We start from the raw sequence: 137,455 nt of genomic DNA, 5'->3' as shown, positions 1-137,455 counted from the left end.
GGATTCTCAGCGCTCTTACCAAACTACAAATCCCAGGATGCTTTGGGAGGGGAAAGCTATGACCCCCCCCCCAAAGCTTATACAAAACTGTTGTGGGTGGCTTTACCTGTCACAAGATCCCTACATGGAAAAAATACTATATTTATTTCCCTAAAGGAATGCCATATGTTCATACTTGGCGTCGGGCTTCATTGCCATATTTGGGTTCAAGAGTTTCCCCCCTTCAGGTCATTTTGGCAAGAAACTCTGCTTTTGTTTCCCCTGCTTTTCTGTGAAATGTGTGGCTTGATCCCCTAGTAAGAGCCACCCAGTACCATTTGCTCTGGAATGGCTTTCCTAGTGGTGGACAGACTCTTTCCTCTGGGCTGAGGAGAACTCTTGGTCTTTTAGACTGAGGGCTGGATTAGATTAGAGATGGGCAGACTTGGCCCACTCACTTCAAATTGGCTGGAAAATAAAACTGAATTAAACACACACACACACACACACACACACACACAGTTAATGTTTGCTTTCCAAGCCATTCTAAGGCTTAGAAAATATCCCTTCCTGGGCAGCTTTGCCTGGTGCCCAAAACATCCTCCCCCCAGACCATAGCTGTCAAGTGTCCCTTATTTGAAGGGACAGACCCTTATTCCAGCGCCATGTCCCGCTGCTGTCCCTTATTGATGGATGTCCCTTAAATGTCCCTTAAATGATGTCCCTTAAATTTCAAAGGAAGCAGCACCTCTCCCTCCCTCCCTGCCGGCCAGGGAGGAGGGAGGCTCCAACTGTGTTGCTTGGCTGTGTTGCTCACCCAATAAGAAGTCTAAGAACGACTGGGGGGTGGAGCTTGCATGCCTTGTGTGTGGCTAGTTAATGCAAGCTGAGGGGGTTTTTGAATGCTGGACGCCATTTTGTTGCACGTGCTGCTGCAAACTTTGCAGTGCAAAGCCAGGCCGGGGAGCCATCTTAAGTTGATGCTGCATAGGCCTTGTGGTGCATGTGATTCAGATTCTATTCAGTTGAACCTCTGGTTACAAAGATGGTTGGACAGTGTTCTCGAAGCTACCAGCATGAGTTTGACCAGACTGCAGGAGGACAGGAAGACTGGAGTGCCTGGAACAGGTGAGGCTGCAGGTCCCTTATTTTCAAGGCTGCTGGTCCCTTATTTTCAAATCTGTAAGTTGACAGCTATGCCCCAGACTCCTAAACCCACTTCCTCTCCTTTCCCTTTACTTAACCACCTGGAGAAGAGAGGTCCTTCCCTCCCCAACCTCTTCTCCACCGTCCTGGTGCAGTGTGTCAGGGAGTTGTAGAAGCCCTTGGGGTCTACTAGTAGCCAAGGACTACTGCAATGACAATTGGCCTTAGGAAGGATACACACCTCAAGGGTCACTGAACCTCTCTGTGTCAAGAGTGATGGGGGGATCACAAAGGGAAGGGACAGGCCTTCCTTCTCCCCACATGCCATTGCCCCTCGTCACTTCTCCCAGACTGGCATGATAAACTGAGGGTCAAGTGTGCAGCATGAGGGCATAAGTGCTTCAGAGGTGAGGAAGAGCCTTTTACATATTTATGCTCAGCAGTGACCCTCAGCTGTAATACCATTGAGTGCAGTTTGTGTGTGAATGGTTGATAACAGTTACAGTGGTTGTGCAAATGGAGTGTGTGTGAGACTAGGCGAGTGGTTGCATGAATAGGGTGTTTTATGTTGGCTGGGATTCTACATTATGCTCTCTGACTTTTTAATATTGCTTTTAGGGATATGGATACTGCGTTTTAGATGTACATCATTTGACATTGTTTTTATTGGGCTTGTGTGTGTGTGTCTCTGTCTGTCTGTCTGTCTGTCTGTCTGTCTGTCTGTCTGTCTATCTATCTATCTATCTATCTATCTATCTATCTATCTATCTATCATATAAACCACTTTGAGATCTCCAGGTATTAAGTGCTCTACAAATAGAAAGAAAAGAATAGCAATAATAATTATATAGTAGTAGTAGTAGTAGTAATAATAATAATAATAATAATAATAATAATAATAATAATAGAGTTCAGGGTCTTTTAAGAGCCTGAACGCCAAGAACCTAGCTAGCATCCTTCTCCCGTCATGCATCCAGCATCCCTAGGGGGAAAGTTGGTCCTTTCCAACAATACCTCAACAATGCCATGGCTGATGGTCCCGTAGGGCTTCCGGCGAACCATCAGGAGGCTGATGATGATCACCATGGCAACAGCAACTGCCACCACAAGGAGGCCAATCAGAGCACCCCTGTTGATGGTTACCAAGGTGTCCGGCTCCTGTGGAAGAAGAGATCCAATGAGATCATAAGCATGGTGAGTTCCACTTCATTTCTTTCAAAGCTGATTGCTCACAATACAAAAGGAGGGAAGTCTTGTTCCTACAACACCCAAGGAGGGGTGAGATGAAAAGAGTCCCTAAACATGGGACCTTTTCTTTCAAAACCAGCATCCTAGTGGCTCAGGAGTATACATTGCTGCCAAGGCCATTATAAAAATGCATTTATTTATTTTTACAAAAAGATTAAGGGGAGTTGAGAAAATGCTGCACACCTCATCAGTATCGTAGGAGGGCTTCCGGTCATGCAATCACCATCCACGTGACACTCAAACAACCAACAATATATCTTTGTTGGTTGGGAAAATCTTTGACATCCTCTCCCCCAGTGACAAAATTCTGGAGGGGAAACAACTGCTGAGTGGTGGGGGATACAACCTCTCTATAACAGAAGATGTCTAGATCCCATGAAAGAAATAAAGAAAACAGATGTGTGTTTATTGCTATAGTATGAAATTGTCCAGACATGGCCCACATTGCCTTCTGGCTGATCTAGTAAAAAAAAAAAAAGGAAAATGAAAAGGTAATCTGTAGCTGGAAGTGGCAATAAAGTGATGCACATGGGAGATGTTATATAAAAACATTTCTATTTGGGATGAAGACCAAGTCGGTTTGAATTGCTCTGCTGTTAATCTGATAGCTATACTCTGGCAGCCTTTTGGGACGTCTTTGGGAGAAAGGGCCAAAAAGTAAACCCTACACAAATCCCAAGTGGAGTCCCTAAGATGGTTGGGTGGTGCCTTGTATGCCTCCTTCCAGCAACTCCTGCAGCCAAGCTGGTGCCAAATGCTCTGCTTTCCTTTGGACCACATCAGCAAGGCAGAGAGGGTGCTCTTGTTGTCTGGGCAGCACAGCACAGGACCTCCATACACACTGCCTAGGCTTGCACCCCAGGGAGGTCACTTTGGTACTGCTAACACAGTAAAAACAATGCAGGAGGCACCAGTTGTAAGCTACCGGTCTCTGCAGCCACAGCAGGCGCTGTGATTCCCCAGCAGTTCGACTTCACCCTTGGAGGTACACTCCATTGTCTTGTGAGACAGAAAGATGTCAACAACAACTCTGGGTGCATCCAGACATCGCAATAGAACATGGTTTGTCTTAATCGGAATGAGCTATCGCTATCGCTACTCGACTCCACCCCCACTCATCTCCCCCCCTCCACCTCTTTCCCCCTTTTCTTCCTAATGTCTCAACAAATGAAACCGATTTGTAAAAAATATTACATGGGGGAAAAAAATAAGGGAGAGAGACATTGAACATACTTTTGCAAATCAAGAAAATCTTTAATAAAAAGACATTTAGAAAATAATAATATTCGGAATGAGCTGTGGTGAGCCTTTGGTGAAACTATGACGAGAAGTTGGGAAGCTCTTACTTGAAATAAATAACCGCAGTTTGCCATTTCACTTGAACCCAACAAACTGAAGTTCAATTATTTTTTAACAGCAGTTAATCTTAAGCATGCTTTGTTTTAAACAAGCCAACTTCCAAACATAGGTTACAGCGCTAACTTGTTTCAACAAGCTGTTAAAGTTAACCACAGATTAGATTTCGGACATAATGCTAAACCGTGGTTAATCCAAAATGGATGTGGAAGCTTCCAGCTATGAAACTCCTTGGAGGAGGAGAAGGAAGGAGGGAGCATGAAAGACGAAGGCATGCCATATCTTGTTCCTGTCATGATAAATAATAGTTTGCAACGTCCGAATGCAGCCTTTAAATACTTAGCACCAGGAAAGTTAAACATCTTCCTCCCATATGAGTTCATTAAGATCATCTGGAGAGCACCTCCTTTGAATCTTGCCAACATGCGAACTGTTTGCTAGGACATAAGAGAGAGCCTTCGTGGTAACTGTGCCCAGCCTTCTTCTTCTGAGGAAGACTGCCTTGACTCTTCCCTGATGACACTCCAATGGCCCACCAAGACCCTGCTCTCTCTCTTGGGCAAGCCGTCCTGCCGATGTTATAAACTCTATTTTTGATTTTTTAGTTTTCATGTGCTATCTGCTGGTTTTATGTTGTGTATTACAGTACTTATTTTATGCCTCTCGTAAGCTGCCTTGAGCATTTCAATGGAAAAAGCTGGATAGAACTGCTACGGGTTCAGCAAGCCTATTCTCCTCCACCACCCAGTTAGCTTTTCTTCTCCTCAACTTGCATAACATCCCACTGGTTGCAGAATTTGGCCCTCTATGTAGGCCACATTCTTTCTCCAAGACATTAGTCTCACCAGCCATGCTCTGTACCCTTGAGTGCCTTTGCCCGGCTGGAACATGCCCTTTTAATTTACACATGTATATACTTCTGCAGCCCAGTTCAAGTATGAAGAAATGACTGCTTTATTTTTGGTGGGCCCTACTACCACACCCATAGAGGACCTGAATTCCTGCACTAAAAAGTATCACTTCCTGACGCTACTCTAATATTTCTTCTCTATTTCAGCAAAACTGAAAGCAAAACATTACCGAAGTCCTGGAAGTTCACAGGTTCTTGACAACTGTGTACTAGACAACCTCTAGTATGTAGAAATCAACACCTTATATTTTGGGTAGTTCTGTTTCACTTCTAAGATGACATTAAGCTCAGCTGGTTGAGGGTTTATTATAGGGAGCAATAATATAGGCACAATCATCAGAGAACTAGTGTTGGTTGCTCCTCACTTCTAAGATTATTATTGTTGTACAATTATAAGATTATTGTATAATCTAGCACGCTTTGCAACCATCAGTGCAGATTTCCTTGTGTTTCCTTTCAGCTAGATCTGCCATTTTTTGTGCACGTACGTCAGCAAATGATTTGGAGTGCTCCAATATCTGCTTTTGGAGCGACCTGTTGTATTTTCATTGGATCTAACAAAACTTGCACACCATTCTCTTGAAATTGAAGCACCTTGTGTTTCCAGTGGTTCCTAGATGCTCAGCTTTGAAGCATACTACAAACCCTGATTGGGTGTCTGCCGATCAGAAGGTCGGCGGTTCGAATCCTCGAGACAGGGTGAGCTCCCGTTGCTCGGTCCCAGCTCCTGCCAACCTAGCAGTTCGAAAGCACATCAAGTGCAAGTAGTTAAATAGGTACCGCTGCGGCGGGAAGGTAAACACCGTTTCCGTGTGCTGCTCTGATTCGCGAGAAGTGGCTTTGTCATGCTGGCCATATGACCCGGAAGCTGTACGCCAGCTCCCTCGGTCAATAAAGCGAGATGAGCGCCGTAACCCCAGAGTTGGCCACGACTGGACCTAATGGTCAGGGCTCCCTTTACCTTTACTTTTTAGGACCCTGGAGAGAGGGACTCTGCTACAGAAATACTAATGGGCCTTTGACCTCTCACAACCCCAGAGCACTACGCCACTGGTGGCAAATGTCAGTTTTCTGCCATAAAATGCGTAGAAAGGCACCGATCATGATGATGCCAATGGCAAGCCACTTACTGCCTTGGTTCTGACCTGTTAAAAAGTGAGAGTAGGGGCTTTGTTCACAGGGCTGTTGTGAGGATAAAGACTGGGATGGAATTTGCACTCACAAAAGGCATTACTTACTAAGAAGAAAAGGATTAGGTAAAGATTACATCAACTGTTGCAAAGTTCCACAGCGTTCAGAGTAAGCTTTTGATCCCAGCAGCATTCGTCAGGCATTCAGAGCAGATATAAAATGGGATTTGTTCTCCTGCCCAAGGCCATTTTCGCAAATGATTCTTAAGTCAATGTTTCCAGTTCCTGCATCTGTAATTCAGATGTAAAAGCTACATGGGGCTGGAATGAACACTTTTTCAGTTTGCAAAATGGTGCTTCTACTTTCTATGCCATTTTGCCATATGAAGAAGGTGGGTTATTTCTATTTCTATTATTATTAAAAAAGAACAGACAAAAACTCAACTTTAGCAACCCTTGTCAAGGCACCTTAACTGACTGGTTTTGCAGAAAACAAAGGACGTCTGTGGCCAAGCCAACTGGATGACAGTTCCCAGTTTTGCCCTTACCGGAAAGCCAACACTTCCATCTCCAATTGCCCCCCTAAGAAAACTCCTTTAAGGCCCACAAACAAAAGAAATGTAGCAGAAGTGACCTTTCCTTCAAGCGCAATTTGAAAAAAATCTATAAACCAGGAAGCAAAAAGTGACACAAAGCAGAGGGTGACCTCAGTCACAGAACACAAAACAAAACACCCAACTCCCTTAGGATAAAGTTCTCTTTGGTTTGGGATTCTGCAGAGAAGCAAACCGGATCACTCTGCTTCCCGCAGAGTAATCTGATGCCAGTGATCCTTTTGGAAAAGAGCTGAACTAACAACCAGCCACAACAGAGAAAGCAGAGGCCAAGGTGTAGCTGGAGGTTTATATTACAACAGATGTACACGGGGCACAGAGTCAACTGACTCGAACGGGGATTTGGAATTCGGCATATAACCAAGAGCATCGTAAAGACGTTAAAAGACAAAATGTGCATAAGGTTTTGATGAGCCAATAGCACTTACAATCACAGAGTCAGAAAGGACCTCAAAAGATCCTCTAGTCTAACCCTCCACCAATGTAGGAAAGTCACTTGTACAGCATCCCTGATAGGTGGCCATCCTTGCCCATCAATCCCTCCTTTTCATCCCTGATGAGAATATTTGCTTAAGGAACTCTGTGTATGCTCTGAAGCCTTCCCTTCCTTATTTCCTCATGTGTCACAGGTTTAAAGCCTTGACTCAAAGACAGACCCTGAGCCCGCTCATAAATGGTGAGCAATTATTAAAAGTTCTTTGGGCATAGCAGTATGGCAGGGGGTGTTTAAGCTTTAGTCTGTTTAAAATGGATGGTTCCATTGACTTCTACGGCACAAAATCAAGCGGCTGCATATAGGCAAGACCACGGATATGGGGCATGTTTCTGCCTCTTCTCAACTTCAGAATCATCAGTGCCTGGAGTGATCTTATTGAACACAGTCTTCCAGACTGCAGCCCATTCCGCCAGCCTGCATCAATGGGTGAGATACGAAGCAAGGCTCGTTCCATCAGCTGGCCATTATAAGAACTGCTATTTGAAATTTGGTGCCTGAGTTATTCCTCTTCCCTCCTTGTCCCTTTCTCCTTGTGTGTCATGTTTGTCAGTAATAATAATAATAATACTCCACCTATCTGACTGGGTTTGCCCAGCCACTCTGGGCGGCTTACAGCACATATAAAAACATAATAAAACATCAAACATTAAAAACCTCCAGATACAGGGCTGCCTTCAGATGTCTTCTAAAAGTTTTTCAGTTTGCAAAATGGTGCTCTTTTTTATGTCCCTGACACCTGAAGGGAGGCCGTTCCACAGGGAGGGTGCCACTACCAAGAAGGCCCTCTGTAAGATAGTATGCCTGCAGGTAGGGACTGTCTTGTTTCAAATGATTGCCTGAAAGCCACTCTGGGCTGAAGAGCAGGACACAATTGCTTTAAAGAAATAAAATTCTCCCCTGTGGGGGACACTGTCATTTGGCTTGTTTTCACTAATCATATTTAAGATTAACCACAGTCTGCTCTGGGTTCAGACAACCTGCTAATACTGCAGTTAATCTAGAACAGAAGCAAAAGCTTCCGAATTTCTCCTCATGGCCACACCAAGGGGAAGGGACTCTCCTCAGTTCACCCTCAAATTGATAAGCTATGGTTTACTGCTTTGCCCCAAATCAGTTCATTAAGATGTTTCCCAGCCTGCTCCCATTCTGTACCTCCCTGCTTTGGATTCTATGGTTTGAACAGAATGCAGCAAAGACAGAAGCCAGAGAATGGCTTTTGTACTTAGGACAACAACAACAACAACAACAGCAGCAAAGGAGATACTCAGAGAAGGGCTTCAAGCCGCAACAAGCTAGGAAATGAATATTGGCTAGAAGGAGCAGACACAATTTCTGTATCCCAAAAACTTGGACCAAACAAATAAGCTCATTCCGTGTACATACACATTTGTACAGAAAGAAAAAAAAATATATGAATGGCCGCCACACCAAAGAGGGGTAGGGGTGGGGTGGGAAAGAAATTTGATGGTTTGCTTTTACAGGCAAACCCACCACATTTTCTGAAACAATATTCAGACTGAAACACACCCATCTTTTGAAATTCACACTTCCCCAAATTTTGCAACGTAGCTGTCTAGCCAAGTAATGCTAATATATGCATGAAATGAAACATGTCACCCTTAAAGTTATTTATGTTTCTGCAGTAATTTGCAATTTCTTTCTTTTTTTGTAAAAACACCGAAAAAAACTTTTAAAAATCTGTCAGGATTTTAGTGCAAATTTCTCCTGACAAATTTTGGGATGCAGATTTGCCTGCTATATAGATCTTTGCAAAACAGTTTCCCAGTATGCAATGCATTTGTATGTTATATTCATGAACGTATGAATTTTAGGCAGAGTTTCTCCATATATACGCAAAGTTTGTGCCTGTTTGAAGAAATGCATTGCGAAATTCAGGGATGTGTGAATTTCAAAGAACAGCTGTGTTTTGTTTGGCATATTGGTTCAAGAAGCGTGAAATAGGTAGCCGCTCATTAAAATGCAAACAAATTCGAATTTCTCCCCTTCCCTACTATTAACAAGGATGAAATTATCATTACAGGAGGGAGAGCTTCCTGCCTTCCTTCCTTCCTTCCTTCCTCTTTCTTTCTTTCTTTCTTTTCCAAAAGAGCAATTCCTAAGATATCCCACTAGGAAATTTTGCCGATGCACATTGTAAAGCCTTTCTGAATAAAGATCCAAGAGCACTGACTTGAATAACGCTGAGAAAATGTCCTTTTCTAAAAGTGGAGATTCAGCCCAAATGAAGGGAAATGAAGGAGCTGAAATTCTATCAGCTGAAACATAATAAAACGCCTAATAAGGTAGGAGAAGGGGGGGAGGGGGGAGGAACAGAGGAAGAAAAAGGAAGAATGAGAAGCATCTAGATAGAGACATAAAAGCCCAAGGAGAAGAATTTTAAAAGGGTTACATTAGAAGCAGGAAGCCTGCCAGGGAGAATTGCTTGGGTCATTAGACCATCAAGATGTAAAAAAAGCACTTAAGGACGACAGAAATATTGCAGAGAAGTTAAATGAGTGTTTTGCATCTGTCTTAGACAAAGACAAGGTTGGTGAGATACGCCCAAGCTGTTCCCCATGAAGGCAATAAATCTGAAGAAATGACAGAAACTGAATCGTCTTTGGAGGACATTTTAGAGCAAACGGATAGATTAAACTCATAAATCACCAGGAGCAGATGGAATTCTCCCAAGAGTTCTGAAAGGAACTAAAGTTAAAAGCAAAAAAAAGAGAAAGGGGGGGGGGGAGGGAGTAACTTTAGAACCCGGATCCAACAAGGGCAATCCGTGCTCCGAAGCCCAGATTTTGAGAGATGCTTGCCTTGCTGAATAATGACCACATGTGCAGAAATGGGCATGGCCAAAGCCCATGGATCCAGCGCTATTCCCATTTGAGGAACATGGGATGCCACGCACACCTGCTTAACAGATGCTTGGCGCTGCCAGCTTCAACAGCATCCAGTACCATTTTTTGGGAGGTGGTGGTGATGTAGGAACTGCATCTAAGCACCCCTTTCCCATCCACCCAGAGGTGATTGATAGTGCCAAAGCTGACGGTGCCAAACATCTGCTAGGCTGGGAAATTTGTCCATGCACTCGACTGCTTTGCCTTGGAGTGTCAGGGCTTTAGCAGAGAGCTACAGAAATGCTAACATTCTGCTAGTTTCTTTTTTTAATTAAAAAGAAATCAACAACTGGGTGTGATGCTGGAAGCCTTAGGGCCAAGGGTAGCCAGTGTGGTGTTCCTCCAGATGTTGCTGACCTCCTTATCCCTCCATCATCCCTGACCATTGGCCATTGGCTTGCTGGGGCACACAGAAATTGGAGTCCAGCAACATTCCTGCATTGCAAGGGGTTAGATGAGAGGACCGTTGGTCAAGTCCTATGCTCCAGAGCAAGAGAAAACAAGCTTGCTCCATCTTCCATATGACAGCCCATATGACAGAGAACTGACGCCAATCCATTTGTGGCTGTATACCCAAGTGGGGCTGAGTTCGTTGCACCAATGTCTGAACTCATTGCAAGGCCTCTCTCTATGTCCCAAGCCTCAGGCAGATGCTTCACCACCTGAAGGTGCCAGAGATAGAACTGGGGCCTCCTGCCTGCAGAGGACCTGCTCTGTCCGCCACTGAACTATCTCAGGGAGCGGCCTCCACCCTCTACATCTCAACCTGCCACCACACCACTACTTCCATCTGTGGTTTGGGCCTAGCGTGCTGAAAGCTCATTCCAGGAAGCTCATTCATGAATTTAAGGGAGGGAGAATTGCCTTCAGAAGCATATTTTTACTTGCTGCATACGTTCTCCCACACCTACGCATGATCACATAACAGAATAGCTTTGAACCACTGAAAAGACCTGACAGAGAGAGAGAGAGATAGAGGGAGGGAGGGGGGGCAGGCAGGCATCAACGCCCAGTTTTAAAAAATAAATAGGGAGATAAACGACGGCCACTTCACCCAGCTCTCAGGGTCAAACTATACGTCTCTCCCCAGCTCCTTTTTTTTTGTCGAAAAAGCTTGCATTCTAGGTGACAGGTGTTTCTTCTAGTTCGGGCCTTAGTCTGTGATGTGGGGTGGGGAAACAGACAAGTCTGGATGGATGAGTACAGGGTACAGAATGCACATAAGGGAAGGTGTGGGGTTGGATGCACACCTGACCAGGTGGGATGGCGAGGTGCAGTTGTTTCTGGCTGGCTCCAAAGCCACTTACCAGCTCGTCACGTTGGATCTCTTGGGACTTGTACACCATGCCTTTGACATCTGAGGCAGACACATTGACCTGTGGTGAGGGGACAGGAGGAGATACTTAGATTTTGGAAGGGCTAAGGGAGAAAAAGGAGACTTCAAAGCAGTGTTTCCCCTCTCCTCGGCACCAAATCCCTCCAGCAACATAGGGCAGCTGTCATCTAGCGTAAATAGTTGGACTCCAACTCATATCAGCCCTAAACAGTTGGGCTTCTTCCAGACATTGCTGGACTCCTACTCCCATCCGTCCCCGTCAACATCGCCAATGGCCAGGGATGTTTTCAATATTGGTTTTTAAATGGTTGTAATCCACACTGGGACCTACTGGTAAAAAATTGAATAATAATTTTAATAACAGGAGTCCAACAACATCTGGAGGGCCAGGTCAGTTTTGGTTTCTCTCTGTTTCTTATTTGCCTCCTTCAAAATCTTAAGTTTTGTTCTCCACATCAGTTTTAAAATGATTTTTAAAGAAGTCCTCATGAAAAATTATCAGGATTTTTGTGTGAGCTTCTCCTAATATACACATTTTTACAAGCAATTTCCCCCAATTTAATCATAGAATAGTAGAGTTGGAAGGGGCCACAAGAGTCATCTAGTCCAACCTTCTGCAAGGCAGGAATATTCTGCATGGCTGCATGCTGTTTTTGCTTACATATGCATCCTTATGGCCACTTTACCTAGCAACTCCAATTTTTGTACAAGTTACTTGGTTGGAGAACGGCATGGCTATTTTCAGAGAATGGCGAGTTATGAAGGATGGCTGCATTTCAATTTGCATATAGTTTCAGGAAGTGAGAATTAGGTAGGTTCCCCTTGAAATGCCAACTTAACCACACACACACACACACACACACACACAGAGTTCCTGGCCCCAGTCATCTTTGACTTAAAAGAGCCCAGCAGTTCCCCAATTCATGCTTGACAATGGGAGTTCAAAACAGGTGGGGAGGAAATGTGGTACAGCCCATCCACAAAACCATGGTACGTCAACATCCCCATGGGGAACTACTGTATTTTTTGCTCTATAAGACGCACCAGACCACAAGACGCACCTAGTTTTTGGAGGAGGAAAACAAGAAAAAAATATTCTGAATCTCAGAAGCCAGAACATCAAGAGGGATCGCTGCGCAGTGAAAGCAGCAGTCCCTCTTGCTGTTCTGGCTTCTGGGATAGCTGCGCAGCCTGCATTCGCTCCATAAGACGCACACACATTTCCCCTTACTTTTTAGGAGGGAAAAAGTGAGTCTTATAGAGCAAAAAATATGGTATTTGTTTTCAGAACCTCGTGGCCTAAAATTCTCCCTCCATTTGGAAAGCCAACACATCAGAGAGTTTGGTAGGCATCTATCCCCAGAAGTTGCAAGATGCTTAAGCCCATTTTTGATTTTGAAAGCAACCAGCCACACTTACTCACACAGCTAATAAAACTAAGAAGATAAAATGTTAGCGAGAGAGTTGTGGTGCCTAGACAGGGTTTCAGGCTAGGACTGAAGAGACTCAAGCTCAAAACCCCATTCAACTCACTGGTTGACCTTGAGCCAGAAAGTATGTCTCTCAGGCTGTGTACACACTATATCTTTAAAGCAAATTCAAGCATGCTTTCTCTCAAAGAATTCTGGGCACTGTAGTTTACTCCTCATGGAGTTATAATAATCAGCAACCCTTAAGAAACCACAGTGCCCAGAATTCTTGGGTGGGAAGGATGTGCTTTAAAGATGGAGTGGGTCTCAAAATATCTCACAGGGTTATTGTGAGGCTGAAATGAGAGTTGTGGTAGGGGAACCATGCCCATCACCTTGAGCTGCTTGGAGTACAGGAAGGCTGTAAATATTAATAAAAACAATGAATGCTACAGAAACATCCAGCTTACCTTACGTTCATATTCGTACAGCAAGGCCTTGTCACTGGTTGGATAGTCATATTCTGCCAGCCCTGAAGCTGTGGAACAGAGGAACAGAGGTCTCAAGTCATTAAGCGTCTCAGGTATCACCATTTACTCTGGCATGGAGTTATTTTGGACAAAAAATGACCCAAAGCTCTTCTCCCCCCACACCACCAAAACTCACAAGGAGGTGGTGTTGTATATGGGTGTGGGGCACTCACCTTTCTTGTCCGCTTGTTCAGAATCTGCCCGTTTCCCACAGAGCAGCAGGAGGAGAGATTAAGCATAGCATAAAGAAAGAAAAGAACAGAAAAAGGAAGAAAAGAAGACAAGTTTGAGGCCAAGAGTGTTGAGATAGCAGAAGGCAAAGCTAGCAAGTAAGGCAACTGGTTTTCAAGCTGTGTTTGAAGGAGCACTGCAGATTCACTGGACATGGCATATCATTAGTGGTTGGGGTAGGGACAGGTGCTAACCTATCTATTTTGGTTTCCCTCAATTCCTCATTTTTCATATCTTAAATTCAGCTCCCCACCTTTCCATATCAATTTGCAAATCTCTTTTTAAAAGGTCCTCAGGAAAATTCATCAGCATTTTATTGCAAATTTCTCCACAGAGATTTTTGTATGCAGCGTTTTTAACATACACATTAAAGCAAAGTGGTTTCTTTTTTGTAAACAATGCATTTTTGTATGTTATTTTCATTAACATGTGCACTTTTTTGCATACTTTACCCTAGTATGTGAATTTTCGTACACATTACTCAGCTGGAGAACTGCACTACAAAATTCAGAAACTTTCACATGTGAAAGGACGTCTGCGTTTCAGTTTGCATATTGTTTCAGGAAGTGTGAATTAGATAAATTTGCCTACCTCACCCCTAATCTGGGGGTCCCCTCAAAGAGAAGACCAGCAATGGCAGAAAAGCTTCCCTGAAAGATGCTTTGGTAATCACTTCCTCTCTTGTAGGAGAGCACTGGGTGAGTTCTGAGTGTGTGGTCTATTGCACCCATGGCAATAGCAAGAAGTTGTTCCAGAACCTTCTATACTGAACAAGAGTTCCACAACTGATATTTAAGGGGCTTTTCCCGAGGCAAGCACATTGGTGGAAGAAAGAATTCCTTCTACAGGCAAAAAATGTTTGAAAGCCATTGAAACAAGGCATGCCAGAAAAAGAAAGTTAAGAACATAAAAGGAGCGCTGCTGGATTAGACCAAAGGCCTATCTAGTCCAGCATACAGGAAGCCCAGATGCAGGACATAGGTTCAAGAGACCTCTCCCACTCGCGATCTCCAGTGACCGGTGTTCAGAGGCATATTGGAGGCAGTACACAGGCATTATAGCTAGTTGACATTGATAGCTTCATTCCCCATGAATTTGTCTAACCTCCATGGGAAGCTGTCCAAGTTTGGTGGCCATCGCTATACCTTGGTGGTGATGAATGACGCAGTTGAACTATGCGCTGTGTGAAGTAGTTTGTCAGTCCTGCCAACATTTTATTATTACTGCTACTACTATTACTATTATTATTAATAATAAAATGTATATCCCATCCTTCTTCCTGAAGGAGCCCTGGGCAGCAAATCCACAAAATATAAAACAACTAGAACATACAAAAACCATTCTAATAAAGATGCAGACCAGGAAAGATGACTACTTAAAAGGCTAGTTGAACCGGGAAGGACTTTGTTTAGATTTGTTGAGACTTCAAGTCCCAGTGAGCATGAAAACCCAGATCTCTGCCCATTTTCTGCACACCAGAGAACAAGGGCATGCCAAGCAGGTGCCCGGCCACTGCCCCTCCCCATCACAAGATATCATCATTTAGACACCATCTGAAGAAAATAAAAACCACAGTTGGTGGCAAGCAGGGAGACAAAAAAAAATATGGGGAAGGTTCACTCTCCCAACAGCTGATACGTCTCCTCACATTCGTGCACCCATGGGGACAAGACAGTGAAAGGAGACACGGCTTGTGGTTCATTGCAGGATACATGCAGCAGAACTGGAGACGTGATTCTGATGCGACGCTCCCTGTTGGACACAGAACTATTGTCGCAATGACTTCACTGCCTTTCCCCCCAAGCGGTTAGGGCCAGAAATGTGGACGTGAGGGAGAATGCCAATGAACGAGAGCATGAGGGTGCCTGGGACAGGGTAAGGCAGCCTCAGCCTAGCAACCTGCTCTTCTGCACCTTCCGATTGGCCCCTTCTACGCACAGGTAGCCTCGAGGCACCGTCAGTGCGTAACGCAATGATTAATAGGTAGCAGCAGGAGTTCCTGGCAATGCTGGCCGTCCATGTTGCTCTGTTCGCGTTCATTCCTACAGCTGCTGTTGTACGCTGTCGACTTTGCCTCTTTGGAGCACCATTCACAACACGGAGGTGATTGTTCTGGTGTAGCAGCCATCCAGCATAATAAGATCACTGCATCAGACACCCTCTTTTCTCTTAGTTCATTCATAGGCTGCTGTTTTCCTCTAGGGAACTGTGCCGTTCCCTCCGCCCAACTCTGCATACCAGAGGAGACGGCATCGCTACTATTCTGCTACAGAATCTCTTATTAATCTAGGATGAAGCGAGAGGTGAGTTGCACACCCCAGAGAGCATTATTATTTTTACCATTCATGCTTTGAACTCATACAAGCAAATTGAACGGTTGACATGAACCAAAGGGTTATTATAAGATTATAGCCAAAAGAGTGCTCCTGGGGTCTGACCTCCTCTAAAGATATCCCCTTCCCTAGAACGTTCTGCTTTCATTAGATAGAAGTCAGACCTTTTGCTTGTGGAGACAGAACAAAAAAAAAAAGGATGTAGGTATTTTACCCAATTGCTCATAAGCAGCAGTGCAAGCAAACAACTCTAAAAGCTGGTGGGCTGTCTTGCTGCTTTGTTCGAAACTGAGTAAAATATCCCCCGTAAGCGGCTGGGTTTTGGCTCCCCCCAACAAATTCCCTTTAGACCACAAAATTTCTGTCTGCAATATAACTTAGGTTATCACCACAGGATAACTGATGTTAAACATGTCCAGATCATACTGCTGCTAGCATTGGGCGAGGGGCGGGAGGTGAGAAATCCAGTTCAGTTTGCATTGGAAGAGAGATTATCTGCATCAGACTTTTGCAAAACAACAGCTGTCTTTCAAAATCTGCACATCCCAAAAATGTGTAAATTGGGAGAAAGTGTACAAAAAACGCATCTGTGACTGCAAAATAACACACAAAACATGCAAAAATGATCTAAAAGTTGGTAGAGCGTGGGACTCTTAATCTCTGGGTTGTGGGTCTGAGCCCCATCTTAGGCAAAAGATTCCTGCAATGCAGGGGGTTGGACCAGATGACCCTCAAGGTCCCTTCCAATTCTACAATTCTATGATGGGGAAAATCACTTGCAAAAATGGGTATATTAGCAGAAATGCACACTAAAATGTTGATGCATTTTCATTAGGAGTTTTTAAAAAAAGATTCACAAACTGCTGCAAAAATCTAGTAAACTGAATTTAAGATGAGAAAAATTAGCAGCAGAGAGAAGCTGAAACAGACAGATTTTCTCATCCTTTGTTGTTGCCCAAGCAGAAAGGGCTTCAGTGAAATAAGTCTCTTCCTGAAACCCAGGGCCTTCCAATGAGGCTTGCAGATTGCAGAAGACAGGCACAGGGAATTGCCTTTTGCCAGGCCTGATGTTTCCTTATCTAGTCCAGCATAAAGGAAGCTATCTATTCTCTACCATTGAGCCAAAGGGGCCCTTCCTCAAATGGAAGAGTACTGCCTACTCAGATTGACAATGACCCTCCAAAGTCTCAAGCAGAGGGTCTTCCCCATTGCTGGCCACTTGGACCGGAGATGCCTTGGGCTGAACAGGTGAGCATCTGCAAAAGGTGCCAGCAGAATTTTCTTCTAAGAACTGGAATGCTTTCGAGGACTGCTGGTGTTTGGACCCAGGCTGGGTCCATACACAACAGAAGCAGTGGTAATGTGATACATGGCAAAGTGGTAAAGTGCAAGGGCCCCTATAGACACACCCCAAGTCAAGTCCAAAAATGCAGGCATTATTATGGGAATGCACAGCAGCACATTAACACAACCACAGATCAACACCACTGCAATCCTATGCTTGGTTTCCTGGGAGTAGCTCCATTGACCTTCTCATTGTATAGGTTCAACTCAGGGGTCAGCAAACTTTTTCAGCAGGGGGCCGGTCCACTGTTCCTAAGACCTTGTGAGGGGCCGGACTGTATTTTGAAGGGGGGGGGGGAGAGAATGAATTCCTATGTCCCACAAACAATCCAGAGATGCATTTTAAATAAAAGCACACATTCTACTCATATAAAAACATACTGATTCCTGAACCGTCCGCAGGCTGGATTTAGAAGGCGATTGGGCCGGATCCGGCCCCCGGGCCTTAGTTTGCCTACCCATGGTTCAACTTCTAAAAACACACCGATACCTTCAGCCAACTGAAGTGCAACCTTTAGCTAGCAATCAAGTAAAGAAATGAAATGTTGCTATTCAAAAACTGAAGGCATGAAAAAGGAACCCTATCAAAAGAAAAGGAACAAAGTATCCAGCCTCTGGATTATTTTTCCTCATTCCCTGACTTCCTCTATGCTAATCTGTCGCAAGCAAACATGAAAGTCTCGCTACTACCTCATTCACTTGCCAGAGCAAGAGCAAAGTCCATCAGTTACCCCCCCCCCCGGGGGGCTCCAGAAGATGATGTCACTGCTTAGGATCTGAAAAAAAGAAGTCTTGGAACTGCAACCTCTTCAGACTACAGGTGGGGGATACTGCTTTGGAATGCTTCCTCATGTTACACACTCAGCAAGTAGCAAAGCAGAGCTCCAGCCTGTCTGTCTGCTGAGCTCATTCTCTGTTTGCGGGGAGCTTTTAACATAGGGGAGAACTCAAAAGGGTGTGATGCCTCGCTGCAGTCGATTCCAACACTTCATTCTGCTGCGTGTCTAGACTGGGCACTGAGATGCAAGTTCAAATCCTAGCTCAGCTTTGGTTATGCTGGACTCTCACAGGGTCCAACTAGACGATGCTATTAAACAAGCAAACACATTCAGTGTGCTGAGTGAGTCTTACCACTGTATTGTTTAAATCAGTGTTTTTTGGACCACATTTCCCATCATCCCTGATCACTGGTCCTGCTAGCTGGGGATGATGGGAGCTGTAGTCCAAAAACAACTGGAGGCCTAAGTTTGGGGAAACACTGGTTTAAATTGTTGTTGTAAGAGGGCCTGATCAGGATTGGGTTTGTGAACATAAGAGAACAAGATCCATCCATTTATGAACACAAGAGAACAAGATCCATCTAGTCATAAAATTGTTTAATTGTAGAGTTGGAAGGGTCCCTGAGGGTCATCTAGTCCAACCCCATACAATGTAGGAATATGCAGCTGCCCCATGCAGGGATTGAACCTGCAACCTTGGCGTTATCAGCACCATGCTCTAACCAAATGAGCTATCCCTAAACAGTCCAGCATCCTGTTCTCACAGTGGCCAATCAGATGCCTCCGGGCAGCCTGAAAGCCGAACCTGAGTCCAATAGCAACCTATCCACTTGTGCCCTCCAGTAACTGGTATTCAGAGGCATATCCCCTCCAATATTTGGAGGTACAGTGGTACCCCGCAAGACGAATGCCTCGCAAGACGGAAAACCCGCAAGACGAAAGGGTTTTCTGTTTTGGAGGCGCTTCGCAAGACGAATTTCCCTATGGGCTTGCTTCGCAAGACGAAAGCCCATAGGGAAATCTCCGGGGACCTCTTTTAAATGCTGGTGGTGAGGAGCAAAGCCTTTCCCCCCCTCCGGCCTTCAGAAGAGGTCCAGGAAGGCCGGCGGGGGCCGAAAGGCTTTGCTCCCCACCGCCAGCATTTTAAAAGCAGTCCGGGATAGCAGGGAAGCGCTTCCCGCTATCCCGGACGGCTTTTGAAGGCAGGCGGGGGGGAGCAAAGACTTTTGCCCCCCGCCGGCCTTCAGAAGAGGTCCTGGACCTCTTCTGAAAGCGGGCAGGGGGCAGAAGTCTTTGTCCCCCCTGCCTGCCTTCCCAGGGGCTTTTACATCGCCCCAGACAGCGGAGAAGTCCTCTGCTGTCCCGGGCGATTTTAAAATGCCGCCCGCCAGCATTTTAAGATCGACCCGGACAGCGGAGAAGTCCTCCGCTGTCCCGGGGTTTTTTAAAATGCTGGGGGTGGGAAGAAAAGCCCTTGTCCCCCCCCCAAGCCTTCAGAAGAGGTCGGGGGACAGACTGTCCCCGGACCTGGTCTGAAGGCGGTTTCCATAGGAACGCATTAATTGATTTTCAATGCATTCCTATGGGAAACCGTGCATCGCAAGACGAAAAACTCGCAAGAAGAAAAAACTTGTGGAACGAATTAATTTCGTCTTGCGAGGCACCACTGTAGTACACAGCCATCATTATTTTCACTGCTTTATTATTCTTATATCCCACCCTGCTTCCAGAAGGAGCCCAGGCGGTCTAACAATAATCATACAGATAAAATCAGCATCCAAACAATAAACACAGAAAGGTTAAATCATTAGATGCAATACAGTGGAAAGCAAACAACTGGACACTCAACCTCCCATCTGACTAGACACCAAAGGCCCAGACAAATAGATAGGTCTTAAACTGCTGCCCATCGGAAATCAGGGTGGGGCTCAATTGGATCTCCATCAGGAGGAAATTTTGCAATAGGGGCAGCCACAGAGAAGGCCCTGCCACACATTGCTATGCCACAGGCTGTGTCCATTGGTGGAATCACAAGCAGAGCCCCTCCCACAAATATGAAGAGGCAGGACTTGTAAGTGTTGGGGGAGGCACTCTTTCAAGCGTGTGGGTTCCAACCGTTCAGGGCTTTGCACACTAATAACAACTCCATAAAATTGACTAGTAGCCATTGACAGCTCTGTCTTCTAAGAATTTGCCTAATCCTCTTTTAAAGCCACCCAGGCTTGTGGCCATTAACTATGTGCTGTGTGAATAAGCACTTTCTCTCATCTGTCCTGAATCTTCAAACATTCAGCTTCATTGAAAGATCCTGGCTTCTAGTATTATGAAAGAGGGTGGAAAACATCTCTCTATCCTTTTTCTTTACCTAATATTTTCCCTTGCTCACTTTCTTCCACTCCGCCCGAAACTAAAAGCTCCTAACACTGTAACCTTTTCTCAAAGGAGTGTTGCTCCAGCCCCTTGATCATTTTTAATTGCCTTTTCTTCAATGTTTTACAGCTCTACAATATTGTATTGCATTCAGGCACGGTAACTAGAACGGCACACAGTATTCCAAATGTGGTCGCACCATAGATTTTTTTATGATGACATTATTATATTGGCAGTTTTGCTTTTCGATTCCTTTCCTAATTTATATTCTTAATGGTCACCAAAATGGAATTCACATTTTTCACAGCTGCTGCAGACTGGACAGACATTTTCATTGAGCTATCCACCATAATAATCCCAAGACCTCCTTCTTGGCCAGTCACCGCTAGCTAGTTCAGACCCCATAAACATAGACGTGAAGATGTAGCATTTTGTCCCCTAAGTGCAAAGCTTTGCACTTGCTTGCATTGAATTGCATGAGCTGTTTTAATGCCCATTCGCCCTGTTTGGAGAGATCTTTTCGGATCTCCTTAAAATGGGAGATAAATAGAATTTCAACAAATATGGTCATTATCAACATCGAAGCAAAACTGACCATACTGATAATGCGTCAGATGATGGAAAGAGAGCACGGAACCAAAGAGTCAAATTGCAGAAAGAGTCAAATAATGAGCAGCAACCCATCCACAAATCTCTCACTCGGCTGTATCACTCAACCCATTCATATGGGGCATGAGTTCCGGGTCTAAAACTTGAGTTTTATAAAGGTTAAGAATAGCCCATAGGAAACTGCTTTCATCCATGTCAGAATATTTATTCATCTATCTCAGCCTTGTCTGAGTGGCTCTCCAGTGTCTCCAGCAAAGGTCTGTCCCACCATCGGCTCTTAGATCCTTTTTAACCAGACACGCCAGGGAACTACTGAGATATGGCCTTTCCCCATCAAATTTAAGATATTTTCTTTCTTCGTTTCTTTCACAGTCTGCATCTCTGTGGACTTTGATCATCTCACCATCCATCCTTCTGCCCAAGCATGCAATCTCGGCACTCCTCATTATCCTTTGATCCTCAGATACAATCAGTCACCAAGCCAGCCATTTTTACATCTGGAATGTGTCTGCTATCTGTTCTTTTCTGTCTCCAGACTGCTGCTGTTTGCTTTGGTGGCTTCTCTCATTATTTTTCTTCTCTGTGGCTGGATTCTTTTCGCTGGGTTCATCGCTATCGCTCTTATTTTTAAACCTGTATGCCTCTCCAGACAGCCTGCTTTTCGCACATGATTGGTTTATTGCACTTTATAGTTGTGGTTTTTGTTTTTTTTAAAAAAGGAAAGAAAATCAAAGCAACTTAAAATATAATACAAAAATAAGTGAGAATTTGGCTAAATTGAAAACAGAAGAGCCAAGAAATCTAGTCCTGGTGTCAACAGAGCCAGTTCTAGAAAAGGCTTTATTGAGCAACCATTGTGATTTCTTTCTGGAGAAATTAGATGCTGTCTACTGAATATTTGTTCTGATTGGATCGCAGGGAGGTTAGATGACTTTGCATAAAGCAATTAGCAACCACAATTCCAGGTGCATTTCACTGTCATTTTCCTTACTGCAAGAAGTCTGGCTTTTTTTGGGGAGAAGCAAGATTAAGGTTCCGTAATCAACTATTATCATACAACCTTAATTTGTTCGGAAGTGACTGAATCACACCTGCAAATAGAGACAGCCTAGAAGCACCTTAGTTCCCCCAGTGGATATGTCTTCCCCAAATATCTATGTACCAAAAAGCAAGTCCTACCGATTTCACTCACAAGAGGAAACAAACAAGCCGAATTAGAAGTGACAAAATTAGAAGTGAGAATTTCTAAGGAGAGCTATGTTTTGAAAAATCCAAATTGGGCAGGTTCACATGAAAACTCAAACAGAACCAAGTTTCTCCTCCATCCCTGCCCATCGTTCAGGCAGTTCCTGATGATTCATGCTGGATTCTTCAGTCCTATATGCCTGTATCATTTTTTTGAAATGTTTTGAATGCGTATCTTTATGGTGTGAACTGTTTTGCAATTCTCTGAATAGTAAGTAGCCTAAACATATTTTAAAATAAAAACAAGATCTCTTGTGAACCGGCTCCTTTTGTGCTGGGCCACTATGATGCTCCAGGGACAGTCATGACTTGAGGAGTGTGCTGGTCACCTTTGCTAAGCAAAGCATCGTCTCTTTCAAAGGCATCCTGAACTCACCTTCTCCATCACGTGGGTACGAATGGCTCTCAGAAACCAAGTCCTCGCTACTGTCCATGGGCAGGAATTCCTCAGTGGTGCGTGTCTCTGAGATGGAGGTGGTGAGAAGGTCATTGGTGGTCACCCGTTCTGAGCGCAGCAGCTCCTCTAGGAGAGCATTACAGAGAAAGGGGTCAGAGAGTTGCCCTGAACATCAGCCGACTCTACTCCTGCCCTCCTGCAATTACATGTGCTGCAACTGTTTTCCCCAAACCACCTCCTCCTCCTCCTCCTCCTCCTCCTCCTCCTCCTCCTCCTCATTATTATTATTATTATTATTATTATTATTATTATTATTGTTTAAAGCCATCCTTATGGGATCCTCTCTGCGCTTGCTTGGCAAATTTAACCCCTCACTCAAAGAGGACATTCAGCATTTTGCAGAATTTCCCTTCTTTAATTAAAAAAAAAAAAGCATTTAGACCACCCTTCATCTACAGAGACACCAAGATGGTATACAAAAGCAAATATAAATAAAAATGAAGGCCGTACAATTAAGGAGCACATCAGCATACATAACAACCAAAGACAAAGGTGTTAAACAAGCAAGCAGAACAGGCTGCCTACTAATAAAATTCCTAAAACTTGGGACTTTTTGGAACAGCCCAGGCAAATGAAGAAGTTTTGATCTGACATAGAAATGATTATAACACTGCTGGCAGTTTTTACCCCTCAAGGGAGGGCATTAAGACTATACAGACAGCTGCCTTAAACTGAGTTGGACCATTAGGCCACCTAATTCAATATTGTCTCCACTAACTGGAAGCAGCTCCCGAGGGTTTCGGACTGAGGACATTGCCTGCTCTACCCGGAGACATAAGGCCCGACCCTGGGACCTTCCACACGCAACGCAGATCTTCTTCTACTGGGCTTTGGCCCTTCTCCAAAATAGGTACATGGGAAATTTCCTTTTACTGAGTCCATTGAGTTCAGTATAGCCTACTGATTGTCACGGAGAGTGCTGAGGAGGGCTGCACTGAGGAGGAATGGTGGGAGCCTTCCCCCTCCCCCTGCTCCTAAGTCAGGACCCTGAATCTTTCCAGGAGCAGTGGGACAGTATAGATTTGGAACAGTGGTTTGCAGAGGGACATAGTTCAGAAAACAGAAGTTGGGAAGAACTGGGTGGTGAACAGCTAGGAGAAGAAGAACTGGGAGAGAGTTAGTGAACAGACTCTCTCTTGCTGGAAAGCGTCCATCCACTCAGCCCAAGGTCAAGGAGAGCAGAGAAGGTGGCAGCACAGAAAGCACACCTCCACAGATATGGTGCCCTCAGAAAGAAGGGTCTGAACTTCACAGGACAGCTGGCTGTGCATAAGGGCCTCATCTAAAGATCTTATGATATGGGCAGCTGGGATAAGGAGAGGAGGAGCTCCACAACACCCCCCTGAAGGCAATCACTGGGAAACCCTCTCCTACCAGATCAGGCCTTTGGGTCCATCTTATCTAGACCTACCAATGTCTCCTCGAAGCTCTTGGGCAAGCTGAGGGTTCTTGTAGAGCAGCGCCAGACTCTGGTTCATCCGCTCTTCAATGACATGCAGGTGGGTGTAGACCTGGGGACGACAGCAGCCTAGGTTTATTAGGCTCCCCTTCTCCAAGAAGGTGTGAGTGCAGGGACCCCAGACAGGGGCACCTGGGGGGCGGGTGGGCAGGAGGAGAAAGAAGAAGAAGAGGAAGGATGGAAACCAGACCTGGAACTTCATTTGCTCAGCCTTCTCGGGATCAGCAGCTGCCACGTGCTGGTAATGTCGGAGGGTGTGGCGCTGGTCCTTCTGCTCTGCCCGCACGTATCTCTTCAGGGCTAACAGGACACGGTCCGGCTGGGTCAAAGGGAGAAGACAAAAGAAAAAACAAAAGACGTTAGGCAGGTGCAGGTGTAGCTCAACAGTAGAACATCTGCCTTGCATGCAGAAGGTCAAAAGTTCTTTTCTTTGGAAAAGTTTTTATTGTTAAAATAATTCAGCATTAATACACACATATTGCGAATATACAAGCCTACAAACATACATTTCATACAATCCTTTAAAATGTTCAAACGTACCTAAACTCAGTCCCACAAATAATTCCTTTTCCCATCACCACCCCTCACCCCACCTTTCTGTTAGACTTCCAATCTACTCAATTGCAATTTCTTTCCACTTGTATTACTTTCTTTCACACACCTTTAACCTAATTTTATGCTTCTTTTTCTATTACACATTGTTATCCATCTTATTTAGAATTTCAGTATTTAAAACGGAACTTGTTTATTCTAATAGGAGTTCTGATTTTTCAATATGGTTTTGCAAGTATCCTTTAAACACCTTCCAATCCCTGTCTATCTTCTCTTTTGAGATCCTTCCAATTTCTCCCATTGTTTTGGATATATTGTAATACTTCAATAATTTGGCAAGCCACTCTATTTTTGTCGGTATAATACCACTTTTCCAGTTTTTCGCAATCAATAGCCTTGTGGCTACTGTTGCATACAAATATAATGTCTTGTCTTCTTCCTTTAGACTTCCTGGTACTATTCCCAATAGAAAACCGCAGAAGGTCCCAAGTTCAATCCCCAGCATCTCCATGTAGGGCTGGGAAAAAAACTCTCTGCCTGAAACCTTATAAAGCCACTGCCAGCCAGTGTGGGCATTATTGAGGTAGACCATGGGTAGGCAAACTAAGGCCCGGGACCATCCACAAGCCGGCCCAATTGCCTTCTGGATCCAGCCTGTGGATGGTCCAGGAATTGGCGCATGGATCGGCATGGAGATTCTGATCATTTAGGCTGCGCCATTTCCCCCCTCCCTCACACACACTGTGGCAGCACCTCCTCCCTCCCTCCTCCTGGCTTTTCCCTGCCCTGCCTAGAGGAGGAAGGGGGCCAGGCTTTGTTGAGCCGTGGTTGGCTGAGCGCCATTTTAAGCAGCCCCTCTCTGCAGCCAGCCCTTTCGCGCCGCTCATCGTCTCACCACCGCCACCAGCCCCAGCCACTCGCAAGGCACAGGTAAGCAGGCACTGGGGCTCATCTGGTGCTGTGGAGAAGGGAGGGGAGAGTCGGGGGGATTCCCCCCCAATATAGTCCGCCCCCCACAAGGTCTGAGGGACAGTGGACCGGCCCCCTGCGGAAAAAGTTTGCTGACCCCTGAGATAGACCTACCAATGGCCTGAGCTCACAGAAACACATTAGTGAGTGGAGGGGACATAGCTCAGTGGTAGAGCATCTGCTTTGCATGCAGAAGGTTCCGAGTTCAATTCCCAGCATCTTCAAGCTGGGAATGTCTCCAGCTTAAAATCTTGGAGAGCCACTGGTTTGACTCAGTATAAGGCCACTTTCGTACATTTCTATGATCACTGGCTAACCCTCTCTCTCTTTTTTGTATAATTTTTATTAAATTTTCTGTTTTACATTTTAGAATATTCATTTAAACAACCTTAAAATATCAATGACTTCCCTTCTTCTCTTTCCATGGTTCATTTTGCAGAACATAAATCCCTGCCTATTTTATACAAACTAACCCATTCAGTATTCCATTATTACATCCATCAAAACTTTACACTGTTGAATTTATCTTAATGCTGCTCATGTTTTCAAATATACACAATTTCCCCCCATATATTCAATAAACATTTTCCAATCTTCTCTAAACGTATGTTCATCTTGTTCTCTTATTCTACAGAAGCTCAACATCAAAAAAATGAAGATCATGGCCACTGGTCCCATCACCTCCTGGCAAATAGAATGGGAAGAAATGGAGGCAGTGAGAGATTTTACTTTCTTGGGCTCCATGATCACTGCGGATGGTGACAGCAGCCACGAAATTAAAAGACGCCTGCTTCTTAGGAGAAAAGCGATGACAAACCCAGACAGCATCTTAAAAAGCAGAGACATCACCTTGCCGACAAAGGTCCGTATAGTTAAAGCTATGGTTTTCCCAGTAGTGATGAATGGAAGTGAGAGCTGGACCATAAAGAAGGCTGATCGCCGAAGAATTGATGCTTTTGAATTCTGGTGCTGGAGGAGACTCTTGAGAGTCCCATGGACTGCATGAAGATCAAACCTATCTATTCTGAAGGAAATCAGCCCTGAGTGCTCACTGGAAGGACAGATCCTGAAGCTGAGGCTCCAATACTTTGGCCACCTCATAAGAAGACTCCTTGGAAAAGACCCTGGGAAAGATTGAGGGCACAAGGAGAAGGGGGTGACAGAGGATGAGATGGTTGGACAGTGTTCTCGAAGCTACCAGCATGCGTTTGACCAAACTGTGGGAGGCAGTGGAAGACAGGAGTGCCTGGCGTGCTCTGGTCCATGGGGTCATGAAGAGTCGGACACAACTAAACGGCTAAACAACAACAAGTCCGCAAGCTGCGCATATTCCATCAGCCACGATTGCTATGTTTGGTCTCCACTGTCAGAGGCAGAATGCTCTGCTCATGTGCAGGCTTCCCATAGGTACATGGGAACAGGATGTGAGACTAGATGAGCTATTGGCCTGATTCAGCTGGCTCGCCTTCTGATGTTAGATGTGCCCACTTCCAAGCATGCTATCAACAACATCTTTAATGTAACCAGCCAGGATAGCTGAGTCGGCAGAGCAGGAGACTCTTAAACCCGTGGTCGTGGGTTCGAGCCCTGCGTTGGGCAAAAGATATTCTGCATTTCAGGGGGATCTGAAGGCTGCCCTGTTTAGGGAAGCTTTTAATGTTTAATAGGTTATTGTATTTTAGTGTTCTGTTGGAAGCTGCCCAGAGTGGCTGGAGAAACCCAGCCAGATGGGCGGGGTATAAATAATAAATGATGATGATGATGATGAAGATGATGATGGATCAGACGACCCTCAGGGTCCCTTCCAACCCGACAGTTCTGTGACAGCTTCCGTGCAACTTTTCTGCGTCCTGCTTCCCCTTCTTGCTCGTATCCGGTCCATTTCCAAGCACCCAAAGGAGGCGCACAATACCAAGCCCTTTGCTTTGCATGGTTTTGATCTGTATTGCTTGGAACACATCGCCTCGCATTGTTTATATTACAAGACACAGGATGACAGGGACGAGCGTCTTTCTCTTCTCGGCACCTGCACGCTCCGGAGGTTATTCCAGGCTAACCGTTCTAACCCCCCTCACCCGTTCCCTCGAAATGTTCAGGCAGGGTTTGCTTGTCTGTTATCCTCCCAGATCAACCTTCATTTCCATCTCTTTCCTCGCGCAGCAAATGCAATAAACAAACAGTTGCTTTATTGTGCATTCATGACGCTCGACAACGTGCTTGCTACTGTTCTCCATTCACAACTAGAGGCCTGTTGCGGAGGCCACGGGAGCGACACAGTCCTCTGACCAGAGGGCTTGGCGCTCTGGACAATTATTGCCATTATCACTATTATTAATTGGATTTATATCCTGCCCTTCCTTCCCAAGGAGTCCAGGACAGGGAATATAACAATGCCATCTAGGGCAGCATATTCTGGTTCCGTACAACCTGCCAGCCTCTGTCCATTCTCAGCCTGCCCTCCATGCTGTCCCAAAGTTTGTCGTGAGTTCTAATCCTGCCCCAGCGCTCTTGCTCTGCTGCTCAGCACATCAGGTGAGCAAAATCCGAACAGAAAATTGTTTCTTTACTCTAATCTTTAATGTCTTTGCAAATGTGCCCTGGAATAGGCAGGAAAAGGCCCCTGATCCTCTTTTCTGGAACGAAGGGATATCAGCCATGCCAAGGAGTGGCTAAGCTGCCTCTACGCTGCCTCCCCAAAACTGCAGGTTAGCAGAGATTTTTTTTCTCTTGGGGGCTGCTGAGGAAGACACCCCTGGACTCCCAGGTTGCCACTACGTTTGCCTTCAGTTAAGCTGGCCCTGAAACAGCTTGATGAATAACAGGGAAGAGGCTGTACCAGGCATAAGAAGCAGCAGAAAGCACAGAGGAGACAAAGGAGATAAACAGGAAAGGAGCTTGCAAGGAAAGACAACAGAAAGATAAAGGGAGTGGAGAGGGGAGATCTCTTGTACCTTCCTCCCTTTTGCTTATTTTTTGATTACAGGAAGTCCAAAAGTCATGTAGCAAACAGCCATAACTTTTAGCTCACTGGAATTCTGGTTTCAGAAATTTAACTTTGCATTGCCCATACGGGTTTCAAAAACTCATATTCTCAGCCTTTGCTGGGTAGGAAAAAAAATGCTTTCTTGCTTAAAATGTTTATCAGAGATTCTCAGGAGTTCTACCAGAAACTGACCCGAACCCACATCTTTCATTTCATTTTTTGCTCAGCCCTTGCTCCAAGGAGCTCAGGGCAGCAAACATGGCCCCCTTTCCCCATGTTATTCTCACAACAACACTGTGAGGTAGAGCTTAGGCTGAGACACAATGAATAAAGGCTCAAAGCCATCCAGTGAGATTTATGGCTGCGTGGAGAGTTGAACTGGATGTCCTGGGCTAAACAGAGAAATTCTAGGCATGTTGGCTTGATGTTAAGTCCCAAAGCATTCAATAGATCTTACTCTCTTTTAAAATATGTCTAAGATTGCTGCCTAATACTTTAGCCGCTTTGCTGCTCTGTATATGCAGGATTCTTCCCCAGTACCAGATTCCACACTGGAGTTCACAGAGTCCAAGCACACAGAGAACTTGAATTATAAAGCCTGATTCTTACAGGTGATGGGGGTAAGGCATTTACCCATGTAAGCATGTCATGTGCAGTCAGTTACATTTAAATGCACACATACATGGAGTGGAACATCCATGTACAATGTGAAGCATTCATGTGCATCTACATGACATTGGGCACGTGCTGGACAAATGTGTCCTGTATATTAACATGCCCAGATTTGTAGTCAGTGCAGAGTGCAAGGGAGTCTGGGTAATAAGGTCTCCAAGGAAAAAACAAAAAGATATTTAACAGAGGGGGTGATAACAATGGGGGGAGAAGTAAGAGTTTGAACTAGAAAAGGACAAGTTAATGCAATTTTTTTTAAAAAAACACCTCATACTTTCACCTACAAAAGGGAGCTGCTTAAAGTGGCTTACAAATGAAAGGAACAATTATCTTATTGTTAAAAATTAATTTAATGGTGAAAGGATCACAGGCTATGAAGGACTTGCTCACAAATTCATTGACAGCTGCACGAATTATTATAGCCAGGAAGTGGAAGGGGCAAGCAGAATATAAAATGGAAGAATGGTAATAAAGAGGTGTGGGGTATAGCTATTAATGATAAATTAAAATGTGACATTAGGGTAAGACGGGGAATACGCAGGAGAAATGATTTTGAGGAGATACGGAGGGTGTTTGTAGAATTTGTACTGTTAAAATGTAAAGGGGTCAAACCATTGCAAGAGGTGCTGACATTCTGGGAGGTTGGCTAGTTACAGTGGAATGGTCTAGGTGGGTGGGGTGCACATTTTTATTCTTATTTATTTATGATTGATACTTTGTCAAAAAATATTTTTTTATATATAAAAAAGAATGTATAAAATGTACATAAATGTATAAAATATAAATAAAAGATTGAAAATAAAAAACAAAACAAAAACTAATTTAACAAAACAAAAAAGAAGCAAAAAGCCCAAAGAGTGGGGCCATTCGAGGGAGGCAATGGCATCCAACCAGGTAAAGGTACAGGTAAAGGTAAAAGGTACAGAACAGCATCCCTGAGTAGGTCCCCACCCAACTCATCCCCTCCTCCTCTATATGCTTTTCCTTACCTGGGGATTATCAGTCTGCACAGCAGTCAGGTAGCTCTCTAGTGCTGCCCTTCGATTATCGTTGAGCAGGGCCACCACACGGGCCAAATGAGTCTCAACCAGCCGCTGTCGCTCTCGAGACACCTGCTCCTCCAGCGTCTGAAGGATGGACTGGAAGTGCTGGGTCAGCCAAGAGAAAAGGTGAGATGGTCATGAAGTTAATGTATCTGCTGGGGCCAAAGGGTGATGGTCTGGGAACATCTGGTGCTGCATAGCATGGCTGAAGTTAAGCAGATGTGCAATCCCTCCCACGCTGCCCCCTTCAACACCTGATGTTGAGTTTTGGGAGGGTGGGAGGAGCAAGCCACCTGTCAATCATGTGAAATAACAATTGCGTGATGTGATTGACATGTGGGTAGCTATGCCCACCTGTCAAAATTGGCCCATGGGGTGGGGGCAGAAGCAAAAAAGATTCCCCACGGGTTAGTGTGGGTTTTTTTGGGAGGTTGTAGGAGGGGTTAGACTGATGGAGGCCCCAGCAAACACATCTACACAGACAAAACATGAAGTTAATTCATATGCTTTCTTCCATAAAATAGCAGTTTGGGAACGGGGGAGATAAATGACGCCATTTCAAAATAAAAAAAATATAGACATTCCAAAATCAGCATTCAAAAATGTAAAAATTACAAAAGGAGCCAAAAGTAGCAACGAAAGAAACTTAAAAATGTGTTATTTTAAACGAGTTTTAATTTATTTTGGGAATTTGTATCCTACCCTTCCAACAAATTCCCAGCGCAGCTGGCATTTTTAATACTGGCATGAAAAATACCCCCCAAGCATTTAAAAGCATAGAAACAATCTGTCCAAGATGTAAAACAATTTCCAGACCAGCATCATCATTAAAGAAAAACACCTAGGAAAAAGTAAGCTGGGATAGTTTTTTTTTTTTTTAAAGCCATTTAAAAAGTCTCAATCAAAAGCTCCATTCACATTTTGGTAGGTAAAGGGTTCCATAGCTGTGGGGCCATCACTGAAAAGTCCTTTGGTATGCCCACTAATGTGATTTGATTTTACTGACAAAGCGTCTCCAGAGCTGATCTCAATACAATCCTTCTCCAGTCCTCACCTCATTGAGTGCCTGACGATCAGTCTTGGGCAGGTTTTTTGCTTGGTTGTCTGCCTCGGCCCACTCCTTCATCACCTGTTGAATTGAAACAAAGCAATGAGGTGCGGATGATGCTCCCACAAAAAGGCGCACATCTCTTCCTGGCACAAACCCTGACCCCGTGATGCACTTCCTATTGAGTCCTCTCAGCCTCCATCTCCAGTATCGCTTGTCAGGCTTGAAGGCATGAATTTTATATATATATATATATATATATATATATGCTTTCGTAGATTTTCACGGGTACAGGAATGCAGGTTTTGGTGTCTTCGGGTATCTTCCCGTGTAAGAGTTGGGGTGTCTAGGCGACGTTTCGACGAGGTCTCACTCGTCATCTTCAGGCTGGTGCTTTCGGCTTCTTGTTACTAGAACAGAGCAGGATCTCAGTGTTTGAGTTCCTATAAATACTGTTGAGGGGGTGTGGTGTATAGCCTCCAACGTTCTGGGCAGAGAGGAAGTTCCCAGGTTATTGTGCCTTTTCTTCTTTTGTTCATTAATTACTTGAGGGATATCTTGAGTGATTTCTTGAGTGATATTCTGAGTACCACTTAGGAGGGTCATTAGGTGTGGATTAGTTGCTAAAGCTTTCGTGTCTTGACCTCTTGAGCTTGTGAAGAGTTTTTCTGAGAAGATGGCTGTACTGCACTTAGTTGTGCTCTGGCTTGGCTTCGTGTATAGGGGTGAGCTGTGGTTTTGTGCCCTGTGCCAGCCAGATCTGTGTAGGGATTGCAGGGGGGTGCAGCATCCGGAGGTGCCACTATGGTTTGGCTACTGGATGGTGTCTGTAATTTATCTGTGGAGAGGGTCTGGGTTTGGGTCTGTTGTGGTTGATTGGAGATGGCGTTCTGTGTGCCTCTGGTTCTGGTGTCGGTTTTTGTGGGGAGGGCTAATTTCCAGATGTCTGGCAGGCGGGACGTGTCGTCACGCTTGTTCATGTTGTGAGGGTGTTTCTCTATCTCGATGGCTTCCATGATTATTCTCTTGTGGTGATGTTCCATGTTAAAGAGCAATTTGGAATCTGCAAAATTAATTTCGTGTCCTGTCTCTTTACCAACACATGAAAGAAACAGGACACGAAATTAATTTTGCAGATTCCAAATTGCTCTTTAACATGGAACATCACCACAAGAGAATAATCATGGAAGCCATCGAGATAGAGAAACACCCTCACAACATGAACAAGCGTGACGACACGTCCCGCCTGCCAGACATCTGGAAAATAGCCCTCCCCACAAAAACCGACACCAGAACCAGAGGCACACAGAACGCCATCTCCAATCAACCACACCAGACCCAAACCCAGACCCTCTCCACAGATAAATTACAGACACCATCCAGTAGCCAAACCATAGTGGCACCTCCGGATGCTGCACCCCCCTGCAATCCCTACACAGATCTGGCTGGCACAGGGCACAAAACCACAGCTCGCCCCTATAAACGAAGCCAAGCCAGAGCACAACTAAGTGCAGTACAGCCATCTTCTCAGAAAAACTCTTCACTAGCTCAAGAGGTCAAGACACGAAAGCTTTAGCAACTAATCCACACCTAATGACCCTCCTAAGTGGTACTCAGAATATCACTCAAGAAATCACTCAAGATATCCCTCAAGTAATTAATGAACAAAAGAAGAAAAGGCACAATAACCTGGGAACTTCCTCTCTGCCCAGAACGTTGGAGGCTATACACCACACCCCCCCAACAGTATTTATAGGAACTCAAACACTGAGATCCTGCTCTGTTCCAGTAACAAGAAGCCGAAAGCACCAGCCTGAAGATGACGAGTGAGACCTCGTCGAAACGTCGCCTAGACACCCCAACTCTTACACGGGAAGACACCCGAAGACACCAAAACCTGCATTCCTGTACCCGTGAAAATCTACGAAAGCAAATATATATATATATATATATATATATTATTTATTAAGTTTTCACAAATTTTAAAAACACATACAATACGCACAATACAAAGATATACATACAATAACAAACACGTATAATTTCAACTCCTTTTTTTCTTAAACTTACTTCATCGACTTCCCCATACCTCCCCTTTCTGCATTCCAATTCCCAAAGTTATTTCAGCAAATCCTTCTCATGAATTTTATATATTGGATATTGCTGTTTCGTATAGAGCAGGCACGTCCAACTTCCAAGAGGGTTTTTTTGGGGGGGGGGCACTCAGGGTCCTGCAATAGACCAGGATCGACCAGGGACACCCTGCAATCAACTGGTTGGACATCCCTGGTATAGAGTAAATTCAACATTTAGAGATGGAATTATGGGCAGGTGTCGCAGGTGACCGTTTGGAGCCCCTGCCACAGACTCTCTCCTATTCACTCAGCAGCCAAAACAAAACAATCAGCTCATCTTCACTTGTAAAGCTGGCCTACATGACAGGCATTGTGTTAACACTTGGTTTGTCTTATTCATGGGGAAAATTTACAACATCAAAGCCTATTCGGCAAGATGTGCCTCTGAGCGATTGTGATCAAATCCGCACATGCAAATTTATCATCTTATGCGACGAGGACAAATTGTGCCTTCTAAGTTGCGAAACAGGCTACCGATGCATTGAAGACGTTCACAATTTAAGCAAGGGGAAGTGTGTTTCACCCCTCGCTTGGGGTGACAGTTACTCTAGAGCTGCACCCCCCCATCACCTCATTGATCTGTCTCATACGCCGTTCCTCCAAGTCCATCTTGGCACGCAGGAAGTTGGCGTGTTCATTCCCATCTCCGGGCATTTCGAAATAAACGTCCACTCCGTCGGTGGGGCGAGGGGTGGGGGCCACTGCAAACACAGGAAGTGAGTTACACAAGGCGACATGCCTCGGCCCTCCCACCCACACAAAACATGCCCCGCAGGACAGGGGGCTCCCCACTCAGGCAAGGCATCAATATACTCCCTTCTCCAACCTTCTAGATGCCATTGAACTCCAGTTCCCATCAGCCCCAGCATGATGGGAGTCATAGTCCAAAAACCTCTGGAGGACGCCATGTTGGCAAAGGCTGTAATATTGCCTCACATGGCATAACGGATCCAACCCCCCCTTATTTTTCAGTTGCTGTTTCAATAATAGTGTTTCACAGATTGTAACTGTTTTATACATTATTTGTTGATTATTTTATATGATTTATGCTGTACAGACAACTCCCAGTTTATGAAGGGGTTACGTTCCAAGGCACTGTGTATTTAAGTGAAATCGCATATATTTCAAACAACGTTGAAAAAGCCTGCAAACACCTCGTTCCGCCACTGCCCCATTCTGCCCTTTTTTGTGACTTTTTTTGGCCACTTCCAGGTTCAGCATGATGTGCGCATGCATGGTAGTGCATGTATTGGACGTGCCTAAAACGGTCGCTGCCTGTTTTTGTGATGTTCTACCATGTTGTTTCTTACTCTTTGTAAGCCGCTTTGAGATCCATTTGAATGAAAATCTAAACAATACATTAAATTGAATCCAACCCCACCTCTTACTAAAACTGTACAGGACAAAAAAACCGCTGAATTCTCAGCTCCCCTTGGCTCCTCACAGACTGAGGCGGGAGTGCCCCCTTGTGCCCCACCCCCAAGCTGTGTCGGCTGAGGGACGCACTGGCTCACTGTGTCTGCCCCTTTGTGTCAGGAAGAGCCAGGTTCCGAGCTGCCTCTAGAACAGGCGCCCCATTGTGAGGAGGGCGAGTAGGAGACGTGACCAGGAGAAGCAGCTGAGCATTTCCGTCTTGTCTCACCACCCCTTGTAGCTGCTTGCTGGCTCCATGCGCCCCTCCTTTCATGTGCTAACATCTACAGCAGGGATTCCATGAACTTCGCCCTTCAGATGTGCCCTGAATGGGAACACTGACTTCACCCACTCTCAGAAAAATAAAGTACGGCTAGGTTCAGGTTCCATTTCTTGAGATAAGCATCTTCATTAGGCCTCTCTCTCTTCATTAGGCCTCTCTCATCCTTGCTTTTTATAAGACAGATCAACAGGGCCTCCCAGAAAGGTGAGGGAAAGGATGGAGGAGGATGGAGCTCCTTCTCCTCCGTCCTGCTACTCTAAACAGGCAAGTGAGGAAGAGCAGGTGAGGAACCTGTAGCCCTTCAGATGCTGTTGGACTACAACTCCCATCAACCCTGTCTATTGGCCACACTCACAGGGGCTGATGGGAGTTGGAGCCCAACAACATCTGGTGGTCCACAGCTTCACCATCCCGGCTCCAGCCGCTAGCCCTGCCCTGTCCTCCAGAGCTTACCTTTGATATCCTCTTCGGTGGTCTGCGTGGTGGTCGTGATGGTAGTCTGGGTGATGCTGTCGTCATAGTAACCCGGCTCCACAAAATAGTCATCCCAGGCAGCAGGGAAAGGGTCGGGGTCAGGGGCACTATCTCCAGGGCTCTCCTCCTCGTCGTCCTCGTCCTCCTCCACCTCTTCATCTTCATCCAGGTCCCCTTCCTCCTCCATTTCCAGGCTCTCTTCCTCCGTTGGGATGCGTCCTGTTGGAACCTTGTTGCTAAAGAAAGAACCATCCGGTCAGGAGACTGCACAATAGATACTTAAAGGAAAGAGTGTGCATTTTTGGGGGGCCTTTCTGGCAAGGGGGAAACTGTGTGGGGAACACCTTGCAGAACATCTGAAGCAGTGTGAATGCCACCTGGGTGGAAGCAAATAGGGCCTTGAATTTTGCACAATTAAAAACCTGAATTAAAATAAATTCAGATTTTGTGGGGGGTGGGGAATATATGGCAATTTGCCAACATGGATCCTCTTAAGCTCCAAAGTGTCCCATACTGCATGCCAACAACATTAAGGGGCGAGTGGCAAGTGGAACTTGGGGTCGTTTGCTCACCTGTGGAGGGCCTCCTCTCTCAGATGGGAAAGGGTCTGGGGTGCCTCAGTGGCTTGTTCCAGCCTGAGAGCTGTGGGGCGTGCAGGGCAGCACACATATTCGACCCCACGGAAGCGGTCTGCCCCACAGGGCAACAGCATGCCATAGCTGTGAAGCTCCAACTCCTCACCGCTGCAGGCCTGGGAATGGGAGATGAACAATGTCAGAATGCTGCTAAGTCACTCATTGGCTCAGTTCAGACATCACGCCAAAGCATGATTTGTGCTAGCCATTGTGCTTTGAACCTGTGCTACGGTTTGAGCTTCAAGATGTACAGCAAGCAAGCCATGGTTCGCAGCCACTTGTCTCCTTTCATTTTCTATCTGCTCAACACACACCTTCACCCCTCTCACCATGGGGCAGCAGCCTCTTTTAAGGCAGAACAATGACCCTAACTGTGGTTTGTGACTTCAGATGCCGCAGCAAACCGTGGTTAGTACAAACCATGGTTTGCAAACCACCCCCCAGTTCGTTGTTTGGATATTCTTATTTGGCAGGTTTCACAGAACATGGTTTGTAAATTGGCATAAATAGACAGACCTTGTACCAACCCATGGTTTGGCATTATGTTTGAATGCAACCAATTCTCACTGTGAGGTTGGTGAACTTTACATTTAAAAGAAAATTAAAATTCTGCACCAAAGTATCTCAAAACTCTGTTACGAGGAATACCAAACAAATCATGCAACTTGTAGACCTTTTGCAAATTAAACACATCTACATGATTTCTCCTGCTGTGCATGATATATTCTACACTTTAAAACTGGTTTTCCTAATTTATCCCACTTTCTGCTACTCCAGAGTGGAGCAGGGCAAAGAAGAAATAACACAGGGACCTGAAACCTCATCTCTCAGCTAGAAACCTTATCCCGCAGCCATTCTTGTTTCTGAGATTTTGGCAGACACTGATTGCACCGTGCCAACATTATTTTCATACTCATGAGGTCTAAAACCTTTTTTTTATAAAGGAAACCTATGTTTTTTTGGAAGCCCTCCTATCTTATTTTACTCCTCAGATTAAGAACATAACCCATAAAGACCTCGTCCTCCATTTATTAACTGCAGTGAGATTAGTGACTGCAAAAAAAGGGGAAAACTTTAAAAAGCCTGGATTTCACAAGTATTGGACATTGTGCATATGGACAAATTAACTAATTCACAAAAGGAATAACCGCCTTGGGGTGGGGAGAAAGACTCACACCTTCTCAACGACATGGTATCCTTTTATTGACTTGGTTAAGAGAACCAGACAGGGTTTTCACCCTCCATTGATTTACGGAACTTTATGGCTACTTTCATTTGGCTGCCTTTCTTGGAACACATAAAACTACAACCATCAGCTCCTATTTTTTCTTTCTTTTCTGTATGCCTACTAAGCTCTGTATTCCTTGTATGGATATGTTTTGTAACTTGAAATTAAAAAGTAGCAAAAACCCCCACACTATTTTAAAAAAGGAAGCTAAATTCCATAGTTCTTTTCTGTGCTATTGAGAAATTGCCACACACACACACACACACACACACACACACACACACACACTTATACCATACCAAGAGTGGGCAGCCTTTTTGCGCCCAAGGACCACATGGTAGTGGGTAGGATCAAGACCTGGCCAGGCCTACTATCTCCCTTGTCCCCCATTCACAAATGCACCCAGTTCACACAAACTCTCCCCTTTAACACTTATCTGACACACAGACTCACAATCCGAGACACCCACATTCCCTCCGTGTTCCCCTCCACTCACACACAACACAACAACTGCCAAGCTCTGCAGGAACTTCCATGTTTCCTCTGCTCCCCAGCCCAAAAAGAAAGTCAGCGGTAAAAATGACTTGCTTGACATGATGTAGAGTATTATTATTATTATTAATTTATTTTACTTCTATACTTCCCTATACCCCAAGGTCTCAGGGTATTTTCACATGAAAAATCACTTACATAAAATCAAAACAAAAACCAGATTAAACCCCCTCCTGAAAAGATCCAGCATTTTAAACAGGGTATAGGATGTCAGGTCAGGTAAAGGCCTGGTTGAAGAGGAATGTTTTTGCCTGGTGCCTAAAGGTGTATAGTGAAGGCACCAGGCGGACTTCCCTGGGGAGAGCATTCCACAGACAGGGAGCCACAGCAGAGAAGGCCCGTTCTTGTGTTGCCACCCTCCAGACCTCTCGAAGAGGAGGCACACGAAGAAGGGCCTCAGAAGATGATCTCAGGGTCCAATAGGTTCATATGGGAAGAGGCGGTCCTTAAGGTATTGCGGTCCTGAGCCATTTAAGGCTTTATAGGTCAAAACCAGCACTTTGAATTGGGCCCAGAAATTAATCGTAGGTTGCATTATATCACGGTCATCCTCCAGGGACATTTAATAGGAAACTTGGGAGGTTAAAAGTTATCATTGCTAGCATCCTACTTTGGGAGGAAGCGGCGAGGGTTATCAAAAACCAGCCTGTAACTGTGGCACACTCTCTCAACATCCCTTAAAGCACTGTTTCCCAAACTGGGGCCTCCAGCTGTTTTTGGACTACAACTCCCATCATGCCAAGCTAGCAGGACCAGTGGTCAGGGATGATGGGAACTGTAGTCTAGAAACAACAACCAGAGACCCAAATTTGGGAAAACACTGTTTTAAAGAGTCTTGGCAGCCTCTTCACTTTCAGCAGAGCTTGCCTTAAAGCAGGGGTAGAGACTTGTTTTCAAGTCCCTGGAGAAAGGGAAAAAGGGCAGGCGGAGGGTATGTGAAAATGGGCAGAGCGTCGGAAGGGGGAGTTTTCTACAAGCCACCAACTGAGAGCTTGGGCAAGAGTGATCTGCCCTTCCCAAGGCAGCCCACTCAGCGGTGGGGAAAAGAGAGAGAGGAAAGGGGAGGCTGGCAGATCGCTCCTGAGGGAATGCGACCCTCAACTGGAAAAACGAAGGTTTCCCACCCTCACTATCTGCTACTTTCCCTTCGCTAAGATGCTGCCAGTTGCTCACCTCTTTGCCCACGTTGTGCCAGTATAAGTAGGTCTCGCACGAATCCATTTTTTCTTGGTGCAGGAATTTGCACTTGTCGGGCACGAGGAGAGCTTCGCTCACAAATTCACCCACTAGAGAAGGGAGAGAAGGAGGCAGCGTTACAATTTATGACTTTTTTAAAAAATCCCACCCATCCTTGAAAGAGTTCAAGGCAGCGTGCATGGCCCATTTTATCCTCACCACAACCCTGCGAGGTAGAAAGGTAGGAGAGAGTGAAAGATTCAAGGTCGTGAAGCTTACTGTGTTGGTTAAGTGGGGATTTAAACCCGAGTCTTCCCAAGAATAGGGATGCGGGTGGCGCTGTGGGTTAAACCACAGAGCCTAGGACTTGCCGATCGGAAGGTCGGCGGTTCGAATCCCCGCAACGGGGTGAGCTCCTGTTGCTCGGTCCCAGCTCTTGCCAACCTAGCAGTTTGAAAGCACGTCAAAGTGCAAGTAGATAAATAGGTACCGCTCCAGCGGGAAGGTAAATGGCGTTTCTGTGCGCTGTACTGGTTCGCCAGAAGTGGCTTAGTCATGCTGGCCACATGACCCAGAAGCTGTATGCCAGCTCCCTCAGCCAATAAAGCGAGATGAACGCCGCAACCCCAGAGTCGGTCATGACTGCACCTAATGGTCAGGGGTCCCTTTACCTTCCCCAAAACCAAAAATGATAGAGTTGTAGAGTTGGAGGGTCAATCTACTCCAAATCCCTGCAATGCAGGAATAAGCAGCTGTCACTTATGGGGATCGAACCTGCAACCTTGCTAACCCAAGCTTCCCCAACCTGGTGCCCCCAGATGTTTTGGACTACTACTCTCATCCGCCCCAGCCGGCAATGGTAAGAGATGATGGGTGCTGCAAGTCCAACAACATCTGGGGATCCAAGGTTGGGAAAGGCTGCTGTTGGTAGAGCATGGGACTCTTAATCTCAGGTCCGTGGGTTCAAGCCCCACGTTGGGTAAAAGATCCCTGCATTGCAGGGGGTTGGACTGGATGACCCTCGTGGTCCCTTGCAACTCTATGATGGACAAATAGTCTGAATCTTCTATAAGCCAGCTTCCTAGATAGCAAGCTTCTCATGCAGTCATGCAGCTTACAGCTGGTCCATACAAAGTTCTCATCAGCCCCAGCTAGCATGGCTAATGCTAAATGGAGGGCACCAGGTTGGGGAACGTTGCCCTTAGCACTGCAACACACTGGTGCTTACTCCTTCTATTTCCCAGCACATTTCTGAGCACAACTCAAAGTGCAAGTGCTGGCCTTTAGGGCTTTGTATGTACTGGGAAATAGGCCCTGTTTACCTGAAGGAGCATCTCCAACCCCATTGCTTAGCCTGGACATTGAGGTTCAGCTCTGAGGGCCTTCTGGCAGTTTCCTCACTGCAAGAAATGAGGTTACAGGGAACCCGGTAGAGGGTCTTCTCGGTGGTGGTGCCCACCTGGTGGGATGCCCTCCCATCAAAAGTCAAGGAGATAAAGAACTAGACAACCTTTAGAAGACACCAGAAGGCAGCCCTGTATAGGGATGTTTGATGTTTTGTTTTGTTTTTGAATATGCTGGAAGCCGCCCAGAGTGTCTGGGGCAACCCAGTTACATGGGTGGGGTAGAAAATATAACAACAACAACAGCAGCAGCTCAGTAGGAAAGCACTTGCTTTACAAGCAGAGAGGCAATGATCTGCAGGGTCTAGACCAGGAATGGGAAACCTCTGGTGTTCTCCATGCTGATCAGCTTCCATCAGCCCCTGTCAGTTTAGCCAGGGATGATGAGAAGCGAGGTCCAACCACACCTGGAAAGCCACAGCTTCTCCAGCCCTGGTCTACACAAAATACAGCAAGCGCAGCTCTCATGCCAACTCCCTGCGGCTGTTCCTCATCTGGCACTTACCCAGACACTGATAGGGCACCACAATGTGCTGGTGGCCTTTGCATTTGGGCCTCCCCTTCTTGCACCAGTTGTCGATCGTGACAGGCTGGGTGCCCTCCACGGCGTTGGTGATCTGCAACTCGGGATATACCTGCAGGTGGTGCATAGAAGAGGCACACAGATCACAGCAGGGAAGGGGAGACAGGGAGAGGGAGGGGACACAAGAGCTTTTGATCCTTACAATGCATCAAAGAACAATGGCACATGCATACACTTCCTCCTCCTCCCTCTGAAGGAGCGTCTTAAAGTGGCATACCTGGAGTTCCTAAGTACAGCGGTGGCCCTACTATGAGGCAGAGGGAGGCAGCTGCCTCAAGCGATAGGTGCTGAGGGGCAGAAAGCAATAGTGTGGTGTTGGGAGGGCCATCTGTGCATGATAGGTGGCCTGTTCTGAACCCCGTAAGCTAGCCTGACGCCTTCAGGTGGGGTAGAGGATGCTGCCCTGTTGGTGGTGTTGACGCCAGCTTCAACTGCAAGTCTTCTCTGGCATGTTTTTGTACAATGAAGGGGAGAGGGTGTCAACTTGTCCTTTGCCCCAGGCAGCCTTGACTGAGCTGAGCTCCTCCAGATCGCACTCTGGGCTCAGATTCCATGTTCAAGGCACAGAGGTGGGTGGGTGGGTTGCAAGCACAAACAAGAAAAATCCCATTTCTCAAACAAGAGCAGGGTGAACCTGAAGGGACGGCCAGCTCAAAACTTTGGTGCCTGAGGTGGAAAATGGCATCCTTCTGCCAATGTGTCTCGTATATACCTGCCAGGACACCAAAAACCTTTTCAGAAGACATTTTCTGGATATTCCTGCCAAATGCGGCAAGACCAGTGGCCACAAGAGACAGTGACTTTTCAGTGGTGGCTCCTGGCTAAGGAATGCCTTCCTCACTTGTTCATTGCATTGTGCTCTTGTCAGCACCAAGCGAAGACCTTTATATTTCCCCAGTTTCTCTCTCCAGTTTCAGAACTTTTAAAAACAGTTCTTTACGCTATTGCTGTTTCTCTTGCTGTATATAATTTTATTTATTTAAACAATTTATATACTGCTCAACTACAGCAGTCTCTAAGCATTTTGCAAGCTTTACAATCAAATGACAATAAAAAAGCTTGCTGGAATTTTTAAAAAGTCTTCAGTAGATGCCGGAGGTTTGGTTCCGGGGCGGGGGGGGGGGAGGACTGGGCCCGTAGTATTAAACGCATGGCTCCGGGTGGATATTGTGAATTTATCTTTTATTTGTGAACTGCACAGAGGACTTTTTGTTAACTGCAGGTAGAAAATCCGCCGATGTGGCATTACACAACTCTGGTTTGTTTGAACAACAGTTGTGCTGGAGACTAGATAGAGCCCTATGGACCACCTCTCTCTCCCCTCTGCAAACACTTTGGCACCCGCAAAGGAACTCTGAAATCTGCCTCCTCTTCTTTGCTGTAGGACCACCCTTGGGAAAGGCATAGAGCTGCAGTGTTTCTTCCAGGGCAAGGATGGCTATGGAGGTCCTTTTCTGCTTGCTTCCCCCTTACATCATTTGGCTGGGCTAATTTGTTTGCGCCTTTTGACTTAAATCGCCACTTAATGGTCCGTTTATTACAATACAACGGCATACGTAAGGCACTTTGAATACTTGAGCATAAATGCAGATGTGGCGTTATTATCCCCATACTGCAGACAGGAATGCTGAGAGGGGGTGGCTGGGCTAGGGCCAGCTGATGATTTCATGGCAGCTGAGAGAGCTTAAACTTTGAGGAAGGGTCATAGCTCAGTGGTAGAGCATCTGCCTTGCATGCAGAACGTCCCAGGTTCGATCCCCAGGTAGGGCTGGGAATGTCCAAGTATGTACTGAGAGCATGCAGGCATCCTGCACCTTCTCTGCAAACAGAGTGCTTATTATGGTCTGGATTAACCAGGGGTAGTGGGAGGGAGGGATGACGCTCCCTTTTTACGGCAGGTAGTTGGACTTTCCTGATGCGCCAGTGGTACAATACTTGTCTTGGGTGGGGGGAGTGGCACTGCCAATAACATTCACAAACAGGGGGGCACTCGTATTTGATAGGGGCCTTGCCAAATGCATCTGTTTCGGCACGGGAGAGAGAAGTCCTAACCAAAGCAGGAGGGCACACAGCTTGGTACGTGAGATACAGACAAATAGAAAGTCTGGTGCCAATGCTTCTGGATGCTTGTGTACCTGAGGGGCTGTCTATCAATGCATTTTGACATGGAGTGGGGACCTCTGACGGTCCTTATATACCCCACTGATTCCAACAACCAGCACCCGTGTGGTTTTGTTGGTGTAGGACCTGGACAGGTAAAAGGTAAAGGTAAAGGGACCCCTGACCATTAGGTCCAGTCGTGACCAACTCTGGGGTTGCGGCGCTCATCTCGCTTTATTGGCCAAGGGAGCTGGCGTACAGCTTCCGGGTCATGTGGCCAGCATGACTAAGCTGCTTCTGGAGAACCAGAGCAGCACACGGAAACACCGTTTACCTTCCCGCCGGAGCGGTACCTATTTATCTACTTGCACTTTGAGGTGCTTTCGAACTGCTAGGTTGGCAGGAGCAGGGACCGAGCAACGGGAGCTCACTCCGTCACGGGGATTTGAACCGCTGACCTTCTGATCAGCAAGTCCTAGGCTCTGTGGTTTAACCCACAGTGCCACCCACGACAACTGGGGTTCAAATCCCCATTCATCCCACTGGGAGAGCTTGGGCCAGAGACCAACTCTCAGCCTGACCTACCTCACAGGCTTGCTGTGAGGAAAACATGAGGGAAGGGGGAAATCGTGCATGCCACTCTTGGAGGAAAAGTGGGACGTAAAGATAACAGCACATAAAAGATACCAAAAAACATCACTTTCAGCGCTCATGCCCCCAGGCACCTCAGCATATAGGGAATGGCAGTGGGCAAAGGGACATCATTCTAGAAGTGAGCTCATTTATTATTTTCTTGCTCAGTAGGTTTATAGGCCATCCAATAAGCATTGTATACATGGAATGCCCAGGTAGCTAGACAGCCAGGTAACTGACCTGTTTGGTTTCACTGATGAATCTATTCCTGGTGCATGTGTGTGGTTCTTTGTGTACATTTATGACTTAGCAGGTGATGGGAAATATGTCTGCCTGAAACCCTGGATAGCTGCTACCAAGCTAGCTGGACGAAAAGTCTCAGCAGATATAAGGCAAGTTCCTAACCACATCAAATAGCCTTGGGTCATTTCTCTGGACCCAGTTATAGAATAGAAATGGGGTTCAATGGATTGAGCTGGTAGACCAGTGATTCCCAAACTTGGGCCGCCAGCTGTTTTTGAACTACAGTTCCTATCTTCCCTGACCATTTGTCCTGCTAGCTAGGGATGGTGGGAGTTGTAGTCCAAAAACAGCTGGAACCCAAGTTTGGGAAACGCTGTGGATGACAAAGACAGGGACAGCCAAGGTTAGATTCACAATGGTGTGTGTGTGTGTGTGTCTAGACTCCTGTGCAGGGCTAAGCATATGGTTCAGGGTGAATTGAAGCAGAATTGGAAGGTGGAGATGGGACAAGGCAAAAAGGAGAAGGAGGACTCGAGGGAGCACTGGGCGTGGAAGAGGAGCAGGCGAGTGCTTGATACCTCTTGGCAGTAGCTCCGGATCTCCTCACTGGTGTGGAAGCAGGTGTTGGTGCCGAAGGCGTCAGGCTCCCAGCGCCCTGTCTGTACATTGAGATGCAGGACCAGCTTCCCACAGAACATGGCCACTTGGGGAGTCCCGAGTGCCGGGCCAAGGGCTGCCCCCATCCCCTGCAACACACAAAGGGAAGAGAGGAGTGATAAGACGGCCACGTTCTGCAAAAACACCAGACACACGTTTGGATCACGTTGAACAGTCTCCTCCTGGCAGGGCACCTCCCAGAGCTAGCAGGGAAGGGTGTTCCCCGGCCACATCACTCCCATGACCCCCCACGAAGCCTCGCATCTTCGCATCTACCTGCCCTTTTGCTGTTTCCCTCCCCCCCATCTTTGTTTGCACCATCTCTCTGTCTCTCTCCGTCTTCTCCTCCTCAGCAACCGTGGGGATGTTGTTGCTGTGGCAACCGCTCCCCATGGAGTTGCCAGATCTTCTCTGTTGCCATGGAGACCAGCTCCCAGATGGAAATTAATACTGCATCACCAGCCCCTCCCTCAGCAGTTTCTCATCTTGGGCCCACTCCCACCAGGCAGCACCACCACCTCCCCCTTGTCTTCCTCGCTGCCCCCCACCGCTCCCAGCTCACCTTCCTTCCACTCCTTTTCTCTATTCCTTCATCTAGAATCTCGCTATGCTGCCATCCATCTCTGTCCAAATGCCATCTCCCCCCTCAGTTTCCTCCCTCTCTCCCATCTCAGTCAGTGTTTCTCACAGTGCCGCTTCACTGGGCCTCCACAGCTGGCACCCACTAGAGACACAAGGTTCGGGGTGAGCAGGGGCTTCCCCACCTATCATTCTCCTCTGTCTTGTGCTTGCCCCTCTACACTTCCACTAAGGGGCCCAGGCCTCTGAGGGCCACTGCAGCACCAGTGTGCCTGGTTCAGTGACAACAACGCTGTTTTCATAACTTTACCCGGCTGGACCAAAGGCACAAACAAGGCCTTATTCACCACAGTGCCCAAGGATGCAAGCCAGAAGGCGGCACTAGAAAGGGGGAGACAAGGCCCCAGCTAAACAAGCAACTCTAGGCTAAAGATAGATGGGTCTGTTAATTTCAGTTCCTCCCCCTTTTTTCTAATATTACGCTCAGTTATCCACATTTTCACATCAGTTCGCGAATTTGAAAGGTCCTCATGAAAATTGTCAACATTTTTGTGCCAATTCCTCCTAATGTATATGTGCTTTATGCAATTTTGCCTAATTCATGTTTGCAAGCAAAACACATTGTTTATGTTACTTCTGCTAGCATAGTATATTTTTACTCTCATATATACATTTTTGTACATATTGCATGGCTGGAGAGGTGCACTGCAAAATTCAGAGACACACGTGAATTTCGAGGGATAAAATCCTAGAATTGTAGAGTTGGAAGGGACCGTGAAGGTCATCTAATCCAATCCCTTGCAATGCAGGAATCTTTTGCCCAACGTGGGGCTCAAACCCACGACCCTGAGATTAAGAGTCTCATGCTCTACTGACTGAGCTATCTCAGCATGGTTGCATTTCAGTTTCTGTACTGCCTAAGAAAGCGAGAATTACAACACAAACTGAACTGAACTTTCTCCCCTGATTCCTAGCCACAGGTTCCTCACCCTTGACCTGAAACAGCCCAACATTTCCCCAACATTTTCCCGACAGAGCCAATTCAAAACAGCCAGGCAGAAATGTGGCACAACCTTCCACAAAACACCAACATTCACAACAGGGAATTCATTTATTTCTGTGTCAAAAAAAAATTGTCTCCATGCAGAAAGCCAATACATTAGTGTGTTTGCTAGGCATCCTAGACTCACCCTTCAAACATAGCTATTTTACACCCACCACAGAATTTATAAGACGTGCAAGTCCATTTTTAATTTAAAAGCAAAACAACCGAACTAAAAGGGGGCATTTAATTAATAAAACATTTGGTAATTGCAAACTGAACTGAATCTCTTCCCACTTTCCTAGCTAAGGCCATAGCAATAACATGTCTGGAAGGAATCAGAGGGATGCAGCCAGCTAAGTCGTACTCAGAGTAATCCCACTGAAATGAATGGGCGCGCGATATTACGATTTATTAACTTACATATTGGTTCCAAAATGGCTTCTAAGCAGTTTCCAAGCACAAAATTCCTTACAAAATTCGTACGTAATCGAAATGCACAATGAAGTCGGCCATGCCCGTTCATTTCAATAGGTCTACTCCGGGTAGGACTAGCATAAGATACAACCCATAGGAAGTCCGAATCCGGAGAGACAAATTGCAAGCAGTGCTGGCTGCAGGCCAAGGATGGGGGCCAGCCTGTGAAAGGGCTACAGACACATAGAGTTTGTTTTAAGTGTGGGTGTAGCAAGAGCAAACACAGCACTTGAAGGACAAGTGTAAAGAGGAGCTGCAGGAGGAGGATGAGTGTGGGGGGCCTGTGGTGCTAGTGGCGGGGGCGGGTGGGAGAGGAGATGGGGGGAAAGCAAAGATGGCTTTGGTTCCGGCTAGGAGAACCAGCGGTGGAGCTGCAAAAAGACTTCCCTGCCACTCCCACTTCCCCTGCAGTCTCCGCTCTGCCTGGATTGAACTAAGGATCTCAGTTTTCCTGCTCTTGGGAGGAGGGAGAAGGTGACAGCTTAAGGCGAGGGAGGGAGATTAGGAAGACCTGCTCTGCAATCCCCCCAAGAGATGGGGGGATGGACAGTGCAACCAGGAACACACGTCAGGTACATACGGGGCCTGCACTTTCCCTCCAAGCTGGTGGCGGGTGGCGGGGGGGGGGGGCATAGAACAGTCAACTGTTTGTGTGTGTGTGTGTGTGTGTGCGTGTGTGCAAGGGGGAGGACAATGGAGAAGTGAGGCTTGGATTAAGTTGGATCCCGTGGCTAAGCTGTTGCTCTGAGCGATTAAGCAGCTGCTGCAATTTGGTTGCAGGCTGACCTCCCTGCAGGCCGGGGTGGAGTGGGGTTAGGCATCAAAAACAAAAAGGGGGGTGCAGAAAAAAAGGAGAGGCCTGAGTCATCACCCCCCCCATCCAATCAGCACCCTGACCAAGAATCGGGGGGGTGCGTGCGCATACACACAGCAGCATCAATGACAGGTGAACGACAACAAAGAGGTAGCCGGGAAATGGAAGCCAGAGCGGCACGGAAGTGGTTAATTGGCACCGGGATTAATAAGTGCAGCGCTAATCCCCCCTCCTGCTCCCCCCACAAGCACTTAGTGAGATGAGATAGAGAGGAGAGGAAGCATCCACCTGCTTCCCCCCTCCCCCCTCCAACACAGGATCTGCGGGGGGAGTGTGTGTGTGTTAGGGACCCAGCAGAAAAAAAGCCACAGTCTGCTGGCTCTCCCCAACTTTACGTTGCAGGAGGAAACTATGCAGGGTTAAAAGAGGGATGCAGCCTAAGAGAGGCAGAAGTGCGGGGGGGGGGGGTAAAAAGGAAGGGAGATGGAAAAGGCTTATGTTTTCTCTCTGCCTCCCTCAAAGCTGCAGCTCGCCCTGCGTCCCATCCCTCCTGAGCTGATTCAGGCTGCTCAGAGCATCACAGCACCAGCTAACTCTGTGAGATGGAGGAAGAGCGGGCCGGGAGCCAAGCGAGAAGCAGAGGGGTGAGAGGTGGAAGAATTGAGGCTCCTTTTTGCTCCTGCTGTCCTGTGGAGCAGCAGGCACCTCAGGAAGCACCCCAAATTTATGGGGAACCTCGCCCATATAAAGACGATGGATTTTGCAAGTCTCTGCAGAAATGCAGGCTTGTGAAAGGACCCCGTTCCCTTGTCCAGTGGAAGAGGGTGGCAAGTCCGCCCACCCACCAAGCCTTGCTTGGCACCACACACTTGAAGTAGATAAGTCAAAACACACCACTGCAAAAAAGGTGAATGGTCGCTAGCGGGAGGGTGACGTTTTCTACACGGCACGTTTTGGGTTTAAGGCCTAACAGAACCTTCATGAAGGGTATGGAGCCTTCTCTGTGATTATATGGCCACAACCCCCATTGAGACCAGGAGGAGATGAATACGGCAACTGGATGAGTCCTTCTAGCCCTCTTGGTAGGTTGTGGCGCATGCAGAAGGGACAAGTAGAAGATTAGAAATAGCTTTCATTTCTAATACCGCATGCTATGTTCGGATTTAGGAACAATGGCAACTCAACTGCATTTACAACAGGAATTCCTCTGTGGGCTTTTACCACTGCCGTCCCACTTCAAGCAAGCCACAAATTGCCCGAGCTGCAGACAGTTCTCTTCTCTCAAGGAAAACAAAGAACAGCTCATCACAAGTCTCCCAGCTGCTGTGAAGTAGAAACAGGGGACACCTAAGGGAGATGTGGGCTGGGCCTTGCGAAGCAGAACGCTTTGGGTTCCACCCCTGCTGACCCCATCCTCAATATGATGGGGAGGGCAAAGGGTGTCAGGCCCATCCAGTCTTCTTCCTAACTGAAGAGATCGTAGAATCTTCTTGCTGGAACACAAAGATCATGGCTCTGTCTAGACCAATGTTTTGTCTCCAACCATAACTAGTTCGCTGCCTTGGACAGTTATAAGTTGGGCATGAGACCACAAGACAGGGCTTTTGGCTTCTCCAGGAGCTTCTCTACTGGAAGATGCCCTACCAAGAGATGTGAAGGTCTGGAAAATAACTAGGGGGTGGATCTGGGTTTTCTCCCTGCATTTTTGGTGGGGAAGAACAGTGTGTGTGTGTGTGTGTGTGTGTGTGTGTGTGTTTTATAGGGATGGGAATCTGGGGAACAGGTTTTTCCTTAATTTTCCTTGTTTCTTTCCTGGGCCTTCACATCTCTGGCATGACTTCCAGAGGTGTACCACCCCCAACACCTTGCTGGGGAAGGAGAAGTGGGGAGAGTGTTGTTGCACTCATGCCCTGCATGTGGACTTCCTAGGCATGTGTTTGGCCACTGAGAGAAAAGGAGGCTGGGCAAGATGAGGTGTTAAATCTGGTCCAGCAGAGGACCTTCTCACAGAGGTGCTCTATTTAGCCAACAGGTAGGGCCTGCAGAAAAATGTTGCAGTAGGAAGCACTCCTGTTCAGGGCTCAAGCCAGCTAGCCATGCCTACTTCAAGGTACTCCATTCCATTCCATTCTCTCTTCCTGCTGCCTCCCCCCCAATACTCTACCTTTTATGTTGACAGAGCAAGCTAAAGTCTCATTAGATTGCTTAGGTTCCCCCATTTGTTGTCCTTCTCTAGCCTGCTAGGACCACAAAGCTTGCCAGTCTGTATATTAGATATGGAGATGATAGAAGGTAGGTCTGTCTGAAACTAGCAGCTGTCACCATCACAAGAACACACGAAGAACCACAGTTCCCATGGGCTTTCTTGCTTTCTGATCAGAAAGGAGCCAAGTTCTGTATTGAGAACACAGGATCTTAGCGCTGACCGAGACCCATTTGGGAAGGAATAATTTTTATCTCATGCTTCCCACCAAGAAACAGCACATGATGACTCTACTGCCATTATTCACCTGCTCTCAGAGGGGTGGAAGTATCCTGAGATCTGGGAGGGTACAAGCAAGTATGGCCAGTTGGTTTTCTTTTGCCAGCTAGGCTCTTCAGCACTGACAACCTCACCACCATGGCAAACACAGATGGTGCTTCTCCGGCGCAATGTGCCAACCCATGGCCAAAAGCCATTTCCCCCCACAGAGCAAAGCAAGAAAGGAGTAGAGAGCAAAGTCTTCCCCATCCCCTCCACCGCCCCAACACATGCACCACGAGGAATTTGCATCCAAACCAAGGCTTTGGATGGGGGTCTTGTGCTACATAGGACCAAGAATGGTGCAGGACCAGGAAGTTGCTTCTGCATCTTATCTCAGTGAGCTAAGGGTGGGAGGCAGGACTTGGCGGGGGCTCCTTAGAGTCAGAAACACCTGCAGCCTTCCATCAAAGGGTTACAACAAGGTCCTAAAGAGAGCCAGGGAGGATGAAGAGCAGGCCTGCAGCTTTGGCCTGGGAGCGGAAAGGCAGCAGAGTGGGCAACAATCAAGACCAAAACCACATCTGACATGGAATAACTGCAATTTCAGCTCCTGGGTTTTTTTGTTTTTTTATGGGGGGCTCCAGATTTAATTTGAGTAGAAATGGTGGGGGCAATGCTGGCCCTAGGCCTAAGCATCCTCCCTATCTCCCTCCCCCCCGGTCAGTGAGCTAACCCCCCACCTCAGTGGGTCCAAGGGGGTCTCTTGCCAGGGGAAGGGGGCCCTCAGCAGATGCTTGAGCAATGCCAATTCTTGATAGGGAAGATATGGCACAGTCTAGGCTTGATGTTGCGAGTGGAGGAGGGAGACCATCCTGCGCTCCACAGAAGATGGCAGGTTGACAGCCCAGATGGAGGACTGCAATCATCACCAGGCATGGCTTGGCCCACCAGCCTCTCCCTCTGCTGTGCATATGAGAGACAGACAGACTCTCTCTGCAGGCCCCATCGCATCATTTCAAAACAAGTCTCTTTTGGTACTTCCCCTGAGCTCAGAAAGGCCACCATCTGCTTAACCCTCATTGCTGTGCTAGATGGGACAGATAACAGGACGATTCCCTGGCTTCCAAGCCATGGGGCTGAGGGGCTGTGAAGTTCACCTGGAGGAATGTGCCCCCCCCACCTGCAGTTGGTCAGTGGGATTTGGGTTGCATGCACACCATACATTCAAAGCACATTTCCCCCACTCCCCGCACCAGAAGAATCCTGGGAAACGTAGTTGGCTTAGAACTGTAGATCTGGAGAGGGAAAACTACAATTCCCATGATTATGTTTAAATGTAAGGTCCGTATGCAGCTTTGCTCACAGGCAAGCAAAAACAAAACAGAGAGGAGTGCCAATCCGGAGAGAAGAGCCGCACTCCCCAAAGGAGCCCAAGGGCCCCTTGAAAAAATGCCCCACTGGCTTTGAAACAAGGGGGCCCTGCAGCCCCGCCCCCAAATGTCTCTTTCCCACTCCGGAGGCAAAAGGTGAGACGTCTGGGGTCCAGAGGAGGTCTCAGGGAGGAGGCCACGCCACACCGGCCTCTCTTCTCGCTTTGGGGACACCCCGTCTCCCAAGCAGATGAAGTGGGTGGGTGTCGATCCCCGCCCCCGCCCCCCAAGGCCTCCTATCTCCAGATGGAATCTGGGCAGGGCGAGCAAACAGCAAAACAGATGCCCTCTTCTCCTTGGAACAGGCACTAGGCGCGCAGGCAGAGAGGGGGGGCGGCTGCTGGGCTTCCCCCCTCCCTGCCCAGTCCTTTGCCTGGCCATCACCTACGACGTCGCCTCCTCCAGCCGCTACCCTCCTTGCTAGCCAGCCAGTCTGCCTGCCCGCCCGCCCGCTCTCCCTCCAGGCGCAGGTTTCCCGATAAGCGCCTCCTTCCTTAGCCTCTTAACCGGGAGGAGATCCGAGGGGATCAAGGGGTCTCTCCCCTGTGCCAGTGACCTTGGGCAGCCCGCCCCGGACACCTTGAGCGCGCCATCCTCGTCCGGCAGTCCCCTCCTCCTGCGCTCCAAAGAGACACCTCGTCGAGGCTGGGCAATAAAAGCCCCCGCAAGCTCCCCGGGCGCAGCCGCCACCCAGGAGGCTCTCCTTTCCTCCCTCTCGCCTGCCCCACCCATCCACCCTCTCGGCGGGCTCACCTGGGTGTTGGCTGCGCCTCCGGGCCCCAGGCAAGAAGCCAGCAAGAGCAACGGCGCCAGCAAGCAGCGCGCAGCGACGGCGCATCCCGCCGCCCTAGCCATGGCTCGCTCGCTCGCTCGCTCTCCCTTTCAGCCGACGCTGCGGCCGCTTCTCCTGCGGCGCCCGGGAGCTTCCCGCCTCCTTCTGGCGGCGCGGCCAAGGGGGAACCCGGGATGGGTGGCGGCGCTGGGGGAGATCCTAGGGCTTGGGGGTCGCCTCCCTGCGCGCGCTTGCACCAGCTCAAGCGGTGCTGTTGCTGCTGCTGCTGCTGCTGCGGCGCCGTCGGTTCCCAGCTGGGCTGTGACAGGAGGAGCTGGCCCCGCTGCTGCTGCTGCTGCTGCCACCGCCTGCTCCTCCTCTTTCCCCGCCGCCGCTGCGGCTGCAGCGCTTCTCCCTGGCCCCTCCTCCTTGCCCCTCCCGCCGCTCTGCCTGCAGCCACAATAGCTGCGACGTAGCGCCCAGCAGGGCGGAGCCAGAGTCGCAGCAGCCTGGGGGCGGGGCTCGCTGGCCGCTTGCAGACGGAGGCGGTGGGCGGGGAGCCTTCGCGGCTGCCCCTTTTCCAAGCAAGAGAGTGGGGCGGGGGGAGGCTAGGGTGTCCCGTCCCCGCCGTCGAACCTGGTCGCCGTGCGCTCTTCTTCCCAGCCGGAAAACGCCCTTCGCCCCTTGGATCCGAGGTGCCTGGAGGAAAGGCGGCGGGATTGCGGAGAGAGGCGAGGGAGGGGCCTGAGGCGACCATGGAGAGGGTTTCTGGTAGAAGGGAATGGTACTCTGTCCATGCTTAGGGGCGGTCTCGCTCTAAGCTGCAGTTCAGAGACACCACTTACCCTGGAGCAAGGCCCATTCAGTTCAATGGGATTTATTTCCCAGTAGGATGGGGTTGTTAATTAGACAGTGGGTGCGGCGCAAGGAGAGCTCTTCTTGATGAGCCTTTGGGTGATGTCCGAAAGTCCCTTAGTGATGCGCTTAGGTAGTTTTAGACTCTGGACTTTATGGTCCCATGCCCCAGCTTTTGATGACAATGTGGAACTTTGCTTCCTTCCTGCTTGGAGACTGGTGGGGCCATGCCCCCGATACTGTTTGTTCATAGCAGTCAGAGGGGCAGGAGGCAACTGCCCCCTTTGTGAGTTCACATGAATGCCTAACTAGTGCTCCCCCCACAAGCCCTCTTCAGACATCCAAAAAACCTTGTTTTTGCATTTATAGCACACCTTTCCTCCAAATAACTCCAGGAGAAGCACACAGTTCTCTCCCTTCCGCATTTTATCCTCACAAGCCTGTGAGGTAGGTTAGGCAGAGAGAGCACGACTGGCCCAAGGGGTACCAGTGAGCTACATGGCTGTGGGGGGTGGGGTGGGTTTGAACCCTGGTCTCCCATGCCCCAGCCCAGCACACTAACCTGTTGCAGGGACAGTGAGGTGCATGATCTTGCTTCACCAATCCCATTCACAGCTTCTGAACATCCCAAAGAGCCTTTTCCCTTCTGTTCTCCTTTGAATTGAGAGACTCCTGTCGCTCAGATGAGTTCAGAGCAGGTAGAAGTTCCCCATCATCTGGACTTCCCTAGTAAATTTCTGTTTGCTGTGCATGTTGTTAAACCTTTCAGATCCTTGGTGCATCTAGTAGCCCAGCACTGACTGCTCTGACTAGAAACAGCTCTCCAGGGTCTCGGACAGAGTTATTTCTCATCGCTTGGTACCAGAGATATTTTTATTCATGGAGATGCCATGGAATTAGTGATGGGTCCCAAGACTTACATGCAAAGCATGTTCTGTGCTTCTGAGTGACATTAAGCTCACCCATTTGAGACCCACTACGGGGTAAGGTGGCCTCTGTAAGCAAATCCTTTGACCGTTGACACAAAGAGATTGTGAAGAGCTCTAGAAACGATCCAAAATTCCTTCTCCAAACTGAGAGAATGGTTAACATGGCAAATGCAATTCAAGTGTAAACAGGAGCAAAGTGATACATGTTGGGGGTGGGGACCCATAGTTTCACATACCGTATTTTTCGCTCTATAGCACGCACCCGACCATAACACGCACTTAGTTTTTAGAGGAGGAAAATCCGTAGGCATGCCACCCGTAGGCATTCCCTCCATAACACGCACAGACATTTCCCCTTACTTTTTAGGAGGAAAAAAGTGAGTGTTATGGTGCAAAAAATACGGTATATGCTCATTGGGGTTTGAACTTGTGGCGAGTGACCAGAAATAAGACCTTGCAGCTGCAGTAAATAGCTTGATGAGGATGTTGGTCATGCCAGTGTGTGGCACATCTCTGAAAAAGTACAAAATTCACATGGAAGGCAGCACATGGCAGCCTCAGGGGTAAGTTTGACAGCAAATTCAGCTTCGGAAACGTGTAAAGGGTGCATGTTGCTCTCTTGTCCTTTAAGAGATGGGGAGTTGGTCAGCAGCTGGTTAAGAGATGGCTAGAAGCCCCCTGTGAGCCACTCTGAATTTTCCAAGGAGTGCTTTTGCCTCTCTAGAATGTGCCCTTGAACACTGATAATGCTAGAGAGACGGTATATGATTGGGTGCGCAAACTTTCACCCGCTTGCTGCATGAAGGAGAGCATCACATTCCGTTCGCTCACTTTCCCTTCTGGCCTTGCCCACTGCTTGGCACCTAGCTCCCAAAAGGTTGCCCTGCAGGGAATATGGCCCCTGAGTTTGAAAACGGTGCCCCTATGCTCCAGAGACCCCTCGTGTGGGAGCTTTTGCTGCTGCTAAGTCAGCCACACCTTGTCTCTGTGGCCTGTTCATGCAGGGATGTTGGCCCCTTGCTCAGGGCAGCCTCGTGTGACAACCTGTGTAAGTGAGCGAGACGTACCTTCTAAAAAGAGGCTATTTGCACATTTAGCTGCTCTTTATTTTTGAGTAATGAGAGAGATCAAATGGACGAAGAATGGCTGGTTTCATTGGACTGACCACTGCCTCTTAATAGCTGCTTGATCTGCAGGTGCTGGATCTCTCTTCTCTCCATGCTTTGAAAATCTGCCCAGCCCTACATTGATGTTACCATCTTGGTCCAGTAAACATGGCATTATTGGGCTGAGGATGAGTCTGGTGGAGCTCCCTCCCTCCCTCCCTCCCTCCCTCCCTCCCTCCCTCCCTCCCTCCCTTCCATCCTCTCCTCTCCTCTCCTCTCCTCTCCTCTGGTGCTTCATACTGCAAAACTTCCTGTCAGAGCCACTCTTCCCTGTGTTTGTTCCATACCCATTCTGTCCTGTTTCTGTGCTATTGGCACATTTTTTTTAAAAAAGGGAAAAAACTGCACAAAAGTTCATATTTAAACACCTACTTTTGAATGCCTTTTGTCATGTGCATTTCTGTAGCATCTCTGAAGTCATACTTTTATACTATTTCCTCCTAAGATGCACTTAGAGTGAAATGCAAAGCATAGCTACCCTTGTAAAAACATCAGGATCTGACCCATTGGCCTGTCGAGGCCAGCATCCCATTCTCACAGCAGCCAACCAGCCAGATGCCTATGAGAATCCTGCAAACAGGATCGTGAGCGCAGTAGTGATCTTTTGCCCATTCTGATTTGTCAGGATTTGTGCAGATCGAAGTTCTCAAGCATCCCTAGTTAAAAACTTTGGCTTTTCACTGATGTCTGAAAAACTGGGAACCCTCTTGCTTCCTTGATGGTGAACTGGGATGTGGGAAATGTAAAGAAAATGAAGGTACATTTTTCCACCTTTGGTGGACATGCCCAAGGATTAAGGCTTTCTGGGAAATGATTTATAATGAATTGAAAAAGGTATTTAAATATACCTTCTCGAAGAAACCAGAGGCCTTTCTCTTGGGCATGGTCGACCAGTTGGTGTTAAAAAAGGATAGAACTTTTTTTATGTACGGTACAACAGCAGCAAGAATACTTATTGCAAAGTATTGGAAGATGCAAGACTTGCCCACTTTGGAAGAATGGCAGATGAAGCTGATTGACTGTATGGGACTGGCAGAAATGACTGGCAGAATCCGTGACCAGGGAGAAGAGTCGGCAGAAGAAGATTGGAAAAAATTTAAGGACTATTTACAAAAATACTGTAAAATTAAGGAATGTTGAATGATGTTGGATTGAAATTAAGTGGTTTCTAGCTGTAATGGTACAAAGGAATATGATAAAATGGTTTTCTTTTTATAAGTAAGAATTTAAGGTTATAATAACCTAAGATGTCGGAGAGAAAATAAGGTGTTTTCTTGTTTTTCTTTTTTTTTAAAGCTGTAATGCTTTGAGATATGGATTTGCTGTATAAATAATTTGAACTGGATATGCAAGAAGGGGAGGTATGAGGAGGTCAGGGAAATATGTTATGAGAAAATAAGTTGTGAAATTTATGTGTTTTTAACTTTTTTATGTTTGCTTTTTTCTTTTTGTTTGCAAAAAATTGGAAATTTTAATAAATATCTTTTTTTTAAAAAAATGATGGTGAACTGGGATGTGAAGCCGGCACAGGAAGGATGAAGAAGCAGAAGTCCTCCATGCCCCAAATCAAGACGTAATTCTTTCAGGGAGGAAAAGTGCCCTCTGGCATTCAGTTACAACCACATCGCATCACCTCATCTCTGCCTTGTGACACTGACACACTCTGTGAACAAACACTCGCAGAGCAGGGACCCAGCTGCTCTCCACTCTTGTTATGATGCCCAGCAGTGTTAAGCAGAACGCATTATGGAGAGCTGCAGCGAGGGCCAGGAGACTGCTGCAACCAATGGCAACCAGCTAGCATGCTAGTGCAGCAAATGCAATTAAGGCAGCTGAGAGAAGGAAGAGCACCTCTCTCTCTCTCTCTCTCTCTCTCTCTCTCTCTCTCTCTCTCTCTCTCTCGCCTTGCATGTCTGGCAGGGTGAGGCTGGATGGTTTGCTAAATCACAGCTTGTTGCTCTCACCCGGCAAGGATGTCCCTGTGTTCAGCACAGGAGCCACAGATTGCCCTTCTGGGTTTTTCATCAGCATCAAGGAAAAATCCTTGCATCGTGTGTGTGTGTGTGTGTGTGTGTGTAGCACAGATCACCTGGTTGGGGGGCTGGTGGAGGTTGTAGAGTTCGAAGAGGCTGCAAAAGTCCAACCCCCTGCAATGCAGGAATCACAGCTGAAGGGTGGCTATCCAAAACCTTGAATGAAGGAAAGTTTACTACTGAATATGAAAAACCTTCCTTCCTCTTCTGAAAGAAGCTGTCCTTTTGGAGTGTTTCTACATGCAGGAAGCAGGGTTTAGCTAGGAAGGGCCAAAACCTATGAAATTTACTGGTCACGTGCATGATTTTGGGTTGCAACCTGGAGATCTACCCTGTACCTTTAAATTCCCTGAAATGGCAGTGGGCAGAGAAGCTGACCTTTCTCCTCTATCTCCTGTCATCCATCTCCACCCCATTCCAGAGATTCTTGCTTTTTACAGCAGGGGGTGGAGATGACACATTCAGGGATAGAAGGATTAGAAATTGCTGCCCCATTGGCACAACTGAGCTTTCTACCTTGTGAGCCGGCAACAGTGCTTTGGCCCTCTCTATTCAATTATCTATCCAGCAGCTGAAATAAATATAGCATCATTTGCCAACCTGGTGCCTTCCAGAGATTGGCCCAAACATGGTTCATCTTTGCTTGTAAAGCTGGTGAGACCAACTTGTGCGGTCAACATTGCATTGGCATTCCTTTCTAAATCTGCTTAAAAATTGACAATATCAGTGTCCTTTTGGACAAGTCATCCACACCTGAATAATCGCAGATTCACACATGCAAATTTAAGGTAAAGGTAAAGGTACCCCTGCCCGTAAGGGCCAGTCTTGACAGACTCTAGGGTTGTGCGCTCATCTCACTCTAGAGGCCGGGACGTGGCCAGCGTGACAAAGCTGCTCTGGCGAGCCAGCGCAGCACACACAGAAACGCCGTTTACCTTCCTGCTAGTAAGCGGTCCCTATTTATCTACTTGCACCCGGGGGTGCTTTCGAACTGCTAGGTTGGCAGGCGCTGGGACTGAGCAGCGGGAGCGCACCCCGCCGCGGGGATTCAAACCGCCGACCATGCGATCGGCAAGTCCTAGGCGCTGAGGTTTTACCCACAGCGCCACCCGCGTCCATATATATATATATATATATATATATATATATATATATGCATATATATATATGCAAATTTACCACTTTATATATGGAGTGCAAGGGAATAAATGGTGCCATGAAGTTATGTAATGGGCTACAAATGCCATTCTTAAAAACAAGAGGATGTAGTCAACCATGTTTTGCTCATGAGCTGCCCCACGAAAAGAACGGAACTAATTTAGCCCTGCTTATTAATTTCAGTGGGTCTACTTCGCGTATAACTTACTTGAATGCCACCCCATGTATTTGTCAGTTTGCATTTTTTAGTACAGAAAGTACTGATCTGATGTGTAGAGATCTTTCCTATTCTGTTTAATACAAAAAGGTTCAAGAAGGTTTCTGATGTTTGGGTTATTTCTTCCGGGAAGCTGAGTACAGCTGGTTTAAACAGGTTCTGTTATCTTCCTGTCAAGGTCGTGCTGACTATAATAGTAAGGGCAGGAGAAGCCTGGGTCTTACACACTTTTCTCTTTCTGTCTCTTTGTTCTAGTGTGGTGCTCTGTATGCTATAGTGTTAAGTTTAAGTCTTATTATAAGTATTGTAAGTTTTGCTGTAAGTGCTGCAACTGGATTTTTGATGGACTGTGCCAATCCTGAATGTATTGGATTTGTGACCATGATGCTCATTTGCCGTCAGTAGAAGTAAAACTCTGCTGGATGAAATACAATTGCCTCTGGTCTATTTTTGGGGGAACTCTGCATCGTGTTTAAGTTTTTTCCTCCTCCGGAGATGGCGCAACAGTATTCATGTGAGGTGGGCCAAAAATGCCTCTCACCTGGAGCATCATTTGACCCAGGGTGGGCCAAACATCTGCAGATCAAGTTGCGGTTTAAAGGAACAGGGAGGCGGAGAAGTCAATGGCTGGAGAAACACCATTCACAACACTATGGCAGGGGGAGGGAACCTCTGGCCAACAACCCAACAAGGCCCTTTCTACCCTCGGGACTCTCTCCAGGCCATGTTCCCTAGGCCACATCCAATCTGCCCTGTTTTGCACCCTCCTTGAGCCCTTCGGCCTGACTGGAGTGTATCTTCAAACTCCAGTAATGGCTCTTGCTTGTCATGCTTGAGATGGTTTTTCTTTTTTTGGGGGGGGCAGAGTTCAAGGAACCTCTGACTCTTGTGTAGTTAGAAAGTAGCTAAAGTACCACCCATGTTTTGCCACTGACCATATCTACCACTGGGATGCAGACCCTCCAGGTATGCCTATTTTCCAGGGACAGTCCCAGATTTTAATAATAATAATAATAATAATAATAATAATAATAATAATAATAATAAAATTACTTATACCCCGCCCATCTGGCTGGGACTCCCCAGCCACTCTGGGCGACTCCCAACAGAATATTAAAAACACGATAAAACATCATATATTAAAAACTTCCCTAAACAGGGCTGCCTTCAGATGTCTTCTAAAAGTCTGGTAGTTGTTTATTTCCTTGACATCTGATGGGAGGGTGTTCCACAGGGCAGTTGCCACCACCGAGAAGGCCCTCTGCCCGGTTCTCTGTAACCTCACTTCTCGCAGTGAGGGGACTGCCAGAAGGCCCTCGGCTCTGGACCTCAGTGTCTGGGCTGAATGATGGAGGTGGAGAAGCTCCTTTAGCCATCTCAGTTTCTGATTTGATCTCAGAATGTCTTGCATTAGGATGTCCCTATTTTCATTGGATAAATGTTGGAGGGTATGGGGTCATCTAACCCCTGTGGCAGCCCTGTATAGGGAAGCTTTTTCAATGTTTCATGTTTTCTTATATTTTTATATATGTTGGAAGCCGTCCAGAGTGGCTGGAACAACCCAGTCAAATGGGTGAGGTATAATAATAATAATAATAATAATAATAATAATAATAATAATAATAATGGAATAGGATGTCCCTATTTTCATTGGAGAAAATGTTGGAGGGTATGCGGCCCCTGGAAGCTTGCCCACGAGGAAATGTGGCCCTCAGGCTGAGGAAGGTTCACCCCAGTGCCTGAACTAAGAGCTTCATGGTTATGAAACACAGGCTTGGGTGAGTGTGAGGTCATCAAGTAAGAAGAGCACTTGAGGAACAATTGGGCTTTTCATTAGATCCTTCAAGAAGCAGGCTGGGCACAATCCATTGGTTTCCTGGAACATGCATGAGATAACCATCTATATGACACACTTCCATGGCGATTCATTGCTTACAGCAGAATTTGGCTGGGCCATCTGCATACCAGCCCTCGGAGGACACATGCTGGGACTGCTGAAGGTCACATTAACCTGCTGACCTCCTTTCCAGGCTGCCTGTTGGCCTTTCCTGCTACTCTAGAGCAGGGGTCAGCAACCTTTTCCAGCTGTGGGCCGGTCCACCATCCCTCAGACCAGGCACCCTTAAACTCGGCCCTCCAAATGTTTTGGGACTACAACTCCCATCATCCCTAGCTAACAGGATCAGTGGTCAGGGATAATGGGAATTGTAGTCCCAAAACATCTGGAGGGCTGAGTTTGGCCATGCCTTCCTCAGACCATGTGGTGGGCCGGACTATATTTTGAAAAATAATATGAACCCATTCCTATGTCCCACAAATAACCCAGAGATGCATTTTATATAAAAGCACACATTCTACTCATGTACAAACACGCTGATTCCCGGACCGTCCACAGGCCAGATTGAGAGGGCGATTGGGCCGCATCCGGCCCCTGGGCCTTAGGTTGCCTACCCCTGCTCTAGAGACACCACTGGCAGCCCTCTACTGATGATGGCTTGATATTGCATGATGTGCCCCCAGTAGGATGAGTGACGTCTGCCAGCTGTTGTGGAAGAAGCCCTCCAGGGGCAGAGCAGGATCTTTCCAGATGATAAATGCTGCACTTTTCTCTCTGTGCGACATTTGTGCCCGTGGGAGTAGAGCGAGCAATATCCTGTCCCCTGTTTATAATGGATGGGAGGGGAATCAAAGAAGATCGGAGTGCAAGTTTGCCAACTTCTTATCTGGCAGGAATCCAGTGCCTTAACAACAACAGCAACAACACCCCCCCACCTCCTTGCCAGATAAGAAATAAAAATAAGGTGAAGTTTTCCTTGTTGTGGGTTACAACTCTGCAGAGGCACCCTTGTGCGGAGAACGCTGGCAGCCTGGTGGTGCTGCGGAGAACATACCACTTTTTCTTTTAAAGCGTTATCATAGGAATGAAAATAGAGGGCCCTCAAAATGGGAGAATGGTTATGTGCATCTCAGGCAGGGAGGTAGTTTTGCTGGTGTTTGCTACTTTCTAAAAAGAGCTACACGAGAGCTCCTGTGTTTAAGTAACACACAGCAACGGCACTTGCCAAAAGCACACAGCAAGTGTTGGGAACTTATTTGCCACAGTTATGTGCTGCGTCTGCTGGTCATGTGAAAAAGTCCTGCCTGTGCATTTGCCCATGCGGTACCTAGTGGTCGAATAAATCAATAGCATTTGATTAATGCAATGCTATAATAATAAATGCATGTTATTTTTTGTAACTTGCATGGGTTGTGTAGAGCTAATTCTGCTTCCTATAAGCTTACAGAATGGGTCTGTCTTGGTTGTGGGGCTTGTGTTTTTTTTCCAGGCAGTCAAAGCCAGCTGGTGGAGGGAAGCTGACTTGCCTAAGATTTAGGACTATATCACGCCTCGTAGCATCTCAAACACATGGCTGCAGAGTGGGCAACTTGTGCAACTGGTCTGTGTAGCTGAGCTTTCAAGCTGCAGCTTTTGTGGTCTGCATTTTTTAAACAGTGGAGTAAGGTTCACAAATTTTGATTGGCTTTTGGTGCTGCTTCGCTTTTGTGCGTTTTTATTATTGTGTGCTTTTGGTTTTTATTCGTTTAATTTGTTTGCCCTCCTGAGAACTCTTGGGAGTTGAAAGCGTAGGATGTGAACTTCAACAACAAAATAGTCAACTTTTTGTATTTCTGACTCAGACCATTGGTCCATTTAGCTCAGTATTGTTGACACTGACCGGCAGCTGCTCTCCAGGATTTCAGATCAGGAGTCCTTCCTCCCCAGCCCTACACAAAGCTGCTTTGGCATGAGCCTTCTGCATGCAAAGCAGATGCTCTGCTACTGAGCTATGGGACTTCCTCGGATAACAAAAGGAAAAATAATATGAACAATAGACAAGCCTCCTAGTTTCCATACCTTACTGTAACTCAACTTGTCTAAGCTGATGTAATGGAAATAATCGCCTATTGCTTTTCTGTTTACTCTGCTTCTGGTACTTTCTTTTCCCTTGTTTGCCCTTTGTGCAATGTTAGATGGTAGGCTCCTTGGGGCAGGGAGCTGCCCTATTCTAACCTTGAAGGCACAATGCACCCAGCTGGCTCAAGGTTAAGAAGACTGGCAACAAAAATAAATAATGATTATGTACCACGAATTAGCAAGTGATATCGCTTGTTATCTCCGGGTTGTGGAATGTTCTTGCTTATTTCTGTACTTCAAGCTGCTGTTAAACGACAAAGCCCTTTCCGCCCCTGCAGCGGAGAGGGTGTTGCGGGCAGGATCCTCCTCCCACATCCGCGGGGGGCTTCCCTTGCCCCCGCGAGACTTGGGGGAATCCCCAGGCGTGTCTGCCACCCAGCCCGCCAATCGGCGGGCGGGGGAGGCGTGGCCCGGGCTATTTAGGGCCAGGCACGCCCGGGGACCGCCCTCTTTCCCCCCCTTGCCCAGCTGTTGAGCGGTTTTCCCACCCCACCCACCCTTAGATTAGCTAGACTTGGCCTTGCTATGGACTCCGGTTGGCGCAATTTCCTGCCTTTTGGTTTTTTCGCCTACCTCGTAGCAATCGTCACAACTTTCTCGGCATTGGCGGTTAGGCATTGGCATGGGGCAATGGTTAGACAAATGGAGGGGGGGAAGGAAGCGCCATCACCTTCCCCCAATGTGAAGGGGTAGTCCGGTAGAGGACTCCGGGGGGCGTGGCCTTGTCCGAAGCCTTGCGAGGTTGGGCCCCCGGCACGCCCCCGAGCGGTGACACCCGTGGGATCCTAGTTGGCGTACTTCAACAGGACTCCCGCGGTTTGTGTTCAACCCTTCCCGGTCACCATGCCGGGTAGTCGATAGGAGCCAATGCCTAAGGCCAATACCTTCAATTTTCGTAATCAATAAAGTTGTGGCCATTTACGTCCATTAACCTTATATCATTGTGTCCGTGTCTTCATTTCATTGGGGGAGGCGACTTGCCACGCAAAGGAAAAGGCCAGGCTGCTGTTTTCCTGGACAGTTGGGAACCTCATGTGCTCACCAGTGTGTACATACATCATAGAATCATAGAATTGTAGAGTTGGAAGGGACTCAAGGTTCATTTAACCTGAAGTGCAAGTAAATCATCATCATTATCAAGCACAATAATAACAGGAGCCTGCAAGCAGGACCTTAGCAGAACAACACTCTCCCCACCAACTGTATTCATAAGGGTACTGCCTCTGGCAGTGAGGAACACTATCTGGCAGTGAGGAACACTATCAATGCTAGTACCTCTTGCTAACAATATCTTCCATGACACCCATTTGAGATGCTGTTTTACCAAAACTATCTCACACTCCCTGCCACAGCACCACACATTTCTGTGTGTGCGGGGAGGTGGTGGTGGGAAAGGCTGCTATTCCCTGCAAGTTATAGACCAGCAGCAAAGAGGAGCACTACTTTTAGCAGACAATTTAAAAGAGAGTAAGGATAAAAATGACAATGCTCTTTAAACAACACAAGCATGTGGCTAATGTAACACTCATGAGAAGTAGAGATCTTCCCTGATTTCACACACACAGTCATTTCCCGCCCCCCAGCCGGTGAGATACCCGCCCACCCATCTGGTTTCAAAAGCAGCAATGCCGCAGTGGAAAACCTGTGAAATATCGCTGAAGTGGAAAAAGAAATGTTGAAACAGGAAGGGTTTGGTATAGCAAGCAAATCTCTTTCACTCACTGTGTTGTGTGTGTGTAACATAGGAACCTGTCTTATACATCAAGTAAAACTGTCTGTTTGTCTGGTATTATCCACTCTGACTGGAGTCTCCAGCATGCGTCGTTCACCTGCAACCAGCTATTGCACCCGAGGTCTTCTGCATGCAGTGTTTGTGTGCTGCCACTGCCCTTCCCCCAAAATAAAGCACTTCTCATCCGGTGTAACTTGGGGATAGACGAGGCTCAATTTCTCTTTTTTCCAGTCTTAAATTCAGTTTGTCACAATTCTGTAGTGACTTGTGAAAACGCTCTCCCCTCCCAAATCCTCAGGAAAATTTCTTAGCGGATTTCTCCTAATAAACACATTTGTATGCAGTTTTGATTAATATACAGAAGCAACTTCTCCTAACGTAATGCATTTTTCATATGTAGTTTCCCCTAATCTGTGCATTCTGCCTGCAAACTTCCCCCTGCTATATGATTTCTGTTCACATGATTTGGTGGGGAAACTGCATTGCAAAATTTGGAGAAGCGTAGATTTTGAAGGATGTATTTTGGGTTGTGTAATGGTTTGAGAAGTGCAAATTACTTCTCACTAAAACCTCTTTTACCTGGTCTTTGCATATCCGCCTGCTACTTGGTTTTTGTAGCAGGAGATGCCAGGGCTGGAACCTGAGATGCTGTCTCTCCCCAAAGGGTGTTGTGCTGTGTCAGAGATCCTAGGGGGAAGCCCCCACTGTGGAGGAGAAAAGGGGTTCAGCACCTTCAGTGTTTATTGCACAACAGGGGATTTTACCAATGCTGTTGAAATCTGTTCTTCTGTAAAAGGGTCAAATGTGGGTACCGCTTTTGGAGAATCTAAAGCAGAGGTGGGCAACCTGTGACCTTTAATTATAGTCCATCTGTTATGTTCTGAAGTTCTCACCCTGGGCCAGCAGGGGGATACTGTAGACAGTTATGCAAATAAGGGATTGAAAGTGACGTTCAGTGATTGGATAGTTTTAGAAAATTGTTACAGTTACGTTGTATTGGAGCTCTATATAAGCAGGCGGACTGAACCCTTCAGTCCAGTTCTGTTCTGGCCTGTGAATAAACAAGAGCTGTTTGAAGAATCGCTGTGTTGTCTGATATGTTCACCCACAACTTAACACCATCAACATCTGGAGGGCCAACGGTTCCCCACCTTTTCCTTCAGATTTTGAGTTTTAAAAGGAAAGGCTCCAGATCTCATAGGTTGCAAATATATGCTGGAATGTGTATGGGTAAGATACATTTTCCCCTACCAGCCAGTCTGATCTGGTACAAGGCAGCTTCCTCTGTTCCCAGAATTCCCCTGGTGTGTATCTGTGCTCTGTCCCGCTGCCTAGCATTCTAAGGCTAAAATAACAAAAGCATAACTCCATCCTGCTTTTTAAATTAAATATAAATATTTGAATTCTGCAGTAGGCAATACATTTACAACTCCCCCTCGTCTTACGCAATGCACTCAAACAGGCGTGACTGTTGTGTGCTAGTGTGAAATCCCAGTCTAATAATAAAAAAATGCAAAAACAAGCAAAACAGGGGGAAATACCCCTCAAAAAAAACCCCCTAGAACACTCCCAAGCGATTCTGGAAAGATCGAAACAAAAATGTCAGAACCATCAAGAGCAGAGAAATACACTTAAGGCAAAAAGGAATAACAAGGAATAACTTATTGAAAAGGAAAGAAAAGAAAAAAGAATCCCACAAATGAAATCAACAGATCCCATTGGCTTTTGGCTTCCTATATCCTCCCACATCCCATCCTTGGCTTTTTTAATAATTGGAATTTAATCCTCAGCATCATCCTGTCATTTAAAATGTGCCTAAAGAGAGTCCTGGTAAGTCTTAAAATGGCATAAACGTTGAGCACTATCGCCACCTCCCTGTCAGTCCGGTGCAGTGCAGGTGCCGTCCTGTTCGAAGAGCAGTGCCTGGTTTATTTGCTTGCCTTTAATTAAAGGGGATGGGCGGGAGTCTAGGAGACACCCCAGCTAAAGAGGGGGGCAGAGGGAATGATTTAAACCACAGCATCAAGCCAGGAAAAAATTAAAAGGCAAGCACTGGGGAGGGGCCCATGCTTGGAGATTTCCCAGAATCATGCGGCTGGTGGAGAATCTTGCCTTGACGGCAGGGGATTTGCCCTCGAGGCAGCTCTGTTTCAGGGTGAGGAGAGAGAACAAGCATCACGTAGTCCCGTCACTGTCCCGGCACCTTACTGTGTACCGTTTTCAGCACCCACTAGCTTCTTACGCCATTGCTTTTGTCTGACAGACAGCCATGCCCGCCATTTTGAATCCGGATTCTTACAAGCCAAGACAGATTCCCCAGAAAGTCTGTCCTCTGTTTCAGCCAAGGCAGTGTGCTTTCCGCCGTTTTCAAACCCACTCTTCACTCTGCGAAGGCAGGCAGGATGTTGGTTTCCTTGCTGCCCAAGGGAGATGGGCTTGGTCCTAGTCAGAAGATGGCGAGAGGGCTGTCGGCCATCTTGGCTGCCGAGCCAGCTACCTGCCGCCGTCCCACCCCACCCCACCGATATACACACAAAGAGAACTGGGCACCCTCAGGAGGAAAGCGAGGGTCGCAAGTCTATCACCCTGGCAGTTCCGAGTCCGTTAGCCACAAGTGAGCGGAGTCCGTTCCCTTTTCTCTTTCTCCGGAGGTGACCGGCATTTGGCAGGGGACGGGCACGAGTCATACGTGGGTCTGCATGCGCTGGTGAGCGGGGCGCCCATAGTCAGACTGTTGGGACAAGGACGTGTAGGAGAAGCGAGAGCAACCCGAGACTTTGCTGGCCTGGTCCGACTGCCCGTAGCCGCTCTCCGCTTTCTCGTAGCTGCTCGGTTTGACGTAGCTGGTGAAGGCCCGGCTATAGGGTGCAGTGAGGTAGGCCGTCCCACTGTAGATGTTCTCCTGGGGGAAAAGACGCTCATGGGGGTCGTAGGCTGAGCGGGAGCCAGGCGTGCCCAGGGTATAGCGGTGAGCATATTCGTACAGCTTGGGCTGGACTGGCCCCGTGGAAGGGTACAGAGAGGTCGCCCCGAACAATGGGCGGGGGGCCGGCGTGTACTCCGAGAAGCTGCTAACTAAACTTGGTTCCTCGTGGGCACGCACCTTGTAGTAGCCATTGGTGGGATCCTATGGAAGAAAAAATACATATCTGTATTGGAATGCCAGGGAAGCAAATGTCAGGATGTGCCCCAAAGAATCTGAATACAGTGGTACCTCAGGTTAAGTACTTAATTTGTTCCGGAGGTCCGTACTTAACCTGAATCTGTTCTTAACCTGAAGCACCACTTTAGCTAATGGGACCTCCTGCTGCTGCCGCACTGCCGGAGCACGATTTCTGTTCTCAACCTGAAGCAAAGTTCTTAACCTGAAGCACTATTTCTGGGTTAGTGGAGTATGTAACCTGAAGCGTATGTAACCTGAAGCGTATGTAACCTGAAGCGTATGTAACCTGAGCTCCCACTGTATATGGGAAAGAATTGTGTACAGCTGAAAACGCTGGCAGCATTAAGATAAATTCAACAGCGTAAAGAAGTTTTGATGGATGCAATAATGGAATACTGAATGGTATTGCTTTCGTAAAATGTACAGGGATTTATGATATGCAAAATGAACTATGGAAAGTGAAGAAGGGAAGTCATTGATATCTTAAGGATGTAAAATGAGTATTTTCAATGGTAAAACAGAAAATGTAATAATAATTATATGCAAAGAATCTGAGAGAGAATTGACAGTGAGGCGTAGTGGTTGGAACTTAGGAGACCCAGGCTGAAACCACCTCTGGCCACTTCCAAGCACAGTTAGACCCCTTTTAGCAGTCATGGTTCCCCCCAAAGAATCCTGGGAACTGCAGTTTGTTAAGGGTGTCAAGAGCTGTTTGGAGATTCTTCAGAGAGCTAAAAATTCCCCGAGTGGCTTAAAAATTCCCAGAGCTGCGGAAGCCATGCTGGATGTTCATCTTCTGAAAATTGTTTGAAAACTGGAAAACTCACTTCTGGATTTTGATCGTTCAGGAGCCGATTTGTTTGAGATCCAAGGTACGACTGTATACTACCAATTTAGGATTACTGCCAATTGTCAAGTGACTGTTTTTTTAACTGGGTTTTGCCACCAAATTTTAACTATGTTTTTAAAATCATTGGTGCAGTTCTTTCATTTATTCATTTTTGTACATTGCCCAGGGGTTCTTTTGGGGGAAGGGCCATTTACAATTATGACAAATAATCATAATAATCATTGATGTGATTTTGTTGCTTAACCATAGCACTCAAGACAGCTACTTCTCTGTCCCTTTCTACAGCTGGGGAGCTAAATTTCAACTACTGGGACCTGGCTTTAACTGAGCTGCCTTATGTATTTACAAAAAAGAAGAGGGCCTTTTCTGCAGTGGCACCCACACTCTGGAATGCCCTCTCCAAATAGGCACATTTGGTGCCCATATTACAATCTTGTCAAGTCCTATGCATTTTAGGTGACATTTCAGGTGGAATTTTGCCTTACTTCGTTTCTCACTTCTTTTAAAAACGGTTTTCACCTGCCTCTGCTTGGCTGAATATAACAATATTTTATTTGTTTATTTAAGAATCTATTGTTTATTTGTTGGTTTTTATGCTGTATTTATGTTTTGAAATCTTTGGTGGTGGTGAAGAAGTATTTTAAATGATTAAACATTTTTTGTAAAGGAGGAGGAGATGGCTATTACTCCCATGCCCTTATTGGAGGAGACAGATAGCTAGAAAATGGGACAAGCTTTTGGTATGGATTAGGAAGGCATTTTTAAATGTTCGTGTGACTCTTTGGTCTCCAAGAGGTTCAGAAAGGTATACTTAGGGCAGTGGTGGTGAACCTGTGGCCCTCCAGATGTTTGGACTCCAGATGTTATCAGCCCCTTCCAGCCTGGCCAACAGTCAGGGATGATGATGGGAGATGGAGCCAAGAACATCTGGAAGCCACTGTCTGGCCAACCCTGACGTAGGGCTCTTGTACGGTAGGCAGAGCGGTCAGCCTCCCAAAGTCCCAGCTGAGCTCACCTTCAGCTCTTGGCTCCCTTCGTCATCCTCCAGGATCTCACTGTGCTCAGTGTGGGATGTAGCTGGAGACTCACTGCTTGTGGCCTGGAGGGAGATGAAGGGGGAAAGATGAGCAGCCTATATAAAATGCCCTCCTTGTCCTGGCTTGAGTTCTTTAGGTCCCTTAGGACCAGGCGAGGCAAGACAGTGGAGATCCATGACAGCACCTCCTCTTGTCTTCTCTTTATCGTTCAGGCTGTGAGGGCCATTCCCTCACAGGCCTAATTTCAGGGGCATAATCTGCAGGCTCAGAGAAACAATGAGGCTGGCAGAAGTACATTGTTTTAAGCTCAAGGGAAGACCCCCACCTCTGGCTAACAGCCCAAACCCTCCTGTCCTATCAGTGACCAGTCTAAGGGAGGTGGGGCTGGGGGAAGACAAATTATTACTGAGTTTTGAATGGTATGGAAAGGGTGGAGAGAGGTCTTCTCTCTCATCCTACTAGAACCTGGGCATGGGTGCCTGATGAAATTGATCAAGGACACAATGGATGGTTTAAACCAATGTTTCTCAGTTGTTTTTGGACTACAGTTCCCCTCATCCCTGACCATCCTGCTAGCTAGGGATCATGGGAGCTGTAGTCCAGCAACAGCTGGAGACCCAAGGTTGGGAATCACTGGTTTAGACTGCTGAAATTAATAGACATGGCACATTTATTTAAGTCATTGTTTGCATTTCTAAGTGCCGTGTGCTTAAAAACAATCCTAAGAAAATGGGACAACAAAACATTAAAGTTTGCCATAAAGGCAATCCCTACTCCAACATGCCTGCTGAAACAAGGAAGTCTTTTGTCATGTGTGTGAAGTGCAAGAAAGGTGCCCGTGGGAGTTATAAGTATTATGAGCATTATTATATAATGGACTTGGGCCCTCAACACTGAATTCAGGGCTTCTAGTAGTTAAGTCATGGGGGACCCCAACAGAGACTCCCCGAAGGATCTCAGTGGTCAGGCCAGGATATAAAGGATCAGTCCTTAAGATAGCCTTGACCCAAGTTGTTAAGGGCCTTGCAAATTAATACAGGAACCCTGAACTTGTCCCAGTAACACATGGGCAGCCAGTATAAGCTTGAAGCATGTGCTGGTGGTAGGTAGCCTGTCCCAATCAATGGTCTAGTTGCCACATTTTGCACCAGCTGGAGGTTCCAGACCAGACACAAGGGTAGCCCCACAAAGAGCGCATTGCAGTGCTCAAGTCTTGGTTAATTATCAGTATGCAAGGATGGCTGCTAGCTTAGATGGCCTTTTAGAAGAGTTAGGCAATAATTCATGGCGGGTAGAACAAATTGGTACCATGACAGGAGCAATGTAGCCTCCATGTTCAGAGGCCATGTCGCAGCCTAGGTATACCTGAGTGCCAGTTCTTGGTCATTGGCAAAACCCTCTAACAACCCAGTGAGGACTGAGCATTAAAAAAGAGAGCCCAGACTTCGCTAACTAATGGAGTGGGGAGAAAAATGGAAAACCAGGTAGGAGGGGGAATGGGATATATTGGGAAAGTGTATGGCTGGCTGGCTGGCAGGCCAGACACCCTGAAGAGCACATAATCGTAGACTTGTAGAGCTGGAGGGGACCACAAGGGTCATCTAGTCCAACCCCCTGCGATGTAGGAATCTTTTGCCCACCTTGGTGCTCAAACCCATGGCCCTGAGGTCAAGAGTCTCATGCTCTACTGGCTAAGCTATCCCAGCACTCCACCATGCAACATTTTATTGTATGCCCCACTTGCACTTTTGAATACTGGAGGCTTGTGGGTTTTCCGGAAACATCTGCTTGCCCACTAGTGGGAAAGGGATGCTAGACTCTAGAAGGGCTCTACTTGTATTCTTAGCAGGCTGTGTGCTTTGTGCATTGAAGTAGTAGTAGTAATAATAATAATAATAATAATAATAATAATAATAATAATAATAATAATAATTTATTATTTATACCCTGCCCAACTGGCTGGTTTTCCCCAGCCAATCTGGGCGGCTCCCAACCGAATGTTAAAAACACAATACAGCATTATAAACATTAAAAACTTCCCTAAACAGGGCTGCCTTCAGATGTCTTTTAAAAGTCAGATAGTTGTTTATTTCCTTGACATCTGATGGGAGGGCATTCCACAGGGTGGGCACCACTACTGAGAAGGCCCTCTGCCTGGTTCCCTGTAACCTCACTTCTTGCAGTGAGGGAACCACCAGAAGGCCCTCGGAGCTGGACCTCTGTGTCCAGGCTGAATGATGGGGGTGGAGATGCTCCTTCAGGTATACTGGGCTGAACCCATTTAGGGATTTAAAGGTCAGCACCAACACTTTGAATTGTGCTCAGAAACATACTGGGAGCCAATGTAGGTCTTTCAGGACTGGTGTTATATGGTCTCGGCACTCGACACTCCCTGTCACCAGTCTAGCTGCAGCATTCTGGATTAATTGTAGTTTCCAGGTCACCTTCAAAGGTAGCCCCATGTAGAGCGCATTGCCATAGTCCAAGCGGGAGATAACCAGAGCATGCACCACTCTGGCGATACAGTCTGCAGGCAGGTAGGATCTCAGCCTGCGTATGGAGGCTGAGATGGAGCTGGTAGACAGCTGCCCTGGACACAGAACTGACCTGCGCCTCCATGGACAGCTGTGGGTCAGGGGCACAGTTACCTCATTCAGGACTAGGGAGTCCCCCACACCTGCCCCCCCAACAGTACTTCTGTCTTGTCAGGATTCAACCTCAATGATAACTTCCATCATCTCTGGCCCTAACTGGCTGTGTTGGGTGGGGCTGTGGAGTTGCACAGTCCCATTCGGAGAGACCCATTGCAATAAATGAACATGACTAGCTTTGGCGCATGAATTTAAATGGGTCTATTCGGATTAGAACTTAGCTGGCAACAACCCTTGGAGTCCCAGAACATCTGGAGGGTGATGGGCTCCATACCTCTGTTCCATAGGCTAAGCAAGAGAGGACCTCCAGAGAGTGCTTTCATGTATATTAAGTACCTTTTGAGTCATTGGGCAGTGCATCATGACACTGACTCTACTCACCATGGGCTCCTTGGCATCGTCTTCGGTTTCACTCGGCCGGCTGGGGCTGCTCTCACTGGTCGTGATCTGCACCAGGATGTCTGCCTTGGAGAGCTGCGTTCCCCGCTTGGCTGCAGAAAAGGCAGAGTGACAGATACAGGCATGAATTCGGTCTTCCTTGCCTGCAGCTCCACACAAAGATGACCCTCCTTGCCTCACAGAACTTGAGCTTTTGGATGGACGCACACATGAAGGTATCACAGGAGGAGATACCTTAGGCCCCATTGTGCTTCCTTGAATGTCTGCTCCTTTATACAGGGCAGCATGGCTGAGTGGTGCAACATTGCAGGAGGTTCCAGGTTCAATCCCAGGCACCTCAAGGTAGGGCTGGGACAGAATCCTGCCCTCAAACTAGTCCATTTATGAACTGCAGTAAGTCTGTTTCTTTTTTTAAAAAAAACCAACTGCATTTGCCACGCTGGGGCATCAGAGCCCTTTAATCTACTGTTTAGTGGCACAGATTTAACATTTTCCAGTATGTGCTCCTAGATGCCCATGCAGATAGGATTTGAGTAAGAACAGCAGTGTGTGTGTGTGTGTGTGGGGGGGTGACCTTTCTGTTTTAAAAGTAACTATAATGTGCAACATAAATTGAAATTTTGGGAGAACCATGGAGGGAGAGAGGGGAAGTCGTAGGTGGCGTGATTGGTTGTTAAACTTGAAATGTTACTGAGTTGCTTGATACATATCTATCTATCTATCTATCTATCTATCTATCTATCTATCTATCTATCTATCTATCATCTATATCTATCTATCATCTATCTATCTATCTATCTATCTATCTATCTATCTATCTATCTATCTATCTATCTATCTATCATCTATCTATCTATCTATCATCTATCTATCTATCTATCTATCTATCTATCTATCTATCTATCTATCATCTATCTATCTATCTATCTATCTATCTATCTATCTATCTATCTATTATCTATCTATCTATCTATCTATCTATCTATCTATTATCTATCTATCTATCTATCTATCTATCTATCTATCTATCTATCATCTATCTATCTATCTATCTATCTATCTATCTATCTATCATCTATCTATCTATCTATCATCTATCTATCTATCTATCTATCTATCTATCATCTATCTATCTATCTATCTATCTATCTATCTATCTATCTATCTTTCTATCTATCTATCTATCTATCTATCTATCTATCTATCTATCTATCTATCATCTATCTATCTAGAGCCTGGATAGCTCAGTGGGTTAAACCATGGTGCTGATAACACCAAGGTTGCAGGTTTGATCCCTATTATCTATCTCATCTGGTACAGTCTTGCTCACTCTGCTTGGCAGTGCCAGCTCGCCAAACACAGGTCTTGGAGCCCCTTTTGAACTGGGAGACATTGGAGACAGAAGTTTCTCCAGGTGAGGCATGTGCTCTGAGCAGGTGTGCTGAGCAATGGTCCCTCCTCTCCAGTAATAACAGAAAGCCTCCTGCTGGGACTTGACCTCCCAGCCTCCCTTCTCTTCCCTGCTGTGCTATTCCGGCTCGTGTCACCTCCTTCAAACACAATTCAGGCTCCCTAGGCTCTTTTTAGTCCTCCAGGTGCACTTCAAGTCTGGAACAATCTACAAAGCAAGGGGAGGGGGGGAGAGGGGGCTGCGGGGATCCTCACCTTTCCCACAGCGCTTGCGCCGGTAGCAGAGAGAGAAGAAAACCACCAGGAGAAGGAGAGCAGCAACGCCGGAGGCAGCCAAGGTACCCAAAATTAGGACGGATAGGACTTCTGATGAGAATAAGATGGGTTATTTACACACACACACACACTTTTTATTTGTCGTATTAGGTAGCCCTGCCCTCTCTTGAAGGAACTGGAGAAATTTACAAGGGTTCATTATCCCATGTTGTCACTGCAACTACTCTGTGGCTGCTGAGAGACAGCGATTTGCCCACAGGAGGTTTGTGGCTACAATTTGAACTCAGATCTCCCTGCTCTGAATTTGACACTACGTGGCCTAGTAGTGGCAGGGCCTGGGTCAGCACTTGGCATCCTCAGGCAGCTTCTAAGGGCTCACCCATACTGCCTGCTCTGGGATTCCCCACAATATTATTTTTCTAGCCTGATATACTCTGGGCATCCCCATTAAAAGATAAGCAGAAATTTTCTCTCTTTCTTTTTTACTTTTTTTCTTTAATTCTTAAACTTTTAATAAATATTATTAAAAAAAAAAGATAAGCAGAAATTAAGGTCCAAAGAACCTAGAGGAATACAAATGTGGCCCTCCAGATGCCATTGGACTACAACTCCCATCGTCCCTGCCATGCTGGCTGTGGCTGATGGGGTTTGGAGTCTGCCAGCATCTGGAGGGCTGCAGGTCTTCCCTCCCTGCCCCAGGCTTCCTGGCCAAAGATAGGAGCCTCACCTTGGCGGCGCAAGCTGACTGCCGCAGAGCGGGCACCAAAGCGGTTCCAGGCCGTGCAGTTGTAGGGCAGGGCAAAGTCGGCATCGTGGGTCGGGTCGATCAGCAAGGCCGAGAGCACCCCTTGGTCCGTCACCACTGTGTCCACGGTGAAGCGATCCAGCGAGCCAGCATCCAGCACCCGTTCGCCCCACGCCCAGGCCTGCAACAAGAGGAAAGGGAGAGGATCAAGGCTATGAACAGCAGTGGTGAATTGGGACGGAGGTGGGCAGGGGCGCAACATCTGGACCTAAGGGAGAGCTACCTGCAAACACTGCATGACAAATAAGCAAGAGAGATATCCACCAAATAAGCCAAGCAGAGGGAGAGGGAGGTTACATCAACTTGCAAGGTGACGGGTTAAACGGCTACCCTTTAATTTTGCAAAATTCCCCATTATGCTCAGCCAAAATGTCACAAACTATTGAGCAAGCTTTTGAGTCTGCCAGAAGACTTTATCAGGCTGGATGCTAAGCAAAACAGGAGGGTGGGTGTGCTAAAAGAGCTGGCTTGTGGCTATACTGTTTGCATTTGTCATATATTCATTATTTGCTGTACACCTTAGAAAGGTCACGGCAATGGTGGTTGTCATGGAGAGATTCAGCACTTTGGAATGTATCCTTATGCCATTGGTAGGCAGATGGGAGACTCAGAGGGTTTTGACCCAGAGCCAGTGCATGTGTGACAGTTGTCACATGCACACTCTTTAGAAACACAACTCCATGTGGCATTTCCTCCACCTTGTGGCTGGCTGATCACGTGCATTGTACAAAAAAATACTATGGAAAAAATAGGATTGTTTGCACCATGCAAAAACAAAACAAAACATAAACTAACAACCCATGGTGCACCAAAATCACCATGCAAGAATCTTTCAGATTCTTGTGCACAACGTAGAAAAATTCTTGTGTGCAATGTAGAAAAATAGACCACACACAAATATCTGCTTATTTTGTCCAGGCTGCTGCAGATCTGTTTGATCTCTGCCTCTCACGTAGAAGGGGGCTGGGAAATCACCAGAACTGCACAATCAGTCACGACCCACAAATAGCTCTCCAGATGTTAATAGGCACCTTGCGTAGTGATTTAAAGCTGCAAGGGGAGCGCTAGGCCCTCTGAGGATTTCTCGGCATGGTGGGAACAAAGTCAATAAACCTTTGCTCTGCTTGGTGTATCCAAGTTGTATCATTCACTGACTTTCAAGAATGCAGGGTTCCCCCACTCCCCCTTTTCTAAAAACCCACCAGCTTCTCAAAAACCTTTGATCTGGGAAGGGGTGGGGGTGGCAATCTGCCATCTGGAGGCAGGTGGAAACACATATGGGATCCTGATTCAGGCTGGAACTGGAGGAGGGGGTTTAACCCTTCCCCCTCCATGCTGTTCCCTCAGGTTAACACCGCACCCCTCCCCTTAAGCTATTTGCCCAAGAGGAATCACGGCATCTATGTTTTGACTCATTAGCTGGTAGGTTGTTTTTTTTTAGAAGGTGGAGGGAGATTTCAGCCAGAAAAAATAACAGCACAGAGAGGCAAAGGTGAACTCCAGTGTGGGGAACCTTTGGTCCTCCAGATGTTCCTGAACTATAACTCCCATCAGCCCCAGTAGGCATGGTCAATAGCCAGGGATGATGGGAGTTGCAGTTCAGCAACAACTGGAAGCCCCAAAGTTCCCCACAAAGCCCTGCAACTCTAATCTGAACCGGACAAAAAGCAAAAATAAAAAACCCCATGGATCTCCTCTAGTTGGTCAAGGAGAAATTAAAAGGCCAGAATGCTGTGTGCTTTGGGATAGGAACATTAGGATTCTGGGCCAAGAAACGCTGAATTCAGTGACCCATATAAATCCTGCAGATTAAGCAACTTTTGCACACTGAGCTGCTTATTTTGCACAATTCATTCTGCCACTGCGGAAGGGGGCAAAGGGCAATGCTGTGTCTGGCGGAGCCCCACACCCTCCGATGGAGAGCCTGCTCAGAACGCGTCTCAGCTCAGAGCAACCCTGAAGCTGCAGCATAACTGCATTTGGGATATCGCAAGCAGTTTTGGTTGGGGAACGACCATAACTCCATTGTAGAGCACGAGTTGAAGAGCTCATTGAGCCAATCCTTATTTTTAACAGCAGCTTTATCTGCTGCAGCTCGTCCCTGATTTGATGTGCTTTCATTTTTATAATGCGCTCGTGTCAGATTTGTTATAAGCAGTCCTGACCATCACTTCCCTCCCACTTTTCCCAGCTGAAAGGTAGGATGAAGATACTTGTATAATAAAGAAATAGTGAAATTCAACTTGGAACTATAGTGAAAGCTGCCAGAGCTTGCCCCAAGATGGGCAGAAAAAAATGCACACCAGTGGCGTAGCGTGGGGGGTGCCAGGGGTGCCGGCCGCACCGGGCGCAACATCTGGGGGGGGCGCGCTCGCTGCCTCTGGAGTCGCCGAAGAGCCTCGGGCGCAGGCTGTAGCGGAGCCGCATGTCTCGCGGAACCGACGAGCTGTGCGCGCGTCCGGGCTGAAGGCGCCCGGCAGGCAGCTGCTCTCAGCGCTCGCCGCGGAGGACGCGCCAGGCAGCCCCTCCTCACAGCCCCGCCTCCGCCGGTGCTGCTGCAGCTGCTGGGCGGTGTTGCATTTTCCTCGCCTCTCTGCCCCCCTCCTCCTCCGGGCAAGCGGCGTCGTTTGGGCAGCAGCGCCAGCGGCAACTCGCAGGTTAGGGGTTAGGGGGGCGCAAATTACTTGCCTTGCCCCGGGTTAGGGGGCGCAAATTACTTGCGTTGCCCCAGGTGCTGACAACTCACGCTACGCCGCTGATGCACACATGTTTTAAGAACAGCTATCCAATAACCGCTGTGCCTATGTAATATTATGTACTTCCAGAGGGCTAGAAACCTGCGTACTCTTGATTTAAAAGTTGAGATTTCCAGAATGCTGAATTCCTGAGCTTGCAAAGTGATACTATAATAATAATAATTCATTATTTATAATGCGCCCAGCTGGCCGGGTTTCCCCAGTGACTCTGGGCGGGTCCCAACAGAATTAATGATAATAATAATAATAATAATAATAATAATAATAATAATAATAATAATATATTTTTTAAAAAATAAAATATCAGACATTAAAAACTTCCCTAAACAGGGCTGCCTTCAGATGTCTTCTAAAAGTCAAGTAGTTGTTTATTTCCTTGACATCTGATAGAAGGGCGTTCCACAGGGCGGGTGCCACTACTGAGAAGGCCCTCTGCCGGGTTCCCTGTGGCTTCACTTCTCACAGTGAGGGAGCCACCAGAAGGCCCTTGGAGCTGGACCTCATTGTCTGGGATGAACGATTGGGGTGGAGACGCTCCTTCAGGTATACTGATGTACACACAGGTTAAGGGACAAGGAACAGCAGGTCTGGAAAGGCTAGTTGACTGAAGTACTTACTATCCTATCGGGAGGTGGGACGCTCCCCACTAAGCACTCCAGCCGTGCCTTGGTTCCCACCGCAGTCTGCTGGCTTGGTTCTGCGCTGATAATGGGCGGACCTGGAAAGGAGGACACAATCAGGGCAGTGTTCAAAACAGAAGAGGCCCTTTCTCCCCTCCCCATCCCTTAGTTACTGTTTTAGAAGGCTACAGGAGCTGGCTATGATTTGGTTAAAAAGAGAGCGTCTCAGATGTAGAGGCTTGCGGATTTCATCAAGGCTCCCTCCTATCTTTCCCAGGAAAGCAGGGCATATAGCTCAATGGTAAAGCATCTGCCATACATGCAGAGGAGAAAGATCCATGGTTCCATCTCTGGCTTTTCCAGGTAGGAACGAGAAGGACAATGGTCTAAGCTAAGCCAGCTTCCTATGGTCCCCAGGCAAGGCAAGCTGCAATCCTCTCCCGTCTTTGCTTTGCTCTGCACCCTTTAACAGTCTTGCCACACCCACCACCCAGTCCCGACACAAGGCCAGGCCCCTCACCGTTCACAGCCAGGGTCACCTCCTTCTCCGCCACTCCAATGCGCGGCACAATGGCTTTGCACACATAAACACCAGCGTCTTCCTGCGTCACCGCCTTGAGATGCAGAGTGTTGCCGTTGCTCAGCACCTGTTGGTACAAGGAGTTCTGGTTGTGGCTCTCTTAGGACCAAAGGAATCTTTCCAGCAGGGGTGGGGAGTCTCTCTCCTGACCCCAGTCCCTGGGGGTAACTTGTTGGGGGCTGCATGCTGGCGATGGGCGGGGCCAGAGGCAAAGTGGGCAGGGCATCCTTCACTTTCTTGCCTTCTGTGTTTATAGGCAAGTGAAGCAGTGGCATGTGGGCCTCCGAGATCTATTTCTTTTCTTCTTCCAAAATTTGTGTAATTTGCAAATTACAATCCCAGAGCTATTTGTTTTTTTAACTTCCAACTTTTGGGAAAAAAAAGGGAAATTGGCATGATTTGAAAGTTGCAAGCAAGTTCAGGGCGCATGGGCTCCTGGTGTAAATCACTGGCCGTATTAGACTCTTTCTATTTCATATTTGTTTCTCGTTGTTGTTATAATAAAAATCTGAACAGGGGGCTGATGCTGCAATTACCACAATAGATCCCTTCTTGGTCCAGGCCAGGGTGAGAGGAGGATTCCCAGTCCAGGTACAGGTGAAAGAGGCGTCTGCACCAATGTCCACCGTCAGGGGCTTTGGCTGAGAGACGAGGCGAGGTCCGACTGCAGACAGAAAGAAAGGGGTTGCTGAGAGTTAGTTGAACGGAGCGACTGACCATCAGCCTCAGTCTCCCTACCTGCAATATAGGAATAACGATACTGGAAGTAGCTACCTTCTGGAGGTTTTGTAAGAATCATGGCAAGAGGGTATAAGAAGCACATTGACCATGTAAATTAGGGTTGGGGTGAAAATTTAGAGCTAGTGTCTGACTAATCTATGAGCATCCCTACTCGAATTTTTGTGAACAGGGCTGAAGCAGACACAGCCCATTCTGAGCAGGGTTGTCACACTCTGAGCCAAGGTCAAGTCCATCAAAAGACCTATTTGCAAACTGAAGGAGATGGTGTCTCCAATAGCTTATATAGGGGCACTTCCAGCAGGGCTGGTAAAAAAATAACGGTTGCTGTCTGTGTGTATGTGTGCAAAATCTTAATCCCTTGCAAAATGGGCTTTCCCCTCTCACTAGAGCATCTGTTTTTGCTGGAACAAGGCTTTTTGCTGGAGCAGAGAGAGGTGGGAATAATAGTTGTTCCTCACCGACCACCCGTAATATTTCCAAGTACTCAAAAAACCTTCCAATGTTTGTGAGAGCACTCAAAAGTGATTGCTTGCAACACACCTCTCCATCGTTTCCAAGGCAAACATAGGTTGTTTACCCATCCTGAATGTAATTCCAAGGATTCCTGTCATGACCTACACTAGCCAAACAGCAGTTGGGCAAAACAGGATGGCAAGGGACTTTCTGAGGCGAGAGCCTGCCAGTAATTACATTACCCATAAGCAGAGTAAACCTTGGGAGACCCTCTGCCAAACTCCATTTTAGGCACATTGAAAGCTGCCTTCCACAAGGCCAGGCCAGGGGTCACCAATCTTCTTGGGACAGTGGGCATGCTTTGGCCTTTTGAGAAAATGCCGCGGGAGCAAAATGGCTGCCGGTGTGCGTGTGGCATTGTGACACAAAATGGCTGCTGTGGAGGCCATGTTGGGGTGGCCAAGCAAGTTCAAGCAGGAACGGAGCAAGAAGAGCAAATGTCTTTCACGCATTGTGGATTTTTGAGGCCATATTGACTGAGACTTAGGAGATACTGATGGGCACTTGCAGAGGTCACATTGGTGACCCCAGAGTCAGGCAATTTATCCACCCTGCTCAGTGTTTTTCACTCGGACTCTCTCTGGCATTCTCAGGTCTCCTAGAGGGGTCTTTCCCATTGTTCTGCTTCTTGATTCTTTTAAGGGAAGATGGCGGGGGCTGACCCTGGGTTTGGGTGCCAAGTGTGTTCTCTGCCACCGAGCTACGCCCCCCCCCACTTATCTCGGGGTCTGGAGCCTCCTCCTTTACTTACAATGCACATCCACCAGTGTGCTGACATTGGTGCTGCCCACAGCGTTGGACACCTCACACGACACAGGCTCTGTGAAGAAGGACTGGTCAACTGTTGCCTCGTAGCTGTCGCCATTGGCCTCCGAGATAGGCACACCTCCTTTTGCCCACCTGTGAAGAGATGTGCGGTCTTAGGAGAGATTGGATCAAGGGGTCCTTTATGAGAAAAGATTCCCCTATGTCAGGGCCAGGGACGTTCTGGCTCATGGGCCAGATGCGGGTCGCAAGGCCTCCCCATTTTGGACCATAAGGCCATTTCCCCCCTAAAACTATGCCCATCATATGTGACACCAGGTGCAGGGCAGGTGGGGATGCAGCTTCAGACAGCAGGATTGAACTCCCCACACACCCGCTGACACATGGGGAGTTCAATCCTGCTTACCTCAGGTGCACCAGCCAGTTCCCAGTACCTGAACCCTGCACAAAGCAGGATTGAGCCCCCTGATGTGTGGAGAGTTCACTCCTGCTTTGTGCTGGATCTCCGCTCACCTTGGCAGGTCAGCTTGGACAGCTGGGTGCGACAACCCACTTGTCAATCACCCAAAGTCAATACAATGTCAGGTGGTTGGTTCAGCCTACCCAGCAAAGTTGGCCCATTGTAGGAAGGGAAGATCTCTGACCCAATGGACCAAAAAAAATCCCCCTCTCCTGCCCTGTGTGGAATGCTATACAATGCTGGGGGATCTTTTATTTAGAAAGCAGGTACATAAGGAGCGTGTGGGGATGTGAGAGAGAGATATAAAATCATGCGCTGTGTGGGGAAAGTGAACCGAAGTTCATCTCCCTCCCCGGGGCCCATCCAATGAAGCGGAAAGGTGGAAGATTCAGAATGGACAAAAGGAAACGACTTCCTCACACAGGGCAGAGTCGAACTGTGGAACTCTCTGCCACAAGATTTGGAGAGGGAAACCAACTTAGAAGGTTTAAAAGAGGGATTAGGCAGATGCTTGGAGGGTCAGGCTGTCAGTGGGTACCAGTCATGATGGCTATGCAGTAACGCCACTGCCTGAGAGGGCAGCAGAGGGCCAAATTGCTCTCATGTCCTGCATTTGGGCTTCTAGAAGGCATCTGGCTGCCCACTGAAGGAAACAGGATGTTGGACTAGATGGATCTCTGGCCTGATTCCCCAGGGCTCTTGTCTTCCTTTGAAAGGCGAGGAAGGGGCAAGAACCACAGCAAAAGAAAGCAAACACACTTTGCTGTCTTGCTAACTGGCAAGCGTCAACGAGCATGCCATCTCCAGTGTTGCCATTAGAGGGCATCCCAGTCACACCATTGCCGCTGCATGATCTCTGATGGGCAGGCTGTCTCCTCTTTCTAGCCCTTACCTGTAGCCTGTCACTTCGGGGTTGGAGGTGGCCGTGCAGAGGAAGCTCACTTTGCCACCCTCGGCCACAGTTTGAGGCTGCACCGAGAGCATGACAACTGGTGGATCTGCAAGACGGAGGGAGAGGAACGGATGAAAATCCTGAACATTTATTTCCTGTAGTGTAAAGGCCCCAGTGACCCAGCAAAGGGATGCCCAAAGGGTATGGTTTATGCCTTGTTTCTCCCCGAGGCCTTTATCCCAATTGGGAAATGGGTACCAAAGTTTGTGCCTATAGCCAGCATCAGCTTGGGTCTTTTACCATCCATCACTGCATCTGCCTGGCTCCCTTACTATCAACCTATGCAGTGTCTATTAGCAGTTCCACCTGGGTACAGTCAGTTAGGCTGCTGCCAAGGCAGGTAGCTAGGATTCCACATAGCTTGCTCCTCCAGGTTTCCATGCTTTCAGAAGCCCCCAGCCACGGCAAGGTACCAAGAGCACTGCTTCTGCAGGACATAAGGACTCCAAGGGTGGCTCCAATCTCTTATTTCGTTTGAATCACCCCACAGTGACCTAGGCCCCATCTGGGCTATGCATTTAAAGCGGTATCACAGCACTTTAAACCGTACTTTATCAACGATGCTGAGAGTTGTTAGTAGGCCCCATTCCCTTCACAGAACTGCACACAATTCAGAGTGTTCCCTGGGAAAGGGGCTTGACTGTTCAACCCCTCTGGGAATTGTAGCTCTGTGAGGGGAATTGGAATCTCTTTTGACAGCTCTCAGCACCCTTAACAAACCACATTTCCCAGGATTCCTTGGGGAAAGACGTGGTTGTTTAAAATGGCATCGTAGCGTTTTAAATTTATGGTGTGAATGTGGCCATGTTTATTGCACCACAAAGCCATCCTGCCATGTGAAACAGCTCCGTTTCCTCTCTTCCCAGCTCTCCTTCAACATAGGAAGCTGCCTCCCTCATACTGAATCAGACCACCAGCTCAGTATGGCCTACACTGACTGGCAGCACCTCTCCAGGCCGGGAAAACACCCAGCCACAACTGAAGTTGCCGGGAGATTGAACCCAGGAACTTCTGCGTGGAAGGCAGATGCGCTGTCAGAGAGTCCCACCCCTTCCTGGCAGGCCCATGCCCTGTGGGCTCACATTGCACATTGAGGGTGACCGTGGTCTGCTTGCCGGCTGGGGCTGCTGGGTTGCTGACTCGGCAGGTGAACGAGCTGCCCATGTCCCTGCTGCTGGGGGTCAAGAGGAGGGTGCTGACAGCCACTTCTCGCTTGCCGTCGTCCATGAGGGCCTGCAGGAGAGGAAGAAGAAGAGTTTCCATGTTGAATATTTCCTTGGATAGCCACTGTCTGGAGACAGGGCCTCTACACACACACACTTCTTTTTTCTAGCCTGCATCTAGTATTCATTTATTCGATTTGTATACTGCCTGTCCGCCAAGGCACCCAAGGAGATTTACCATTTTAAAACCCTAAAATGATTCCATTATATATCAAATGTAGAGCAACAGAGTCCTCCCTGGCCAATGGGGAGCTAGTAGCATGCGTGCTTTGTGGCCTAGGCTCCCTTGCTTCTTCCTGCCCTCAGGGCAGGCAGGTCTAACATTACCATTTGTGAATGTGTGAATACAACAACCAGTGGTTGAAAGCTTGTATATCATCAGCTACATTTCATAGAACGCCGGGATTGGTCGTGTCTCCTTGTTCAAATGTACACTGAATGTTGGAGCTAAGTTCGCTGCTGTGCAATGCGTCTCGCCTATATTGAAATAACTTTGCTGGGCTTTGGTCTGTTCCCAAGCACGATTCAAAGTGGTGGTGGCTTAACTGAGGAAGCTGGACTGAGGAATCTGTGGCCCTCCAGTGGCCATTGGACTACAACTCCCACCAGCCTCAGTCGACATTACCAGGGAATGCTGGGAGTTGTAATCCAACCTTGCTGGTAGAGCACGAGACTCTTGATCTCAGGGTTGTGGCTTTGAGCCCCACGTTGAGTGAAATATTCTTGCATTGCAGGGGGTTGGACGAGATGACCCTTGTGGTCCCACCCAATTCTACAATTCTATGATTCACTGAACATCTGGAGGGTCACAGGCTCCCCATGCCTGGTATGCTGAGATAGTTCCCTGCTTGATATGGTCACAAAATCCTGAGCCAGCCCAGATAAGGCAGGCTTGGTGTGGCGGTTGAAGTCCCCAAGCACAATCGACTGTGGGTTCACCAGCACTCCTCACGCAGGGGGGCTATTGGGCAATAACAGGGATGCGGGTGGAGCTGTGGTCTAAACCACTGAGCCTCCTGGGCTTGCTGATCGGAAGCTTGGCTGTTCAAATCTCTGTGACGGAGTGAGCTCCCGTTGCTCTGTCCCAGCTCCTGCCAACCTAGCAGTTTGAAAGCACATCAGTGCAAGTAGATAAATAGGTACCCCTGCAGCAGAAAGGTAAACAGTGTTTTCATGCGCTCTGGCACTCATCACAGTGTCCTGTTGGGCCAGACACCATTTAGTCATGCTGGCCACACAACCTAGAAAGCTGTCTGTGGACAAACGCTGGCTCCTTCGGCCTGAAAGCGAGATGAGCGCCGAACCCCACAGTCGCCTTTGACTTAACCGTCCAGGGGTCCTTTACCTTTTACCTTTTTAATTGGGCAGTGAGGGCTATTGTTTCATCTCTGGGACCCTAACCCTAATGCTCAGAACAACCCCTAAAACATGACATTAGCTTCTCAGTGAAAAATAACGGAGAAATAACAAGAAGGATGGAGTTACAATGAGTGACAGTGACAACCTGTGTTTTTGCACCACCAAGAGCTTGGGAGAGATTTGGCCTTCCCAGTTTGTCCACTGAGGTCTTGGTAATACACACCAGGTCAGCCCTGTCATCCACAATTAAATTGTGGAGGAGCCTGCTTTTATTATGGACTGACTTGTCGTTCGGCAACAGCAGCACTAGGTGAAAGGATAAGTCAGCCTGACAACCCAGATTGTGTTGGACGAAGGGAGGGTGCTGGATGTTTTGCCAGCCTTGCCCAGATAGATCTCAGACTCACTGTCCTACTTTTGATCCCCCTCCTCTGCTTGTCTAGCTCTTGCCACCACTCAGCAAAGTCTCACCTTGGAGTACACGGCAGACTCCTGGCGTTGCCCATCTCGGTACCAGCTGATTTCGGCAGCTGGCTTGGCCCCGGCAGCACGGCACGACAAGTTGTAGGGGATGTTGGATATCACATGCACGATGGGACCGTTCTGGATCTCGGGGTCATTGGGAGGGACTTGGAAGAAAAGACATGGAGAAGATAGGCTAGCTGTGTTATCTGGTAGGGGGGCACTCCCAGATGCAAGAGGTTTGGGCCACACAAGCTTCTCCAGAAAAAAAAGCACAAACAACACTCTGGGCAGGGCAGAAGCAGCAGGAGAGAGTTTCCATCAGAGCCAGATTTTGTGAAGAGGGAGAAGTGAAGCACTTAATCGTTTACTGCACAACAGCCAGCAGCTTCCTGCCAGCAGATTTTTCTGGCTGGCCCCCATTCTTCAGGGGATACGCAGCAAAACCAGCTTATCATGTATGTGGGTCCTTTCTCCAGAAAACCATTAGCTGAGGTCTACAGAGGGAGCAGCACTGCCAGGTGTGAGCAGAGCCAGATAGGATTGCAGCAAAGTCCTGGCTGCAGTAGCTGGTCCTTGGGTGCATCTTTAATATAGGGCTGGGGTGGGCTGCTGAACGCAGCTGGTGGGCTGGATCCTTACTTGCCCACACCTGCGACAAGCCAGCTCCGACAGGTGGAAAGTCTTTCCCATCACCTGCTCACCAGATCCTTTAAATGTGAGATGGTGGGGATAGAACCAGGAACTATGCATGCGAGGCATGAGCTTGTCCGCAAAGCTGGCATTAAAATGGCACTGAGATCTAGGCCTCTGATAGCAGCGAAGGGGTGTAGCTCAGTGGTAGGACACATGCTTTGAACGCAGAAGGTCCCAGGTTCAATCCCCAGGTGGGCACATTGGTGGTAATGGGACAGATGCATGCCAACTCTTCACTGCACATAGGAGAGTGAGCCAGAGTAAAAGTATATTTCTGATTCAGCCAAGACACAGGAAGGTGTGCTACAAAAGCAGTGAGTCAGGAATTCCTAACTAGTGGAGAGACGTCTTGAGTACCCCATAGGGATAGGGAAGAAATTCAATTCATCTCACATTTAAAGGCAAAGCTACCTAATTTGCCATTTCCAAACGAGCCAATGAACTGAGCCACAGCTGCCCTTTAAAGTTCGCACAGCTCTGAATTTTGCAATGCAGTCAAGCCATGTGTACAAAAATGCCTAGATTAGGGTAAAGCATGTCTATGAATGGATATGAAAGTATTGTACAAAAATACATTATATTAGGGGGCCTTGCTTGCAGAAATGTGTATGTTTGTCAAAATGGCAGCTGTTAGGAGAAATCCACACTGAAATTGGTGAATTTTCATGAGGGTGGGATTTTTGTTTTTGTCAAAAAATAATAATCTCAAATTGCTGCAGAAATGTGGGGAGCTAAATTCCAGACTGGGAAAAATGAGAGAAACTGAAAATGACCCATTTGTTCAGCCCTACTTCCCAGCAACTAAAAGAGTACAGGATTCGGCCTGGGCAGCGGCGCAGCTGATGGGCTGTCACAACAACGTATCCTCCAGCTCCATTTATGCTGCCAAGACACATAGATAGATTAGCAGAAAAGCCAGGAAGGCTTTGCCAGTACGAGATCCAAGAAGCCAGAACTGGATGCAGGAATTTTCGACTCTCGCTATATATTAACCAGGTTTGTCTTCTCCCTGGTTCTGAATGGGGTAACTGTGCCCCTGAAGGGTCAGGTGTGCAGCCTGGGAGTCATTTTGGACTCACATCTGTCCATGGAGGCGCAGGTCAATTCTGTGTCCAGGGCAGCGTTTACCAGCTCCATCGGGTACGCAGGCTGAGACCCTACCTGCCCGCCAGAGTGGTGCATGCTCTAGTTCAGTGTTTCCCAACCGGTGTTCCCCGGCACACGAGTGTGCCGTGAGACACCGGCTGGTGTGCCGCGAGATGCCTGGAGGGAGGCGGGCGAGTCGGGCGGCGAGAGGCGGGGCGGGGGCGGCGAGGAGAGGCCGCGCCTCCTGCTGCTGCCTGGCGCTCCTCCTCGCAGCCGGCAGCGCTGCCTGGGCGCCTCCGCGCGACTCTGTCTCGCTGGGTTTGGTCTCCCAGCAGAGACGGGTCACACGCGCCCCTCCCTCCCTCCCTCAGCCTGCGCGGAGGCGGATTGAGCGCAGCTGAGAGGAGCTGCCGAGGGAAAAAACGTTCACTTTTGTGCGTCCCTCCCGGCGTGACGCTGCGCGCTGACGTCACGGGGCGGGGCTTTAATGGTGGTGTGCCGCGAGATTTTTTTTTAGTACACAGGTGTGCCGTTGCCCAAAAACGTTTGGGAAACACTGCTCTAGTTATCTCCCGCTTGGACTACTGCAATGCGCTCTATGTGGGGCTACCTTTGAAGGGGATCCAGAAACTACAACTAATCCAGAATGCAGCAGCTAGACTGGTGACTGGGAGTGGCTGCTGAGACCTCATAACACCGGTCCTGAAAGACCTACATTGGCTCCCAGTATGTTTCTGATCACAATTCAAAGTATTGGTGCTGACCTTTAAAGCCCTAAACGGCCTTGGTCCAGTATACCTGAAGGAGCGTCTCCACCCCCATCATTCAGCCCAGACACCGAGGTCCAGCTCCGAGTGCCTTCTGGCGGTTCCCTCACTGCAAGGTTACAGGGGACCAGGCAGAGGACCTTCTTGGTAGTGGCACCCACCTTGTGGAAAGCCCTCCCACCAGATGTCAAGGAAATAAACAATTATCTGACTTTTAGAGGACATCTGAAGGCAGCCCTGCTTAGGGAAGTTTTTAATGTTTGATGTTGTAACGTGTTTTTAATATTTTGTTGGAAGCCGCCCAGAGTGGCTGGGGAAACCTAGCCAGATGGGTGGGGTATAAATAATAAATTATTATCATTATCATTATCAATTTGTCCCTTGACACGGGGACATTCCCAGGGGAACTGAAGGAAGCAGTGGTGCGTCCACTCTTAAAGAAAACTTCATTAGATCCCTTAGACCTATCCAATTACCGCCCAGTTTCAAATCTTCCATACCTGGGTAAGGTAATTGAGAGAGCGGTTGCTGAACAGCTTGGTAGGTTTCTGGAGGAAACATCGGCATTAGATCCATTTCAGTCCGGTTTCCGCCCTGGTTTTGGGACGGAGACGGCTCTGGTTGCCCTAACAGATGATATTCGTAGACAACTGGATCGAGGCGGGTCAGGACTGCTGATCCTTTTAGATTTGTCAGCAGCCTTTGACATGGTCGATCATGATCTTCTGGACCATCGCCTTGCAGACATGGGGATACAGGGCATAGCCCGTAACTGGTTGTGCTCTTTTATCTCTGGTCGGGGACAGAGGGTGGCACTAGGGAGGGAAATGTCGTCACGCCACTCCTTGGTGTGTGGAGTGCCGCAGGGCGCAATTCTCTCCCCAATGCTTTTTAACATCTTTATGCGCCCTCTTGCCCAGATTATCCGGAGCTTTGGGCTGGGCTGTCATCAATATGCTGATGACACTCAGCTCTATCTACTGATGGATGGCCACACCAACTCGGCCCCTTACACACTGACCAGATGCTTGGAAGCTGTGGCTGGATGGTTTCGTGGGAGCCGATTGAAACTAAATCCTTCGAAGACAGAGGTCCTATGGCTAGGTCGGGATAGCATGGGGATGAGGGACCAACTCCCTTCTCTTGCGGGGGCCCAATTAGTGCCATTGCCTTCCGTTAAGAGTTTGGGTGTAATCCTTGACGCCTCCCTTTCCATGGAGGCGCAAGTCACAGCAACAGCCAAGGCGACATTTTTCCACCTTCGCCGCACCAAGCAGTTGGTCCCTTACCTTTCCCGCCCCGACCTGGCCACAGTGATCCATGCAACAGTCATCTCCAGGCTTGACTACTGTAACTCGCTCTACGCGGGGCTGCCCTTGAAGCTGTCCCAGAAACTCCAGCGGGTACAGAATGCTGCAGCGAGGCTCCTCACAGGGTCTCTGCCATGGGAGCATATTCATCCAGTGCTTTTCAAGCTGCACTGGCTCCCGGTGGAGTACAGGGTCAGATTTAAGGTGCTGCTTTTGACCTTTAAAGCCCTTCACGGCCTAGGACCCTCGTACCTACGGGACCGCCTCGCCTGGTATGCCCCACGGAGAGCCTCAAGGTCCATAAATAACAACACCCTAGTGGTCCCAGGCCCTAAGGAAGTTAGATTGGCTTCAACCAGAGCCAGGGCCTTTTCAGCACTGGCCCCAACTTGGTGGAACGCTCTGTCTCATGAGACCAGGGCCCTGCAGGATCTGATCTCTTTCCGCAGGGCCTGTAAGACAGAGTTGTTCCGCCTGGCCTTTGGATTGGAGCCAATTTGATTCCCTCCGCCCCCTTTTTCTTTTTTCTTTTCCTTCTCCTGCAATGAGGCTCCATTTTAATATTTTAATGTTCCATTATTTTAATGTTGTATTTTATTTTTGTTTTTAAGTTGTAATCACTCATCTTGTTTTTATTATTGCTTGTAAGCCGCTCTGAGCCCGGCCTTGGCTGGGGAGGGCGGGGTATAAATAAAAAATTATTATTATTATTATTATTATTGTTATTGTTATCATTATTGGGGGGGAGAAAGAATGATTTTCAAAAACTGGATTTTAAGCACTCTTGAGCCTGAGCAGCTCTGATCAAGGATGGGACTGCCTCAAAAAGAGGGTGAAGTGGGAGAATCGTGTCAGTGATCTGAGGAATGAAGTTGGGTGTGTGTGAAGAGAACTCACTGAGTACGGTCAGCTTGGCCCTCTGCGATCGCAGGGCGGCCTGAGTGGCCTGGCATTCATAGATGGCATCATCATCCAGTTCGGCGTAGTCAATCTTCAGGTTATGCTGCCCAGCAGATGCATCTCCAACAATGGAGTAGCGTGACCAGCCTGCAGTGAGGAGAAAAGCAGGTTGTCACGTAAGGTAAGTTTGCAGAACCCAGGATGGAAAGAGGCACCCGCAGCGCCCCCTGGAGTCGTACAGGTTTACTACAGCGACTGATCGCTGCTGTACCTGCTTCCCCCCCAGTACCACAGCTAGCATACCTGGCAGGTCTCTTTCTCCCCCCAAGGCCAGCCCGTCCTTGGTCCACTGCACCATGCCTCGGTAGCCCATCACCACGCAAGCCAGCGTCACGGACTGTCCCGACACAATCACCTGGTCCATGGGCTGTTGGAAGAAATAGGCCGCCAACCCTGAGGAAGAAAGAACAACAGTACCAAGGTGGTTAAAGGTAAAGGTAAAGGTACCCCTGCCCGTACGGGCCAGTCTTGACAGACTCTAGGGTTGTGCGCTTATCTCACTCTAGAGGCCGGGAGCCGGCGCCGTTCGCAGATGCTTCCGAGTCACATGGCCAGTGTGACATCGCTGCTCTGGCGAGCCTGCACCAGCACAGCACACGGAACGCCGTTTACCTTCCCGCTATAAAGTGGTACCTATTTATCTACTTGCACTTTAAGCGTGCTTTCGAACTGCTAGGTGTGTAGGAGCTGGGACCGAACGACAGGAGCTCACCCCGCCGTGGGGATTCGAACTGCCGACCATACGATCGGCAAGTCCTAGGCACTGTGGTTTTACCCACAGCGCCACCCACGTCCCTACCAAGGTGGTTAAAGTCAAGCAATTAGGGAGAGATTCAGAGTTCAGTCTGCGTTCAAAGATGAACCTCCCATGCTTGCGCTTTCTGAAACAGCACGTGAGCCAAAACACAGCCTTCCATCGAGACCTGAGCTCCTCTGAATCTTGCGGCGCCGTTCTCCCAGCCCAGAAACGTCTGCAAAAACACATGTAGGAGGGTAGTGTGTGCTTACAAGGGCACAGAGGAGTGAAAACAGCGTGGAAAGATGTGTCTGGGTTGGGGAGATTGCTTTGCAAAATTGCACATGAAATTGTGCATTTTAGGTGAAATTCACCCCCAACACACACACACGCACACACACACACAGTGATGTGGAAAGGCAGAGAACGGAAGAAGGGGAAATGGAGAGAAGCTGAAATTGACAGAATTGCACATCCCTACTAGTGATGTGGGAGATCTGTGCCTGTTTACCCTCCTCCCTGGGGAAAAACCTGTACCCCAGCTGAGGTGAGTGCATGTCCCAATAACATTCCTCCTCCTGTTGGTAAATTCTTCCGTCTCTTTCCTTTTGTGGGAGAAGCAGCAAAAGCCACAAACGCACTGAGGAGACCTGGGAGGAGTGGGAGGGGGGTTTGCGAAGCAGGAGAGCAGGGAGGGAAAGCTGATAGAGGAGAGTTTCAATTTTTTGAGGCGCCGCAGGAGCCCCCGGGTCCCTGGCACTGCCTTATCTCCGCGCCACAGACTGCTGAGGTGCTGGTTTGGTGTGCTCTGCACATGCCCTTCAGCCAAGGAAGCCTCTGTTTCCACTCTGTGTTCCCACCGTCAAACAGCTTTCTTTTGCTCTCCCTTCCCCTGGCTCTAGGCAAATGCATTAAAAGAAACTTTAGAGATGGTGTGTGTGTGTGTGTGTGTGCGTGTGCGCGCGCGCGGACACACACACGTGCGCAAGCAAGTAAATCACTGCACCCTCTGGAGTCCTATATTTGCTTTGGGTGGAGGAAGGATCTGGGGGTCAATAAGAATGCAGGAAACACCCAGATTATGCGGGAATAAATCAGTATATCCCATTATACTGTCAATCCCAATAAAACAATGTAGGTTTTTCTTTATTGCCTGCTTTGCAGTTGTTTTTCATTTGTCATGAATGTATTAGGAGGATATTTTGTTTAGCTGTTGCTTGAAAATGTGGAATTTCCGTTGTATTGCTTGTAGTTCTTCATGTGCAATGGTTTATTCTGACATCCTGTTCCGCAGTTAACTATAATGTTCTGTAATGTAGGGTTTTTAAAGGGTGGGGTCCCCCCTCCATTGAATCTTTCTTTATTCTGTTATGAGGCTGTGTAGACACTATACCTTTAAGGCACATTTGGAACACATTGTTTCCCTCAGAGAATTCTGGGCACTGTAGTTTACCCTTCACAGAGCAACAATTTCCAGAAACCGTTAACAAACTACAATGCCCAGAATTCTTTGAGGGAAAGAATGGTGCTTTAAAGGCATAGCGCATACACATTGTCAGATGTGTGCTTGGGGTTCTATTTAACCTTAATCATACTTACGAGTAAACCCACTGAATGTAATGGACATCACTAACTTGGATCCATTCATTTTAATGGATTGACTTGAGTAAAACATGGATACAATCCCAGTGGTGAAGCTACCTGGTCCAGCACCGGAAGTGGCGTACATCAGGGGGTGTGGCTGGCGCGCATCCGAGGGGGCGTGGCCGCGATGTCACCCCCTGAATGGCATCTGGGGTGGACAGCCCCCCTCCCCAACCTTTGTCTGCCAGTGTACAATCCTTACCCTTCCAACCGGTATATAAACTGTTTAAACAAAGAAACGAAACAGTCCCCTTGCATTTATTTTGCTATTTTGTTTATCTGAGGAATTTATACTCCATGCTTCAATAAAATTCCCAGAGCAGCTTTGCATAGGATCAAGGACTGTTTTTCCACCTGTGCATGTCCTTTAAAATCCTGAACATGTTCATGCAGCCAGAGTGTCATGTCTTATCAGGGGCTATTACGCAAATGGATTTCAAGGATCGTACATGTGCCTAGGCAGCCGTGGATGATCTCCCTGCCTTCGCGCAGACAGTGGAACAGGTCCAAGCTACTGCCCCGGAGACCATGGGCTCCTCCAGGGGCCCTGAAGACTCAGCTTTCACCCTCATTTGCTTGCACAAAGCTTATGCAAAGGGTAGGTGGTGCATTCGTTCCAACCCATTGGCAGGGAAGTTGTACGACAATGAGCTTTCATCCTGATTTGCTGGTATGGTGTTCATCATATGCACATTCCACCCTCCCCAGTGCATTTCCCCAACACTTTCCTAACTGCAAAAAGTTTTTTTTTTTAAAATAAAAATAATAGTGGATTTGTTGCAGTAGGGCAACAGAGCACTTTAATCCGGGAAACCAAGATTTCCAGAATGCGCTTCAATCTCCTCTGCAAAATTCTAGCATTCTGGAGGTGACCCATGTGTCTGTGATGTGAAAACTGGATCTCTTGCAGAGCTTATTTTCTGTGTTAATTAGCAACCAGCTATATAGAGAAATGGAATTGTAGAGTTGGAAGGGACCACGAGGGTCATCTACTCCAACCCCCTGTCCAATGCAGGACACTTTTGCCCAGCCTGGGGCTTGAATTCACAACCCTGAGAGTCTCATGCTTTACCGACTGAGCTATCCCATTGGTCTATCTAGCTCAGCATTGTCTACACTGACTGATGCAGCTCTCCGGGATTTCAGGCAGGGCACATTTGCAGCCCAACCTGGAGATGCCAGGGACTGAGACCCGTTTACTATCGTGGTTTGAAATGTTACAAAGATTTGTGTGTGTGTGTGTGTATAATGCAGCCAATGTAAGGGATTATTTATCTCTCTTCACTTTGGACTACACTTTCAATTTTGATCTTGGTGGGTAGATGACTTCTTTCTTCTCTGGTTGGATCCAGACTAAGTTGGGTGAACTTGTTTCCCTTTGGAATCAATGAGGTGACTTAAGCCAGGGTTAGCCACCTTGGGGCAGCTGTTGGCAAGATTCCTTCATTACAGGGGATTGGCCTGGATGATCCTTGTGGTCCGTTCCAACTCCACAAGCCTTTGATTCCTCCTCATTACAATGGCCCAAGTGGAACTCAGCAGGGAGGAGGATGGGGACAAACCTAGAATTAAGTTGCTCTAGCTCCCCCTACTGATGACCTCCCTGCCTTGCACACTCCCAGTCTCTCTTGGGTACCAGCCACCCCTGCTTCGCCAGAAGGTCCCAGGGAGGATCACAGCATATAAAAATGCAGTTAAAACAGTAAAAGCAACACCAACCTGTCCATAACCCCAAAATCAATAATCCACGCAACACATCGCCAGGCAGATGCCAAAATCAATTCTCCGGTTTTCAACGGCCAGGGTAAAGAGGTGAATGGTATCATGTCTTGCTGGAACCACCGCTGGGCAGATTGTGGATGACAGGAGAGCAGCGGGCAGGAAGATGCTTGTGGATAATTCAAGGTGTGCCACACCACCTCCCCTGCCACCCTGAAGTTACCTTCAGCTGCGGTGGAGGATACTAAGTGGCTTTTAGATAGAACCAATGTGGGGAATTGGTGGAAGTGCTAGGCTAGGACTTGGGCGAGAACAGGGTTCAAATCCCCACTCGGCCATAAAGCGCACTTGGTCCGCTCTAAGGCTGCATACACCTAAGATCTTTACCTTCGAAGCAATTCCTTTCTCTTAAATAAATCTGGGCATTGTTGTATGCCCCTCACAGAGTTCCGGTTCCCAGCAACAAACTGCAGTGCCCAGAATTCTTTGAGGGAAATAATGGGCTTCAAATGGGCTTCGAAAGTGCAGTGTGTACACAGGCGCAAGTTTTCCCGCTTATCCTACCTCACAAGGTAGTCGTGAAGGTAACAAGGGAGAGCAGAAGAACCAGGCCTGCTGCCTTGAACTCCCTGGAGGAAAGGCAGGATGGAAACGTTGCAACAAGTAAATAATAAAATGGGATTATACAAATGCACAGAGGTCAAAGATTTCTACACTTTACCTCCAGAGCTATTGCCCTCATTTTCTCATAGGCATATGAAAATAGCGAGAAAAAGAGGCAAGACTAGATGATGGTCTGATCCTTTGTTCCTATACTATTTACGTATTGGGGGGTGGGGGGTATCCTTTTTCACAACTCTCTGTGTGTAAAGATCCCCAAAGGGGATTTGCTAGGTTTGCTTGCTGAGGATGTCATGCTCCGTTGAATAGCTCGTGGTTTCCTGCTCAATTGACCATTAAAGAAACAAGAGATGCTTAAATAGATATTTTAGAGAAGTTTCCCCAGAGACTGCTGATCCATATAAAGCTCGCTTGCTTACTGCAGAGTGAACTTGTGCAACCCTGAGATCAGGCCTATCCAGGAGTCGGGAGGACTGATCATTCATTAGTCGGGGGACTAATGAGAAAAACCTAACACTTGCTTGTCTGTAGAAAATGCTCTTCAAGCCGGTGTTCTTTCGAGGGACATTGCTGTCCTCAGATTAAGAGAGAGAGAGAGAGAGAGAGAGAGAGAGAGAGAGAGAGAGAAGAGCTTGCTCAGGGGACAAATTGTGGGACCTTGGAAAAGCCTGCTTCAGGGGGTAGTGGACGAGAGGTTTTTAAGCAGAGGCTGAATGGCCAAATGTCAGGGATGCTGTGGCAGCGGACTTCCTGCATCAAGTGTGGGCAATTACTCAGCAAGGTGAGCCCATGGCCTGACTCTGCATAGGGCAGCTTATCTTATCTTCCAATGGCTGCAACATCCTGGTGTGGTCCACACACTATAAAACAGATCCTTACTGCAGTGGTACCTCGGGTTAAGAACTTAATTCACTCCAGAGGGCCGTTCTTAACCTGAAACTGTTCTTAACCTGAGGTACCACTTTAGGCTAATGGGGCCTCCTGATGCTGCTGCTGCGCGATTTCTGTTCTCATCCTGAAGCAAAGTTCTTAACCCGAGGTACTATTTCTGGGTTAACGGAGTCTGTAACCTGAAGTGTCTGTAACCTGAGGTACCACTGTATTGCTAGAGATAACATTCAACACATTCACCCATTTGTAAGAATTACACGTATACTGCAGTTTCACTTGAAAACCACACAAAGCAGATACGCGCGCGCACACATATGGTGATAAACTTCAGAAAAACGTAAAATTATGTAGTTAGCAGACCACCAGCTAACTATTGCAGATAATATTTTGTCTTTATTATCTGCATAAGCCTGGTAGCACAGAGACGTTTTCAGAAAACGTTTAAAGGTTAATCTGGAAGACGTCTCCTGAATCTCTATTGGAAGAAGTTTCCACAGGACTGGAGTCTGTGACATGAAAGGCTCGGTTTTGTGCCAATGTGAAATGAGCCACACTAACTCAGGGGAAAACCAGCCTTGCTTCCATGCATGGTCTCAGCGATCAGGCTGGGATATGAGGGATCTGAAAGGCCCTAAAGCTCTTCAGGGTAATAAATGAGTGACACACAGGGATGTGTGAATCAGCCTTAAAAAGTTGGGTTTTGAGACTCTGCAGAAGCAGCCTTTTCATTCTCCTTCCTTCTTACTGTGGCCAGAATATAGCATGGCAGAGTGGCGAGAGTGTCAGATTAGGACTGAGGGGAGACCCAGGTTCAAACCCACAGGCAGTTAGATAATCTTGGACGAATCATTCTTGTTCCACCTGGTCTACCTGACAGGGCTGCTATGGGAATAAAATGGGTGCGTTGTGGGGGAACCCATAAGATGGGGAGGGGTGGAAAGGTGAGATATAAAAGTAAATAAATAGATTTAATGAAAATGTATTGTTGTGAGTTGGTGCCTGCTAGACACCCTAAATTCCTGGGAATACTACTACTACTACTAATTTATTTATACCCTGCCCATCTGGCTGGGTTTCCCCAGCCGCTCTGGGTGGCTCCCAACAGAATACTAACAACAACAATAATAAAAAAGCAACAACATCAAACATCAAAAACTTCCCTAATAGCCGCTAGAATTTGATCAATGCTTGGAGTGTTAAAACCAGGAAATAGCTAGACCCTGAGTATTAGACTCATGCGCACTAGACCAGACCCATATGGATAAAGCTGTGTGCTAGATGATGCTAGTCCTTTGGAATCAGCATGTGTCAAGGGCTAATTATGCCAGGCTGGCCTCCTGGGTGAGGTAATAGCCTGGGGATGAGCCAATAGGACAACACAAACCTTCAAAGGGAACTATGCGAGACGGTAAAATGAGTGGGGGCTTTCATGCCACAGCTAAAGCGATGTGAGTTAGGAGCTTGGGGAGCAGAATGGAGCCAGAGCATGATGGCTGATGTCCATCTGGATCCTAAGTTGTGCCTACAGAGGAAACAATCTTCTTGGGAGTATAATGCTGGGAACTCCTCCACCGTCGGCTCAGGTTGTATATATGTGTAAATAAACCATATACCATGAAGACACTGCAGTCTCTGCCGTACCTCATTTTCTAAAAGGAAACATGGATCTTGGGTCAGTCTGCCTGGAACCCCTGGAATCTTGCAATGCTTGGAGATTGGGGTGACCTGCAATAGTATTTCCCCTTCTATACATGAAGCAGCATCTGCCCGCTGCTTCAAACATATGGTAAAGAAGCGCCTTTCTGCCTGGGCTCCCCCGAACCCATAAGATTGGACCCTGTTTAATGTGTTTCTGAATGCTTTTAAATAAAGAAATAAAATAAATGTTGGTGGTTTGCACACACACACTCCCTGCTGAAGCATATCTAGTTGTTCCAGCACCCAGCTTTTGCGCCCCCCCCCGCGCCTTCCGCCCTTTCGGCCACTGGGAGACTGTTAAGATCTCCGAGGCTGAAAGAGCCTTTATTGGCACACAGATCCCTCCATCTTGAGACTCTTATCTCCTCACTAAAGCCTGCTTAACTGCAATCCAATAACGCCAGGCCTTTGTCCTATTGTTTAAAAGTTTACCCACTAAACGAGGGTCTGAATAGCACGATAATCCTCTCAAGAGGGTCAAGAGGGCTGAGACATGGAGATGGAGCCAGAGACAAAGGGCTGGGAGAGAGTCAGAAAGGCAGGCTGGTCCAACCACCCCAGGGGAATAGGGGATCTGATGCCGGCTGGAACAGGGCCACCAAGCCTGGTACCAACCTGAACTCCCCGCCTGAGCGCCGACTGCCCAACCATTTTCTAAAATTGTGTGTGTGTTGGTGTGTGGGTGTGTGTTTACAGCAAGGAAGAGAAGGGCCCTCTGTACAGCTCTGTTTCATCTCACTCACCACCCAAGGGAGAACACTTTTTGATCTCCAACACCTCACTTACAAAACAGTTCTTAAAACAATGAAACAGTGAAAGGACCAGAGCTATTTTTACGGGGTGTGTTTGTGCGTGTTCCCCCCTGAGCCCCGCCCCCCAGGCACAAATGGGGCACATTCTCTTCTTCCATCGCAACTCACTTCTCACACCTGCTCCTCTGGATTGGATGGGGCCACCAGGGAAATAATAAAAAGTGGGGGTAAATAATAAATAATAAAAAAGTGAGAACATGCTCCTGAGAGAGGTGGAGAACCTCAGGCTCAGGGGGGCTGAATTTGGCCCTCCAGGTCTCTCTGCCTGGCCCTCATAACTCTCCCCAGGCTGCACCCTTCATTGGCTGTGCTTTGCATGTTCCTTGAGTGTTTTTTCCTGGCTGAAAGGTGTCCCTGAATCCTGATAATGCCTCTTGCTTGTCTGGATAGCTAAGGAAGAGAGGTACATGTATGTGGGGGAATTAGCCACACGTTGAAAGGTAAAATTGGCATCTGTTGCTGCTCTCCCTTTTGCCTCTGGCCCTGCCCACCACTGGCATGTGGCCCTTGGAAGGTTGCTAAGAGGAGAATATGGCCCTTGGTCTGGAAAAACTCCTGGAATGTCCCACTTTTCCCTAGGACACCTCTATTTTCAGTGATATGGAGTTATGTGACCTCTGAGCAAGGAGATAACTATTAGAAGACATCTGAAGGCAGCCCTGTAGAGGGAAGTTTTTTTAAATGTTTAATGTTTTATTATGTTTTTATATATGTTGGAAGCCACCCAGAGTGGCTGGGGCAACCCAGTCAAATGGGTGGGGTTTTAATAAAATAATAAGAATAATGGAATAGGATGTCCCTATTTTCATTGGAGAAATGTTGGAGGGTATGCGAAGGTTGTATCCAAAGCCAATCCTACTCTGAGCAGATCCCTTGAAATCAATGGGCTTGACTAACAAAAGTCTGTTCATTTCAATGGGTGTACTCTGAACGGAACTGGATACAAACCCCAAGGGTGCAAGCAGCTTGCCTTGCCTTCTCCTTTGGGTGCAGTTCAGATCCAGAGGGAGACATCTGAAGGCAGCCCTGTTTAGGGAAGCTTTTAATGTTTGATGCATTACTGTATTTTGATATTTTGTTGGAAGCCGCCCAGAGTGGCTGGGGAAGCCCAGCCAGATGGGCAAAGTATAAATTATTATTATTATTTATTATTATTAGTGAGTGAACAGGCAGTGGGGAGAGCAGGGAGGTGATGGGCACATTCAGGGACCCTGATGAGCCCAATGGGACTGCCCAAATATCTGGAGCCGACACTGTTTAATAGCCTGGCAGATTCATTCATTCACCTCCCTCCCTCCCTTCCTCTCTCTCTCCCCCCCCCCGCCCCACGCTTCCTGAACACACACACACAGCTGCAGGGGACACTCCTGCCACAATCCCACAAGGGGGACTCCATATGGGCTCCCATCTGGTGACATTTGAAAGCATTGCACCATTGCAAGGGAGCCTCATGTAGGGCAGTGTGACTCCCTCTGAACGGCAGGGTGGATGAGCTCTCCTCCTGACCTTACCACCCTCCCGAAACCATCACTTCGCTTTGTGCCCTTCTGCTGGTTGGGGGGGTGGGGTGGGGTGCCACTGCTGGACTCCAGTTCTGGCAAAGGCCTTTCCTTTTTGCCATGCTCCCCACGGCTGTTGGGGTGCCGGCAGATGCCGTTTGTAAATAGCAGGCAAAGGGGCTGGTGAGAGGGGAAGCGGCAGAAACTGGAGTGCAGTGTCAGGCAGGGAAGAACATTCATGGTTGGTGAATAGGGAGATTCCCTTCCTTGAGCCACAATGAGCCACTAACTCTCCAGTGCCAAAGCGTGCCCAAGACTGGAGACTTCCAAGCAACCTGATCACCTTTAAAGGACGTGACACCATTTCTTTCTTTTGAGATAGTTGTGACAGCATGGGGCTAGCCAGCAGGGCCATAGCTCAGGGATAGAGCATCTGCTTTGCTGTAGTATTACCAGCCTGGATAGCTCAGTTGGTTAGAGGGTGCTGCTGATAATGCCAAGGTTGCAGGTTCGATCCCCATAAGGGACAGCTGCATATTTCTGCATTGCAGGGGATTGGATTAGATGGCTCTCACGGTCCCTACCAACTCTACAGTTCCATGATTTTATGATTCTAGGTATGCAGAAGGTTCCAGGTTCAATCCCCAGCATCTCCAGGTAGGGTTGGGGGACAGCCTGAAAGCCGTTGCCAGTCAGTGCAGACAATATTGAGCTAAATGGGCTGTTGGTCTCATTTAGGCAGCTCCCCATGTTGCTAAGACAGAGTTCAAAATTTTGCGTAGGTTTGGGGTGGAGGGGGTGGTGATAAAGAGCTATAAAGCTATAGCCCGTTAGTTGGGCATCCTGTTAGTCACACAATTCCCATCACGTTGAAGTGGAGGCGGGGATGAGTGTGCCAGCCCTGCCCCCTTTGCCAAGGTCCCTGCCACCCACAAGGAGTGGGAGCCTGGTCTACTCATAGCTCATCCCTGGCCCTCATCTACTCATAGGCCTTCACTGTCACCCACTGAGAGGGGGCGCCTGGTCTACTCATAGCCTGCTCATAGCCAATTTATTTATATATATATCACAATTCCCACAAAAAACATCTGTGCGCAAAGATGTTCAGGAGGAAAACAAACAGTCTAAATACAGAAGCGTGATAACACCTAATAAAGAGTCTAATACCACCGCTACAACCTAACGCTAAAAATAAACAAATCCACAATTAACCGGCGTACATCAGAACCAAAGGGATTGCAAAGTTCACCAATATGTAAATTGAAAACATCCCATAACTCCACATCCAAAAACAGCCCATAGCAACCGCCCACTCCTAGGTTCCCTGCATGGAACAGGGTTACGGGGACATGTTTTATACTCATTACACATTTTAAACAGGGATTGTTTATTCCAGGAACCATGATATCTAGAAACTTTTAATATGTGAACACTATGATTTGTCTGATCTGTTCTCCGTTTTAAACCAGGAGTGCACCATGTGACTTTGTGAGACACGTGCTTATTTATTTATTTCACAAAAAGGTATACCCCCCTTGACTGTGAGAAACCTCAAGGCGGTTTACAAAGAGATAAAACAGTAAATTCGAGAGAAATGCACAACCATACATTAAAACGTACGAAAGTTAAAATACTAAAACAGGATTCAAATCACTTTAACTTTCTAAGCACCTGGGTAGGCTTGCCCAAACAAGAATGTTTTCAGCAGGTGATGGAAAGAGTACAATGATGGCGCTTGCTTGATTTCAAGAGGCAGAGAGTTCCAAAGTTCAGCTGCTGCCACACTAAATGATTGAGTTCTCATAAATGGGTATTGAGTGGCACTTGTAATAGTGCCAATTCAACCGATCGAAGCAGTCGAGTGGGGTAAGGTGATTTCGTAGGTAAACTGGTCCCATGTTTTTAAGGTCTGTATATGCTAACATTAACACCTTGCAACATCAGCAACCAGTGCAGCTCTCTGAGCTCAGGTCTTATATGCTGACAAATCCTCACTCCTGTCAGCAATTGTGCTGCAGCATTCTGCACTAGCTGCAGTTTCCGGATTGTACTTCATAACTGCACTTTGTAAGTAGAATTGTTTTTCCTGCGTCCCTGAGGTTGGGGGTGCGGGAAAAGATCAAGCGCTAGGATGCCTGGGCTCTGTTATCAGCTCTGGAAGGGAGAAACCAAGGCAAGGAATGCTTTACCATTAGAAGTTGTCAACACCGCAGGAATAGACTGCGAGGAGACAGAAACGGCTGTCATCTGGCTAGGAGACGTCCCTTTGTTATGAGAGCCGTCTCCATACACAAAAAGATACCACTGCAGCCAAGATTAGAAATGGGTGAACTCTCCAAAAACCTGCCTTACATTCACCTGGAAACTATCCAAATTTTTTTTTTTCCTGGGGGAGGTGACAATCAGAAACACTCAGGTAATTTCCCCAAGCAAATCTGAGAGTTCAGAAAAAATACCCTCCCTCAAGAGCCAGCTGGCCAGCCCCTCACCAACACACAAAACACACCTCCCTTCTTTTACCCCCCTGCACACATTCACTGCTGCTGCCACAGCTTCAGGGAATGGGAAGGGAATGTATTTTAGAGTGGGTGGACGCGGGTGGCGCTGTGGGTTAAACCACAGAGCCTAGGACTTGCCAATCAGAAGGTTGGTGGTTCGAATCCCTGTGACGGGGTGAGCTCCCGCTGCTCGGTCCCAGCTCCTGCCAGCCTAGCAGTTCGAAAGCACGTCAAAGTGCAAGTAGATAAATAGGTACCGCTTTGGCGGGAAGGTAAACGGCGTTTCCGTGCGCTGCTCTGGTTCGCCAGAAGCAGCTTAGTCATGCTGGCCACATGTATGTTGGCTCCCTTGGGCAATAAAGCGAGATGAGCGCCGCAGCCCCAGAGTTGGTCACGACTGGACCTAATGGTCAGGGGTCCCTTTACCTTTATGGGTAGCTTTGGGGGAAGGAAAACTTAGCAGGGATGGGCCAGGGGAAGCCATGAATTCTTCTTTGGTTTAGATTTTAATCTGAGCCCAAGAAGAACAGAGAGGGGGACTTTACAAGCTCAGCTCTCATTTAAGGTAGGTTTTTACAAGTCCTTGGAGTTGCTTCTTGAACTTGAGAACTTTGTCAGCATCTCTAGCTAACATTTCTTCTTATGCCCCCCCCCTTTAGCCAGTCCTGAAACAGCTTACATCTTTTTTTTAATGATATTTATTAAGGTTTCAAAGAAAAAAATTACATAGATAAAAAGAAAAGAAAAAAAAGAAATAAGAATAAAAGAAAAATACAAAATACAAAAAAGATAAAAAACACTTTCAAAAAATACATCAATCTTTCCACCTTACATTCATTTCCTTGCTTCCCTGACCTCCTGACACCTCCCTTTTTTGTATTCCAATTCAGTTAGTTAGTTCAGCAATTTCTTTCCCTCTTTGTTTTTATCTTACTCCTTTAACTTAATATATTGTAACTTTGGATTCTCACCTGTTAATAATCCATTTTTACATACACCTTTATAACATTGCTGCTTAAACCACTTAACTTCATTCTGACATCATTCTAACATTCATTAATTCTGAAACAGCTTACATCATGGATGGGGAACCTCTGGCTTTCCTAATGTTGTTGGGCCAACTCCCATGAGCCGCAGCCAGGCTAGCCAATGATCAGGGATGATGGGAGTTGTAGTTCAACAATATTTAAGAGTGGCAGGTTCTTCACCCGATATCACAATTCTGCTGCCCCTGGATCAGAGAAAGCAGCATAGCACCCACAAACAAGGACACTTAATCTGGCAAATACACCTAGGGACGCTTTTTCAGGATCCCCTAAACCAGATATGGGGTCGTAGCCAACCAAGTCTTACTCAGAGTAGACCCATTGAAAATCTTGACTCTACCTTAAGTCTTGTTCATTAATTCAAATCAGTCTACTCTGAGCAGAACTAGCATTCAATACAACCCGTTGTCAGAACTGTTGTATTTGAAATGCAAGTGTGTGTGTGTGTGTGTGTGTGTGTGTGTGTCAGAGAGAGAGAGAGAGAGAGAGAGAGAGAGAGAGAGAGAGAGAATGAGAATGGAGGGTTGCCAACTTCTTGCACTGGATGTGCCATAGAGTCATCAGCTCTAAAGGAATTTCATAGACTGGAGATAAAGCTCAATCACTGGCTTAATTGCTGCCAATCCAATGGCCGTTAAAAGACACAGAGGTGGATCAAAAGCTGACAAGCTTACTCAAGGGCAGGAGGAACTGTAGCTCTGGGAGGGTAATAGGGAGGTGGTCTCCTAACCACACTCATCACCTGTTAACAAATTACACTTCCCAGAATTCTTTGGGGGAAGCTGTGACTGTTTAAAGTGCTACGATACTACTTTAAATGTAGGATGTGAATGCAGCACTGTTGAGTGGAGACTACCCATGGTCCCATGAGGAGGCGGCATAATACAGTGGTACCTCGGGTTAAGAACTTAATTCGTTCCGGAGGTCTGTTCTTAACTTGAAACTGTTCTTAACCTGAAGCACCACTTTAGCTAACGGGGCCTCCTGCTGCCGCTGGAGCACAATTTCTGTTCTCATCCTGAAGCAAAGTTCTTAACCTGAGGTACTATTTCTGGGTTAGCGGAGTCTGTAACCTGAAGCGTATGTAACCTGAAGCGTATGTAACCCAAGGTACCACTGTAAAAGGGAATATGAGTTTTAGGCTCTGAAAAGGTTGCCCTGCCTTTGGGCTACAGGGACTGGCAGAAGTTCTCCATAGTTCCCCCCCAAACCCTTGCCTAAAGATGAAGGGGATTGAATCTGGGACCTTCTGCAAGCAAGGCATGTGTCCTGCCCCGGATCCACGGCTCTTCGTATGGTTGCAATCGCCGGGGCCTGCCGGGAGGTGCGACTCCAGTGTTCCACTTAGAAAACACTGCCCTGCATATTCCCCCTCCCCTCTCCCCACTTGTTGGCTCCGTTCGCCCTCCTCCCACCGCACCCTCCCCGCCTCGGGCCCAGGGCCGCCTCTGCGTTGTATTTCCACGCTTCACGGCAAATCCTTTTTGAAGCTACACAGAGGCAGAGGCGAACCGCTGCATTCCTGCCTGCTAATAGGCGTGAAATCGGCGGTCCATTGTGCCAGAGCTGCAGGGGGAAGGGAGATGAAAGCCGCCCAGATAGCACAAATAGCTCTTGCCAGGCTCCTTGTCCACCCCCACGGAAATAGGGCAGGATCACCAGGGAGGTGTGCGGCTCCTCCTCCCCAGCAAAAAAGTTTGCCCAGAAGAACAGAAGCCGGAAAACCACCGGGTCCAGGAACTAATTCACCTCCGGGAGCCAATTAGAATCCAGAGTAGGCAGGAGACCGTGGCAGCGCCAACCTGGGTAGCATGAACCTCGTGTGGAAGACCCAGCTGCACCCCACAACACACTTCCTGGCCCCTCGGCTCTAAAGCTAACAGTGAATCCACCTTCTCCCCCCAACCGCAGAGTGCAGAACACAGAACAGGGGGCATCCCCCCCCACAAACAGGCAAAAAAATTGGCTGGCGTTGGGCTTTGGGTTTGGGATGTTTTTGTGACGCTCGGCTAGCCGATAGCAACTGGCAGCGCAGACTATACATTAAGAAGCATTGCTGTGGCAGAGATTTGGAAAAGGTGTTTGAGACTGAGCGGCAATGAAAAATAAAATGGAAAGTTGCTTCATTTGTTGGTTAAAAGAACCCCAGTGCTTTTAATTGGGCGGCATAAAAACTCAAGGATGAGAGAAGCAGTGGGGAGCAGACAATAGGTGTCAATGACCAGACCCCACGAGTGTCCCTATTTTCCAGGGACAGTCCCTGATTTACAGAAGCCGTCCCAGTTCCTGATTTATCCCAGAATGTCCCCATTTTCAGTGGAGAAATGTTGGAGGGTACGGAGTTACGCAACCCCCAAGCCACGGAGATAAGTAACTACACAACCTTTAGAACACATCTGAAGGCAGCCCTGTATAGGGAAGTTTTTTAATGCTTCATGTTTTATTATGCTTTTATATATGTTGGGAGCCACCCAGCGTGGCTGGGGCAACCCAGTCAGATGGGCAGGCTATTAATAATAAATTTATTCATACTATCATCGTGGAATAGGACGTCCCTATTTTCATCGGAGAAAGGTTGGAGGGTATACAGTGGTATCTTGTGTTAAGAACTTAATTTGTTCCGGAGGTCCGTTCTTAACCTGAAACTGTTCTTAACCTGAAGCACCACTTTAGCTAATGGGGCCTCCCGCTGCCACCACACGATTTCTGTTCTCATCCTGAAGCAAAGTTCTTAACCCGAGGTACTATTTCTGGGTTAGCGGAGCCTGTAACCGGAAGTGTCTGTAACCTGAAGCATCTGTAACCCGAGGTACCACTGTATATAACTTTTCTAGAGCCATTCCACAAGCATCCAATAGGAATTGGGGTTGTTGTCGGAGGGAATTTGCTAGCAAATGGGGTAACAGGTGGAGTTGTCCCCCCAGGACCACTTCCGAAAGTCATCCAGCCAAATGGTCGTCCAAATGCGCTAACGGGGGTTGATAGAAATACAGGAAGTGACCTTATTCTGAGCAGTGGTCCACCTGACGGGCTGGTAGCGGCTCTCCAGGGTTTCCCCCAGCCCTACCTGGCAATGGAGAGATTGAAGCTGGGGCCTTTTGGGTACAAAACAGGTGCTTTGCCCCCTACAGCTCCAGAGAGCCTTGGCTCTCCTCTATGATGGGAAGCAGAAAGGAGGTTGTGGTGGCAGCTTGGTGTCCCAGAGGTGGGATATTGGCTCAACGGCGATTGAAAGCCACGATCGGTTCTTGCTCAGTAAGAATGCTTTTCAGAAGTGAGCCTGGAGGGAGAACACAGGGCAAAAAGAGGGGAAAGCCGTGTGTGTGTGTGTGTGTGTGTGGCACAAATCCCATCTTGCCGTCCTGCGACTGGGGGGTGGGCTTGGGGGAATTCAGCCAGAGCTGGCAGCTTGTGAGTGCGCAAGTCGGCAGGCGGACAATAGGCGCTTTGTATCACAGCCTCATTCAATTCCCATCAGTTCCGCCATCCAGCCACCTCCAGGCTGTCTGGTCTGGGTGCCCCTCATGCTCAGCAGCGCTGCCAGGACTTCTGACCCATGTGTGCCCCTTGCTCGGGCACCCTCTCAAAAGACTTCGGCTTCTGCCCGCCAGGAACTTGGTAACTTTCCACACACCTGTGCTTAGGGGAGGGCTGGAGCCTGGAGGGAAGGGAGCATCTGCTCTGCATGCAGAAGGCCTCAGCTTCAGTCCCCAGCATCTCCCATCCCTGAAATCCCAGACGGTTGCTGCCAGTCAGTGTAGACAGAACTGAGATAGGTAAGCCAGGGGTCTGAACTAGTAGAAAGCAGCTGCCTGTGTTACTTTGGGAGAAGGGAATCTGGCCAATGTAGGACGCAGGGCCTGACTGACGTGATGCCCGTCACAGCCTTTCCCTCTATGTAGATTAAAACACATTAATAGCACATGTAGCACAAATAAGAAGCTGCCTTAAATTGAGTCAGATCATTGGTCCATCTAGCTCAGTACTGTCTACACTGACCGGCAGCAGCTCTCCAGGGTTTCTGGCAGAGGGCGTTCTCAGCTTTACCTGTGGATGGACTCAGGGATTTTTTTCCATGCAAAGGGAATGCTCTACCACTGAGTTACAGCCTTGCAGGCCACATTTTAAGCATAGGTTGGATGGCCATCTGCCATGGATGCTGTAGCTGAGATTCCTGCATTGCAGGGGGTTGGACTAGATGACCCTTGGGGTTCTTTCCAGTTCTACATTTTTATGATCGGCCCATTCCTTATGACGTTTCCTGCTTTTTAGATTTTTCTTACGTTTAAAGTGGTACCTCGGAAGTCGAATGGAATCCGTTCCGGAAGTCCGTTCTACTTCCAAAATGTTCAGAAACCAAAGCATGGCTTCTGATTGGGTGCAGGAAGCTCCTGCAGCCAATCGGAAGCCACATCGGGCTTCCAGGTTCCAAAGAACGTTTGCAAACCGGAACACTCACTTCCGGGGTTGCAGCATTTGGGAGCCGAAATGTTTGACTTGCAAGGCGTTTGGGATCCAAGGTATGACTGTACAGTATTGTGTTTTGTTTCCTGGTGGTTTTAAAGCATGCCATTTATTGGTTGCTGTAAGTCTCTTTGGGTTGCACTGCGGTGAGGGGGAATGGCTAAAAAAAAATAATAAGTTAAAATAAATCAAATAAGGCACATGAACAACGCCCCGGGGAGGGGGGGGGGGAGGCTGATGTGTTGTGAAGTTGTGATAGGTCTTTCCTACCTCCCCCTAGTTATTAGCGGAGTATGGAGCAGGCATAGGCAAACTCGGCCCTCCAGATGTTTTGGGACTACAACTCCCATCATCCCTAGCTAACAGGACCAGTGGTCAGGGATGATGAGAATTGTAGTCTCAAAAAACATTTGGAGGGCCGAGTTTTCCTATGTCTGGTATGGAGGATGCTTTTACAGCAAAGCAGACCCATTGGCTCTTGTCCAATCTCCTCAGAACCAACTTTGATGAAGGGAGTGAGCGTAGGCACCTTTGTCTGTGCTACCAACGTGAACAGATCATGGTGACAAGGACACACCTCTCTCATTTTACCAGCCCTTCACGCTGACAGGCCTGGCATTGAGCTTTGCACACCCCTGCAGTATGTTGCCATAGCTGCCTGGCACCAGCTCAACCGCCAGAAATTAGGTCATTCCCAGAAGCCAACAGATGTTAATTTTGTGCATTTGTCTCTGTAAAGCTGGCCACTCCTTTGGGCTCCTCCCCCTCTGCCCTGAATTACAGGGCCTGTGGAAATCCACCAGGCACATCTGCTTACCCCCTCTGTTGCCACAAACGCACACAAAGTTTGGGGACGGCGCCACGTTAATATAAGCCACCACTATCTGCTCTGTGAGTCTTCCCAGGCCCTGGTGCCTTCACACTCTGTCCCCAGTAGCTTCAGGCTAAACCAAAATCAAATCTAGGAACCCCTTGGGCAGATTGTAGGGGAATCATAGAGTTGGAAGGGACCATGAGGATCATCTAGTCCAGTGATGGCCAAACCTGGCCCTCTAGCTCTTTTGGGACTACAATTCCCATCATCCCTTGACCACTGGTCCTGTTAGCTAGGGATGATGGGAGTTGTAGTCCAAAAATTGCTGGAGGGCCAAGTTTGGCCAACACTGATCTAGTCCAACCCCATGAAATTCAGGAACCTTGTGCCCAACATGGGGCAAAACATGGAAGGTCCATAGCTCGGTGCTAGAGCATCTGCTCTGTATGCAGAAGGTCCTAGCTTCAGTCCCTGGGATCTCCAGGTAGGGTTGGAAATATCTCCAGTCTGAAACCCTGGAATGCCACTGCCAGTCAGTGTAGACCAGGCATGTCCAAAGTCTGGCCCAGGGGCCATTTGCGGCCCAGGGCCTGGTTTAAACCGGCCCCACAGGCAATTTGGAAAAATCAATCTGTTGCGGCCCCCGAGCACCTGCTTGCTGGTCTGCTTGCTCTCCCCTGGAGCCAACGCTCCACCAAGGAAGGTTAGAGGTGGGCAGGGCGGGCTGAGATTGGTGCGTCTCCGGCGGTGGTGCTGCGTGTTTGGTCGCTTGGGCGGTGCTGCTCAGGATCTCAGTGAGCAGGCGTGATGCAGACAAAGCAGGCAAGACGAAGCGAGAGGGGAATTCTGCAGCAGCCCATCGTTTGGCTCTCTGTTCTGCCTGTGAACCTAATTTCTGCTATGAACCTAGTTTCCGCTATTCCATTTTGTAAGGATTGTGAGACCCTGCATTGACTTCAACCCTAAAAAAAAGTCAGCAACTTTGGGGGAACAATCAAATAATGTCAGGCAAAATGGTCGGCCCTCATACATGTTTGGGCCCCCCTGGTGTAGACAGTTCTAAGCTAGATGGACCAATGGCCTGACTCAGGATAAGGCAGCTTCCTATGTTCCTAGAGGTGGAGAACATGTGGCTCTCTAGATGTTGTTTCATGACAACTCATATCATCCCTGATCATTGATCATACTAGCTGGCACTGATGGAGGAGAAATCCAGCAACCTCTGGAGGTACATAGGCTGCCTATTCTTGCCTTAGGACATATGCTCCAACTTGTTTACAGCCTTCCCTGGCCTGTTGCCTTCCAGATGCCATTGGACTACAGCTCCCTTCATCCCCAACCATAGCCTGATGGAGGCCCTCAGGCTAGAGAAAGCGATGTACTGTAAAAAGTAAGAAGGCAGGCAGGTGGGGTCTAGCTGAGGGCAGATGATCTTTGGTGGAGCAAGGCCTCATCTGTCCTAATGGACCAGTCTCCACTGCTATTGCAGATGGATAGCTCAGTTGTTTAGAGTCAGGTGCTGATAACGCCAAGGTTGCAGGTATGGGATAGCTGCATATTCCCACATTGTAAGGGGTTGCACCAGATCAGTGTTTCCCAAACTTGGGTCTCCAGTTGTTTTGGGACAACAGCTCCCATCATCCCTAGCAAGACCAGTGGTCGGGGATGATAGAAATTGTAGTCCGAAAACAGCTGGAGACCCAAGTTTGGGAAACACTGGACTAGACAATGCTCAGGGTCCCTTCCAACTCTACAATCCTATGGTTCTCTTCTCCACCTGCTACATCCCTTGACCATGCAATCAACTGCCCTGTACTTCTGAAGCAAGTGTGTTAGTAAGCCAACAGGGCATCTACTTTTAAAATATATCTGAATGGAAAACCCCCAGATTGTAGAGCTGGAAGAAAGCACACTCTGGCCTCTGCCATCATCCCAGGGACTAAGGGCTCCTGGATTAGTTGCACAACCCCTGCCCAAGCAAGACAAAACCAGCCTGGCCACAGCTGGATGTGCATGTCTGTTTATAACTCACGACTTTGTCCTGGCATTGTCAAAACGGATGTCCCTGTTCCCTCCGCTCTCCTGCCCCGGCTGTCTTTTTTTAGTCCGTAAGCCTGAAGGCAGGGAGATGGCTCTCGTCTGGAACTTTGTTTTATTGATACGAACTCCTTTGGGAAATAATATTCATCTGAAAACCAGAATAGGAATTCTGGGTTGCAGTAGAACTAAGTTCTACTCAGAATAGACCTGCTGAGATTAACAAACCTACCTAAATTAGTCAAGTTTGTTAACTTGAAGGGGCCTACTCTGAGTAGGGCTCACAGCAAACACCACCCATTATGTGTTTGTGTCAGGGATGGGGAACCTGTGGCCCTCCAGAGGATGGTGGAATAAAACTTCTATCCTCTTCAGTGGTCGTGGCCCACGCAGGATGCAGTGGATGTGAGTTGGAGCCCAGCAACATTTGGAGAGAAACAGGTTCTCCATCCCTGATGTCCTATATTAATAATAACCGTGTGTTTAAGATTGCATAAGGGCTTGTCTCATGCCAAGGAAGCATGGGTCTGAGTGGTTTCTCAGCTTGACTCACAACCCTCCAACATTTCTCTGGTGGAAATCAGGATGTCCTAAGGAAAAGCTGATCGCCGAAGAATTGATGCTTTTGAATTATGGTGCTGGAGAAGACTCTTGAGAGTCCCATGGACTGCAAGAAGATCAAACCTCTCCATTCTTAAGGAAATCAGCCCTGAGTGCTCACTGGAAGGACAGATCGTGAAGCTGAGGCTCCAATACTTTGGCCACCTCATGAGAAGAGAAGACTCCCTGGAAAAGACCTCGATGTTGGGAAAGATGGAGGGCACAAGGAGAAGGGGACGACAGAGGATGAGATGGTTGGACAGTTTTCTCGAAGCTACCAGCATGAGTCTGACCAAACTGTGGGAGGCAGTGGAAGACAGGAGTGCCTGGCGTGCTCTGATCCATGGGGTCACAAAGAGACGGACACGACTAAACGACTAAACAACAACAACAAGGAAAAGCGGGACATTCTAGGATCAATCAGAAAGCAGAATGGCTTCTGTAAATCTGGGACTGTCCCTGGAAAATAAGGACACCTGGAGGGTCTGTTAAGTTTTGCCTTTGCTGCTCCACTTTCCCCAGGAAAACCTGCTCTTTAGAGCTAAATTAGAGCAAACATCAACCAGGAGAAAACCCACTTGACATTTGCAGTAAAAATTGGGTTTTCCCAGAGGGAAGTGTCAGGGCAAGCGAGTGCAGATGAGCTCAGTGACTTATGACACATTTGTTGAGGTTGGCCCCAAGAATGGTGTAAAGAGCTCCAGAACACTGTTTGGATGTCCTCTGCAGCAGACCACTTTCTTCCCTATGAATTAGTGCTCCGTACTGGATACTTCTGTTCCTTTGCATGAGCTGTGTCAAAACCGTTCTTCCAACTACTTGGAGGTTTTCTGCTCCTGTGAAAGAGGCTTCTGCTGCTGCTTCCTCATTCACAGCCAAGGAAGTTTTGAACGCCCTTTATCGCTTTGGTTGGTGTGGTGTACTTTTCTTTCCATTAAACATTTGCCTTGTGCTGCGCAGCTTCCTAAACTGCAGCTGCTTCCCAATATGGAAAAACCTCATAGGAGGAGGATGGATGGGAGAATCTGCCATTTTCAACTTCTCTCAGTTTCTCATTTTCCCAGTCTCAGGTTCAGTTCTTGTCATTTCCACATCCGTTTCTGATTTTTATTTAAAAGCCCTCCAGAAAATTCACCGGCATTTTAATGCCAAATTTACCCATATCCCCCCCACCACGTTTTTAGGCATTTTCCACTAATATATGCATTTTTATGCATATTTGTTCTCACGTATATGCATTTTTGTACTCATTACTTGGCTGAAGAACTGCGCTGCAAATTTTGGAGAGGCGTGGACTTCAAAGCGTAGCTGCGTTTCAGCTCATCTATTGTTTCAGAAAGTACAAATCGGGGAGGTTCGCACTGAATCAAATTTCACCCCATTGTGTTCTCATATCTTCCTCTGGGCTTGAATTCAAGAATGGAGGCTGGCAGCCATTGTGCCTGAAACAGGTGCATCTGCTGATCTTGTCTTTAAGGGGAGTCTTCCCTTTTATCTTTTCTTTTTTTTAAAAAAAGAGACCTTTCCAGAATTATTTCTTTTACATTCAATTTAAAAAAACCATGACCAGCAGCAGTCAGGTGTACAATAGGTTGCTTTCCCAGCTTCCTGCCCTTACAGAGAAGCCCCACAGAGGATGCTGTAGTTTTTTCCCTAGGAGACACGCACACCCTGAAAAGGAGCAGGATGCAACCTACCAGAGATATCATTTGTAGAATAAAAGGATCGACAGCCACCCAATGCCTTGGTGGACTCAAAAGTGATGAAAGCACAACCAGAACAATGCACTCTGCCACGAGTTTTCCACCGAAGCTTCTCCTTTCTGTGCATAACTTTAAAATGCAATTTCATTTCTCACTAATTGATGGTGGCTGGTTGGGTTGGGGAACTGTGAAACTGCTGCCCAGGCATCCCCCACCAGTCCTACCCAGCAGACATCCCCCCCCCCAAAAAAAATCCAAAAGGAAAGAGAGAGAGGCAGACAATTCATTTGGTGCAGCTCCTGCCAATTCTTTCACCTTCTCCCCTTTCTGCTACAAACAAGTGTTCAAGATGTGACAAAGTGCAAGTCGGCTGCGCCGTCTCCTTTTTGGAAATGCCTAAGTGGCTGTGAGGCCCGATAAGGGACTCCTGAGTAGATTAGCGCAGAGCCACATGCCAAATTTAAGGGCTTTTGTGTCTGGTTAATGTTCTGGAGAAAGGTGAGCCTGAGCTGGCGGGGTGGAGAGAGGGAAAGAGCAGCCTCACCCTAACACTTCTTCAACATTGCTAGGGCTTTCCCCAAAGCTTTTGGAAGTTGGTTGGCCATCAGCCCTGCTTTACAGAGGGACAACCCTCTATTTCAGGAGTGGGGAACCTTTGGCCCTCTAGAGGTTGCCGAACTACAACTCCCATCAGTCCTTGCAAACGTAGCCAACGGCCTGGGATGATGGGAGTTGTAGTTCAGCAATGTTTGGCAGCCTAAAGGTTTCCCATGCCTATCTGAAGGGCTGTCTAGCTGAAGTCCGGTTGAAAGATGAATAATGGCAAGAATAATAATAGAACTGTAGAGTTGGAAGGGACCCTGAGGGTCATCTAGTCCAACCCCTTGCAATGCAGGAATATGCAGCTGCCCCATACGGGGATCGAACTTGCAACCTTGGCATTATCAGCACCATGCTCGAACCAACTGAGCTGTGAGAAAGCAGAGACCTTGAAACACCAGGACAGCAAAATGTGTAGGACAACAGACTGCACAGGTCACTTCTTCTTCCTCCCCACTTGGGTAAGATGTGCCATATTTCTATTTAAATCAGGGGTTGTGAACCTTAGGCCTGGGGGCCAAATATGGCCCCAGGAGTCTTCCTGGACCACCACCCCACTCTCCTCAGGCCACACCCTTTTGCTAACCCTGCTTTGCACCTCCCTTGAATTTTTTTGCCTGCCTGGAATGTTTCCTCGAATTCTGCTAATGCCTCTTGCTTGCCTGGGTAGACGAAGAGAGAGGGGAACATGAGTATGTGCAGAAACTAGCCTACCATACAAGGAGAACATTTGCATCCATTGCTCCGCCCACTTTTGCTGCTCACAACTACCAAGTGGCTGGTCCCCAGAAGGCTGCCTGTGACTCAGACCGAAAAACGTTCCCCACCCCTGTTTTAAATTATAGTAGTTATTTCTAAATTTGCCTCCATCCATATGAATTAGCAGATCGATGCAGTTAACATTAACAAACAAATGCACATGGCATGCAAAAACAGTCTTTCTGGTGATGCATTTAGTCTTTATCAGCAATGTGCAAGCAGCCACCCTCATTTGACACACAAGTTGGAAAGTGGGAAGAGAGCTGCATTCAAGGCAAAAGCTAGTGTGGATCAGGAACACTGCCAAGTCTCCTGTCATGTCTTTTCACAATCCCTCCACTGCTCCTTTGCTGTCCCAGAGACTTCTGAACACGTGCAGTTAAGGTTGCCTAGTATCCAGTTCAGGAAGCCCATTCTTGGGGCCTGAGGCCAGCAAGCATCAATATCAAGACCATGAACCAGTCCCATATTGCTGCCTATTTGAATCTTGGGCCTGGGTGTTTTGCGGCAATATTATTTCAAAATACTAGCTGTTGCTTTTGATCAGTGATATGAAAGAGAGAATATACTCCTCTTTCCCAGTGCTTCCCCCAGATCCTCATTTTTCCAAAGCGGAAAATTTGCCCAAAAGGTGGGAGAGAAAACCTGGAAAGCCTCGTTGTTTGTCGTATTCCTGCATCTTTACATCGTCACCTTTGCCCTTTTCCTGCTGGACCACTTTCCCGGGCCCTGCCTAGATTTTGGCTGCGAGTCTTCTGTAACTTGAGCAAGCAGACACCAGGCTTGTGTGATCTACTTCATTTGTCACCGGAGTCCAGAGATTCACCAGCTGGAACCAGGTGGAAAACAGCAGCTGGCAGTGGGTGGTGGTGAGACATGTACCTCCAGGTTTATGGAACAGAATTCCCCTGGAGAACATTCTCAGGAATTTGTTTCGGGTACCAGAATAGAGGTCAGTCATGTTTTCTCCTGGTTTCCCCCACAACCCACGCTTTCTTCATCTCAGCTGCCTTGTTTAGAAGGGGGGGGGCGACCCCTATTTTTTGTTATTACAGTAGGAAGTCAATTATCTTGCTCATCTGCTGCAAATTACTCAAGAGATCTATGAGTTAGATCCAGATCTCTTATGTTGTCAGCCCCATGGTGTCCTACATAGCCTCACCCTATGATAACACTATGGTCTGCCCCACAAGTCTCAGGCATTGGGATGATACAGACACATTTCATTTTACCTTGTATATGAAGGATTTTCCTTTTTTTCTTTGCCAAGAGGCAGTGGCATGTAACAGATTGCAGGATGTACATCCATCTATATTTGCATATAGATGTCACTAACCACCTGGGGAATTATCTGGCACATTCTGATGCGCTCCCTCCGCAGATCATGCGCAACCAGCACTGCACTTTAAATGCGGCTCTCGTGATTCATGTACCCGGTCTTTAAAGGATATACACTTCAAAAATATGGCAGACAACAGTGTCTTAATGAGTTACGTAGCTTCACGAATCATGACAGCACCACCAATGCCATTTGATAACGTGGGTCTGCTGGGTGTGTTGGGGAGGCAGACTGAATCCCTACAAGTAGGACATGCATGCAACAAAGTGTTGCAGTGCGGAGTGATCCTGTTCCAGCCAGCCAGCCACATTCCCCCTCCAGGATATTCCATCCCATTCCCCCTCTGACCCTGCCAGAATTCTGTGGCCGCTGCACACATGCAGTCTACAACTGGTCTGTTTTGGGGTTTCCCCCTTGTGTTTTTCCCCAGCCATCATTTTTTTCTGATTTGGGGGGTATTTCTACAAATTTTGGGGTCCCCACAAGCCTGCCCATACCTCCCTCTTGCATGGCACTGTTTTGGCAATGCAAGCACCGCTACTCCCACCTGAACATAAGATGCAGAACAAATGACAAATCCAGAAACAGAATAGAGAGTCATAGAATTCACCTAGTCCAACCCCCTGCAATGCAGGAATCTCAGCTAAAGCATCCATGAGAGATGGCCATCCAACCTCTGCTTAGAAACCTCTAAAGGAGGAGAGTCCACCACCTTCAGATGGAGTCTGTTTCACTGTCAAAGAGCTCTGGTATTTAGTCTGAATCTACTTTCTTGTAACTTAAATCCATTGGTCCGAGTCCTCCCCTCCAGAGCAGAGAAAACAAGCTTGTTTCCTCTTCCATGTGACAGCCCTTGAGATATTTGAAAATGGGTATCCTCTCAGTCTCTTCTTTTCCAGGCCAAACTAACCCACCTCCTTCAACCATTCCTCATAAGGCTTGGTTTCCAGACCCTTGATCATCTTGGTTGCCCTCCTCTGCACAAGTTCCAGCTTGGCAACCTCCTCCCTAAATTGTGGCATCCAACGCTCCATGTGTCTGTTTGTTTTTATTCTGTGGAGAAGGGTTTTATCTGAGGTCCAGCTCCGAGGGCCTTCTGGCAGTTCCCTCACTGTAAGAAGTGAGGTTACAGGGAACCAGGCAGAGGGCCTTCTCAGTAGTGGCGCCCGCCCTGTGGAATGCCCTCCCATCAGATGTCAAGGAAATAAACAACTACCTGACTTTTAGAAGACATCTGAAGGCAGCCCTGTTTAGGGAAGTTTTTTAAGGATTGATGTTTTATTCTTTTTTTATTCTGTTGGCAGCTGCTCAGAGTGGCTGGGGAACCCAGCCAGATGGGCGGGGTGTAAATAATAAATTTATTGTTGTTATTATTATTATTATTTTATTTTTGCGACTGAAAAAGGGGAGCCACGTTGTCATAATGCAGGGGGGCAGCAAATGTGTTGACCCTCCAGATACTGCTGAAAGGTGGTGTTAAGTTGTGGGTGAACATATCAGACGACACAGCGATTCTTCAAACAGCTCTTGTTTATTCACAGGCTAGAACAGAACTGAACTGAAGGGTTCAGCCAACCTGCTTATATAGAGCTCAACTACAAGGCAACAGTAACAACTTTCTGTAACTATCCAGTCACTGAATGTCACTTTCAATTCCTTATTTGCATATGTGGACCTGAGTGAAAACTATCTACAGTATCCCCCTGCTGGCCCAGGGTGAGAACCTCAGTACATAACAGGTGGAGAGTAGGCAAAGGTGGGGTGGGAAATGATATAATACAGTTGCGGAACTCCATCTCCCATCAGCCACAGCCAGCCTGGCCAGTGCTGAAGGATGATGGGAGTTGTAAGCCAGTAGCATCTGGAGACCACTGCATAGGCTATCCCTGCTGTAGGGGATGAGGACTAAGGGAAGGAGCTGGGCTAAATTCGTCCCAGAGAAGCTGGCCTTTGATGAAGGATTTGAAAGGTAGGCGGAAGAGAGAAACAGCATCACAAAGGTGTTTGGGGAAGCAATTCCAGGCAGAAGGGGAAGCAAGGAAGACCAGGGGCGGGAATCCTGTGACCCACCAGATGTTGCCAGACTCCACTCCCCATCAGCCTCAGGCAGCATGGCCAATGGTCGTCCAACCACAACTGGAAGATCACAGATGGGCACTTCTGAAAGTTTATACTGTTCCTCCAGGGTTACCATAACAGAAAAGCAGCCTTCCCAAACCTGCTGCCTTCCAGATGTTGTCGAAGCCCAGCTCCCATCCGTCCTGGCCATCATTTTTTTGTACGCGTTTTTGCACTTGAGATAGTGTTTGTGAAGCGATACGGTTACAGCTGGAGACTTTGTGCGGTATGGACAATATCTCAGGTTTGTCAGCTGAAATATTACCTAGCCTATTCCCCAACAGAGCCCCTGTGCTCTCTTACCTTTGCACCAACTGTGATTAAATCAGGAAGACTCTAACTGAAAAGGGTTTGCTAAGTTTGTTCAAAAAAAGACAGGATGTAAAGGAACTAGCTCCATGGATTCATATCCTGCTTTGTTCTGAATTTGGTAACCACACGTTTCCAGTTCAGGACAAACCAGAAAAGGTCCTGGGTTAGGTTCATTGTGCTGCAATGGGGGGAAAGAAGGAGCTGAATGCACAGGCATTAACAGATTATTGGCTTATTAAGCCACGATAACATCCTGTAAAGATTGCCCTAATTTATGGATGCATTGAAGCTACACTTACCTTTAAAGAAAAACAAAAAACCCACCTATTTTGGGGGTGCAAAGCTGCATGGGCGTAGCCAGGGGGGCAGCTGCCCCCCCAATCAAGCAAATTAATAAAAATACTTAATTGACCACTTGTATCACAGATAAGTCGGTTCTGCCCGCCTCTAGCAATACCTGCCCCCCAAAATAAATCTTGGCTATGCCCAAAGGGAAGGAAATCAGCCCTGAGTGCTCACTGGAAGGACAGATCCTGAAGCTGAGGCTCCAATACTTTGACCACCTCATGAGAAGACAAGACTCCCTGGAAAAGACCCTGATGTTGGGAAAGATGGAGGCAAAAGGAGAAGGAGACGACAGAGGACGAGATGGTTGGATAGTGTTCTCGAAGCTACCAGCATGAGTTTGACCAAACTGCGGGAGGCGGTGGAAGACAGGAGTGCCTGGTGTGCTCTGGTCCATGGGGTCACGAAGAGTTGGACACGACTAAACAACAACAACGCCCATAGGGAGATGGGTTTCTGGGGTTCCCCACCCAGTTCAGTCTTCTGGTTTTCAAGGCCTTCAGCAAACAACAGCTGCACATTTCCCAACTTCATACCACAACCATGAGGTCTAGAAACCAAAGCTGCATGTGGGCCAAGTGCTACAGAACATACAGAATCAAAACGCTGATTTTTACAGTGGCAGCCAAGTCCCAGGTTGTTCTGGATTCATGCCCATTATGATACACCAAAAAAGAGAGAGGATTGTACCACTACCAGCGGAGGGTGTAAGCACAAAAGGACAAAAGCTGATTCTGCTCTTGTCCAAGCTATCCGAAGGGCCTTGAGGTGCATAACATGTAACAAACCACAGCTGAGCAATGTACAGTGGTACCTCGGGTTAAGTACTTAATTCGTTCCGGAGGTCCGTACTTAACCTGAATCTGTTCTTAACCTGAAGCACCACTTTAGCTAATGGGGCCTCCTGCTGCTGCCGCGCCGCTGGAGCACAATTTCTGTTCTCATCCTGAAGCAAAGTTTTTAACCTGAAGCACTATTTCTGGGTTAGCGGTGTCTGTAACCTGAAGCGTATGTAACCTGAAGTGTATGTAACCCGAGGTACCACTGTATTGGATGTTGGGGTGGCCAGACACGGTGGCCTCCAGTTGTGGACTGCAACTCCCATGAGGCATAGCCAGTCTGGCCAATAACCCAGGAGAACGAGTGTTGTAGTCCACAACATCTGGATAGCACCAGGCTGTCTACCACCATGGAAGCCAGCTTATGGGGCAGATCATTGTGTTCCCTTGCAGATATGACGTGGTCTTCCAGACTACAGCCTCCTTCAACCTTAACCCATTGCTCATGCTGGATGGGGCTGATGGGAGCCTGAATTCAACATCAGATGAACTGGCTTGTCACAGATTTGGTTCATCAAGCTCAGCATTGTCTACCCTGTTGGTGGCTCTCCAGGATTTCAGACCAGAGTCTCTCCCAGTTCTACCTGGAGATGGTGGGGATTGAATCTGGATCATCTGCATACGTGGTGCATGCTCTACCAGTGAACCAAAGTGCTGCCCCACCATGGCAAGAGGAGAAAACAATGTCTTGAGAACAGCGTCCTCATTTTACAGCAGATACATCCATTATTCTACAGCTCCACGTGTTCTGGGGCTGGGCTCTGGCAGTAAAAAAGCACAAACCCCCCCAGGTTCTAGGGCGAAACCAATACATCAAGTTAAGTCCTGGCTCTGGAAGGAGCAATAACTGCAGGAGAAGAGTCACACGGCTCTTTGAATCCTCTCTTCCCCATGAAATATGTTCAGCAGTGACAAAATCTTTGGGAGCCTGCCAATCTATCTAGTGGCCATCAAGCATGTAATAACTGCAGTTTTTGAAGGCTTCTGTGTCTTTTCTCCCCGAGAAAATTCAATTTTTCCTATTTCCTCCAACAATTTTCACTGGTAATAATCAATGGCTATCTTAAAGCATCTCTCCAGACGTGTTAAAAAAGGGGAGGAAAAATCAATCCAAAATGTTTACTGCCGCAGGAAATTAAGGGAGCAGACAATTACTTCGTGACAGAAGATGAGACGCGAGAAAATAAGAGCTTTATTTTGTTTAATAGCAACTGCCACTTCATACAGTGTAAGCAGCCTCACATCCACAAAGCATGCCAGTATTTACAGGAGATGGAGAGATAGGCACTTTTATGCCCCATTCATTATGGGACTGAGCTGTTCATTTGTTTTCATGCGTCCTTTTTTCAAATCTATAGACTCTTCTCCTCCTCCCCGTCACCCCCCGCCCCAGTTTGTGCCAATGCAACAGGCTGGTGGACACAAACCAAAATCTGTAAACAGAATAATCCATAGAAAACACCAATGTTTGGGGAAAGGCGCAGTGGGGATCCACAGCCAATGTTTGGGGAAAGGCGCAGTGGGGATCCACATTGGCTGTGTTTGGACACACTGTCCAGCTAACTAGCTTGGCTCACAACAGGGTTTCCCAAACTTGCGTCTCCAGCTGTTTGGGGACTACAATTCCCAACATTCCTGATCACTGGTCCTGCTAGCTAGAGATGATGAGAGTTGTAGTCGAAAAACAGCTGGGGATCCACGTTTGAGAAACCCTGGTTTACACAAAGCACATGATCTATGGCAGCCTTTCTCAACCTGTGGGTCCCCAGATGTTGTTGAACTACAACTCCCATCACCCCTAGCTAGCAAGGCCAGAGCTCAGGGATGATGAGAGTTGTAGTCCAACAACATCTGGGGACCCACAGGTTGAGAACTGCTCATCTATGGGCTGGTGCATGAGGCTCAAGGCTCCCACTTTTATCCCTTACTTCATAAAGGCACTGCAAAAGGGCAAACCTTCGCATTTTGCCCTGACAAACTATGACCAGTAAAGCCAGCAAACCTTGGTTCAAGGCTGGCTAGCAAAACAAACCACAGTCCCGGGTTTTGGATGGAATGTGATGCTAGCTCAGGGCCGGAAAACCTATTGTTGTACTCCAACTTCCATCATCCCTGACCTTTGGCCTAGGGCTGATGGGATATGGAGTCTAAGAGCATTTGGAGGGCCAGGTGTCACAAACACCCAGCCCTGCACTAACCCTCACATACCTGTAGCTTTTTTTACCTGCTTGAACCAACAGAGAAGCAAAATGGGAGAACTCAAGCTGTGCCAGCCAGCACAAAGCTCCTGCAAAGCATAATTTTTCAATACTCAAGTTTCTTGGTGTGCCGGGGGCAAGACGAGAACTGCTAGTGATTCCCCCTAAGCGGCTGGGTCATCAACAGCCAGGGACAAATTGCCTGGTGCCGTGCCAAACTTAACTTATTAACACTTTTCTATATGTGGTGGTCCATACACACATGAAATACTTAATTCTGCAACATGAACCCAGGACAGATGCAAAGTGATCAAAGCAAATAGCATTCCACAGCAAAGAACACATGAGCATAGAAGTCTCTCTCTCTCTTTTCTTGTTAAGCACATGGGCTCTAGATGCAACCCATCATTCAGTGCATTTGTTCAGTTCGTATGCCCCAAACAACTCTGGACAGGATGGTGTCCATTTTCCAATTCCCGTAACCCGTCTTGTGCAAGTGTGGAAACAGGTAACGAGTTACGGATTCAGCCTTGTGGGGAAAATCACTTTTTTTTTTTTAAAGTATAAAAGCACACTTAACCCCATAGGGTTAAGAAGACTGGCTTGAATGATTCCAGACTGCGCCTGGTGAAATGGCGAAGGCTTGAAGAACAGTGCCATTGGTGTTTTCCTGTGGATCATAGGACTGGATTTAACCATGCATTTTTGCCCCTTTGACCTGCAGAAGGTTGATGTATGCAAATATATGTACAGTGGTACCTCGGGTTAAGTACTTAATTCGTTCCGGAGGTCCGTTCTTAACCGGAAACTGTTCTTAACCTGAAGCACCACTTTAGCTAATGGGGCCTCCTGCTGCCACTGCACAATTTCTGTTCTCATCCTGAAGCAAAGTTCTTAACCCGAGGTACCATTTCTGGGTTAGCAGAGTCTGTACCAGTGGTTCTCAACCTGTGGGTCCCCAGATGTTGTTGGACTACAACTCTTATCATCCCTGAGCTCTGGCCTTGCTAGCTAGGGGTGATGGGAGTTGTAGTTCAACAACATCTGGGGCCCCACAGGTTGAGAAAGGCTGTGTGTAACCCGAGGTACCACTGTATATGCATGCATTGTGCATACCGGATATGGCCAACTTGAAGCCCTCCCATTCCTGTTGGCTCAAGCCAGCATGCCCAATGGTTCGGAAGTTGGCATCTGACGGCATGTGGACGACCACGTGGCCCCCACCCCACGCCTCCTGCCCGCTCTCTGCCGCTCTCTAGCTAAGCAGGTTTCCCAGCACTTCAACGATTTGTCATTTCACTCAGAGAGGGGGAAAGAAGCCGCACCATGTTAAGTTTCCTCCGAGATACTCTAAAGATCACCTTGAATTATGGCAAGGCTTATTTTTAGTTGATCAATGCATCAGTTATAATTGTTTTGTCAGCCTTACCAAGGCAGCCTTCTCTTCCTCCTCCTCCTCCTCCTCCTCTCCCACCCCACCCCCACCACTGCTGGGGGCTAACGACCAGCCATTCCTCCCACCCACCCCACCTCCCATCTCCGTGTCAGTGATAGGCGGAGGGGGTAGTCATTTGCATAACTTAATACAGGCAAGGCTCAGCATTAGTATTCAGATAAATGCACTCCTTGCAACTTTGCCAACTTGAGATCACTGCAAATTTGAGTGGATTTCCACAGAGACAACAGAAGGCACATCCCCCAGGCCAGCTTTTGCTCCTGCCAAATTTCAGTCACACAGCTTCTCAATGAGATGGCTGCATTTTGATTTTTTTTTTAAAAAAAATAATATTTTTTTTTGAAGGTTTAAGAGGGAAAATTATCCCCTTTTCTAGAATTCTGGGAGCCAGCTGGAAATGCATTTATTTATTTATTTGTGCTGCTGGAACACCAAACAGAACCCTGAAGCACAGAAGAAGGAGGGGAGGGGGGACGGGAAGAGGGAAAAGCAGCCTTAGATGGGCAGAAGCTGTGAATGTTTGACAATAGCAGGTTCATTAAGACTATTTCAGATCAGATGCTTTTTTTTTTTTTAAAAAAAGCAAGGACAGAACAGGGATGCACAATACCATTTTTTTTTGCCAGCTCGGAACACCTTTGGCTTGGTGGAGAATTGTGTGCTCTTTGAAAGCTTTGTTTAAACTAAAGAAAAAGAGGGAAAGTGTGTGTGTGTGTCGGGGGGGAAGAGTCTGCCTTATTCTATGTTACTAAAATAGAACAGTGCTTTTCAAAATATATTCCAAAGAACTCTGGGGTTCCACAGCAGCTTGCCAGGGGTTCCTTGATGGAGAGAAAAGCAGCTCCTGCAAAAGGCACAGTCTCCGCAACCACAGACCTTCCCCTACAATGAAGGGGAGCGTGGAGGTCACAACTGCAAAGCCTTAGCCAGGTCCTTCTGGGAACCAAGAGCAGAGGCGTACCTAGGCTCCCTTGTGCCCTTGGCAAGGAGCTGTATGGGCATCGCCTGCCTGTCCCTTGAACCCTTGGCAAGGAGAGTGTGCAAACAGATGGGTGGGCTCCTAGCCACTCCCAACAGTGGCGTAGCGTGGGTTGTCAGCACCCGGGGCAAGGCAAGTAATTAGCTACCCCTAACCTGTGGATTTGCGCCCCCTAACCCTAACCCCCAAATGTTGCGCCTGGTGCGCCCGGCCCCCCTGCACCCCCCACTGACTCCCAAGTAGAGTGGAGAGTTGCGTTTTTTGTGCCCCCCTTGAACCTGATTTCACCAACCCATTGTTACCCCCCTGACGAAAAAGTACACTATGAAATAGAGAAGGGGAAACTCAAACGTCATCCTCAAGGCCTCTGTCCACATACGGGACTATTCCTCAGGCCACGCCCCTTTGCCCTTCAAAGCCACACCCACCCACTCAAGGCCACACCCCTGACCAGCCTTGCTCTGTGCCTTCCTTTGAGTGCCCACCTCGGCCAAGTGGCCCCTGAAAGGTTGCCTCTGAGGAAAGCGGTCCCTGGGCTGAAAACAAGATTTCCTCCAAACATTTCTTAGGATCCTTTGCCAAATGTAGTACTTATTGTTGGTCCAGATGTGTGGTAGGTCCTTGATGAAGGCAGGAAGTATGGGACAAACCAACAAACATTGACAAAGACCAACAGCCTTCAAATGGTGTGATGCGGGTTAGCTCATGTGCCGCTCTCCAGAGGTCATTGTACTCCAACGCCCATCAACCCCAGCCAGCAGGGCTGACAGTCAGGGATGATGGGAGTTGTAGTCCAACATGACCATCCATGGTATACTGGGTTGTGTCAGCGATGGAGCCTTTGTTTTATCCGGGGCTGTGTGGGAAGCGACTGAGGGACTTTTGCCCTTAGAGAAGGTGAAAGAGGTTAAGGGGGGAGAAAAAATGCGGCAAAGGAGGACATCAGACCTAGAAAGGGGTTCCGTGTTGGAGATCCATGTTAAAGAGAGGTCCCAGCTCTGGAAAAAAAGTCAGAGATTATGAGGACGTTGCAATGTCAGAGAATGAGTGGGGGGAAACGAAAAGTGTTGCAGCTCCTTGGAAATTAAGTGCATCACTGCACACGCTGTCACAGACAACAACCTACTTTGCAGGTTGCTTCCTCAGTCTCCTGCAAACAGCGAACCTGTTGTGGGAAATGAAGATAGGAACAGTAGGGGAGTACTTTTATTTATTTATTTTAAAAAAGGTAACTGAACCAAATGCTGTTGGTAAAGAGCTGAGGAGGAAGCTGTAGCCTTCCAGCTGTTGCTGAACTCCACCTCCCATCAGCTCCAGTCAGCATAACCAATGATCATCTGCTCAACATCTGGATGCCTACAGGGTCCCCAAGATGGCAGCCACGGAGTCCTCCTGAGGCAGCCCAGATAAGAGAGCCTTGGCTTGGATGTTGAAGGCCCCAGTTACAATAGGCTGATGTTCTCCAGCACCACCGGTGAGACCATCTTGTGCATGGAGTCAGTATCCCCCAGCTGCTTATATGCATTGGCCCACAGCCAGTATGGCCAATGGTCAGGGGGTGTTGGGAGTTGTAGTACGGCATCAGGGGATGCCCACAGGTTCCCCATCATAAATCACAGTGCAAGGACTGTGGTGGCTGTTAACTTTCCACCCCATGCATTAGTGCCACAGGGAAATTCTTTTTCTAGGGAGAAGTGTTCAGCTGCCCTAACACGACCGTTTGAAATCCTGTTTCTGTCCTTAAACTCCCCCGCCCTGCATCTTAGTCTCCCATGTTCCGGCTGCTGCCTCTGGCTGCTGGCTCAAGACACATCATCATTAGACACTGCCCCCCCCCCCGTCCCCAGCTCCCTCCCCACCCTTGTGCAGAGGTTGATTCAACGCCAGCGAAGAGCAGGCGCCATGGGGGGAAAAGAGCGCCACAACCACTCAGGAATCATTAGCGTTACTGCAAAGGGAACTTGTAGCCAGGGGGCAGAGGCTAAGCCAGGCGTGCAAGTGTGAACTCACTTATCCCCTCGACACCTCCGCAACCCACACATCCCCGACACCCCCAAACCCTGCCCTGGGGGCGCCACTCTGCACTCCCATCGCTGCCACTGAAGGCATCTGACAGCAGATGAGCCAAGAGAACCCGGCCAACTCCGGAGGGTTGCCAGGCCCAAAGGAAGACACATTCAACTCTTTGCATCGGTGGTAGAGTCCCGTTTTTGCTTTGTGCTCACGAGGCCCTGGGTTCAGTCCTCAGCATCTCCAGCTAGGACTGGGAGAGGCCGCTGTCCGAAACCCTGGAGAGGCGCTGCCAGGGTTGGTATGGACCATACTAAGCTTATAGGCAGACCATTGATGCAATTCTGCATAAGGCAGCTTCTGGTCCTCTCCAAATGAAACGGCTCCTGTGCCTTTAAGAGCTGTCAGGGAGAAGTTCAGCAGGTGCACCTTCCCCCATCACTGCACTGCGACTGGAGGAGAGCTCCTCCTGGCCGAACAGCAGAGCCATTTAACAGGATTTCATTTCTACATTGGAGGTGGTGCAACCACAGCTGCCCACTGGTCCAGGTGGCTCCTCCCAGTGACCCACTGCCAGGATGACCCTGGGGTGCCCTGCTTGGAGGCAGGCTTCCCATGTTGCAGCAGGCCAAGGGGAGAGGGGTGTGTGTGTGTATATATGATGCCCTTAAGGGAGGCACAGCAGAACACAGGCAGATGCCTGACCCACAATCCACCAGGCCTGTCCGCTGCACCGCACAAACCCCACTGAGATGGAACCACGCTATCTCTTAACATGAAAATCCTGCTTCTTTCCGGGGGGGGGGGGTTTGCACAGGCAAACTTTCCCAGCGCATGGCGCTACCTGCCAATGGGGACAGGGTGTGGAGAGGAGAGTGCTCTTTGGATTCCGCCCCCCCCCACCTCAGGCCCCAACGTGCCATAGGCTGCCTAAACACCATACATTTAAAGCACATTTCCACCACCCACTGGCAGCTGTAGTTTACTCATCCAGAGCTACAATTCACAGGACTTTTAAAACTACAATTCCCAAAATTCTTTTTTGGGGGGGGGGATTGCTTTAAATGTATATGATGCATATGGAGTCTCCAGCTAGGCCTGCTCCTGGGCATGTAGGGGGTGCAGCCTATTGAGGGGCTGACCCCAAATCTAGGCAAAGAAATCTCATAACCAGAGACTGAAGCTGATTGGCAGGTTAACTAGCCAACCACCTTCCAACATTCCCTACATGACTCAATCACAGAACTCTTTCCCTTGACACCAATGCCAGTTGAGGGAGGTGAGAGGCGAGAGGCACAACTCTGGGCATCTGCAAAGGGCCCCCCCAGGTTTCCACTTACGCATCCACAACAACCAGAGTTTGGTATTTCTGGAATTTATCCTAAATTCCGCTTACCTGGGCGCAAGCGTCCAATGAACTCAATAGGACTTACTTCTGTACAGAGAAGGGTTAGCATTGAACTTGCCAGGCCTCCTGAAACACCCCCCCCCCAAATCCTGAACCTCTGGTAGAAATTACAAGACAGGAAGGGGAGGGGGAGAAATTAAATCATATTAAAAGTGAAGGTGTTGCGGGATGGGGGTGGGATGGGGAGAAGCACACCAGTGCCAGGCGAGGCTTACCCAGATTCAGAAGGGGAGGGGGGAGTTCAGAGGTTCCGCGCTCCTCTTCCTCCTCCCCCCCGCCCCCTTCAAGACTGATCGCGTATGCTTGCTAAATAATAAAGCCGCACCTGAATGACAACGAGGTGTGGGTGCTGGGGTTGCAGCACTGTGGGGGAGGGAAGGGGGAGGGAAGGGGGAGTGGGTGGGAGGGGGGCGCTGGACGGCGTGCGAACCGAGCTCGCTTGAGATTTAGCCGTTCAAGGTTAACCACGAGAGGGAGTCTGCGGGTGGAAGGGAACTCAAAGATCAACCCTAACCCCAAGCACGCCCCCGCGGAGAAGAGCACTTCAGGGAACCAGGCAGGGCGATGGTAGCCCTCCCATTCCCACAGGGAAAAATTAGAATAATTATTCACACACACACACCCCACGCGCAAAATAAATAAATAAATAAATCCCTCCCTGAGATGAAACTGCAACGCGTGGTTTTAACGAGGGTGTGTGTGTGTGTGGGGGGGGTAATACCCCTCCCCATAGAAGGGGGGAAGGACCCACTCACTTCGTTGCTGGCTGCACCAGAGGTTATTTACTTAAGTTCACCCCCGCAGATAACAGAGAGCGGCAAAGGCAGTGGTACAAAGGCGACTTCTCCTCAAGGTCATACATACATGCGTACTCAAGAATCATTGGCACAGTCCGGATGAGCCCCCCACCCACCCCAGGAAAGAAAAAACACCCGCCCCAGCAGTTCCTAGTCCCAACCCATTCCTCAAGGAAGGTCCCAGCCGGCCGCCCCCGTTCCTCTGCTCAAACCATTAAGCCCCATGATCTCCCCCAGAGTCAGGAATAGAACCCAGGGGTCCTGAGGCGCTGCTCCTTGTCCCCCCCTCCCCCTTGTAGCCAGAAACAGAGCAACCTCCCCGCACTCTCAGCCCGGTCCCAATCCTAATAATATATAGCCTGGTATCTTTCGTGAAAGAGTTGGACCCGTTCAATATTTTTTTTAAGTCTTAAGTTTAGCGTCAGTGGGTGGGGTGGCTTTTTTGGGGGGGGGTCCCCTTAAGGCTGGCAAACTGGGAGATTCCTCCCCCCTCACACACACCCCTCCCGTCTCCATCAGAAGGAAGTTTGACAAATATAAAGCAGTTGCAGTTCATACCTGGGTCTGCAAAGTAACTCAGGGATACGGTCCAGGTCAGCAGGAGCGCCGTCCTCATGGTGGGTGGCATCGAGGGTGGGCGCTGGTGGGAATGGGCGCTTCAGCGGGGATGGGTCTCACTGCAGGAGCCTCCCTTTCACACGACCGCCCTTCTCCCGTGTCCGCCTTCGAATTCCTCAGCGAGGCTGACCCGGGTCTCGAGGATTCCAACAGTTGCGGGTTCTTTCCTGCTTTTAAGAGAGGGGGCGTCTACCGTGACCTTGGTGTCTGGGACTGGGATGGTTTAAAGCAAAAGTGGAGGATGTTGGGGGAGGAGGAGGGATTTTTGAAGTTGCAAGGAAAATCCCGAAGCTCATCTCCTTAAAATAAAAAAGGAAAGGAAAGCGGGGAAGGACCGGACCACTTTCTCCCTTCTTCCTTCCTGCCTTCCTCGCGCTCTCCTGCCCCTCCTGCAGGACTCGCCAGCTCCCCAGCTACTTCCACACTGTAGCCGTCCACCTCCAGGGAGCTCCTGCTCATTCAGCAAGGGTAGAGCATGGCCACGCCCACCGCGGCTCCGGATTGGCTGCCTGGGAAGCTGCACTCATTAAGAAAAATATATATATATCACACGCTCGCATTCAGAAACCGCTCGCTGGCTAGCGGTGGCTGGCTTGCTGGTTCGCTCGCTCGCTCGCGGGCGGGCGGGCACGGGTGAACTAGCTCGGGCATCGCCCCCTCCTCTCCCCACCCACCCCCGTGGGTGAAAAGGTCCGAGCTTAGTGGGTGCGGTGGGGAGTGTGAGGGGGAGGAGGCAGCTGCTGCCTGCGGAAGGGTGTGCCCCACGCTAGCAAACGCACCTCGTCCAACGCATCGTGTATCACAATGGGGCACATCATATACTGAGTGTTAAATTAAAGGCTGTGTGTGTGTGTTGCTAATTGTCCTTTTTTAATATTTAAAAGGATCTTGAGAATGCCAGCATCCGATAGTCCCAGGAAGGATGCAGTGGTGCCTTCTCATATTCCAAACTCCTTCCATATAGAACCTCGTTAAATTGCATTTTTCTCTGGGGTGGTGGTGGGGAAAGTATTTGTTTTCCTGGTTTCTCTCCCCTACCCTGGAAAAATGTATTTTTTTTATTTCGTTGAAATCCAATCTCCCCTCTGATATTTTGCCTGTTCTGGGCTTCTATGTTGAAAAGTGTGGAAGTTGCATTATTTATTTGTGGTGGGGGTGCTGGTGGGATGATCTGCTGACCCGCTTTGCAGGGAAAGAGAAAGGCGAGAAATAGCGGGGGCTGAACAGCAAGGCCCTGGGGTGGGAAAGCACGCTGCACAACAATCTGATGCAACAACTACATGCATCAAGGCAGCTTTCTGACCTGGCCTTGCTTGCCCCCAAGAGACTCTGCCTGTCCCCTTTTGCACATAACCTAGCTCCCTCCTTAAACTGCCCCAGGCAGGCCTAAGCAAAACCATAGTTTAAATCGTAGGCTGGAGGGGCTTGTCTAATTCAAATTTCTGCTTGTCTAATTCATAGGCAGGGATTAATAGGAGCCAATTTTTAGCTCTATTTTTTGTTTTAACCTGCAGACCCTTGGAACATGAGTACATTGAGCACGTGCAGAGTGCATTCCTCCCAGCACAAGTTCCTGATCCCCTAATATTGGGCTATGTACACATTACTATCTAAAAATGCATTGGCTGGGTTTTTTGGGGGGGCGGGGAGAATGCATATAAATGCAGTATTGCCTAAGAAATGGCAGGAGAGATATGGGTTGTGGCTTACTCTGCTTACCAAACTGGCAGTGGTAGTGCACTGTATGCAGAGCAAAGAAGGGAATGTGTACACAATTCCTCAGGGCAAAAGGTCACATGACACCCAGTCTACTCTCCCTCCCACCCTGCTTTTGGAAATGAATAATGTTAGGTTGGCGTTCATTCAGTACTTTTAGGCTGCACTCCTAAATGCATTTACCTGGGAGTAAATCCCATTGATAGGGACGCGGGTGGCGCTGTGGTCTAAACCACTGAGCCTAGGGCTTGCCGACCAGAAGGTCGGCGGTTCGAATCCCCATGACGGGGTGAGCTCCCATTGCTTGGTCACAGCTCCTGCCAACCTAGCAGCTCGAAAGCACACCAGTGCAAGTAGATAAATAGGTACCGCTCCGGCGGGAAGGTAAACGGCATTGTGTTTCACCAGAAGCGGCTTAGTCATGCTGGCCACATGACCTGGAAGCTGTACGCCAGGTCCCTCGGCCTATAGAGTGAGATGAGCGCACAACTCCAGAGTCGTCCGCAACTGGACATAACGGTCAGGGGTACCTTTACCTTAAATCCCATTGAAGTAGACAAGTATATGATTGCACTACCAGGCTGCAATCCTGAATGCAGTGGATAGGAATGTGCTTTGAGACGGCTCAGAGAATTTCGTATGCCTGATCTCAACCATCGTTACAACAACGCTGCAGAATGGGTCGGTATTATCCCCATACTGAAGATGGGAGAGGGCTGAGGCTGAGGCAGAGCGGCTTGGGCTTTTTCATTGATCCCAGATGTTCGGAGTTGCGGTTACTCTTCGGTGAGGAAAATGCACACCGCCATGACTTCATGCAACCTGGACCGGGCCTGGACCTATGGTAATCCTGCAAAATACTTTCTGTAATGAAAGAGATTACAGAAAGGCTACAGCGGGAAATCCAAGGTTCAATCTCTGCACCTCCAGATAAAGTTGGAAAGGAGCTCTGCCTGAAACCCTGCCAGTCAGTGTGAACAGTTCTGAGCTTGGATGCACCAGTGGTTGGCTTTCTTGGTTTTTGGTTGATGGGCAGCATGTGATTATGGGTGGGTGGGGGATGACCTGGGAGAGAGGAAAAGGGGAATCAGAGGCATTTTTGCATCATGTTTACCATGATTACTATCTCTTCGTTTCCTGTGCCCGTAGTTTGACTGCAAACCCTACACTGATTAGAAAATATATTCAGTCTCAAAAATAACTTTCTTCTGCTTTTGATCCTGCACTGCTACCATTAATATATGTGCACATGCGGGGCAGTTTCAAAGGTAGCTCCCCGTGCGCTTGGAATTCTGCACAATATGAGAAAAGACAGGCTGATTTATGCTAATGGTTTGAGGTAGAAAAAAGGTGTCAACTGCCATGGCTTTGTGACTGTTCTGTCACCTGCTGTGAGTGAAAAGCATGTAGAGTTAGGATGGGCTGCATTTTTGCATTTGCAAGACAGGTTATGCCACACTGCCAAAATGAGCAACTCTGTTCTTTTTGATGCGGTGATCGCATGGGATGATGTGAATTGGCACTGCAGCATCCCTGCATTCCTTGCAAGCACAGCCATGGTTCTTGGTGTGAGCAGTAGGGGTTGTTGACCTGCGAGATGTGGGAGGTTTGATCAGCACATCTGATAGGTCTGCTCTCTGTTCTGACCTATAAGTGAGATTGAATAATTTGGATGGACCTGCTAAACGCATCTTCCACATCCTGTAAGGGGCTGGCTCTGTGGTTCAGTGGGAAAGTGGGGAAAAAAGTTCACAGGTAAGGCCTGTGACTGACCAGGAAGAAGTGAGAGGCAGGTAGGCTGCATAATACAGTCCTACTACGTGGGGCTACCTTTGAAGGTGACCCGGAAACTACAAATAATCCTGAATCGGCAGCTCGATTGGTGACTAGGAGCAGCCGCTGAGACCATATAACACCGGTCCTGAAAGACCTACATTGGCTCCCAGTACATTTCCGAGCTCGATTCAAAGTGCTGGTGCTGACCTTTAAAGCCCTAAACGGCCTTGGCCCAGTATACCCGAAGGAACGTCTCCACCCCCATTGTTCTGCCTAGACACTAAGGTCCAGCTCTGAGGGACTTCTGGCTGTTCCCTCACTGAGAGAAGCAAAGCTACAGGGAACCAGGCAGAGGGCCTTCTCAGTGGTGGCGCCCACCCTGTGGAATGCTCTCCCATCAGATGTTAAAGAGATAAACAACTACCTGACCTTTAGAAAACATCTGAAGGCAGCCCTGTTTAGGGAAGTTTTTAATGTGTGACGTTTTAATGTATTTTTAATCTTTGTTGGAAGCCGCCCAGCTGGGGAAACCCAACTGGATGAGCAGGGTACAAATAATAAATGATTATTATTATTATTATTTTTAAAAATCACTACATTTCTATCCCAACTTTCCTTCAAGGATCTCACCTGAGTCTCCCCTCCCTCGTTTTTGTTTTTTCTGGTGACAGACTGAGAGAAAACGCCTGGCCCCAGGTCACCCCGTGAACTTCATGGCCTCCCTGTTTCCTACGAGGGCAGCACTGGCACTAAGGAAGAGGAAGCTGGCAGCACCACTTCCTAGTCTAGATATATGTGAGAAAGTAGGCAGGTGAGATCTGGCTGAAGGGAGGCAGAGGTTAGTTGGGCAGTGCCCAGTTTGCTTTAATAGTTCCAGCCTCCGCTGCCCTATCACCGGCAGCACCTGGATAGCTCAGTTGGAAGAGCATGAGATTCTTAATTTCTGGGTCGTGAGTTTGAGCCCCACATCGGGCAAAAAAGAATCATTCTTTGCAGAGGGTTGGATTAGATGATCGATCCTCGTGATTCTTTCCAACTCTCCAACTCTTTGGTGATTCTAACCTCTCTGGCTGCATCACCATAGGGCTTTGAGTCCTTCAGTCCAGTCCTAGGCCTCCTTTTCTTCTATGCCTGTTTCCAATACTCCCTGTTTAGGAGGACAAAATTATTGAGGCTGCCCCTCCGCTGACCTTTTTTTTTTTTGCTGGTTCCCGGGTGGGATGCCCTTCTGCAGCAGAGAACTAAGATGCCGTTAGACTGCGGACACCCCCTCCCTTCTTTAGCACACGCCTTTCCCGCTAGCATCTGTTCCCAATTATCTCTTGGAAGTGTGTGCAACAGGCAGCTGGGGGCTGGGGTAGGGCGAAGGACTCGCAGAGCTTGCTTCTCTCCCCTCCACCCCATGTCACAATAATGGCATTCACTGCTGCACTGGTCAGGGCTTTTCGTTTCATCTGTCCTATCCTGAAGCAGGTCTCATTTTATTTACTCGTTGGGGGGAAAAATACAACGGTGAACAACATGGAATTATGGGAGCCTTTCAGATCCAGAGATGTAACTCCATGCAATTGGTTCCAACCCCACACCTTAGAACCCAGGATTTCTGGTTCTGCTATCCACACCTCGATCCACTGAGCCCACTAGCCTCTCAAAAGGAGAGAGCCATTCTGCTGCCTGAGGCCCTGTTCCTCTTTGTCCAAAGCCCGAGAGCTTAAAAGTGCTGGGAACAACCCACACATCCCTCTCCGCTCTCAGGTTCCTCTTTCCAAGCCACTAGTGGGAATAATTCCATGTCACAGGTTAGTCCCCTGAGTGAGGCTCAGCGAATGGGAAGCAGATTGCTGATCAAAGAGCGGGAGGGGGAGATTTAAAGCGATTTCTGCTGCTTTATACATATATATATTTCTGAGGTGGAGATTTAAGCGGGCCAGGAAGATTGGCTGAAGGCTCAGCCCTGGAAAATATGCTCCAGCGTCTTTCCCTCTAAATCTCCACATGTGTCGGTCTGCCACGCTGAGGCCAAGCCCTGCTGACACACAGACCATCACCAGCAGAAACCGGCCGAGGTGTGGCGGCAGAAATTCTCCTGCGATGCTGTGTTTGCAATTGGTGTGTGTGTGTGCACGTGCACCAGTAGTACATGTGTGTGTTTTTGTACACGTGTAAGCAGGATTCTGGGCGAGCGTTGCAGCTGGCCTGGGGGAGGGGAGCTTCAAGACACGCCGCAAAGCACCCGCTGAAAATCCCCTCCAAGAGGATTTGAAAAGAATATTCTGAAGATTTGGGGATTAAAGAGGGGGGTGGAAATTGGCATCTGTATGGGAGGGGGAATGATTGTGCTCTCGGCAGAGGCAGGGCTTGGGAGAAGCATCAGACTCCATGAATGGAAGCTTTGGATTCTTGCCCGTGTTTACATCAGCAAAAGTAGACTGTGGCACATACAACTCCAGGGGTTTGTTTAGAGTAACTGCACTACTTCTAGTTCGGTCAGTAGAGCAGGAGGCTCTTAATCTCAGGGCTGTGGGTTTGAGCCCCACATTGGCCAAAAGATTCCTGCATTGCAGGGGGTTGGACTAGATGGCCCTCGTGGTCCCTTCCAACTCCATGATTCTATTTCAATTTTTCTCCCAGGGCCTCAATGTGTTATGCATGGTTCTCCTCCTCTGCATGTTTATCTTCACAACAACCCTACGAGGTAAGGTTACCCAGTGAGCTTTATAACTGAGTTGGGATTTGAACCCTGGTTGCACTCTAACCACTACCCCACACTTCTGCGTGGTTCAAACTCAGCCAATCAGAGCGCATGCGCCTTCCCGCCCTCATGTTGTTTTGCTGTAGCAAGCCTTGGGGCTGTACGCTTTTGTGGTAGTACAATGCATTTTAATCTCCCTTCAAGGATACAAGTGAAAAGGCGGTGGCATGCTATATATCAGAATATTCGGGATAATGATGCATATACAGGAAGCACATGGAGAGGTCCCTATAGTGACCTCAGGCTTCTAGCTCAAGTGCCCAACTTTATGGTGGTGATATAAATCCAATTTTTAATGCATTTTCTGATTTCACCCCAATAACCCTCTTCCAGAGATGGGAATATTAGAAAGTCCTTGCTCTTGACACTACTTTCACAAGCTCCTCAATATTTCAGAGGTGAAAAATAAAGACGCTTGTGTATTTGTAACGCATATTCTAACATCAAGCATCAAGTCAGAAAGTCCTTTACTCTACAAAAGCCTGTCCTCCTCTGCCTTCATGGTTACGGTGTTTTCGAGACACATTAGCTCTGCTCGTCTGTTGCAACAGGGTTTGCAGAGAGTCATGAGGCACCTAAAGGAATGGATTCAGACCAGGATTAAGGACGGTTCAGACCTGGTTACTTGGTTAATTCGCGCTATGTGCTGCTGAACTTAGTGGGGATTGTTTTTGAGTAGGGGTCAGCAAACTTTTTCAGCAGGGGGCTGGTCCACTGTCCCCCAGACCTTGTGGGGGGCTGGACTATATTTTGAAAAATAAAATAAAAAATGAACGAATTCCTATGCCCCACAAATAACCCAGAGATGCATTTTAAATAAAAGGACACATTCTACTCATGTAAAAACACGCTGATTCCTGGACCGTCCATGGGCTGGATTTAGAAGGCGATTGCACCGCATCTGGCCCCTGGGCCTTAGGTTGCCTACCCATGTTTTTGAGTATACAGGTATAGGATGGCAATATTCAAGGGTCCCCAATGGGGTGTCTGGAGGAGCATTTGCACCCACCAAGTCTCTCCCTGGTCCCCACTGCCCTCTGAAATTAGGTTTGAAAGAATAATAATAATAATAATAATAATAATAATAATAATAATAATAATTTATTATTTATACCCCGCCCATCTGGCTGGGTTTCCCCAGCCACTCTGGGCGGCTTCCAAAAGAATATTAAAATACTGTGATACATCAAACATTAAAAGCTTCCCGAAACAGGGCTGCCTTCAGATGTCTTCTAAAAGCCTGGTAGTTGTTGTTCTCTTTGACATCTGGTGGGAGGGTGTTCCACAGGGAGGGCGCCACTACCGAGAAGGCCCTCTGCCTGGTTCCCTGTAACATGGCTTCTCGCAGTGAGGGAACCGCCAGAAGGCCCTTGGTGGACTTCAGTGTCTGGGTAGAACGATGGATGTGGAGACGCTCTTTCAGGTATACTGGACCGAGGCCGTTTAGTTTTACTGTAGCCTGTAGAATCAGCTGTAGTCTGTGCTTGGTTGTGAGGTTGTGTGTGTGTGTGTGTGTGTGTGTGTGTGTGGTGCTCACAACAGTTCCTCCAATTGCAAACTTGCCCATAGATCCCAAAAGGTTGGCAATCCCTGCACTATAAATTGGTTGCTTTGTTCTTACAGAAACCAATGGGACTTAAGTCAACTTGTCCCATTGTCTTCAACTAACGATGCAGGATCCAACCCTGAGCATTATTATAGCATAAGCTTTCATGGTCGACATCAGATGCCTGAAATATTATCCATACTTGAAGATATGCAGAGAGAAATGGGTGTGGGGAGAGAGAGAGAGAGAAAATTAGCTTTAGTACAATTAGCACTTTATTTCTTGAATTTAATTTCCCACTGACCTCACAGCTAATATTTTATTTGTTTCTTTCTTTCTTTGCCAGGAATGGAGGACTTGTGCCATATGCCTCCTCCATCGTTCGATTACATCTCACAAAATCCCTGATTGCTGGCCATGCAGATTGGGGGTGATGGGCGCTGGAGTCCGAAAACATTTGGAGCTCACAGGTTTCCCATCATCATTCTGCACCCTGTTAATTTGACCCAAGTGGAGTCCGAACCAGCAAACACATGTACAGTGGTACCTCGGGTTACATACGCTTCAGGTTACATATGCTTCAGGTTACAGACTCCGCTAACCCAGAAATATTACCTCGGGTTAAGAACTTTGCTTCAGGATGAGAACAGAAATTGTGCTCCAGCGGTGCGGTGGGAGCGGGAGGCCCCATTAGCTAAAGTGGCGCTTCAGGTTAAGAACAGTTTCAGGTTAAGAACAGACCTCCAGAACGAATTAAGTTCTTAACCTGAGGTACCATTGTACCAGAATAAAACTGTTTGTCTTTAAGACACTACAAGACTCTTTGTTGATCATAGCGGTTTCCTTTTCAGCAACAGCAATAAAACCCCTTAGGAACCCTTAAGCAAAACATCTGGATTTCACAATGGAGCCAATAGCACTTCTAGCAGCGACATAAACACATGGGGGTTGGACTAGATGACCCTCAGGGTCTGA

General features: G+C 47.9%; 2 protein-coding genes across 5 annotated transcripts; both read right to left on the bottom strand.

Annotated features, from left to right (window-relative positions):
- Nucleotides 1-2,058: 2,058 nt before the first annotated feature.
- APLP1 (amyloid beta precursor like protein 1) lies at nucleotides 2,059-52,593 on the bottom strand. 2 transcript variants are annotated; one of them, XM_081203528.1, is made up of 16 exons: nucleotides 52,226-52,593; nucleotides 44,588-44,755; nucleotides 40,956-41,085; nucleotides 39,045-39,157; nucleotides 36,029-36,207; nucleotides 35,436-35,692; nucleotides 33,857-33,987; nucleotides 31,158-31,232; nucleotides 30,050-30,208; nucleotides 24,075-24,203; nucleotides 23,837-23,936; nucleotides 22,345-22,491; nucleotides 13,231-13,254; nucleotides 12,998-13,065; nucleotides 11,090-11,158; nucleotides 2,059-2,283 (listed from the first exon to the last, which is right to left on the bottom strand). In XM_081203528.1, the coding sequence occupies exons 1-16, from the start codon at nucleotides 52,325-52,327 to the stop codon at nucleotides 2,074-2,076; spliced, it is 2,061 nt and encodes a 686-aa protein (XP_081059654.1). In that variant the 5' UTR covers nucleotides 52,328-52,593; the 3' UTR covers nucleotides 2,059-2,073. The 2 variants fall into 2 exon arrangements, with proteins under 2 accessions (XP_081059654.1, XP_081059655.1); XM_081203529.1 differs by lacking the exon at nucleotides 13,231-13,254.
- A 13,071-nt stretch (nucleotides 52,594-65,664) lies between these two features.
- On the bottom strand, nucleotides 65,665-129,252 carry KIRREL2 (kirre like nephrin family adhesion molecule 2). Of its 3 annotated transcripts, none has more exons than XM_081203521.1 (15): nucleotides 128,631-129,251; nucleotides 90,374-90,523; nucleotides 90,068-90,217; nucleotides 85,321-85,478; nucleotides 83,350-83,500; nucleotides 82,208-82,313; nucleotides 80,842-80,990; nucleotides 79,373-79,500; nucleotides 78,777-78,903; nucleotides 78,254-78,354; nucleotides 74,803-75,001; nucleotides 74,055-74,162; nucleotides 72,372-72,481; nucleotides 69,318-69,401; nucleotides 65,665-67,416 (listed from the first exon to the last, which is right to left on the bottom strand). In XM_081203521.1, exons 1-15 carry the CDS (start codon nucleotides 128,698-128,700, stop codon nucleotides 66,973-66,975), a joined length of 2,235 nt encoding a protein of 744 aa, XP_081059647.1. In that variant the 5' UTR covers nucleotides 128,701-129,251; the 3' UTR covers nucleotides 65,665-66,972. The 3 variants fall into 3 exon arrangements, with proteins under 3 accessions (XP_081059647.1, XP_081059646.1, XP_081059648.1); XM_081203520.1 differs by having other exon boundaries at nucleotides 74,055-74,165; nucleotides 128,631-129,250; XM_081203522.1 differs by lacking the exon at nucleotides 69,318-69,401 and having other exon boundaries at nucleotides 74,055-74,165; nucleotides 128,631-129,252.
- Nucleotides 129,253-137,455: the final 8,203 nt, after the last annotated feature.

Source organism: Podarcis bocagei (assembly GCF_964188305.1).
Source record: "Podarcis bocagei genome assembly, chromosome: 7".
NCBI classification, from domain to species: domain Eukaryota; kingdom Metazoa; phylum Chordata; class Lepidosauria; order Squamata; family Lacertidae; genus Podarcis; species Podarcis bocagei.
The sequence above is the reverse complement of the archived record's forward strand: the minus strand, read 5'-3'. Positions and strand labels throughout refer to the sequence as shown.

Bases quoted from the DNA above. Each gene is read 5' to 3' on its own strand.
- APLP1 (XM_081203528.1), bottom strand. From the start codon at position 52,327: ATGGCTAGGGCGGCGGGATGCGCCGTCGCTGCGCGCTGCTTGCTGGCG. The intron at 30,209-31,157 runs GTGAGGACTGGA...TGGCTGACCCAG, and splicing joins ATCGTCAGGCACTCAATGAG to CACTTCCAGTCCATCCTTCA. The intron at 13,066-13,230 runs GTGAGTGCCCCA...TCTGTTCCACAG, and splicing joins TGAACAAGCGGACAAGAAAG to CTTCAGGGCTGGCAGAATAT.
- KIRREL2 (XM_081203520.1), bottom strand. From the start codon at position 128,700: ATGCCACCCACCATGAGGACGGCGCTCCTGCTGACCTGGACCGTATCC. The intron at 85,479-90,067 runs GTGAGTTCTCTT...TTTTCTTCCAAG, and splicing joins GGCCAAGCTGACCGTACTCA to TCCCTCCCAATGACCCCGAG. The intron at 83,501-85,320 runs GTGAGACTTTGC...CCTCTCCTGCAG, and splicing joins AGTCTGCCGTGTACTCCAAG to GCCCTCATGGACGACGGCAA.